Genomic DNA, 144,179 nt, shown 5'->3' on the forward strand with positions numbered 1-144,179 from the left:
TGCTTAAATGTCCTTTGATGTCACCACTAAGAAGAGGTTTCCATTGTTGAAATCGAAGAGCACTTTTTTCGGCTTCTAATTGAATGAACTGATGTAGTGGAAGAAGATTTAAAATCGCATCTAAAGCTTTTGTGGGTGCGCTGCGCATGGCACCTGTAGTACACATTGTTGCTAGTCTTTGACGTTTTGCTAACTTCTGTATGGCGCATTTTTCCTTAGTTTTGGTCCACCACACTAAAGAAGCATATGGTATTCTGGGTCTAATGATGGTCGTATATATCCAGTGAATCATGATCGGCCTCAGACCCCATTTATTACCAAAAGTACGTTTACTTAACCATAGCGCATTTGTTGCTTTATCTATGATTTGTTTCAGGTGTAAATTCCAGTTTAATTTACAATCTAAAATAATTCCTAGGTACTTAACTTCTGTAGAAAGTGTCATTAAAGTTCCTTTCATGTGAAGTCCAGAAATTATTAATTTTCTTCTTTTGGTAAATGGAATAATGTTTACTACTATTTAGTCATGTATTTATTTTTCAGAAAAATTTCCTTGCCATTTCCCTGGAAACATTTCTGGAAAAATCCTAAAAAAACATAAGATATTTTAGACTTTTAATACCTGGAGGAATTTCTATAGAAATGTTAGAAGGAATCTCTAGAGCAATTACTAATGGCATCTTTAGATACATCCCTAGTTGAAATCTTATATGAATAGCGAGAGATAATTTTATAGGAAATCCTTAAAAATTTCTGGATGCATTTCTGGAGAAGTTATGATAGAATTTAAGAAAAAGCTTTGACCAGTGATCTTGGAGGATGTCCTTGGCTTTATCCTGGCTGAATTTTTAAGGTTACCGAAACAAAATTCTTGAACTTAATCGCTAGGAAAATTCGTGGAAAAATTCCTTGGAACATATCCAACAAATAACTTCTTTGGAAATTTGAAAATTTCTGAACATTTGAGCGAATACCTGAATAAATTCCTGATGAAATTCATAGAGAAAGTCATGAAATAAAAAAACAAATGTAGTAAAGTTTATATTGTCATGTGTAATTCTTGAAAAAGCTTATATCTTGGAGAAATATCTGCTCTGATGCTATGAAGAAGCAATCTCTTATCTCCTGGCTCCTATAAGGTTTCGTTTTGTTTTTTGATTCCTGTTTGGTGTCTTTTCTGCTTCTTATATGTACTTTTTAAGTGTCTTTTATTTGGGTTAATGAACAAAGGTCGAAAAATAAAAGCTCGGAAGAACAAGAAGTCGAAAATGATTTGCTTTATGGAATTTGTTTCCTTCATTGTAAAAAGATTTTCGACCTTTTGTCCCTTCCTTTTTGTTCTTTGACCTTTTGTCTTTTCGACCTTTTGTCTATTGAACTTCTGTCCTTTCGTCCTTTTGTCTAAGATTCATTTTTTGGGCTCTTTTTTTAGGCAAGAGGTTTCTGATTTCCTATTTTTAAGGCATTTAGTCGCTAACAGCACTGTGTAGACGAAAAGCTTTCTTAGTCTCGTGGTAACGACTGGCATGAAAATGAGAGGTTTAGAAGCAAAGGCACGGTGCTGGTTATTATAAGTAAAAAATAAACATAAAATCTGCGCTCACTATTCGTTTTCTTTTATTAGGCTGCATGTAGGGGCAAAATTAAAAAAAAATAATCGTAGGGCCCGTTTTGAAGTTACGCCTTTTTAACATATAAGTCCACTAATTCAAAGGAAATCTGAGATATTTAAACGGGTTTTCATTGGCCGTGATAGAATAAATATAATAAATAAAAATCGATGTTGGTTTATATAGTCATTTGTAACGTGTGGTGAACAGTATTGAATGAGCAGATTAAAAAGTAGGGGTTAAGCCCTTTCGGAAGGGTAACCATTGAAAACTCTAATTATAAATAGATTTATTAGACATTCGAATACCGTTGAGCATGTTCAAATATTTTCAATGACACATTGATGCAAAAGTATGTTTACGATCAACTCAAGGCTCAAGTGCTTTAAGGCATTACGGAGCTGATTTCATCATGTAAACAAATTGGTTCATATAAAACAATAATCTGGCTAGTTTAGTAAACCCATGTACTCAAGATTCAAACTATTTTACATGGAACTGATTGCTACCTGTTGTATATCGAAGCAAAGTAATACTTTACGAGAGAGTACTTTACGAATCGAATTTTCAGTTATGGGTAACAGTCTATGGAATAATATAAAATTAACGACGTAGAAAGCAGCGATACAAAATGGAAGAAAACATGGCAAAATGTAGAACACCCGTTATTATTTTGTAAAATGGAATTTAAAATCGTACCATTTACAGAGCTTAATTTTGAATCTTTGTCTTTGTCAGTTTGGAAAACTTTGTGTAGTTCCCAAAATAGAATTAATTATTAAAATTAAAATATGATAATATGGGTCCTAGCTGCTGGTGAGTTTTTCTTTCTCAAACTGTGCAGTTTGCGATCGAAAAATAAATAAATAAAAGCTTACATAGAAATTTTTAGTTTATGTAGGGTTTAAACCATATCATGGTAGAAAGATCAGCAGGTTATCTACAGAGCCACAGAACAATTTACGATTTTCCGGTAATCAAAAACTGACATTCACGTAGGATCCATGAACAACTCTGTTTTTAACATATTTTATATATTTTTTTGAAATTATACCACTCCACTTTGAATTCCATTCTTTGAGGTCTAGTTCCAAGAATGCCATAACTTCTAAATTCATTATTACGGAACAACGGCAATAGTATTCAGCGTGATAGTATGTTCAGGATGATGACACTCGGGATAATGAAACTCGGGGAAATGAATTTCTGGGTTAAGCTATATTATCTTCTCTAGAGAGTTTTGATTTCAAAGGAAGACATGTACGTTAAGCTCTGAAGTGTTATGATTATGAAAAATTCAATGAAACCTAATAATGACGCATGTTTCTTCTTTTCTTCGGGAAACCCAAATGTAAAATTGTAGATTTGTAGGAATCCAAATGTAATAATGTATGCTACAAATGTTTACAAAAGTGTTGACAGTGGTCCAGAGTTCTACAGTTTGGCCAATAGTGCATTACTCAATAATTGAAGTTAAAGTTCTGGGGCAGTACAATGATAGCCGGAATAGCCGATGGGGTAGTTCGTTGGGCTATCACAATATTTCATAAATGATAATAATTACACAAAAATGGCTCCGTAATGCCTTAGAGCGCTTGAGCCTTTGAAAAATCAATCAATTTTGGAAGACTTTGGCGGCATGTAAGTGTAATGAGTCAATGCAAACATTTGAACATGCTTAACGGTATTCGAATGTCTAACTAATCTATTTAAAATTAGAGTTTTCAATGGTTCCGCCTCAAAAAGGGCGTAACTCTAAATGTTGTCAATCTTTTCATTTAAAACTCCTCCAAGAGGTTACAAATAACTAAACAAACCATCTTTGAACCAAATTTTGATGGTACATTTCTTCTGATAATCAAGACTAATTTCAGATACCTTTCAAATATCTCAGATTCCTTTTGAATTAGTGGACTTATGCAATCAAAAGGACGTTACTACGATTTTTTTTTTAAATTTTGCCCAGCCATGCAGCTAAGCTATAGAAAATGCCTGGTGAGCACAGATTTGATGGAGATTTTTTTTTACAATAACGGTCAGGGGAGCACCGTGATAAGGGTATCAGTAAGAAAAAACCTTGTTTTGAGAAAATCTCATTTGCAGTTTTTAAGCGTTTTTTCATTCTATACAAGTTGTATGGAAGTTTTCCTGAAATTTTTCTGAGCTCTACTGCGCACAACATATTTGCCAACGTTTGTTCTCTGTATTAAATTATTCCTATAGGTGGTTTGTGGAAGATGAACATATCATTTTCTGCATAGTTGACAGAGGCACAATTGTCATACAATAGTTTTAGCCCACTCCATAGGGCGGAAAACTGTCTTACCGCCCGAAATAATAAGAAAGTTTGCATCACAATGCGTTACACATGATTTTACACTACTCAGAGATGGGCGGAACAATTATTGCAATCATTTCCCAGTATTATAGCGGTTCAATGTGCATTAGATTATGTTTTTTTTTTCAAGAAGGTGGTGCAAGAGTTTGCCATATTTTTTTTTTAATTACTGGGCGCAGTTTTCATTCGATGCCTTTTGAACTTTATCGATAATTCCCGAATATTAGTAGCGCAGTTTTCAATACATGGGAGTTCTGACTTGTTATTGGGACATACTTCTCAATACAGTATGTTACCTTTCTAGGTCGTGAGCGATAAAAATAATGAAATAAATCGCAACTGGAAAATAATCATTCTTGGGGATGAGATCTTATTTTCCAATTGCGGTATTTTCATCAACTTATCAAATTCTTCCTTTTTGAAAAAAAAAAATTAAAAAAAAACCTTTTTTTTTACTTTGAGGAGCACCATGACACCTCTGACAATCAGAGACAAAATTTAGTAACAAAAAAAATGACCATACAAAATGCCTAAATTTGGGATTTTTCAGCTTCTATTAGTCTATATTAACTGAAATGATTGTCTGCAGTGAATTCTGCAGTAATTTTTAGAAGAGTTCGAAAGGGCTATACAAAGCTCAAAGTTAATATCCAAAAAATTTTCTAATTTAATTAAAAAAAATGGAAAGTTTTCGATGGTTACATTTTTTAACAAAGTTGTTCACTCCCAGATGTTACGTAAATTTGTTAAATACGAGCAACTTACAACTATCCGTTTTTTATGAAAATTAAAAGATCTCTCGGTTACATATTTTTGTCTGTGAACAACCCTCTGAAACTCTTTGGAAATTAAAAGCAATGTAATGAATTCGCTGCAGACAAAATGTCAGGTTATTTGTAGTTTGTCATTCAAATTTCAGGCAGTTTTTTGACGTTTTCTCTGTTCGAATAACAGTTATTTTATCAATTACCTTTGATGCTTTTGATAATCTTTGACGTTCACCTCGCCAGCAAAAACACGCTGGGGTTTTGATTTGTCACATCGGGAAATTTACTATCTGAAATTTGTGAAGGTACACGAAAAACATAATTTACCCAAAATCAGAGTTGAACTCTAAGGATTTGGCATAAACTAAAAATACAAAAAAAAAATGTTTTGACCTAAACGAATACAAAACATTAGAAAATTGAGTAAACGTGTATTTCAAACGTGAGCTCAAGCGTTTGTACGTAAACTGAAATAAAACTTTAGGACCTTATTCAGACAACTATAAGCTGAACAGTAGAAAAAACAGGCTGGTGCTATTTTGATTTCTCCGAGTGTAGAAGGACGGCAGGCATAAACGTCACACATCGCCTTAATTGCTGCAATTTTGCACCCGACCCTGACAACAACGAACGGCTTCAATCAAAGCGAGAGTAGACTCCGAAATGACATTCACTGACTAGAGTAGAGTAAAGCGGGGGGCTGAAATGATGATCATGACGACGACGACGGTAATGACACCGATGATTACAACGATAATGATGATGGGGTCGACGGTGACAATAAACGGCCACACGCGTGATGCAGGTGCTCCGAAAAACACGTTCATATAGTTTAGCCCGCCGCCGGTAGATGTGGATGACAGCTTCCGGCGCAGTTTAACGACGCCACGTATAGCGCTTTCTGGAGGGATGTGATGTGAATGTTTTATACGCGATGATTTCAACATTAAATTTATTCGTTTGGGTTTAGTTTTTAGGGTAGGTTGATGCTTTTGGTTCAGTTCGGCACTACATGGAAGCTGGATCGATGGTGACGTTGAGCGTAGGATTTCAGCTGACGGCGTTGCACTGGAGACTGGGATGAGGTTGCGGCGTGGCCACTGTTGGATCGGAGTGACGAGAGGGACGAAGTGGAGTGCGATGTAGTCAGTTGTGGTAGATAGGACCAGGCTAGGCTGGAGGAAGATACGTTGGATCCATCGATGTGACGCGGAAACTTGAAGGATCCAAATCGTTGGATATTGGTGGGAGACCTGCGAGAAACGTCACGGGATGTGACGTTCAGATTTTTTTCGTATTTAGAAGATATGCAGTCTTTGGCTAAGTTTCGTTGAAAGCTGCTTGTAGATTTACTTTCATCAAGTCTCGTGGAATTCAAATTTTGTAATTCTACAGTGACTGCATCATGCTTTGACCTATCTTGGTCTCTTGTTTGAACATTGGCGTCATCGTATCCATTACTCACTTCATTTATCCCGTTCAATATAATTTCCGGCGTTTTAGTATCTGTATTTCCTGTTTCCGGATTATCATATCTGCATTCATCGACTTGATTTATCACCGTCTCATCAACTTTTTCCTCCGTCGACGCAACAACAACAGCTTCTGTGGCTGTCATTTTCTCGTCATCATTCGATTCCATTCCCCGAGAATGCAGCTGAGATTTCGTTTCATCAACTGTCATCGCATCCACGCATTCTACTTCCAAGCAGTCAATCTTCGTTTCCACATCATCCTTCCTAACGCTAGATACCTTCGTAGTTGCCTGCTCCTGCACTCGTTCCCAGTCTCTGATCACAGTATCCGCTTTGCTCGGTCTCGCTCCCCATCTGCTCGAACTGACCTCGCCGCAAGTCTCCGCAGCCGGCGAGGGAGGTGAAAGCGTTGACAGCGAGGTGGACGATGATTTCTCCGATACGATGGTGGTCTGCTGGCTCCCAGGGGCACTATTCGATTGGAAGCTGCTCAGCGAAACGGATTCACATTCTTCGATTTCGACGGTGGTGCTGTTGTTGGAGCTAACGGTGGTGGAACGCCGCACTGTGAAAAGGGGGAAAACCAAAAAGGGTGGAACTAGAGGTTAGGATCCGAGGAAATTAAGTACAACGCAGAACACTCAAGGCAGCTGTAGCGATTTGTTATATTTGGGGGTTAGTTTAGAGAAACAATTGATGAAGGCAGTAGGCAATTTGAGTGAATTATTTCAGCATAAAATTCGATTGTGAAATCAGGCTGAAATCAATCCGTTGATTTTTTTTTTATAGCTCTCTAGAAGAGGCTTGCGTCATCCGCAAACGAAGATTCGTACATCTCTAAGTTAATTAAAGTTCGTCAAATATTATAAATTTTGTAGGGCACGATCATCAATATCTACCTCCTTTTCTCGATCAGCCTAAATAGTCGCGTATTGTCGGTAGCGATTGTTTCAATTGGCTAAGAATTAACGCTACGGACTGTTTGTGCCGGTGGTAAAAGTCCATCTCATAGGTGACCCCTTGTTCATGGTGCGATGCTGCTTCATGCTAACCGTACCCAGGAATGAATAGTTAGGGGGGTCTAATTAAAACTAACCGCTAATAGAGTCTGTGGAGTACCAGCACGCCCTCCACAGTATTGTGCCCTTCCTGTGCTACCCGGTGGTGTAAGTGGTCTTGTGATTCCCCGAGTAAATCGACTACCCTTCTTGAGTCTTATACCTAATGCTAAATAAGGGTCTGATTATCAATATGTTGTAAAATATGTCAAATAATCATGAGACGCTACGATACATCACGCTACTAAATTCGTATTTTGCTTTAAAATAGTGCTCCAAAATTAAAAATAATTATAATATCTGGTTCAAATATCGTTACGGTCACTACACTTTTAGCGGATCTAATTAGTGAACAAGCTATACATTTGACTTTGAAGCTTTTTTCTTGCAAGTCTTGTTATCTCTTTCGGTAATGAGTGTTGTTGCTGGCCAAAACAAAAGACTAGCCATGGAAGAATGTCAAACATTCCATAACGAAATTAAGCCAGATGAAAAGCAAGTGAAATGTGTTTACTGTAGCCAGAGGCGCGTCCACGTTCTAAATCATGGGTAGGACAAATGTTGACAGATATTTTATGCATGGTGTTGTAAAGAAAAAATTTAACCCTATGGAATCTTAGGCTGGACATTGAAAGCTACTATATTTTAGGAGCTCAAACGCAAAGGGTGCCAGTCGTTACCACAAGAATATAAAAAAAATCGTCTTTACGTGGCTGGTAGTGACTGAGGTCCTTAAAAATAGGACATTAGAGAACTTTTGCCTGAAAAAAGAGACCTAAAAGGAATCAAGAAGTGGTCAAAAATAATATCAATCAGAAACCTAGAAAACATAACGAATCCTAAGCCAATGCTGCGCTTCTTCTGTAGTGTTCTCGGACATCAGCAGACATACGTGTTTGTCTGTTCACATTAATAATGAGCAGTTCAATCTTCTATCAATTCACACCCACGGACTTGTTTAAAGCATTTTGGAAAAGTTTTTACAACGCTTCGAATACCTCATGTCCGTATGTCTTCTGTTGGCAACCTTTTTCTCTTCGGCAGCTTTCCCATAAAAACTGCAAGCAAATCACTTCGGAACCTCCAAATCAGTCGAATTTGAAGCGTACTTTTTTGATGGTGTGTTTTGAAAAAAAATAATGTGTATTTGGCGTTTGAAATTTGATTACCGATAACAGTCGAATGGTGCCGAAGTTTTAAATTACCCTATTACTGCTCGTATTGAGTATGTGCTCTTACATGATCTTCTCTAAGAATTTTATCAGAAATTGTTTCAGGTATGTTCAGATATTACTCCGGAAGTTTCTAAAGGAGTACATTTAGTAACTATTTCCCAAGAAATTTCTCCACGAATATGCATAGGGAATTTCCCCAAGAATTTTGTTAAGGATACCTTAAGAATTCAACCTGGATTTACCAATACCACAGCGAAGGAGATTAGGTTAGATTTAGATTATTTCAAAAATCATCGGAATTCTTTCAAAAATTTTTTTAGATTTTTTTTAGATGGCCCTAATTCCCCCAATATTTTATCCAGTGATTCATCCATCAATTTCCCTGGGATACGCTCCAAGATTCCTGGACAAAACGTCTTTTGAAATTCAATCAATAACCCTAGAAATTTCTAGGGATTTCTTATGAATTCAACTAAAGTGTTTTTTTTTTGAGGCACCTTCAGCAATTGCTCCAGAGATTCCTTCTAAGTTTACTATAGAAATTCCTCTACTAATCCTAAGAGATTTTCAGAAATAAGTTTTTAAGGTATTTTTTTCAGGAATTCTTCCAAGAATGTCTCAAGGAATACCCCATGAAATTATTTTCAGAAAAATAAATCCTAAAGAAAATCCTTAAGTAACCTTTGAAAAAACCTGTGTACGTTTTAAAGAATCTCGGCAAGAAAATCGACTTTTGAAGAAGATTTGGAAAATTTCATAGATACAATCCGTCAATCTTTCAAAGATAAAATCAATCGAATCTATGGATAGTATTACGCAGGATTTTCTAAAGGGATTTCTCGAAAAACATTGGACAGAAAAGAAAATCGTGTAGAAATTATCGGATGAATTATTGGAAAAAAAAATCTGTAGTATTAACTGGCGTAAGAACTTAAATAAACTTTTTAAGGTTGCATGGGAATTTTTTGGAAATTTCTAAAAAATGTGTAGAAAAAACTGCGGGAGTAATACTTGGATAAAATGCTGGAAAATCACTTGCAAAAATAGATTTGTTCGCAGAACCCCTAAAGGAATATTACAGAAACGTGGATGAATTCTTGAAGGAATCCACATGAACAGGCGGAGGAGTTCTGACAGGGTTTCTTGCTTAAAAAAAACCCTTGAGCAATTATAGAACTCTGGAATAAACCTTTGTAGATTTCTTGGGGAGAAATTCCGTAGAAATCATTGGAAGATCTCCTTAAGTAACAACTGTAGAATTCGGTGGAAGAAGAGGTAATAGCATTGGAGTTTTTAATGGATTTGCTGGAGCAAATTCTAGAGAAATTCCTCTTAAAATCGTTTGAAAAATCGCTGGAATTATTTCTGGGAGAATTGGTAGAGAAATCTCTAGAAGAATTTCTTCTCTAGGAGACCCTGAAAGTATTCTAAACAAAATTACTATGATAATTCCTGAAGCTGTACCTCGGAGAATCTGAGAAGAAGCTGTTGAACCCGTGATAGTCTCTGGAGCCTGTACAATTCTGCATCAGGATTAAATTCAAGCATAATAAGTAACAAAGAGATTTAAAAAAAAGTATCTTATTCCTTCTTGCTCTAAATATTTTCATGAAAAGTGCCACAAAGAGGATTTGATCCAATTATTATTTAAGAAGAATTAATCAAGAACTACTTGCAGAAACTTCTACGGCAATTCTGAATCAGCCAAGAACTTCTTGATACTCTGGGAGTTCTACAGAAATTGCTCTGTTAATCGTCAAGAGACTCAGCGATATTTTGTTAGATTATATCAAGAGTGATAGCACGTTCAGAAATCGCATGCAACATCACACTTGTATTGTGTAAAAAACGATGCAATTGGTCTCAGTTCAATCCATACTTCTTCCAAATGCTCTTCGAAAATCTTTTGATGGATGTTCCAGAAACTGTTCAAGAATTATTTTCTGAAATATTCACGGTAATTTATCCTAGAACATTTACATTTTTTTAAGAAACCATACATTGATTCATACAGAAATGCCACAGAGGATTACTCCATTTGTTTTTCTAACGGTTAAATAAGTTTCTTGTAACAATTCTTACAGTTAGTTTCCAAAGATTTTCTCTAGAGATATTCTCAAACGTTCCTCAAACGAGCCAAAACTGTTTGAGGTTCATACATAAACTATGACACGCTTCACAATGCATACGAAAACAATGGAAAACTATATCGTGTCTTCCATTGTTCATATATTTAATATCTTGAACAGTTGATAAATCAGCTTTCTGCTGATCTTGTGTTTTTTTTTCGTTGGATCGTGGGTAGGACAATCCTTTGACTGTCCTACCCAGGTGTTTTTGTGCGTAGAACATGTCCTACCTGTCCTACCCACTTCCCGCGCCACTGACTGTAGCAATTCGTTGCACATGAAATGTGCCGGTATCTCTGAATTTCGATAAAACAGAGTTCAAAAGAGCCATTGCTACTATTGCTCGAGCCAATGTGAATTTTCACACACAACTAATAAGAAGATTGACGAACTGCTAACTACAATGAAGTGCCTGCAAGTGTCGGTTGACAAAATCAATGGCAAATGTGACAAAAATGGACTTAATCAGAAAAAAAGTGATGAAGCAATGAAGAAACTGCCAGCGTCTATTGTTGAATTGTCGAAATTTAAAAATGAAATGAAAAGTTCGATGGAAGATGTGAAATCTTCTCAAATGTTTATCTCCGCCCAGCCGGTTGCTTGAGTACCGTGAGTGATCATGATCTGCAGTTCGGTGCTCTCAGCAACTCAGTTACCGAAATGAAGAAACGACTACGTTTAGCTGAGCAGATTGGGCTAAAACACGAAATTGTTATCAACGGCATACCTTAGGACCTCACAATGGGCGAGTCGACCATCATTACGAAAGTTGCTGCTGCTGTTGGGGTTCAGCTGTTCTCTACCGATATCGAGAGGGCTCAACGTGCCAGAAATGGGATGATTCTTGTTGAATTCAGCAGCTCGAACGTCCGAAATGATATTGTGCGCGCTCGCAAGTGGAAGTCAATCTATATTGACGAAATTGACTTCGGCAATACCATGCAGTCTGGTCGGCTATCTTCCAACAACTCCATATCATCACCGAACAACAAGCGTAACTACACAAACATCTACATTAACGAAAATTTGACCAGAGAAACAAGGCAAATTTTCAGAGAGGCGAAGACTCTCAGAGTCTCCCATGGGTTCAAGTATGTGTGGTGTACCAAAGGTAACATCTACGTCATTGATTCCATTGATGACATCAACAAACTACGTTCGGCTCCCAGGAAGGCTTGAAATCTCCTAGTATGCGCTGTTGCTGTTGTTGCTGGTGATGTGGTTGCTGTGAATGGTGTTAGTTTCATGTCGACTATTCTGTTAAACCAATAGGTGGACTCTACGGGTACCAATGATGATGATATTATCAGTAATGTGCAATTAATCGACAATTTGAATATAAATTATCCTAACTCTAATGATACTTTCTTGAATTCTAAGATCAACACACTGCATATAAATATTAACTCAATCCAAAACAAAACCGACGATTTGTTGTTGTACATTTTGCGATTTGAAGTAACTATTCACGTTGTATGTATTTCAGTGATGAGATTGATTACTGATGAGCTATATATGTGTGACCTACCAAATTACGATGCGTTTGCTATTGATTTACAACAAACATTGGAGAGAGTGGAGAGTTTCACAGAAATAATTACAAACTCTATGAATTGTAACTCATATGAGCTCCGTTCGAGTAATAAAATCGGTAACAGGGCACCATGGATCAACGAAAACGTATTAAGAGAAATTCGGTTGAGAGATCATCTTTACAAAAGGACGATTCAGTGGCCAGAAAATGATATTATCAAATGTAACTACAAAAAGGCAGAAAAATTATGTTATTAAACTAATCAAAATTATGTTATTAAACTAATTCAATTAAAAGATAATGTATTACCATAATTCGATCGCTGAGAATCGAAATAATATTAGAAAGGTTTGGAACATATTTAACAAAAATATTTATGGAGGTAATAGTTGTGATCGAAGGAAAAGTATTACAGAAATCGTATCTAATAGTATAACATTAGAAAACAAATTGGATATATGTAATGCTTTCAACTTTGTTTGTATACCAAAAAAACTGTACGATAATTTATCTTTGGCATTCAATAATGAAACAAAAAAATTTACCATAAACAATACTATCCCAAATTCAATCATAATGTTACAAGTTACATATAATGAAATGAGTAATTTCGTTCAAGAACTCAATTGTACTAGCACTGTTGGAGTTGATAAAATACCCGCCAAACTTATCAAACGAAATGATAACAACGATCATACCTATTCAACAGACCTTAAAAATGTTTCGTTGGAAACCGGTGTTTTTCCAACGGCCAAAGTTGTACCGATTTATACAAATGGACAAAAAAGTTGCTTACGAAACTACAGGCCTATTTCAATACTCCCCATATTGTCCAAACCACTGGAAGAGATAATTTATAGCAGGTTAACCAATATTTTCACTAGAAACAATATAATTGATAAGAATCAATACGGGTTTCAACCAATACTACAAGTTCTGCTGTTAATTTAGTTAATCTAATTCAACATAATATTGATAATCAACGGATATGTTCGACCATCGTTATTGATGTTTTGACTGCGTGCCACATAATGTACTAATGACAAAATTGTATAGCTATGGTGTAAGAGGAAACGCTTTTCGTTTAATTGAAACTTACCCTAAGAACAGAAAATTGTAGCTTATGGCTAGGTAACGAACAAGTCAAAACAGTTGACTCTACATCATATTTAGGGCTTCTCCAAGATCCAAACACAAGAACGCCAGATTTATACATAAATATTAGAATAATGAACCTCAATCCAATAAGATTTTTCAGTTTTGTTTATTTTCAAAGTAAAACGTAATTTAATTAAGCATAATTTTGATATTCAATCATCTCATGAATTACACTAACATAATACACGGAATATTGCCAATTTGAGCCTTGTGATACCCAGAACTAATTACATAAGATTTGGATGCATATATATATATATATATATATATATATATATATATATATATATATATATATATATATATATATATATATATATATATATATATATATATATATATATATATATATATATATATATATATATATATCCAGCAATTGTCAATTTAAATAATTTACCAATGAATTTAAAACAAATAATTTCGTTATACTCATTCAAAAAAGAACTTAAAAAATGTTATGGATAACATTTTATAATGAACAAAACCAATAATGTGAGTACTTTCATGTGCACACATATAGGAGAAGTAAGACCTCCAAATCAGTCTTCAGGTTGTCTGAGGTCTATTATGATTCAAATTTTGCACAATAAGTTAGGGGAAAACAAAAATTGTAAACTAGTTTTAAGGAACTTTGTACACTCTTTAAATTGGGGTTTTTACGTCTGGGATTGAAACATAATGACGAATATAAAAATGTTTCCCTCCTGGCTTTTCCCCTTGCTGGAAAAATAAATAAATAAATAAATAAATAAAAAATAAAAAAAAGTTTGAATTATCACCTGTAAGGTTTAGCATTATGCGTTTAACGCATTGTATTTTATGCTCTTTTGCCTTTGGCGACTTTTAATAGATACCGAAATGTTTTTTTTTTTTTCACTGCTGGTCTTTTTCGTACTGAGATCGCAAAAAGCCTAATCCTGCCTTATTTAAGTAGTGGTTACTACAGTAAACTCTAGCATACGCGATATTTCGTATCTCGATATCGATTTAGAGAAGCATAGAAAAAGTTGGTTTTCATGGCTACCTTGATGGTCCCTTGGATCATTTGCACTAGTTCATTAACTCAGAGGTATCGAGTTTTAACTTGACGGCCTCTTCAATATCGAGTTATGGAGAGTTGGTTGTATTAGGATCAACTCAGATCAATCTTCAGCATTAAACAATAGCAATGATCAATTTTTGCAGACTCATGCAAAATGATACAGCCCAAGAGTGGCGCTTAGTTCAAGAACCCGACTTTCGTAAGAGGAACTCCTATCTACACTCCCGTGCATAAGTTTGGGTTCATTCCCTAAAAACATGCAAAACTGTTCAGTCCATATCTCTGTGATTACACCTCCAATTCAAACTCTTTAAGCCGCATTCGAAAGGCATTCTTACTTCGTATGTAATTTTCCTAAAACATTCTTTGAACTGTGTATACTAAATTTGTACTTAAAGTTGTGACATTTTTCAAAAAATACACTGAAAAAGCATTACAAATTTCCTCAGCATTGGATCGACCAACATTTTAAAACAAGGTGTCTTTAGAATCGTAATCTTATATTCTTTGACGAGCATTCATCAATTTTTTGTGGGAAAATCTGAAAAGTATTCAAAATCAATGAAACAGTCAGTCAAGTCATCGTGCAAAAGTTTGGGTTCACCCCTCAATATGGTGTATCGTGCAAAAGTTTGGATTCACCTGAACTTACTTAAATCTGTGAGATCTCAAACCAATCATGTACGCTCAAAAAAGCTTTAAACTATTAAAATCGGTTGAAAAGTGGCAGAGATATTGACAAAAATGATGTGCGTGTAGCTCAGGTGAACCCAAACTTTTGCACGATACACCATATTGAGGGGTGAACCCAAACTTTTGCACGATGACTTGACTGACTGTTTCATTGATTTTGAATACTTTCAGATTTTTCCAAAAAAAATTGATGAATGCTCGTCAAAGAATATAAGATAACGATTCTAATGACACTTTGATTTAAAATTTTAGTCGATCCAATGCTGAGAAAATTTAATATGATTTTTCAGTGTGTTTTTTGAAAAATGTCACAACTTAAGGTATAAATTTAGTATACAAAATAAAAAAAAAGTTTTTAGAAAAAATACATACGAAGTAAGCATAACTCTTTGCCTTTCGAATGCGGCTTAAAGAGTTTGAATTGGACGTGTAAACACAGAGATATAGACAGAAAACTGTGGTGAAGTGTACATATCTATTTATAATGACAATTGTTTTAGAATATTACATCAGATAGAAGTCACTAATAACGATTATTAAGAAGACAGCACTGATGAATATTGCCACGCAATAAACATCATTCGCACATTAGGCCCAATTTAATGTTTACTCTTTAGGCTGCGTTCTGTGATTGAACGAAACATTCGTTGGAGAGTTATTTGATTTTTTGTAGACAGTTGATATGGAAAAATCCAACTGACAAATTAGAGAGGAATAGGGAGAGTGAAAAGATAGACAATAAGAAATCCGACCAAGCAGCGATCGTTCGCAGAAAGCTGAAATCAGTTAATCGGTGATTGTTGAGAGTAACGGACGCGTTGCGAAAAGTTCCAAGAGGACGCTTATCGTATCGATTTTTTTTCACTCCGGATAATCGAATCACTAAAAAAAAAATTGAAATCTTCGATTACAGAACATAAATATTATATTTTTTCGTTGTTTCATTTATATGATGCGGTGGCGTAGCCAGAATTTTTTTCTAGGAACAGTAGGGGTCTTTACAAGAAAATAAAATTTTTGATCAGCATACACAAAAAAACACTTTTTCAAACCCCTTCCCTCTGTTTCCAGTTTGAGGAAAGTTAGTCGGCTGCACAAAATCCTTGCAACATACACACACCACTCTTAGGCGACGATCACTGTGTGTCAATACTTGTAACATTCGCTGACACATTCCCATTCTGATCAAGAAACAAAGACGAATATTATTCATTTTTTGTGCTATGTTTGCAACCAAAGTGGTGTTCGATGATCCAATAGATGAAAAATTAAGTTATTTAAGGTTGCATTACCAGAAAATGCATAATTTATTAATTTTATTTATATTATGCAAAACGTAAATCACCCGAATGGCTCGATACCGTTGTAGTCTGTGAGAGCTACTGCTTTTGAACACTTTCTCGCCATGTACCAATCGAGAGAGTGAATATCAACATTCTCCGATTGTGATGTGCCACGAACTGTTATGGTTCATGAACTGTTACACTCTCTGAATGGTTCGATCGGCTTATTCGGATCGAAATCCAAACACTGGCCCGCAGTATTATTACTACTGAATCGAATCAATGGAGTTGGTGAGTGGTAGATGGAGTGCACGTAGTCTGTTTGTGCAGTAGCAAATACATTAATTTTGCCGTGTCTAATTGCACAAAAATACACCAAGCAGTAGTGCTATTTACACCATCAGTACTCTATAAGAACGTTAAAAATTTGTTTTAAAACAAAAGTGAAGAAAGCAAAAACAATCTCCATCACTATTGGCACAAGAAGTTTATCGAGCAGTTTGTGCGTTCAATTCAGTTCAACAATGTCTGATGATGAACTCACCAAGCGAGCCAAGTTACGCAGTAACTCCACTTGCACTGCAAGTCCACTCGCATCGAAAGAGATGAGCGTAGCTGAGCTAGCAAATTTGATGACGACACAACTAAACTCTCTCCGACAAAACACGAAAGAGGATATCAACAAGCTCGGAGAACAACTGACCACCCAAATGGAAAACATGAAGGCAGATCTATCCATGGATATAGAAAAACTAAGAGAGGAGTGCAATCGATCAGTGAGTGACTTAACCGCCAAAGTTGCAAAAAACAAGGTTGATGTTTCTCATGCGCTAGAAATTGTGACCAGAGCCGATGATTTAATCGTGAATGGAGTGCCCTTTACTACCGGTGAAAACCTAGCGATGTACTTCCATGCGTGGTGTCAAGCGTTGGGATATAAGGAGACTGAATATCCCCTTGTCGTCATTCGGCGGTTATCATCGAAGAAGCTAGAGATCGGGACTGTTGCGATCATCCTCATACAGTTCGCGTTCACCGTACATAGGAACGAATTTTACTCTCGTTATATGCGTACACGAAAACTCTCACTGTCCATGATCGGTTTCTCTGTTGACAAACGCATATTTGTTAATGCGAACCTAGGTCCATCTGCGAGGGAGATTCGAACGAAGGCTTCGAAGCTGAGAAGAGAAGGAAAACTTCGGAACGTATTCACCAAAAATGGCACGGTATACATTAAGAAGAGCCTAGATGATCCCGAGGTTGCTGTAACATCTGTCAACGATTTCGATCAATTTCATCAATAACCTTTCCTATGTAACTCTCTCTTATCCTTCCAATCCGATCCATTCTTTCCCTTGCTTCCGTCCTAAAAGTCATTGGATCGCTTCGTGGTCATCGCTTGTTGCTGCTGGTGCTGGTGCTGCTGCTGCTGGTTATGCTGTTGATTATGCTTGTACTGGATTGCTGTTGAATTGGTGGTTTTTCGTTAATCTCTTTAAGTATGAATATTAATGTATTTGTGTAGCTGGTTTCGAAGAATTGTAATGAAAGTTATAAGATGTTTGATGTTAAAGTTTTGTTAGATAAAGTGCTCGATTATGGTTTCCTTCTAATTGCAGTTTTCCAAATTTATGATAATGGCTAACACTACGAGCAATAGCAACGCCTCTGAGCAATGGTGTAAGGCTGGAATTGTCATGAAATCTGCTCTCTGCCCTGGAAAGCTCTCAATATGTTGTGCTAATAGCCAAAGCATTTGTGCCCGAATATTGAGCAAACTCCATGAGTTGAAGCAAGTTCTCGCTATTTCTGAAGTTGACGTTGCATGTATATCCGAAACATGGTTGAATGAACGTATTGATAGCAATGTCTTAAAGATTGATGGTTACCACATTGTAAGAAATGATAGAACTGCCAGTATGGGTGGGGGCATAATCATGTCTATCAAACAAACCCTCAATTTCCGTATAATCAATAAGTCAACAAATAACACGAACATTGAAACGGAATTTGTAATGATAGAACTGTCGATCGATGGATCCAAAATATTATTAGCTGCCTTTTACAATCCACCAAGAGTCGATGCTTCCAATTTGCTAGATGCTAGATATAGGAGTATGGACTATGTACAATCACATCTATTTTTTGGAGATTTCAACACAAACTTGTTGAACACAGGAATCACACCAAAAAAACGATTAAATGATGTTATTTCAAGTTATCAAATACAAAGCATTGGCACTAAGCCAACATTTTTCTATAATGGAGGATCTTCTCAGCTTGATCTAATTTTAACTAATAGTGTTTCCCGAGTTTTGCTGTGACCTTTTGTTTGTTTCATTAGATTTTAACTGTTCAGTCCAACCAAACATAGTCAATATCGTGATTATAAAAATATTAATGTGGATGATCTAAGAAATGCGTTTGACATGTGCGACTGGGCGTATTTTTATTCCCAAAATGATCCTGACGTTTTAGCAAACTTTTTTAATTCATCAATTCTGTATTTACATGATCAATATGTTCCAATAAAAACGTTTACTTCAAAAACCAACATGAACCCATGGTTTAATAATGATATTGCCAAGGCTATAGTCTATCGCGATTTAGCATATAGACAATGGAAAATTTCTAATGATGATAATCATCGCACTTTGTTCAAAAGATTACGTAATAAGGTCACGGACCTAGTGCACAAGTCTAATGAACGTTATTATGCTACCCAGCTTAATCCAGATCTCACGTCAAAACTTTTGTGGAAACGATTGAACAATATAGGTATTGGAAAATCGTCTACTTCTAACGTTAATAATTACAGTGCAAATGATGTTAATGAATTTTTTGTCAGTAATTATTTAGAACCAGATGATCATTGTTCATTTGTGCCTTACTCAACTTTGCGTTCTTTCAATTTTGATGAAATCAGTGAAGTTGATGTAGTGAATGCTTTGTTTGAAATTACATCTCATGCTGTTGGTCTAGATAACATTTCCCCTCGATTTTTGAAAATTATTTTGCCTTTGTGTTTAAATCAAGTGACCTTTATGTTTAATAATATCATCAGAACACACACATTTCCATCTTCATGGAAATATTCCAAAATTATTCCTATAAAGAAAAAAACAACTGGTAATTCAATCGAAAACTTTCGTCCTATAAGCATATTGAGTGTTCTTTCAAAAGCTTTCGAACGTATTATCAAAAACCAAATATGTAGCTATGTTCTCGAAAACAAACTGCTGAACGATTTTCAATCTGGATATCGACCGAACCATGGAACCAAAACTGCAATGCTTAAGGTTCTAGACGATATAGGAATAATTATGGATGGTGGTAAGCCTGTTGTTTTAATACTGCTAGATTTCTCTAAGGCGTTCGATACCGTTTCACATAGTCGACTATGTAAGAAACTTGCATTGAATTTTGGGTTTTCGAACAATGCTGTTCAACTTGTTCACTCTTACCTGGTGGATCGTTCTCAAGCTGTGTGTTGCAACGGTAGCATGTCGACGTTTTTACCAAACTCAGGAGTACCTCAAGGCTCCGTGTTAGGACCAATTCTATTTTCGTTGTATATAAACGACTTGCCTAATGTACTGAAATATTGCAGAATTCACTTGTATGCTGATGATGTACAACTATACTTTGATTGTTCCGAATTGAATAATTCTGAAATCACGTTACGTGTATTGAAGACTTAGATCGTATTTTACGTGGTCGATAACAAATCGATTGTCTTTGAACGTCAATAAATCGTATGCAATTTTTATAGCGGAACATACAAATCTCATCAGAAAACCGAATTTATTATTGAATGGTTCTAGTTTGCGGTTTGTTAACTCGGCATCTAGCTTGGGAGTGAAAATCCAGGAAAATTGCGAATGGGACTGTTACTTGAGTGAGCAGTGTGGTAAAATATATGGCAAGCTTCGAACACTGCATCGTTGTGCCAGTTTTTTGCACACTGAAACTAAACTGAAATTATTCAAAGCGTTAATTCTTCCTCATTTTATTTCGTGTGATTTTTTACTAACACAAGCTTCGTCTGTGTCTTATAACAAGTTGAAAGTTGCTTTAAATTCATGCGTTCGATTTGTCTTTAACTTGACAAGGTTTCATCATGTTTCGCATCTACAAGCAAAATTAATAGGATGTCCGTTTAAAAATTTTGGGAAAATGAGATGTTGTTTGCTAATCTATCAGATTCTTAAATCTCAAGAGCCTCACTATTTATTTAGCAAATTGAGACCTTTGCAGAGCATTCGTTGTCGGAAATTCTCTATACCACGTTATCGTACCGCCAAACGCGGAAATTCATTCTTTATCAGAGGCGTTGCAATTTGGAACTCATTACCTAATAGTTTAACACTTCAAACCTCAGAAGCTGCGTTTAGGAGGGAATGTATTGAGCACTTTAATAGTAATAATTTTTGAAAAACAGTTTTTAATCGTATCATTTGTTATTTGTAAATTATGTTCAGCTATCTACCATCAATATTTCTACATCAATGTAACATTTTAAAAGGCAGATGCCTTACGTTGCGTAATAAATGATTATAATAATAATAATAGGCACTTAATAATAAACTTATCAAATATGTTTTGAAAATCTACTTGTGAGCAGCTTTGCTACCAAGTACCGTTTTTACTCATATTCCGAACACTTAAGGCCAACAGTGACTTCAATTGCATCTGATACGAATAAGTTAGCTCATATTTGTTAAAATTTTTATTTATTTTCAAAGGCTTGAAATTGCAATTGACCACCATTTCCTTGTAGTTTGATGACATATCTCAGCGAAACATTTCAACCAAATTGCGTTTCAACATTTCAACCAAAAACCGAGTGTTCAGGCACCCACGCTGAACACCCGGAGCGGTAATCAAACTCATGTTTTGGGCTTTACAAAACGATTGAGTAACTGAAATCGCTAATCGTACGACTTTGAAGCCTATGAAGACTGCTGTGAAGACTCCTGTGGAGACTACTGTAGACACCGCATGTGGAAACTTCCGTATTTGTTTTTGATTTTGGAAACCTGTAATCCCCTCTTGGTGGTACAGTACTGGACAGAATAAAGTAAGTAAGCAGTGGCTATTTTGAACACAAAAAGACCAAATTTTGAAGCTTGGATCTTAGCTTCTAAGGTCCCGATTTGTCTGAGATTGTCAGTGTAGCTTTATGTTTTACATTGCATTTTTTAATCAACAATGTTTCAAACACAAACTTTAAAGTTGTTGCAAATTTCCCATGTTGGGCCATTTGACCTTTTTGGCCTGAATGTGATTTGGAAAGATGTTGTACATAGTCAATTTTATTGAAAAAAAAACATCAATCAACTTGTTTGTGTTATCAAAATAAACAATTATGTACAAGTGTATATTACTCTAAGTTCTTCTTCTTCTTCTTGGCATTTAGTCCTCACAGGGACAGTGCCTGCTTCTCAGCTTAGTGTTCTTATGAGCACTTCCACAGTTATTAACTGAGAGCTTTCTTTGCCAAAGTTGCCATTTTCGCATTCGTACATCGTGTGGCAGGTACGATTATACTCTATGCCCAGGGAAGTCAAGGAAATTTCCTTCACGAAAAGATCCTGGACCGACCGGAAATCGAACGCAGACACCTCCAGCATGGCTTTGCTTTGTAGCTGCGAACTTTAACCACTCGGCTAAGGAAGGCCCCTATTATTTTAAGTATTTCCATTTAAACATTATTTCAAATTCAATATATCATCATTTTTATCGAAATTTTGGATTTGCAATAACTTAATAGTTTGTTCATGAATAGCTGCAATGTTCCAACTAGTAAATACCATTTTCCTAGTTGAGGTGAAAATTTTAGATCCATTTTGAATGGAAAAACGGGCAATGTCTGTCGAGTGCTGTTTCCTTTGGATACCTCTATGTAAATCACTCTTGAAACCATTGTTGAAAATCCCGTGAAGAGCTCTGTTGAAACTTCTTTAGAGATTGCTTTAGAAAAACTTGGAAAACTTATTTGATAAATCCTCTGAGGACTCCTGTGCTTGCTGTGGAGACCTCTGTGTACATCTCTGTGAAGACTAATGTGGAAACTCCTGAAATCACGGTGTAGAGACGTATTTCTGTTTAGAAATAATTAGGTTACATCGATTTGGTAATAATTTAACCACTTAGTATTAGAAAGGAGCGCTCCATTCTCAAAGCTCCAAATTTTGCCAATTAGCAGCGTAAAAAGGATTACCTGTGTAAGACACAGTGTAAATACAGTAACGGACTTATAAAATGCACTTACACCTTTTTTTAATCAACATTAAGGTGATTATAAAACGAAGCCAAACTTTGAATTTTCAAGAGCACAAGACGGGAGAATCTGACAACAGTTCGCGTTGAAAACCAATCGAATTGCTTGCTTCCTGGTGGTGACCAATTGGATAGATTTTCTACGCGGGGCGCTGTTTCGTTCTCTCGTCTTGTGCTCTTGAAAATTCAAAGTTTGGCTTCGTTTTATAATCACCTTAAACCTATCTGTTATTTCTGAACCAATTATTGCCATATGAATTTTTTAGATGATGACCAAAAACTGAGGTAATTTGTAGTTCGTCACAGAAAAAATTAAGGAATCGGTTGAGAAACGACGGAGATATAGCTATTTTATGTTGGGCGTTGTTTTGTAAAGGTTAACCGCTTTAATATACATTTCATATGTCTTATAATGTAGCATTGTGTCAGCTTTATTCGATTCACTAGAATAAGTCTTCTTCATTTTCATTTTAGGATTGTATAAGATTTTGATTGTTCTGAGTCAAATAATGAGTAGATCTGTCGTCAAAATAGGATTTTGATAAGCTTAAGAAGGATTAGCTTGAATACATTACCAGATAACTTTGTTTCAAATTGTAGTTCCCCCCTAACACACTATCTCAATATTATCAACCACCTGATCACCGTTTATCCTCATCAAACCCCTCTAATGGAGGTTTTTTCGCCATATTTACGCAGGAATAGGTGATTATCGTTTCTAATCCTCCCCCTACCAGCAGAAGCCACTCGCTGCCAGTCATCTCAGCCATCAATTCCAATTTCCGTCTCGTGCAAACAAAGCTCGCTCCGGTTCCCCGGATTAGGTGATAGATGAGCACTGGTATTACACAGGCTCACTCAGCCTCAGCCAACGAAATTTCCCTCAAGACCGCTTTGTACCACATTTGTTTGCCCCCATTTCCAGCAAACATTGATTACAATTAACGCAGCGGGCATGGGCGTGGCCACGCGTGGGCAGGATTTCCGTCAGATGTCTTTCCGCCAAAGGACGAAGCCTGCGTGTCATCTGTAGCAGATTGCAAACAAAATTAGCATGGAAAGTTTTCTTCTAATGCTTCCAAAACTCAACTGATTTTTCCCACATAAACCAAAATCATTTTAATTTAAACTTTCAAGAAGACATGTTGTCACGTTGAAAGGGGTTCCAATAAATTGGTCAGATGAAGTTAAGTATCCAGGGCTCATGCTTGATAAAAATTTAACTTTCAAAAATCACTTTGAGGGCTTTGAAGCCAAATGTAACAAATATGTCCCCTAATTAATAGAAAATCAAAACTTTGTCTTAAGAACAAGTTTTTAATCTTCAAACAAATTTTCAGGCTGGCCATGTTGTATGCTGTACCAATATGGACCAGCTGTTGTAAAACCAGGAAAAAAGCTCTGTAGAAGATTCAAAATAAAATTTTGAAAAAGATTCTGAAGCTTCATTCCTGGTGTAGTACCAAACAAATGTCAAATAAAATTGTTAATTATTTTAGACAAAAATTGTTGCAATTGTCTATTACAACGATTAATGCGTTATATATTTAGGTTAAGTCAATCGAAAGCGTTTTCTTTTCTTACAAGCTTTGCCCTCTTCTGGCTACTTCCATGGCACCACGTCGTCCTTCGCATCCTCCTCGCCGCATTTTGGCCACGAGACCACCACCTCCTCCACCACTGGCAGAAGGCCACGAGTCCTCCCCAGGCGCCATCATTAATCAGCATAATTTGTCGCCCAGCTCGGTGTTTCAAATATCACTACGCGACGTGACAGTGACGGCGATGGTGACGGTGACGCAGCCGTTCGTGAAATGTGACGTTTGATAAATAAAACTGAGGCGATTAATCATCGTGATTGTTTTTTTCTTGCTGCGTTGGAAGCGTTATTGTTCGATTGGGATTGGACGTGGGCAGATGGACTTCCTAGTATTGGAACCCGGTTTGAAAGGCCATAGAGATATTAATTATTACAAGCCCGGGAAGAGCGTTCGCTGGTTTTCATTACGGCTCGTCGGTTCAACAAGCTGGAAACATATGTTTTAAGTTGAGGAGAGGCTATGAATTAGTCAACGGGGGCGATTTTCAGCCTGATTGGTTTCCATGATTGGAACGTATGTTGAAATTATTCATTCGGAATATCAAACGCCTACATCAATTGTTGTCAAATCAGTTTTCAATGATGTGGCATTTTTTTCTAAAGATATGACTCTAAACTATTCCGGTATTGCTTGTGCAATATTGAATTTCTGAAACTTCACCCAGCTACTCCTATTTCGAAATGCTAGGTGAATTTGAGGACCAAGAAGTCATGCAATGGTTCGTAACAAGCTAACTCAGCAGTCTAGTCATATCCGTTCAAGCTTCATAGAGTTGACTGAATCCAATTTCTAGGTATGACATGCGAAAGCTAGCCTTGACTTTGAGTTGGTCCAAGCAAGAGCTAATTGCAGCCTGGAGAAAAGTACAGTATTGGACAAAACATTTGAAACTTTTTCGATTTTCCATACAAAATTGTCAACTTTAGAGGTTTAGATATGAGTCGTTTATGGACCGATTTGAAAGAAATTTTGACAGTGCTTCAGAAATAACTTGAATTTTAAAATATATTTTTCAGTTATTTTTCCAACCACGAATTTAACCTTCATCCAGCCAACATACTTTTCACAAGCAAAAAGTACACTAAAATGTGCATAACTTTTTTGTTTCTCGATGGATTTTGTTGAAATTTTCAGACTTCAGAACTTCAGAAGTCCAGGACACTTGGGAATATGGTCCAAGTGGTTCCAGAGTTATTCCGGATTGTCTTGGGGTGCCAAAATTGGCCACATCGTCAATTCAACGGATATCTCAAAACCCAGATGAGCTAGAAGGTTGATGTCTTCGGCAATGTTGTTCGGCAGACTAAGGGCTACCTGGCAATAACAAAATTCGTTGAGAATTTCTCCGCTAGGTGGCGCTAGTAACAATTTTTCTACAATCATCTATATCTAAAGATCCTGGTGAGCTAGAAGGTTGGTGTCTTCGGCAAAGTTGTTCAGCAGACTCAGAGCTATCTGGTAGTAACAGTCTTAATTGGGAATTTATCCGCTAGGTGGCGCTAGTTACAAATTTTCTTCAATCTTCTATATCGCAAGATCCTGATGAGCTAGAAGGTTGGTATCTTTGGCAAAATTGTTCATCAGACTAAGGGCTATCTGGCAATAACAAAATTAGTTGAGTATTTCTTCACTAGGTGGTGCCAGTTACATTTTTTCTTCAATCATCTATATTTAAAGATCATTATGAGCTTTCTATAAGGTTGGTGTCTTCGGCGAAGTTGTTAAGCAGACCCTAAGCTATCTGGCAGTAACAATCTTAATTGAGATTTTTTCCGCTAGGTGGCGCTTGTTACAAATTTTCTTCAATCTTCTATATCTCAAGATCCTTCTGAGCTAGAAGGTTGGTATCTTTGGCAAAGTTTTTCAGCAGATCAAAAACTATCTGGAAGCTACAAATCTAATTGGGAATTTATCCGCTAAGTGGCGTTAGTAACAAATTATCTTCAATTTTATGTATCAAAAGTTAACAATCAGATCAATATTGGGTGGCTGCAGTTTGTCTTCGACAAATTGTTCACATCGTGGCGAAAATTTTAAATTCCCATATTTTACGTTCGAGATTTTCACGCGTGATTTGTAACTTACGCAGCTCAACAGCCACAATACATCAGTTAGATCATCAATTTGTTTTATGTACTTTTTTTTTCACTCAAAGCCTTATATTTATTTACGAGATTTTTTGGTGGTGCTCTCTTTCGCCGAGTGGTAAGAGTCCGCGATAATAAAGCAAAGGCATGCTGAAGACATCTGGGTTCGATTCCCGTAGACCCAGGATCTTTTCGTAAGAGAAATTTCCCTGACTTCTCTGGGCATAGAGTATCATCGCACCTGCCATTCGATGTACAAATACTAAAATGGCAACTTTGGCAATGAAAGCTCTCAATTAATAACTGTGGAAGTTCTCATTGAACACTAAGCTGAGCAGCAGGTTCTGTCTGCCAAGAAGAAGAACGAGCTTCAAAAGGAAGTCGTCACTAAAATTTGTAATGATTATGTCTTAGATGGGTCGCATCCCAGGTCATCAGCGTATGTTTTAACCACTATACCGAGTCCATTTCCACATAGAGCACTAATTCTTTGTTTTTCTGCTAGAATTATAACGAACCTTTCTTATATAAATAATAACATTGGGTTTTGACAGACACTCAATGTGGTCGAATATTTTCCACGGCATGAGTGTGAGCAAGTAATTTTGCATCCAAAAATCAATCGTGAGTATTTTGAAGCATATCTCAAAAGATTTTGCTTTTGTGGGAGAACCTCATGGTTGAGATTTGAGTGTCAATGTACCAACACTGGATGTTCCACAGATCAAGGGCAATCTGAAATGGAAAACTGAACCAATTTATTTTCCTTAAAACAATCCAACGGAAATGTTATAGACAACGGTTTAAATGCTCAACTTGCTGCTCAACGCTAAGGTTTAAATTTAGAGCAATCTGAGTACAAATAAATGCTTAAGTAATAACAAATAATGTCACTGATAACAAAACTGGTTGATTTTTTTTTTATTTTGAGTTATTAAAAATTCAGTGAGTTGATGATCCTTAACCTGATATCGAAAACATTAATTTACTGGGACTGTGTGAAAAGTTATTTCCATGAATAATCAAAATTCAAGGGGATTCCCGTACCGAAAAAATCGATACTTAACGCGTAATGCTTATATATACGCACATAAATCGAAAAGTTATATGGAATAATTTTATATGGCAAAATTGGTCTGATAAACTATACACTTCACGATATTGAAAAATATATTCAGAAAAGTATTTTTAGTACCGGTTGTACATAATGGAGAAAAACAAAAATCCTCTCAAACGTCTTTTTCAAACAAACGTTTTGATATTCGGGAAATTTCTAGTGGAATATCTTTCTTAATAAAAAATACTGTTACTGGCGCCACCTAGCAGATGAATTACCATTAATATTTTTTACCGTTAGCCTTCTAGCTCTTCACGATCTCAATATGTAGCACAATAAAACATTATTGCTAGCAACACCTAGTGGATGAATTCTTAACCGGATGTTGCACTGCTAAATAGCCCTTGATCTGTTGAACAAATTTATGGAAGCTTATCGGAATCTCGAGACATAGAATAGGGATGAATTTTTAATAAGATTTGCAACTGCCCAAAAATTCTTGATCTGCTGAACAACTTTGTCGAAGACACCAAACCTCTAACTTATCAATATCTCGTGATATAGGAGATTGAAGAAAATTTGTTATTGGCGTAAGCTAGCGAATAATTTCCCAATCACTGCCAGATAGCTCTTGGTCTACTAAACAACTTTGCCGAAGACACCAACCTTCTATCTTTAGATCTTTAGTAAAAGAAGATTGAAGAAAAATTGTTACTGGCGCCACCTAGCGGAGAAATTCTCAACTAATTTTGTTATTGTCAGATAGCCCTTTGTCTGATAAACAACTTTGCCGAAGACACCAACCTTCTAGCTCATCAGGATCCTGAGATATAGAAGATTGAAGAAAATTTGTAACTAGCGCCACCTAGCGGATAAATTTTTAACTAAGATTGTTACTGCCAGATAGCTTAGGGTCTGCTGAACAACTTCGCTCAAGACACCAACATTCTACCTCACCAATATCTTGAGATATTGAAGATTGAAGAAAATTTGTAACTAGCGCCACCTTGTGGATAAATTCCCAATTAAGATTGTTACTGACGGATAGCTCTTTGTCTGCTGAACAAATTTGCCAACCTTCTAGCTCACCCGGATCTTTAGATATAATAGATTGAAGAAAAATTGTAACTGGCACCACCTAGCGGAGAAATTCTCAACTAATTTTGTTATTGTCAGATAGCCCTTAGTCTGATGAACAACTTTGCCGAAGACATCAGCATTCTAGCTCATCTGGGTTTTGAGATATCCGTTGAATGGACGATGTGGCCAATTTTGGTACCCCAAGACAATTCGGAATAACTCCGGAACCACTTGGACCATATTCCAAGTGTCCTGGACCATAAACTAGAAGAGTTTTTCAGGAAGTTCTGATAATTTCAACAAAATCCATCGAGAAACAAAAAAGTTATGTACATTTTAGTGTATTTTTGCATGTGAAAAGTAAGTTGGCTGGATGAAGGTTAACAGCAATAATGGTTTAACTAAAGTGAATATTTTGACTTTATTATATAATTGGCATAACTAAACAAATTAAAGGAATAGCTTTATGATATATTCCAAAAATGTGAATATAGACGTAATATCGTTATTATTTTAAAACCTGCTATTAGATAAAATATTCAAAAATGTATTTTAAAATTAATGTTATGTCCGACATTCTGTACAAATGTTATTCAAATCGGTCCATAAATAACTGAGATCTGGCTTACCAATGTTGAACATTTTGTATGGAAAATCGAAAAAATTGCAAATGTTTTCTCCAATACTGTATATTACTACAAGTTGTAGTCTACAACGATTACTGCCCTAGTTCACGAGAATATACACCAGCATCATCTCTACATTCAAGAAGGGAGCCATCAGTATAACATACTATTGGAATTGGTCTGTGAATTTTCCCAGCACATCATTCTATGCATTCATATTCGGAGTATTCTAGCAGTTGCTTCTGGTACGACATAAAAAAGCCGTCAACGATTTCTGTAAGAATTTCTTCAGGTGTGTCTCTGGGTTTCCATCAGAGATTAGTATTTAATCTAGAAATTTACCTGTAGTTTATTCAAGGATTTCTTAAAAAGTTTTTTTTTCATAAAATCATAAACCCTTTTTTTTAAATACAAAGAGTTCCAACAATTTTACCTGATATACCTAAAGTGTTATCTTTCTTGGAGGTACGACTGTTATGTTGATGTTTGAGGTTATGGCTTTCAGTCTTAAATAAAACTCAAAAACGGATTTTTGCTTACATCCGACGTTTCGGACACATGTATTGTGCCTTTTTCAAGGATTAGCTGTGTTCCGTTTTATCGTTTGCCCACAGCATAGGCAACATTTGTCCAACAGCATAAAACGAATTCCCCGTTCGGGTACTATACGGGAGTAGAAATCCGAAAACGATCCGGGTCGCGTTTTCAGTTCTGCGACCCGGATCGTTTTCGGATTTCTACTCCCGTATAGTACCCGAACGGGGAATTCGTTTTATGCTGTTGGACAAATGTTACCTATGCTGTGGGCAAACGATAAAACGGAACACAGCTAATCCTTGAAAAAGGCACAATACATGTGTCCGAAACGTCGGATGTAAGCAAAAATCCGTTTTTGAGTTTTATTTAAGACTGAAAGCCATAACCTCAAACATAAAGTGTTATCTTATTTCCTCCAGGCATTACAATATAGTATACAAGGAACATCTCGTGTTGAGATTTTAAGAGAATGTATGGTGATGTGCTAGTATCCATCGTATTAAGCATTGATCAGTGAGAACCTGAATTTTTCCCAGTATTGCAGTGAATGATGCTGATACAAACCGATGCTAAATAATTCTTTCTCAAAACTGCTTTAGTATTGTACAATACGATTTTGATATAATCTTTATCTCTTTTTGAAAATAATGCAAAGAAAATGGATCTTGCCGTATTCTCAATCCGTCGTATCGTTTTCATTTCTGTCGCAATCAGTTTCCAGATTCGTCTCACAACTCACGGCTCACTGTGATATATTGAGTGGTCAAAACACAACATATCAACGCTATAATGAAAGGTTTTACTGGAAAATACAGATCTACGGGCATCTCTCTCCATTCCGCCAGCATGATGGAATAAATTAATTTCCTTAAAAATTCCTTGTTCGTCATCAAAATTTAGCCCAAACAGCCTCTTTTGACCGTACAATTATAGCATTTGCTCACAGTGCAGCGAAAACAACACAATCATAGGAACCGTATTTTTACGAAGAGCATCGCGCACACATTGATGTGCACTAGCTTTTTTTTTCTCAGTACGACGGATTGAACTTTGTTTACATTCTCAATTTTACGTGGTCGGTGAGAAAATTTCATACAATTTCGTGAACTGTAGAACTTTTACGTCGTGTGATTAGAATGAAATCCTTCAGTGAAGATGTACGAAGTTTTTCCATAGTGAAAATAAGTGACTGGCGAAGTGAGTACCATAGGGGGGCAGGAAGAAACTTGTATAATAAAGACTGGTGTCGACCATTAAGCATTTCTCTCGTGTTCGTCCATGCGATTTCGGTAGAAAAGTGCACAGTGAATAATTGAACTGAAGTTATTTAACGAAATACAGTCGTTTAATTGCATTTCTGGTGTACAAGTGTCATGGTGTACCATGACAGTTTTCACAAAAATACACTTGGAAAGTTAATCCATGTTGCAGGTAAGTTGGAGTATCCGACGTAGTGAAACATTTTAAGTTTGATACGAAGAATAATAGCGCTTACGTCGAAGTAGAACGAGACCCTACATAACCTCTCTGGAATACTACTGGAAACTCCTCATCAGGACTCCATCCAATGCTTTCTTCGGACTATATTTTTATATTTACAATGAATCTATGAATAAAGACTGAAACGCGCAAGAATTGGTCAACTTCAAATTGATGTGTTTCTATTGAAAAAGCATTAAAAAACCTGAAATGCTCCATTTGAAAGTTGAGTGTACATACAATGATTGCTTTGATGAGTTTTCATCTGTTGCTCTCCAGCACGGCATAAAAATTAACAAGGCAGGCCCTTTACTGGTGTAAACATTGAATTTGTTTGTAAACATGTGACGCCACTCCTATCGTACCATATATCATCCGGACCACTAGATCATTTTACACAAATTTGTTCGAGATGGATAGGTATGACGTCGTCCAATAGCTGTCAGTTTTCGGAATATATCACTTTCTTAGCCGGACAGGACTTGTATACTGCATGAGGAAAAAAGCAGGTGACCGAAATTTTCAAAATCATCAAACTATCGAAAGTGACTTTGTCATCACTACGAGAACTATCAATCAAGAGATCTACGTCTAGGAGTGCCTCGAAAATCGATTACTCTCTTTCCTGATGCAACATAATAGACTTGTGCTGTTCTGGCCAGACTTTCTTGCCAGTGGATTACAACAAAATTGTTGCACAATTATATCAAAATTTGTTACGAACCACAAATTTTGTTTCATTTTTGTTAGGAGGGCTTTGAGTTGATGGAGGAAATTAAAACATAATCAAAACAAAATCAGTTATAATATCAAAGGCTGTTTCAAATTTGTTTCAATATAAAACATAATTACAGTCGACTCTCTACATCTCGATGTTCTATATCTCGATATCTCTCCCTATGTCGATGATTTCTTAGGTCCCTTCATTCTGCATACAATTTCTCTCTCCACATCTCGATATCCTCCTAATCTTGATATTTCCGTATCTCGATGTATGCCTGTTCGTTTTTCGTTCCCAATTATCTCTCTGTATGTCGATGTGATTAATATCAAAGGTTACTAGACCAAATTATTGAGGTTTAAAATAAATTATTTTCTTGGCATTCCGTTGTTTTTCATTCTAGTCTATATAAATAAAAATGGAATGGTGTTTGTATGTCACGAAATGGCTTACGAACGGGTCAGCGGATTTGGATAATTCTTTCTCCATTTTGTTCGTCAAGGGTTCCGACGTGTTTGTGTGTATAAAAGTTGCAGGATATTCACCGGGAAAGTCGGAATAACGAGAGTGAACGGAACTGTCATTTTGTATGGGACGATTCGTACTGGTTTTCAACAGCCTACTTGATGGCAAGACGAAGTTTGCCGGGACCACTAGTATTCAATAAAAAATTGTTCTTTGTCTCGATCTCTCCCTATCTCGATGGTCCCTTCGATATCGAGATGTGGAGAGGCGACTGTATAACACAATTTGTAACAATTTTTTAAAGGAATTGCTTATAATTATAAAAATTATGTTATAATTCAATTATGGAAAATAACAAAATTAGTTACATTTTTGTTTTATTTGAAATGTAATGAGTTACATTTTAATTTCAATTATAACATATTTTGTTTCAATTTTGTTTAGTGTTGAGGAAATTTTGTTATAATTTTTGTTGTTTTAACTACTAACCAGCCAAAATTATAACAAATTTTGTTAAAAAAAACAACGCGCTAACTGAGTAACAAAATCTGTTACAACTCTGTCGTAGTACACTGCACATTGGGGAAATCCGAACCCAAAGGTGGAAAAAATTGTTAACTTTCTAAATAGAAAGATTAAACAACCCTCCCAACATCCTAGAACTCCGCCCTATCGAATGGAATTGGGCCTTGATAAAATGGGATCTAAACCTAATAGATCCATGGAAAACAAGCTGTAGTTTAAACCAAACTGGCGTTCGGCAGCGAATAAGATCGATGATACCACTGTGCAATAATTTATGGAAGGCGTTGAGCTGAAGGCACGGCAATTCGGATTAGGCAAACCAAAATAATAACCGAAAGGAAATAACAAGCGTTTTGTTTGATGTATTTTGACTGAAACATACGATTTTTTCGTCGACCAATTTTTGCGCGTTCCGGTTTTTATCTACAAGAACTCAAGCACCAAAATACCGCTATTTACTCAATTAAAAGTTGCTGAATCCATTGCCGTTTTCAAAAATATCATAGCACGTCTAGTTTTTGAGATATCGGCTGTAGAAAATTCAAAAATTAACTATTTTAGCCAAACTACATACAAGTTTGCCGGCTTGTAAGGCAATTTATTTGCCTAAATTGCCACAAAATTTAGACTTTATGTGTATAACAATACTTATCAATGAAGTTTGTAATACTTTCGATGCGGAAAATTTATTTTTTGATGATTTGTAAAAGTATTGCATTTTCCCATACAGAAGAAACGAAGAATTTTGTACGGAGACAGTAAGCATGTTGAATAAATCGGTTTAATCTCAATTTAATCGTGCGATTTCATCCATATTATGTCCAAATTTAATGTTCAGGTATTATTTTTCATGCTCGGTGGATTAGATCGCAAACAAGTTTGATAAATTGTACTTTAAATTTTATGTAAACGTCAATGAAACCAGTGTTATATACAACTTTGGCGACCTGTAGCTAAAAATTGTGACGTGCTGGAACATTTCTGAGAATGGCATCAGATTCAGCAACCCCAAAACTACTAGAGACACATAACTTGATCCTTAAGACACGCAAAAATGTCATTTTTTTACGCTGTGTAATTCATTCACAGAAACCATAAGAAAATTCTCAAAATTCTCTTAGAATCTATGAATTTTTGCGAGGATTCCCAAGTAACCACTAGCCCACTAATTCGCCTTTTTGGCCTTATAGGGCTATTACTAGGGCATGTCAGCTGTATTATAGCACTTTATTGGCACGCAGGGCGAATTAAAGTGCCATTTGGTTACTTGGGTTGTGCTACTTTTCTCCGAATGTCGGTTCCCCAAATGTCGTTTCTCCGAACACTAGTTCCCGAACGCCAGTTTCTCGAATGCCAGTTCCTCGAATATCCCATTTCCTGGCACTCATAATAGTCATTACATTATGTATTTCAGGGTGGTGAACGAATTGGTCTTTTGACATGTACCCTTTTTAATTTGATTGTCTGTTCATTCGAGTTTTACCGTCCTCAGAATTTTAGGGAAAATGTGTTGAGTCGAGAATTATCAAATACCTACTTCTTTTGTTTACTTATCATGCTTACTAGCTTACCATCCTGCCACTGAAGACTAGTATAGCATCTCTTTTGGGGGAAATGGCGTTCGGGTAACTGGCGTTCGGGGCATCAGATTCTTATGAAAAATCCTACACAAATCCATGGAGGACTTAATGAAAGAATATTTGAAGTGCTTCTAGAAAAAAAAACCCGAAAAAACTCCTGGGCAAATTGTTTTTTGAAATAATGGGGAAAATTTATGTAGAAATATCATAACGAAATCCTGAAAGAAGCTTTTAAATTATAACTAAGGGAATGCTTTAAGTAGCTGTTTTTAAGTAGCTGTTGGTTGTAAGAATTCATTAAAAGAATGCCAAAAAGCTCTTCCGAAAAAAACAGAAGGATTTTTTACATTTTTTTCTGCAAGTACTCCCTTGTAAGAATATGCTAAATACCGCCACGTGGCATTGACTAAACCTTTACAGTACTGGGTACTGACATCACAGTTTCCAAATTGTATAGTTTCAGTCAATTTTGATGATTTTTTTGGGGAAATCACACATAAGCTATAGTTTTCAATCAAGCATTTATTATACTGAAGTTGATGATGGTTCCGGGTTAAGGTCAAAATTTGTTAGGATACCTACATACTTGGATTTTTTTATCTTTTCGCAGCTTTTAGTTTTTAATTTTTCGCAGATGTGCAAGAAAGCAATAAATAAGGCAAACATAAAAGATGTCTCATTGATAGACGGATTGTCCGAACAAACAACGACAAACTTATCTATTTAATTTGCAGCTCCTCAATGCCATGTTGTCCAAGTTCAGAACTTATTTCATACCCGATTTTGGCAACGAAATGGATCCGTTTTTAGCAACATTTTTGAAAATCATAAAAATTTGTAAACTTTTTACAACAATCTGTGTGTTTTTTGTGTTATTCATTTGAAAAGCAAGTCAGCTTCACGCTCATCGCATTTAAGAGCTCAATTTTTGTTGATATTCCCCCTAATTGCACCAAATGCTATTATAACCGTACGCGTCTATTTACTTCTAATAGGTCGTGTGTCGTTGCAACGTTTCATTAAGTAATTAATCTCAATGAGTATTGCAACAAGAGTTCCAATGTCTTTTCTCAGGCATTCACGCTGTATGACCAGCCCATTTGAGTATGCCGGTAGGTGATACACATTCTTCATATAATTTGGAAAAGCTCTTTTGAGAGCAACAAAAAGTCTATGAGTTTCTATCACGAATTTCGTCTAGCCTATTCAGCTCACTGTTCCTTTTATTGTAGAATAAGAGGCATAGCGTATATAAAAGCATCCATAATAATAGAAGCAAACCATGCAAAAGTTGGGTCTCTTAGCTTTTTATAAAATTTCTTTGACAATACCAGGATAAATAAATGCCCCACCAACTGCTCTTATACGCTGTTTTACCAATATGACACATGCTAAGACAGTCGAAACTACACTTTATTTTCAATAAGGTAATTAAAGCGTACGATGAACACGATAGAGACTCTGAATAATGTTAGACAATTGAAGAAACGATCCAATGTTGCTAAGGATGAAGTATAATGCGTGCCATATCAAGATTTTAAGATTTAATTATCCTGGCGATCCTTAGCTAGGTCTAGGAGTTATCCAACTGTATTCTGGAGAATTCTTTCGGAATCATATGTTTTTCTGAGAATTTTCAGTGGAATGTTGAAAATACTGAGCAAAATCTGGGTATTCCTATCGGGCATTAAAGGTTTCTTTAAAATCCATAAGAGATATAATTAGTTTCTCGAGACGCTGTAAATTCCTAAGGTCTCAAACGTCCTGTAAGTTTCTAGCGGAATGCTGTGATATTCTGGTAGCATTCTGAACATTTCTAGCAAAATCTTGAGGATTCTGAATAGTTTTCCAGCGGAATATGGAGATTGCTATTGGTAATCTTAGAAGGCCTTATGAACTTTTTGAGAATTTCCAGCAATATCGCAGCGGAATCTTAAAATTCTGAGCAATGTTAAATTCCTAGCAAGCTCTTGCGTAGACGTGGATTCCCATATGACTTCTAGGCAAGATCCTGTCTATTTCTAGCGAGCTACTTCAGAGTGTTAGTGGATTTTTAAGGGTTTCATAGCACGGTCCTCCGAATATCTGTTGTATTATGTGTATTCTACGAAATTGTGGGCCGCAGTTAAGGATCTTGGGGTGCTCAATTGACTTGTGGGCCGCATGTTGAGCATCACTGTTCTATACCATTTTTCAATTATTTCTGGGGAAATTTTCCATCCATATTTCTGTGGAAAATCCAAATGAATGCTTAGTCAATATTCTGTTTCGATAAACATTGTAGTGTTTGTATATTCCGATTGATTTCAGCTGTTTTATGTGTGCCCTGTTGATTGTAATAAATCGTTCTATATAAGATACCATACTATGCAAAGTACATAATTTTAAAGAGCCATTTTCAATTGATCGAATATTGTCAAATTTGGCAGCCGAAGCGGTAGCCATTAGACCACCAACCCCGTCATTGTCAAATTTGACGCTTGGACTTAAAAGACAAACTGTTATGTTAAGTTATGTTCATTGAATTAGAAAAAATCATTATGTTTTGTAACACCTAGAGCTTTTTTGTAAATACGTTTCTAATGAAAAGCATTGTATTTCTGTATCCTTTAACTATTTTATGGAATTGTCCAATTCTAGAATAAAAGTCAATTATGCGATTATTTTTTTACACGGTCTCTGTATACAAACAGTATACATAAAGCTTATAGAACATCATTGAAGATGCTTCAGCAATCGAAAGTGTGTGGAGCGTCTGTCACAATTAACATGACAGGTCTATAAATTTATAGCATAGCCCTCTCATACGGAAATCCGTTCCGAAATGAACCATTTGGAAGTCTAGCCATCAATTGGATCCATAATGATGATGTAATAACGTCCAAATAATATTCTTGAAATTGAAAACAATGTTCTGATTTTGGCACGGTTCCGTTTTTGGGAAATAAAAATTTTGATTCTGTTGCCAAAAACGGAATCCTACTGTAATTTGATTTTGTAGTCAGTTTTAAACCAAGAATCTCAAAATTAGATAATGTCAAAACTCCTAAAAAAAACAATTTTCGCAGAAATTATCCCGAAATTCTTCTACATATTTTTTGATACGTTCATTTATCCAGTATTTGCTCAAGAAAACAATTAACAGCAAATTTTTAATTACCATGTAAAGCTTATCTAAAGTTTAATTGATTGTTAGCTAAAACCAAGATTGTTTCAAATGTATAAGATTTCTTTTCGATTCACTTCTAAGTTGTAAAAATTTATGAACATCCATCTCAATGTAATGTGATAGAGGTGAGGAGATGCTTCTGTGTAATATACAACTGTTTGAATGTATTAGTGTACCGATTGTGTTTTCACGCAGCAATCCTTTGCATCAAACGTTAAAAGGACATATAAATTACCTTTTTTTAACGACCGGTTTCGGGCTTGATGCTGCCCATCATCAGGACGATGTCCAACTGATTGTACTTTTGAAGCAGAGAGAGAGGATATCCGAAGGATTAGTTTACCCTTTTACCCGAAGGTGACCAATGGGATTAAGAACACCCTTAAGCAACATGGCTTCCAGACAGTGTACAAGAGTACCAACACTCTTAAAGACCGCCTTTGTTGCTTGAAGGACAAAGTACCGAAGGAAGATTTGTCGGGGATTTACCAAATTCCGTGCAAAAGCTGTCCTGCGGTATACATCGGCCAAACTCGCCGAAAATTCAAAACACGTTTGAGAGAACATAAGAATGCCACTGAAAACGGCAGAACAAATGAGTCAAGCGTTGCAGTACATACAGTGGAACTCAAACATTCCGTCGACTGGGATAATGCAAAGCTCTTGAAACCTGTGAGGAAGACTTCGCATTTGAATGCTTGGGAATCGATGTACATCGCTACTGCTGAGCAACCATTGATGAACGAAGATGAAGCCCCAATAACATCACCCCTATTTTACCTGACCAGACGAAAAATCAAATGATTTTACCCCCTACATTCGACGTGTACTTAGCCAAGTATGAAGCTGTATATGTGCGTTTTCCTTCTATACAATCAGTTGGACATCGTCCTGATGATGGGCAGCATCAAGCCCGAAACCGGTCGTTAAAAAAAGGTAATTTATATGTCCTTTTAACGTTTGTAAGAACCATAAGTGTTGTGTCCTGTCTCGCGTCGCGTCGTGTGATTGTGATATAGTTCTTACGTTGCACAAAACCCAAAATAATGAATCCTTTGCATTTTGACTATGTGTGACGTCATACAGCTTGTTATCGAATGTTACTTGAGCTTCGTTGCTAGCAACCCTTCCGTTAACAAGGATGTTATGTGTTGTTATTCAAACAAAAACATGAAAAAATGCAGCACTTCAGATAATTTATTCTATTGAGTTCTAACTTTTATTTTATTTTAGAACGAAATCTTGAAGAAAGGAAATAGAGGCATGGGAAACATGGAACTTATGGAACAGATGGAAGTGCTTAAGTTATTCCACGTTTTACGAATACTTAGTGTGAGCTAACAAGTTCATGGCTGCAATGCTGCAAGTATGGCTGAAAGACTGTACCCCAGCAGAAGAAAGAAGAAGAAAATAATTTTCAATACTTACAACCTGAATGAGGTATGAATGAGCCCTGCTAAAGAGGTAAAATACCTCAAATAATACCTCATGCATATTCTACAAATACCAAGCTGATAGCTAGATCAGGTATTGTAATAAAATATCGTTTTTTTTTACGGATTCAATTACCGTTAAGTCACCAGTCACCGTGCGGCCTCCATTCACCGTGCACATATACAAATTCCTACAGAATATTCATACAATTTTTATAAATTATTCTTTTGTCAGAAAAATAAGATAAAACTGATGAAATGAAGTAGTTTTTGTCACAAAGCATTTTGAAAAACCTAGTTTATGTAGTCAAAATCATGTGAATTCTGTTTGATAATGATATATTTCAACACTCTTAGTAGAAACGCCAAAAAATCATATTTTTTCATTTTAACGATAGAGTATGATTTTTTTGAATTTCAACAAGTTTTCACTGTTTGTACTATTACTAAGATGTATTTCATCGTATGAGCAATAAGATTTTATGCAAATTAGATTTTTTTTATTTTGTTCCAGTCGAAACCCAAATGCACGGTGAATGGACCCTTTTCAATATATATGGTTCCTATTACCGTGCATTAGTGTAAAAGGCATGAAACTATTTGGCAATTTATTGTTATGTTGTCATTGAACTACTTCATATTTAGTTTTTGAGTGAATATGGAATGGATTGGACAATACAGTCAAACCTCCTATAACGGTTTTAATGAAAAAGTAATGATTTAGACAATTTAATTTTTTTATTGTTTTTATTGTAAATGATGATTTTAATACTCTTAAAAATGAGTGCGCACACTACTAGCAACATAGTTGCACCATCAACAACGTTTCTTCGAGATACAAAATTAAATCATGACGAAAACTATACGCACGGTGAATGGTGCACTTGTGTGCACGGTAAATGGTAACATAGAACGGTACGAGGCGACCATAACATTACATTTTCAAACATAATTTTTGAGTATTTTTTTGTTATGCATCACTAGTTTTAGATTTTTCCCTGAATTATTATATAATTGCATGCTACGTAGTGGTATTCTAGTGCGCTTCAAATTATTTGGAAAAATTATATAATTTTTTGAAGTGCAAATTTTTCTTAAATGCACGGTAAATGGTAGCTTGACGGTATTTGTATTGCTTCGTTACGAACAGTTTCGAAAATTTCGCATATCGTTCCGTTTCGTATGCCTATGGGGGCTTTGCGGAAATCTTTGTTGTATTTTCAAATGAACTCTATCACAGAGACCCATGGAAGAATCTATATAAATAAAAATGGAGTGATGTTTGTATGTCACGAAATGGCTTGAGAACGGTACTACCAATTTGCATAACTCTTTTACTGTTGTCTTCTTGAAGGGTTCTGACGTGTTCGTGCGACGAAAAAGTTTCGGGAAGTTTTCGGAAAAAATGCTAAAACGGGAGGGTACTAATATGTCATTTTGTATGGGAGGTTCCATGACATTTTTCAACAGCCTACTTGATGGCAAGACGAAGTTTTCCGGGGCCACTAGTACTTTTTAAATTCTGGAACATGTATGACAGAGATCTAAATAAACGTAAGGAGTAACGTCCAACGAGATTTTTAACGATTTCCTAAGAAACAAAACTAGTTGAAATTTAATATAAATCCTTGGAATAATCTATATAAATAAAAATGGATTGGTGTTTGTATGTCACGAAATGGCTTACGAACGGCTCAACGGATTTGAACGATTCTTTCTCCGTTTTGTTCGTTAAGGATTCCGACGTGTTTGTGTGTATAAAAATCCCAGGATATTCACCGAGAAAGTTGAAAAAACGAGAGTGAACGAAACTACCTTTTTTATGAGATGATCAAAAGCGTTTTTCAACAGCCTACTTGATGGCAAGACGAAGTTTGCCTGGGCCACTAGTATTGAAATAATTCTTGAAATAAATATGGCCAGTACTGCAAAAACATTCCTCAAAGAATTCTAAGTGTAGCACAGTCGAAATACATTTCTGACGAAAAGTTTCCAGACTGAAGCCACACCCTTTGACTCCATGCGGCTAAGTGCTTGGTAACATTAACCGCACGGCAACGAAGCCCACAAGGCATAACGCTTGTGTTGCGTTATGGCAATCTGACTCTCATGATATCATGATGTATTTTAATAAGATGAAAATAGTCTGGAATCATAATTACAAAGCCAATCATTCTTAAACATTTTGTGTCCAGTAGATCACATTCACATGATGGAGCTACATTCATTTACTCGTCCGAATTGATTCAAAACATAATTCATTTTCCTTATAGTTTTAACTTCCATACACCTAATTTGGCCAGGGTACTCCTAAGTTGGCCTGTCTTATGAGAAATTAATGTTAGGAACCGAAGCTTAAACTCTGGCCGAAACTGGTTCCATATTGACCAACGAGATTTTCATGGCGAGAACATGATATGAGCTCAACTATTGTATTTTTCATACATTCAATGGATTGAAAGCTTACATTTTACATGTTTGTAAATTAAACAGGGTTACCCATACGATTTTTAGACATTTTCTATCCGGGTGTTCAAAACCGGTGATTTTACCTTAATTCTTCGATACACGCCAAATTAAGTTTTCTTCAATATTAAGGAAAATGAATAATGAAATCATATTTAAAAAAAAATACATCAGGTAATTGAAGAGTCAGTTTAAATTAACTTACGTTTTCACCAACGAAGATCTTGAAACAGTTCGGAACATTACACTGAAACTTAAATCACATAACAAACTTTGTTCCACAACTCTATTGAATTCTCATCCATTGAAAAACCCCTCACTATGAAATCGCTACCGATCGTTGTCGCAAAACTTGCCCACCAAACATTTCACTACATTATTTTGTGCGAACACAAACACTTTTGCCTGCACTCGTTTGCTGTTCTAGTGCGGCGACCAAACTCGAAACCCCGATGCTGGCATTGAATTTCAATATTTCAACCGGAGCCGGGCTCCAAACTCAGCCATTCTTTGTGCACAGGTTTTCTATTTGGATGTGTAAGGTACACTCGGAACGAAACGTTCACAGCTATAGATTCACTTCCCCTGCTTCCTTTCCTCGCTTTCTGCACAATAAACGCCACAAACAATTCACCGACGAAGACAAAAGCCGGTTTCCGCACTGCCAATCGAAACTGCGACGCTTATTTTTATCTCCCGGAGAACAGAATTTCACCCGAAACTGCAGCACAAAGCCTCGAGGCCCATCAACGGCAACAATAAAATGCTTTCGGAAGCATTTGCCACACACACGAGCAGCTCATTAGAACGATTCGATTGCCAATTTCCCACTCAATAACACATGCTTCACTACGGCAAGTTCACCGCTTCCAGGGTCGAACTGCGAAGTTCTAGGTAAGTGAAATCACACCGTTCGCCCTCGCGAAGTCACGCACTGTAATCAATAGAAACTGAACATGCCGACTCATCCAAGCAAGCGTGACCGAATTGCGTAATGCAGAGCCGAACATCCACCGAGAAAGGGCCCACATGCAAGTTCCACAGATCAGGCAACGGACACCGTCCCGCCCATTTCCTCCGGAAAATAATTTAACACTTCTGCAAATTACAATCACCAAAATGAGCTCCCGTCACTCCACCGACATCGAACGAAACCGACAAACAACTGCTAAACGTTGCGAATCGATCAACGCGACGAGACACCGCCGACAAGAGGTGGGGTTCTACAATTCTACATTCGAACGACAACGACAAGACCTCGGTACTGTATGAGCCACCGCCCGCTTCAAAAGTCCCGAACGAACTGTCGCCTACCACGGAGCGAGAACGACGTTCTGGTAGGTCACTCCGCCCTCGGATCGGAAGGGATTCGGTTCGGTCCGGATGGGGCACTCACCTGAGTGGAACGGAATTGAGGGGGCAAGTGAGCGCACAGGACGATTTTTTTATCAAATTTCCCGTAGTTTACGAAGGGTCGTTATTGTAAGGGCAAATTACAAATTTCTCTGAAAATAATAAATTTTGCTACAGAACTGCATTCAAAAGTTTCTTGATGATCTGATAATTCGTCTTTTACTGCCGCTATACGCATAATTGTCTTATACTCGAAAAAAATGCACTAGAGAAATATGTGACTAAAAACTTCTGCGCGTTTGTGCTCTGGTAATTGGTAAACGTTGTGACAAATTCAAACCAAATGTTTAAAATAATAAAGAAAGAGGCGTAAATCAAAATCAAGAGTTGGTTTCAGCAGAAACACTTAAATTTTGTGTGAATTAGAATAAGACGATTGTTGAACTTATTGAATTACCACATTTTCAGCCTAACGGAGTAGTCAAAATGCTACATTTCTTTAAAATCCAACGTTCCGGTATTTGGACTTGGCATTTTCACCTTTATATCCCTTAAAAGTCAAGTTCAAAAGCCGAAACGTTAAGTTTTAAATAAATGTAGCGTTTTAATATCTCCGTAAAACTGAAAAACCGCTAATTGAAAAAAAAATATACTTCAAAATTCAGTCAGTCAGTTCCGCCTGGATATACGACAGTTTGGAAGAGTTTCTACGCATGACACAAAATATAATACAAACAGCGAACCGAATCTTAATATGAAATGACGGAATTTTCTGAAAAGTACGCAATAAATTCATGTAATTGTTAGACTCTCGTAAATTAAATGCTTAAGTTCATCATGTCTGTATTTTAACATACAAAGAAAAATTGAATAAAAATAGAATTAATTTTGAAAAATTTATTTCAGATTACTTCATTCAATTATGCAAAATGGCGTCCAGAGATTTTATTTATTTGTTTATGGGTACGATACATTATACAGTAAGAACCCAATTTTTTCAGTCCTCGATGAATGAAAATTCTAAAGATTTCAGAATCGATTTAAATAGAAATAGAAATCGATCAAATAGAAATTCTGAGATTTCAAAATCGATCCTGGGATTCCGGTGTGGATGCTGGTGTTTCAGTGTGGGTCCTTCGATTCCAGTGTGGATCTTGGGATAATGTGAATCGTAGGATTTCAGTGTGGGCCCTGGGGTTGTAGTGTGTATCGCACAATGTCAGTTTCAATCCTAGGGTTCCAGTGTAGATCCTAGAATTCCAGTTTGGATCCTGGGTCACCAATGTTGATCCTGCTCTTTTATTGTGGATCCTTTCATTCCAAAGTGGATGTTTGGATTGCAGATCGTAAGATTCCAGTGTGGATCCCAGGATTGTTATTTGGACCGCAACATTTTAGTTTGAAACTTGTGATTCCAATGTGGATGCTAAGATTCTAGTGTGGATTCTGAAACACCAGTGTGTATCCTACGGTGTATCCTAGAATGAATTCTGGTGTTTCAATGTGAATCCTGGCATTTCAGTTCTGTGTAAAGACCCTGGAATTGTAATGTGTATCGCAGAATTTCAGTGCTGATCTTGGGATAAGTACCAGTGGGGATTCCAAAACTCCAGTGTGAATACTGGAGTGGTATATCAGTTTGGATCCATTTGTTTCAGAGTGTATTCTAAGATTACTGTACCATCTACAGGATTTCAGAGTGTATCTGTGATGCGGATTGGAGGGTGACAGTATGGATCCTTCGATTCCTGTGTAAATCCTGGTATTCTAGTGTAAATCCTGGGATTTCAGTATTGATCCTGGGATTTCAGTGGGAATTTTGGATTTCCCGTGTGGATGTTGGGATTCCAGTGTGGAACAGGGAATGCCAGTGTGGATCTGGTATTTCAGTGTGAATCCTAAGATTTCAGTGTGAATGTAGGCATTCCGGTGAGGATACTGGAATTCCAATGTGGAATCTAGGATTCCAGTGTGGATTCTGGAATATTATTATGAATCCTAGAATTTCAGTGTGGATCGTAGGAAGCCAGTGTGGATGCTGGGCTTATAGTGTGGATTCTGTGGTTTCAAAGTTGATCGTGGTGTTACAGTATGAATTTTAAGATCGTAGCGTAGATCCTGGGATTCCAGAATGGATTCTGGGTTTCCAGTGTATATCGTAGTATGTTAATGTGGATCTTGGTATTTGTGGATAATAAGATTTCAGTGTGAATCCTAGTATCCCAGTTTAGATCCTGGGATTGTAACGTGCATCGTAGAATTTCAGTTTTGAACCTGAGATTTCAGTGAGGATCTTAAAACAGCAGTTTGAAATATAACACTGCGGAACACGTTTTTGTCTCTAGCACCCAAATACCGCTATTCACTTAATTAAGGATTGCTGAATCCATTGCCGTTTTCAGAAATATCATAGCACGTCCAGTTTTTGAGATATTGACTGTTGAAAATGCAAAAAATGACTATTTCAGCCAACTTGCATGCAAGTTCCCCAGCTTGTAAGGTAATATATTGGCTTAATTTGCCACTGAATTCAAACTTTATGTGTATAACAATACTTATCATTAAAGTTTGTATTATTTTCGATACGGAAAAGTTATTTTTTGATGGTTTAGAGAATTGTTGTATTTTGCCGTATAGAAGAAACGAAGAATTTTGTATGGAGACTGCAAGCATGTTGAAAAAATCGGTTTAATCGAAATTTAATCGCGCAATTTCAATCAAATTATGTCTGAAATGAAAGTTCAAGTTCTATTTTGCATGTTTGGTGGATTAGATTACAAAAAGTATGAAAAATTGTACTTTAAATTTCATGTAAACATTAATAAAAGCAGTGTTTTGTACAACTTTGGCGACCTGTAGCTAAAAATTGTGACGTGCTGGAACATTTCTGAAAACGGCATCAGATTCAGCAGCCCCAAATCTACTAAAGACACATAATTTGGTTCTTGAGACACGCAAAAATGTCATTTTTGTTACGCTGTGTAATGTTAGGTCAGATAGAACCTGGAGATTTCAGTGTGGATCTGGGATTTTCAATGTGAATCTTTCAATTTCAGTGTGGATGCCGGTATTTCACTGAGGAATCTGGAATTTCAGTAGGTATTATTTAATGTGAATCGTAGGATTCTTGTGAGAGTTCTGTTGAAATACTGTGTAAATGTTGTGAATATGCTGTGGAAATAGTAACAAAATTGTTTAAAATTTATTCGGAATCATACTTATCATATACTTATCTTAATTCTGGTGAATGCTATGTGGAAATCCTCTGAAAATTTTGAGAAGATTCGGAGTGAATCCTGTGAGAGTTATGTTGAAAAAATAGAAATTCCTCAGAGATTCCTGTGGAAATACGTTGAAAATAATGGAAGAATTCCAAAAGAGTAATGAGAGAATTATCTGGTTTAAAATTCTGGCTAAAGATTACGCTCTACACAAATTTCCAAATTTGTGTATGGACAAAAAACCACAAGGGGGAGGGAGATTCTAGAAATCTTGAAAAAAATAATCACGTGATTTATGGATAGTCTATACAAGTTCTTCAAGCAATGTCTTTAATGGGAATTCTCCCAAACATTCTTGAAAGCTACCAAAATTATTTCAGAGATTTTTTCAATCATTTGCCTTAAGGAATTTTTATATATAATTCTTGGAATTTCTCCACACAACACATTAAAAACTCCTAAAGCAATTGCTGCAGAAATCTTTTAGAACAATATTCAGAGAATACTCTGGACTGAAAATATGCCTTGAAAACTCCTTAGATTCTCCTTACAGAGATTTCTGAAACTTTGATAGCTTCTGTCGGTAAATAATCCAAGAATTTAAATAGAAGTTCCTCTGAACGTACTGGTATATTTTAAAATTCCCGCCACGAATTCGAGCAAATTGTATTTAAAACTAATCGTATTTTAATTGAAAAAAAAAAGAATTATTTCTATGACACTTCATAAATTATTTTTTTCTCAAGACTTCAAATGCTTCTAAAAACACAAAAAAAAAATGCGGAATCCAAAAAAAATTTTGATTTCCGAAATTCTGAAACTTCTGCAAAAATCACTTCTAGGGATCCACAAATTACTGACATTCATAATTTCAGAGAAAATATCCTGCACAAATCCTCGGTAGAGCATATGCAGAATAAAGCTGAAGTAATTCTTGAATATAGTCTTTTTAAGAAACTTCTTTAAAATAAAATTTATGTAGAAATTTCTGAATAACGTTTCAGTCAAATGCCTTGAATCACGATCAGACGGGCTCCTTAGTCATTGGAGAAGTTTATTGGAGAAATTTCTTGTGTTTATTTTGAAAGCATCTTGAAATGTATGCTCAAAATTATGTCTCAAGGAAATTTGAAAGCATTTGTGCAGGATCATCTCTATTAGAAGTTTTGGAAAATCCTTAAATGTTTTCCATTAGACAAATTCCAAAGGAAAGAAATCAATGGAGGAATCTTTGATGGAGAATTGGATTGGATTATTTATGGCAGATTCCCAAAAGAATTATCTGATCTGATCTGATGTTCCTAGATACACTTACTTACTTGATACTTGATGGGCTACAATCCGCTACGTTGAATCTACGCCGAATGGATAATTCTTCTCCACTGGGCTCGGTCCTGAGCCAATCGCTTCCAGTCGCCCTGAACGTTAAGTGCCCTTAAGTCCTCTTCAACTGCAAAAAGCCAACGTGTGCGCGGCCTACCACGAAGCCGACGGCCTCGTCCGGGTTCTCTACTGAATATTATTTTTGCTTGTCGTTCTTCCGGCATTCGTACCACGTGACCAGCCCATCGCAGCCTGCCGTGTTTTATGAGCTTGATAATATCCACTTCTTTATATACTTGGTACAACTCATGATTCATGCGACGCAGCCAGATGCCATTTTCTTGTTTACCGCCGAGTATTGTTCGCAGCACTTTACGCTCAAAAACTCCAAACGCTTTCCGGTCGACCTCTTTTAATGTCCAGGATTCATGGCCGTATAGAGCAACCGGAAGGATAAGAGTCTTATATAGCGCGAATTTTGTTTTCGTCTGCAGGCTACGGGACTTAAGCTGGTTACGGAGCCCGTAAAAAGCCCTATTCGCAGCTGCAAGACGCCTTTTCACCTCACGGGTAACATCATTATCGCAAGTCACTAAAGTACCAAGATACACAAATTCTTCCACTACTTCAAATTTTTCACCACCTAGCAACCACTTCACTACCAACGTCACGATTGGAACCACGCTGTCTACCAGCGATCATGTACTTAGTTTTGCTGGTGTTGACGGTAAGTCCAATCCTCGCTGTCTCCCTTTGAAAAGGCACGAATGCCTCTTCTACGGCTCGACAATCAATTCCGATTATATCGATATCGTCCGCAAAACCCAGGAGCATATGTGACCGGGTGACGATGGTACCGCTTCTTTGCACGCCCGCTCTCCTTATAGCTCCTTCGAGAGCAATGTTGAACAAAAGATTCGAAAGCGCATCTCCTTGCTTCAATCCATCTAAGGTAACGAAAGAGGTTGAAGTCTCATCCGCAACCCGCACACTTGATTTCAATCCATCCAACGTTGCACGAATCAGTCTAATCAGTTTCGCCGGAAAACCGTGTTCTACCATTATCTGCCATAACTCATTTCTCTTTACTGAATCGTACGCCGCCTTGAAATCAATGAACAGATGATGTGTCTGCAAGTTGTATTCCCAGAACTTATCAAGGATTTGTCGCAAGGTAAACATTTGATCCGTCGTTGATCGGCCCTCACGAAAACCAGCTTGGTATTCGCCGACGAAGGACTCCTCCAGCGGTCTCAATCTGTTGAACAGAACACGTGACATTATTTTGTACGCCGAATTGAGGAGCGTTATTCCTCGGTAATTGGCGCACTCCAATCTGTGGCCCTTCTTATACAGAGGGCAGATGAGGCCCTCCAGCCAGCTAGCAGGCAATTCTTCTTCATCCCATATCCTTAACAGAGTACGGTGCAGCATTTTGTACAGCTGCTTACTACCGTGCTTGAAAAGTTCGGCCGGGAGCTCGTCTTTTCCAGCAGCCTTACAGTTCTTCAACTCCTTAATCGCTCTTCTAACCTCATCTAGCGTCGGGGGCTCCACAGCTTGTCCATCGTTGCTGATGATTAATCTGTTCTCAGACGCGCTCGTGTCCTCTCCATTCAACAATTGCTCGAAGTGTTCTTTCCACCTGGCAGTCACCAAGATTTTGTCTGTCAGCAAGTTACCTTCGCGGTCATTGCACATGACGGGAGACGGCGCAGTTTTTCTCCGTACGCCATTGACAGTTTCGTAAAATCTCCGCATATCGTTTTGTTCGATGCTGTTTTGCGCCTCAGTAATGATGTCCTCTTCATACTGCCTTTTCTTTCTGCGGTGAATTCGTTTCTCGGCTGCTCTAGCTTCCTTGTACCGCTCTCTATTCTGCCGGGTACCAGACACTAACATCCGACTTCTGGCAACATTCTTCTCATCCGTCACATTCTGGCACTCCTCATCAAACCAACCGTTTCTGGGTCGTCTCTGAGCAGTACCTATCACCTCTCGCGCTGCTGTGCTCATCGCACCGTGGATAGACTCCCACAGATTGTTGAGGTTTTCGCCTACGTTGTATCCCCTTATCCGCTCATCAAGCTTCCGGCGGTACTCGTCTGCTACACCTTCTGTTGATAAGCGCTGGATATTGAAACGCGACGGTCGCTGTGTTCTTGTGTTCGCCACGGTAGACAACCGTGCACGAATTTTACTAACAACGAGATAGTGATCAGAGTCGATGTTTGGGCCTCTAAAGGTCCTCACATCGATGACATCCGAGAAATGCCGACCGTCCACCAAAACGTGGTCTATTTGGTTGCAGAGCTCGCCATTTGGGTGCATCCAGGTGTGCTTTCGGATGTCTTTGCGTGCAAAGTAGGTGCTGCTGATGGCCATCCCTCTAGCTGCAGCAAAAGTTATTAGCCTTAGGCCGTTGTCATTGGTGGCAGAGTGAAGGCTCTCCGTACCAATTATAGGGCGGAAAAAATCCTCTCTTCCGACCTGAGCGTTGGCATCCCCGATAACAACTTTTACGTCATGTTTTGGGCACTCTCCGTAGGTCTTGTCGAGACAATCATAAAACGCATCCTTCGTGTCGTCGGGTTTATCGTTTGTCGGCGCATAGATGTTGATCAGACTGTAGTTGAAGAATTTGCCCCGTATCCTCAATACGCAGATTCGTTCATTAATCGGTTTCCACCGCATAACACGCTTCATCTGCTTCCCGATCACTATGAATCCGACGCCATGCTCTGCCTTATCGCTGCCACTATGGTAGATGTTGTATTTGAAAGCTGTGTTGGCGACGGGATCCACCACCCTGAATTCACGTTCTCCAGTTCTAGGCCATCTTACTTCCTGAATAGCAGCCACGCTCACTCCAACCTTCTGCAATTCACGAGCCAAAAGGCTCACTCGTCCGGGTTCATTTAACGAGTTTCCAATCATAGTCCTTATTTCGTCGCCAGGTCGATTGCCGAAAATATCGTTCGTTATTTCTCCTTTCTCCATTTTTCGTGGTAGGTAAGAAATTCGATATGCTACCTTACCAGGGTCGCGATACCTACATCACGATGGTGGGGCTGCCACCTTAGGTGTAGCTGACGTGATACAGCATTTCATACTCAGCCGCTGGATGCCAGAACAGACGCTGTTTGAGCCGCACCTCCTTGGTGGACATACGCTCGAGACGCACCTCCTCACTCTAGCTGATGTCAGAAGGACAACAGTGCCCAGGCTGCACTACCAGCTAAGTACGCAACCCTTAGCTGGCGGTCTTTGTCATCATTTGACCCGTGGAAGCGTGAGGTAGGGACTTGTGAGGACCAGAGCTATGTTGGACGCTCCTTCCTAGTTGTCGGCTCACCATTTCACAGCCCTAGATACACATTGAGGATAATTAAGGAAAAGAGTAAATGAAGCTAAAAAAAGTCTTAGATTGGTTTATGAAAAAGAGTGTTTTGTAAAGCCCAAACAAGACGCTTCGTTTTCGGGACGCCGGGAGTTTGGTTTTCGTTTCGCGTGTTGTGCTGGGCAGTGTTTTGTAAAGCCCAAACAAGACGCTTCGTTTTCGGGAGGCCGGGAGTTTGGTTTTCGTTTTGCGTGTTGTGCCGGGCAGTGTTTTGTAAAGCCCAAACAAGACGCTTCGTTTTCGGGAGGCCGGGAGTTTGGTTTTCGTTTTGCGTGTTGTGCTGGGCAGTGTTTTGTAAAGCCCAAACAAGACGGTTCGTTTTCGGGACGCCGGGAGTTTGGTTTTCGTTTCGCGGGTTTTGCTGGGCAGTGTTTTGTAAAGCCCAAACAAGACGCTTCGTTTTCGGGAGGCTGGGAGTTTGGTTTTCGTTTCGCGTGTTGTGCTGGGCAGTGTTTTGTAAAGCCCAAACAAGACGCTTCGTTTTCGGGACGCCGGGAGTTTGGTTTTCGTTTCGCGTGTTGTGCTGGGCAGTGTTTTGTAAAGCCCAAACAAGACGCTTCGTTTTCGGGAGGCCGGGAGTTTGGTTTTCGTTTTGCGTGTTGTGCTGGGCAGTGTTTTGTAAAGCCCAAACAAGACGGTTCGTTTTCGGGACGCCGGGAGTTTGGTTTTCGTTTCGCGGGTTTTGCTGGGCAGTGTTTTGTAAAGCCCAAACAAGACGGTTCGTTTTCGGGACGCCGGGAGTTTGGTTTTCGTTTCGCGTGTTGTGCTGGGCAGTGTTTTGTAAAGCCCAAACAAGACGCTTCGTTTTCGGGAGGCTGGGAGTTTGGTTTTCGTTTTGCGTGTTGTGCTGGGCAGTGTTTTGTAAAGCCCAAACAAGACGGTTCGTTTTCGGGACGCCGGGAGTTTGGTTTTCGTTTCGCGTGTTGTGCTGGGCAGTGTTTTGTAAAGCCCAAACAAGACGGTTCGTTTTCGGGACGCCGGAAGTTTGGTTTTCGTTTCGCGTGTTGTGCTGGGCAGTTTTTTGTAAAGCCCAAACAAGACGGTTCGTTTTCGGGACGCCGGGAGTTTGGTTTTCGTTTCGCGTGTTGTGCTGGGCAGTGTTTTGTAAAGCCCAAACAAGACGCTTCGTTTTCGGGACGCCGGGAGTTTGGTTTTCGTTTCGCGTGTTGTGCTGGGCAGTGTTTTGTAAAGCCCAAACAAGACGCTTCGTTTTCGGAAGGCCGGGAGTTTGGTTTTCGTTTTGCGTGTTGTGCTGGGCAGTGTTTTGTAAAGCCCAAACAAGACGGTTCGTTTTCGGGACGCCGGGAGTTTGGTTTTCGTTTCGCGTGTTGTGCTGGGCAGTGTTTTGTAAAGCCCAAACAAGACGCTTCGTTTTCGGGAGGCCGGGAGTTTGGTTTTCGTTTTGCGTGTTGTGCTGGGCAGTGTTTTGTAAAGCCCAAACAAGACGGTTCGTTTTCGGGACGCCGGGAGTTTGGTTTTCGTTTCGCGGGTTTTGCTGGGCAGTGTTTTGTAAAGCCCAAACAAGACGCTTCGTTTTCGGGAGGCTGGGAGTTTGGTTTTCGTTTCGCGTGTTGTGCAGGGCAGTGTTTTGTAAAGCCCAAACAAGACGCTTCGTTTTCGGGACGCCGGGAGTTTGGTTTTCGTTTCGCGTGTTGTGCTGGGCAGTGTTTTGGGAAGCCCAAGCAAGATGGTTTGTTTTCGGGGCGCCGAGAAGTTTTGCTGTCCGCGCTGTGTGAGTGCGAAAAGATATTCGTGTTCAGTCGAGGATGGATTACCAACTGGTGAGCTCGTTTCATGCTTTTGATAACACATTTTTTCATGAAAGCGTTACTTTTTTTTTTGTAATATTCAATCAAACTTTGTATGGTTCGTCACTACAAGTGTCGGCATTATGCCTGTTTTATTTAATTCTTATAAACAAATAAATTTTTTGATATTACTTAAAATATTTTTTGAATTGTTCGACATTATGAATGTCGACGTTTATTTTAAAACTTCTATCAAAGACTTTTCTTCTTGAGGCATAAATGTTCAATAATACTTTTATGTAATTTTCAAACAAACTATGTATGGTTCGTCACTACAAGTGTCGGCATTATTCCTGTTTCATATAATTGAAAATAAACGCATATATTTTTCTCTTTTCGCCAGTAATAAAAACTTCTTTTGAATGGTTCGACATTATAGATGTTGACGTTTATTTTAAATCTTCTACCAAAAACTATTTGAGACACAACTAAAAACTAGCTTAAAGTATAAATCGTATTTTTCCTCCTTATCCATGGATCGCATCACCGACCAAAGGTGACTCCCAGATCTTTTCCTTCTCCACTAATAAACACCCTTCCCGTGGTGATTGTGGAGATGCAGAGGTATTCTCGGTCTCTAGAAGCAACAATCATTACACCCTAACATTCCTTCCCTATCCCAACTGACTGTAAGGACTTGGCCGGCGCCGTTATTGATCAATAATATTAGATCTGCTAAAATTGCACTCCGAGAGTAAGCGGAAACTCCCATCCCTTATTCATTTGGATCGCAGTGCAATTATTACCAGTTCTGATCAATCACGGAGTAGCAACCATTGACATGTACAGTCAGTCTATGCTATGCTATGCTATGCTATGCTAAAAAAAGTCTTAGATTGGTTTATGAAAAAATGTTGAAAGTAACCCTGGAACAACCCCTTAATAGATTCTGGATGTTATTCGTGGAGGAATTCAAGTGAAAATAACTGAAGGAATCCGGGGGAAATTTCTGCATGTTCAATCAATGGCAATCTTAGTAAAATATGTTGCTTTCTTAATGTAACTCAGTGTTTTCTGAAACTGTAAGTAACAATAAACTATTAGGTGACATATACCGTAAAACCATCTTTGATAAAGCGGGTAACTTTGATAGTGCGGGACGCACCACATACTTAATGAAATAAGATAATATATGTTAATAAGTTAAACAAAATGAATACAAAGGTGAAAAATATTAGTGTGATACTTTATGTCAAAGCTATTTCCATTTGAACCGAGAACATTTAAGGCTTATAACAAGAATATTAATAATTGATGTATGTAACTTAAGCAATTTCTAAACGGTCTCGAACCATTTTTGTAATCTGAGTCAGAAATTTACGTATGCAACGCCCTATGAATGTTTCGTAATTCATTCGATTTTGTTTGATTTATTCTCCATTATCAAAGTAACCCTAAAACAGATGGATCGCAGTAGGCAGCGCGCGCGAACGGATGTGTTGAAAATTTATCTGTCATGTTTTTATCGTCTCCGCCAATTATTAAATTCGACTGGTGAAACGGCTAGTGCAGTTTTTGATAAAAAGTGCTTACAGCGGAAATAAAACGCGCACGCACGTTCTGCTGGGCAGTGGTTTGTTAAAGTCCAAGCAGAAAGTGAAGATGCATCGACGCCGAACATTAGATTTTCGGGAGCGCGAATCTGGAGAGCCGGACAGCGGATCGGGCTGGGGGCTTGATCGATTGGTCACTCGCTGGTGGTTACCTAACGATTAAGTTTTCAGCTTGAACCACTGTCCGGTTATCTAGATTTGTGCTCTTGAAGGTTTGAGTTTTGGCTTCGTTTCATCTTCACCAGAAAAAATGTTTTTTTTTTTGTGCCGTCGTCGATTTTTTTTTTCTCGTATTGGTTTGCACGCGGTCTGAGTTCACGTTTTCGCGTCGCCGGAGTGATATTTTGCTATTGTGAAATGATCACGCTGAATTAAGTAGCTGCTCAATCAAGGACGGATGATCAATTTGGTGAGTTCGTTTCATGCTTCCATGTTAAATGTACAATATATTTAAAAAAACGTATTTTTATCATGACAATGATGGAAATGGTACTTAAATAATTTGGATTAACAAAATATGAACAGTTCGTCATAGTAAGTGTCGACATAGACTCTTGTACATTAACATTCAAAAACCCAAACCTTCCCTTTTATTTGATTTTATCATTAAAAAATAACCTTTGAATGGCTCGACGCTATAAGTGTCGACTTACCATATGTTCACGTTGTTTATAGAGTATTGATAGGTGATGTTTTGAACTGAGGTTGCATGAATCGCATCACTTACCAAGGTAAATCCTGATCATGCAGCTATGATCCCTCCCCACTAACAAAACTCATTCCCGTGACAACCATGGAGATGCAAAGGTGATCTCGGTCTCTAGTAACAATGGATGTCACACCAACATTCCTTCCCTTCCCCGATGACCGTGGCTGGCTCCATTATTGACGTTTCAATGTTTGGATTTCTCGAAAGTGTACAATGTAGATGGAAAGTTACACCCAAGCTTCATCTCTTGGTTCCTTGTGCAACTTCGATTATTCTGGTCAATCACGGAGAAGCAACTACGAATTGTACGGTCATCAATGCTTATGCTTATGCTTATTATCAAAGTAACCCCAAAACAGACAACCAATATGAAAAATTATATATCCATTCAAAATAAATCTTTTGACAATCTATCAACTGCAATCGATAACTAGGATGCCAGTACTTGTTTTAAAATTATAGATTCAAAGGATCACTTGAAACAACATGCATAGATATTCAAATTTTCTTAGAAAAAAAAAAAACTATCAAAGTTACCCCGTTTAACGGTACCATTTGGACTCATATTCCGAACACTTAAGGCCAACAGTGACCTGAAATGCATCTAATAGGCATAAATTAGTTGATATTTGTTAAAATTTCAACTACTCCGCAAAGTCTAACTGTTAGCTGTTGTGTGTTCTGATAAAATTGCTTATTTTAGCTTGTTTAGTATTGTTTTACATAAAAGTATGGAACAACATTTTGACTCAAATGCTGAACACTGTGTTCATTCTGTCTCAAATTCCGAACACCATGATTCAAATTCCAAACAGCATGCATAAATCGTATTCAAAAGAATAATTTCGCAAATAAATATATCTGAGCTAATTCTACTGGTCTCGAAACAGAGAATCATCACAATTCCAGAGGTATAAAATAGATTGGAAGACGTTAAAATTGTGTTGCAATTGACTGCCATTCCATTGTAATTTGATGACATATTTCAGCGAAACATTTTAACCAAATCGCCATACAAAAACCAAGTGTTCAGAATATGAGTCTGTTCGGAATTTGAGACAAAAATTACCATAAATAACATTGCACGATTATGCTTAGAACGGCAAAGCCAGCAGCAAGCTGCTACCTAGGAAACGAACAACGATAAACGACCAAACAAAACAGAACCCACTCGGGTTCTAGTAGGTATAGGCCATGAGGCGGTGAGAGCCTCGCGGTTTAGATCACTTTCGCACTGGCACTCGCCCATGCCGAATGGAAGCCAGAATCTGAAACCCGACGCAACGAGCGTTACGGTCTGATGGGCACCGCGCGCCTCCACCGACCATGCGATGATACGATGTGCAATGTGAGCTAACCGAAACCATGAGACTTCTTCCATCATCAACATCACATCGGGCGGAGAAACGAGAACGAAGCAGACGAGCAAAACAAAGAACCAACGATAAGTGAGTGCGCTGACAGTAGTTGTTCCTCACGCCTCACCTTACCGCAATGCCACCCAGCGTCGGTGGTTTCCCATTTCTTCGCGGGAAAAATATTATCATACCATAGAAACTGGATAATCATCATTTCACGTCCTAAAACAGGAAAAATTTAATTCAATGCAAGCAACAATTGAGTGAAAACTAGCAGCTTAAAATTTAAAAACTGCATTTGAAAATGAATTTTTTAGACAAAAACTTGTAATAAAAAATCGAAAATAAGCCGAAATTTCCCAAAAAGTCATTGTTTTCATTGATTCCAATGACTTTTTTGTTATACATTCCTTAATATTAGTTATTTTTTGGGATATTCTAGTTCTTATTTATTTTAATTGCCTATTTACATTTTGTTCCGATTGAAGTTTTATTGCTAGTTTTCAATTGCCCATTTCTTAGTTCTTATCGGTAAAAAGTATATTTTTAATAAGTAGACGAAGAACCGAACTAAGTACTGAACCATTTTATTCCACTAGAGTTTGTATCCTTTGATAGATTCGCATATTTCGACCTCAACTGTAAGGCCGTTTTCAGTGTCGTGAACTAGACTCGACACTGAAGACGGCCTTACAGTTGAGGTCGAAATACGCGTATCTATCAAAGGATACAAACTCTAGTGGAATTAAATGGTATGGTACTAAATTCAGTTTATCGTCTTCTTATAGGTACTCCACTGAACAACTCGAAGATTTATTATATGTTTAGTGCTTTTTTGTTTGTTTTTTTTTTCATTGCTAGAAGTGTTCAAACTATTACTTATGACTAATTATTTGATTAGCTTTTTTTGATTATACGCCGAGTGAATTCTTTTTTTATATTCTTGTTGATTTGACTGTCATTTCTCCGCTCCTCGTGTGTTGGTATGTGGTGGAAAAACGTGGAAAATCAGACAACCGTGACAGAGCGCTTACTATTACGCGTGGACTGTTTTGGGGAGGAAAGCCGGGAGGCAGTCAGGAAGGAACGGTTCTTTTATTTTTGCCACCCGATGGTGGAGAATAGGTTTTCAACAATGATTGCTGATGCTGCCGTTACGATACATATTTAGGGGCTATGGGATGGATTGCGGCAACTGGCGACGACGGCGAGAGTTTGGTTGAGTGGAATTTATTGTGTTGTGTAAGTTTCGTTCCATGGTCGAGGATGATGATGATGATGTAATGGGTGATTCGCTAGACTGCTAGAGTGTATTAAACGGTGGATCTCAGGCAAATTCAGGTGGCAGTGCTGAAGAGCAAAACTGAGCGAATTGTGCATGCAGCAGCTCGGTTTACAGTCCTTTTTTTTTTTTTAAAAAAAAGACACCTGCACGTTAATGCTTCCAGTGGGCGTTTTGCCCTTTGAAGGAAGCACCACACTAGACAACGGACTAGCATGCAACGCCCAGTAGTACAGTCGGAGAACATTACTCACGAAAAGTTCTACGGCCTGCAATGGGAATCGAACCCACACTCCTTAGTACGATGCGGCTAAATGCCTGGTGACAATAACCGCACGGCTACGGAGTCCTTGTAATTCATAAGTATCGTTTTATGACGAAAACTTATTTTTTTTTGACGTTTATGCTTTACGGTGCTTCATGGTAATGCAGTTTAATTGAATGCAATTTAAATGTTTAAATACCACTAACAGAATCATATTTTGACACTGACCTACGTTTCCCTTCTCTCAATACGGAGCTTGAGTGGCAAAAATGCAACGGAATAGTTGTTACTCACAAGAATGAAATCTCACGTAAATGGAATCTCACGTAAATGCACAGTGGTCCAGGAATCAGTTTTACGCGGAAAGATGCATTTTGAGCTTTAGAATGAAACATTAGACAAAAACGGTCTTCTACAAAGTTGTTTGTATTAGTTAAGCCCTTTGTTTGGTGTTATTGAAAATTAGGGTGGACCACATTTTCATAGAAATTGTGTAACTAACTTTCTTATTTGTAGAAATTAAATTATACATGCTTCAGCAAAGTTATAGACCATTAAATTTCAAGCAACTTTGCCAAAAAAAATTTTTTTTTTATCTCTTTAATTGATCGATTTAGAGCTTTTTTCCTGCAGTGACATAGGGTGGTCCGAACAAAACTGGTTTTCTGGCTCTAGAGTTTTCAATTCAAATTTCTCATCAAAGTAGTCTATGAAACACTTTTAGAGCTTTAAAAAATGCGTAATTTGGTGAGTGAAGAAACTCGCTATCTCCTTCCGTTTAGGAGTCATTGTTGTTTTTCTCTTAAAAACATGCCTACTTTGATTGTGAATATCTCTTATTGGGGCAAACATAAAAAATATCTTTTGACGGCATTCAAAAGACAAAATAAAATTGTATATTATATCAAAAAAGAAGAAATCTGAAATAAGAAAGATAGGGCTCTAAAACTATTTTGAAGATTTTCATAGAATGTATTTCTTTGTTACTTTGCATTTTGAGCATGAAAATGAAATTTTAGACAAAAATGACCTTCTACAAAATTGTTTCTAAAAATGTAAGCTTTCATACTGTGTTACTTGAAATTAGGGTGGTCCACAATATCACACATATCATGTAATCAACTTTTTTATTTGCAAAAATACTGGTATATGCTCTTAGGCAAAGCGGTAGAGCTTGAAATTTTGATCAACTTTGCCAAAAAGTTTTTCTGTAGCTCAAAAATTGGACAAACTAGAGCATTTTTTCCTAATCATCGCAGGGTGGTCCAATAAAAATAAGTTTTTCAACTCTAGTTTTTTTTAATATTATTTTCTCGTCAAAGTCGTCTATGAACGACTTTTAGAACTTAACAAAACGCAAATTTTTATGCAAAAAGATTGTTGATATCTATTTTAGTTCAAAAGTTATTAAAGTTTTTGTGATAAAAAATATTTGATTTACAAGACGTTTTATTTGAGTTACAAAAATAACACTTCTGTAATTTTTTGATATAATATACAATTTTCTTTTGTCTTTTGAATGCCGTCAAAAGATATTTTTTATGTTTGCCCCAATCAGAGATATTCACAATCAAAGTAGGCATGTTTTTGAGAGAAAAACAACAATAACTCCTAAACGGAAGGAGATAGCGAGTTTTTTCACTCACCAAATTACGCATTTTTTAAAGCTCTAAAAGTGTTTCATAGACTACTTTCATGAGAAATTTGAATTGAAAACTCTAGAGCCAGAAAACCAGTTTTGTTCGGACCACCCTATGTCACTGCAGGAAAAAAGCTCTAAATCGGTCAATTTAAGAGATACAAAAAATTTTTTTTGGCAAAGTTGCTTGAAATTTAATGGTCTATAACTTTGCTGAAGCATGTATAATTTAATTTCTACAAATAAGAAAGTTAGTTACACAATTTCTATGAAAATGTGGTCCACCCTAATTTTCAATAACACCAAACAAAGGGCTTAACTAATACAAACAACTTTGTAGAAGACCGTTTTTGTCTAATGTTTCATTCTAACGCTCAAAATGCATCTTTCCGCGTAAAACTGATTCCTGGACCATAGTGAAATGGAATCATTAGACAAATGAAGGAAATTTAACGGTTATAAAATTTTCACCTTAAGAGATCAGTTTGCATAAAATTAGAAATAAGACATAGATGGCGGTATATATTTATATATCTTCGTTATATGCTAACTTGCGTGGATGTTCTGGGAAAGTCACCAAACTTCCTTGAGGACATATATTCAGATTAATAAATTTACCTCTCGGAAGCCTATACACAAGATCAATATCAAATATAGTAAGCACAATGTTTTAACAAGTTTAGCCTTTAATGACTGTTTGAGATAGCCCAAGAACTGCTTTAAGTGTATTCCTTAAGATCTACAAACAAAACTAATTCATCAGATTTCTTTTATTTATCTTATTTGCCTAATAGCACTGCCTTCTATGATATTATGAATGTCTATAATAGCTCTTATTGCTCTCACTTTTCGGATTTTTTTTTCTAATTGAAATCGAAATCGAATCGAAATCGAATCGAAATCGAATCGAAATCGAATCGAAATCGAATCGAAATCGAATCGAAATCGAATCGAAATCGAATCGAAATCGAATCGAAATCGAATCGAAATCGAATCGAAATCGAATCGAAATCGAATCGAAATCGAATCGAAATCGAATCGAAATCGAATCGAAATCGAATCGAAATCGAATCGAAATCGAATCGAAATCGAATCGAAATCGAATCGAAATCGAATCGAAATCGAATCGAAATCGAATCGAAATCGAATCGAAATCGAATCGAAATCGAATCGAAATCGAATCGAAATCGAATCGAAATCGAATCGAAATCGAATCGAAATCGAATCGAAATCGAATCGAAATCGAATCGAAATCGAATCGAAATCGAATCGAAATCGAATCGAAATCGAATCGAATCGAAATCGAATCGAAATCGAATCGAAATCGAATCGAAATCGAATCGAAATCGAATCGAAATCGAATCGAAATCGAATCGAAATCGAATCGAAATCGAATCGAAATCGAATCGAAATCGAATCGAAATCGAATCGAAATCGAATCGAAATCGAATCGAAATCGAATCGAAATCGAATCGAAATCGAATCGAAATCGAATCGAAATCGAATCGAAATCGAATCGAAATCGAATCGAAATCGAATCGAAATCGAATCGAAATCGAATCGAAATCGAATCGAAATCGAATCGAAATCGAATCGAAATCGAATCGAAATCGAATCGAAATCGAATCGAAATCGAATCGAAATCGAATCGAAATCGAATCGAAATCGAATCGAAATCGAATCGAAATCGAATCGAAATCGAATCGAAATCGAATCGAAATCGAATCGAAATCGAATCGAAATCGAATCGAAATCGAATCGAAATCGAATCGAAATCGAATCGAAATCGAATCGAAATCGAATCGAAATCGAATCGAAATCGAATCGAAATCGAATCGAAATCGAATCGAAATCGAATCGAAATCGAATCGAAATCGAATCGAAATCGAATCGAAATCGAATCGAAATCGAATCGAAATCGAATCGAAATCGAATCGAAATCGAATCGAAATCGAATCGAAATCGAATCGAAATCGAATCGAAATCGAATCGAAATCGAATCGAAATCGAATCGAAATCGAATCGAAATCGAATCGAAATCGAATCGAAATCGAATCGAAATCGAATCGAAATCGAATCGAAATCGAATCGAAATCGAATCGAAATCGAATCGAAATCGAATCGAAATCGAATCGAAATCGAATCGAAATCGAATCGAAATCGAATCGAAATCGAATCGAAATCGAATCGAAATCGAATCGAAATCGAATCGAAATCGAATCGAAATCGAATCGAAATCGAATCGAAATCGAATCGAAATCGAATCGAAATCGAATCGAAATCGAATCGAAATCGAATCGAAATCGAATCGAAATCGAATCGAAATCGAATCGAAATCGAATCGAAATCGAATCGAAATCGAATCGAAATCGAATCGAAATCGAATCGAAATCGAATCGAAATCGAATCGAAATCGAATCGAAATCGAATCGAAATCGAATCGAAATCGAATCGAAATCGAATCGAAATCGAATCGAAATCGAATCGAAATCGAATCGAAATCGAATCGAAATCGAATCGAAATCGAATCGAAATCGAATCGAAATCGAATCGAAATCGAATCGAAATCGAATCGAAATCGAATCGAAATCGAATCGAAATCGAATCGAAATCGAAATCGAATCGAAATCGAATCGAAATCGAATCGAAATCGAATCGAAATCGAATCGAAATCGAATCGAAATCGAATCGAAATCGAATCGAAATCGAATCGAAATCGAATCGAAATCGAATCGAAATCGAAATCGAATCGAAATCGAATCGAAATCGAATCGAAATCGAATCGAAATCGAATCGAAATCGAATCGAATCGAATCGAAATCGAATCGAAATCGAATCGAAATCGAATCGAAATCGAATCGAAATCGAATCGAAATCGAATCGAAATCGAATCGAAATCGAATCGAAATCGAATCGAAATCGAATCGAAATCGAATCGAAATCGAATCGAAATCGAATCGAAATCGAATCGAAATCGAATCGAAATCGAATCGAAATCGAATCGAAATCGAATCGAAATCGAATCGAAATCGAATCGAAATCGAATCGAAATCGAATCGAAATCGAATCGAAATCGAATCGAAATCGAATCGAAATCGAATCGAAATCGAATCGAAATCGAATCGAAATCGAATCGAAATCGAATCGAAATCGAATCGAAATCGAATCGAAATCGAATCGAAATCGAATCGAAATCGAATCGAAATCGAATCGAAATCGAATCGAAATCGAATCGAATCGAAATCGAATCGAAATCGAATCGAAATCGAATCGAAATCGAATCGAAATCGAATCGAAATCGAATCGAAATCGAATCGAAATCGAATCGAAATCGAATCGAAATCGGAAATCGAATCGAAATCGAATCGAAATCGAATCGAAATCGAATCGAAATCGAATCGAAATCGAATCGAAATCGAATCGAAATCGAATCGAAATCGAATCGAAATCGAATCGAAATCGAATCGAAATCGAATCGAAATCGAATCGAAATCGAATCGAAATCGAATCGAAATCGAATCGAAATCGAATCGAAATCGAATCGAAATCGAATCGAAATCGAATCGAAATCGAATCGAAATCGAATCGAAATCGAATCGAAATCGAATCGAAATCGATATCGAATTCTGATTTCTGATTTCTGATTTCTGATTTCTGATTTCTGATTTCTGATTTCTGATTTCTGATTTCTGATTTCTGATTTCTGATTTCTGATTTCTGATTTCTGATTTCTGATTTCTGATTTCTGATTTCTGATTTCTGATTTCTGATTTCTGATTTCTGATTTCTGATTTCTGATTTCTGATTTCTGATTTCTGATTTCTGATTTCTGATTTCTGATTTCTGATTTCTGATTTCTGATTTCTGATTTCTGATTTCTGATTTCTGATTTCTGATTTCTGATTTCTGATTTCTGATTTCTGATTTCTGATTTCTGATTTCTGATTTCTGATTTCTGATTTCTGATTTCTGATTTCTGATTTCTGATTTCTGATTTCTGATTTCTGATTTCTGATTTCTGATTTCTGATTTCTGATTTCTGATTTCTGATTTCTGATTTCTGATTTCTGATTTCTGATTTCTGATTTCTGATTTCTGATTTCTGATTTCTGATTTCTGATTTCTGATTTCTGATTTCTGATTTCTGATTTCTGATTTCTGATTTCTGATTTCTGATTTCTGATTTCTGATTTCTGATTTCTGATTTCTGATTTCTGATTTCTGATTTCTGATTTCTGATTTCTGATTTCTGATTTCTGATTTCTGATTTCTGATTTCTGATTTCTGATTTCTGATTTCTGATTTCTGAATTCTGATTTCTGATTTCTGATTTCTAATTTCTGATTTTTGATAAATAGATTTATAAATAGCAACGATTCTGCAGTGCTTTATTCTGAAGCAGTGATAAATGTATACAAAGTAAAACTTGAATCATCACACTGCATCACCATACAGATAATCCAGAGCAATAAAAAATTAAAACTTTGCTTGTACTCGTATACAATTTCATTTCCATTTCATTGACTTCTGTTGGCTTATCCGAATGCTGCATCCTCGTCTAAGCACAGAGCTCAGCGGCAGTGCAGTCGAGTCGTGCGATAAATTATTTATGTCACGCTCTTGGCTTGGCGCTTTTCCGTGTTATTCCGACTATGACGACGACGACGAAGACTTTGAAGCACTATGAACATTAGGAGCTGTCTCCTGGTAGCCTGTCCGGCAACTGCACCTCGGCAGAGATGATGATGATCATAATGCTGAGATGAAAAGAATGAAGCAAAAATATGACAGCACGACAAAAAGCAAAATCTGAACTTGAAAACAGTGCTCACTAGGTTGTCACTCTTCGCCAAAAGTCAGCTAAGGAATGAACTGGTGCCGTACCTGGGCGCAAGCTTTTCGACTATAGAAGAAGACAGTTGGTATGAAAATATTTCGTCATTTTCTTTTCGTAAGTTGAATAATGCTGAAGAAGATTCTCAGTGTCGAGAGAAACCATTCCGGTAAGAGCTTAGGGAAATAGTTTGGCACTGCGCGTTGATGATTCATTAAAACTTTTGCTGCTATCTTTTGTTTCGACCAACTGTTCATTCTCATGTTGGAATTATGATTCTAGAAAGAATAAGGGGCCTTCCTCAGCCGAATTGAATCGAAATCCAAATCAAATAGAAATTAAAAAATGATCTGAGAAATCAGAGAGTACAGTGAAATAAGAGGAATTAGTTAAAACGCAGTAATCAGATATTCAGATGAATTGGAAGATTTGATAAATCAGGGAAATCAAAGAAATCAGAGAAATCGGCCAAACTAGAGAAATCAGAGAAAATATAAAAGTCAGAGCAATCAGATAAATAGAAAGATCAGAGAAATTGAGAAAAACAATACAAAAATCAGAAATATTAGAGAAATCCTAGAAATCACAAAAAAATAGGGGGGACGGACCTGGTGTAGTGGTTAGGACACTCGCCTCTCACGCCGAGGACCTGGGATCGAATCCCATCCCCGACATTGTCACTTATGACGTAAAAAGTAATAGTGACGACTTCCTTCGGAAGGGAAGTAAAGCCGTTGGTCCCGAGATGAACTAGCCCAGGGCTAAAAATCTCGTTAATAAAGTCAAACCAAACCAACCAACCAAAAAAAATAGGGGAATAAATGAAATTGGAGAAATCAAAGAAATCAAAGAAACCAGAGGTATAAGAGAAATCTAAGAAATGAGTGTAATCACATCAATCAAAGTAGTCAGAGAAATAAAAGTAATCAGAGCAATCAAAGTTATCCAGAGTTATCAGATAAATCAGAGAAATCAGAGAAATCAGCAAAATCAGAAAATTCAAAGAAAAAATGGGAATCGAAGAAAACAAAAAAAAAAGGGAGATCGAAGGTATCCAAAGAATCGCGGAATTCAGAGATATCAATAAAACTAAAGAAATCAGATAAATTAGTTTAGTCAGAGTTTTCAGATAAATTAAAGAAAAAGAAAAACCTGGAAAAAAGGAGAAATCATAGACATAAGAGAAATCGGCGAAAAAGAGAACTAAGAAAAATAGGACAAATCATAAATAGTAGACAATTCAGAGACGTCAGAATAATTATATAATTGAAAGTAATCTATAAAAATCGTAGAAATAGGATATCAACCATATCAGTGTAAGTATAAAAAAATGATTTTTCATTTTCAATTCTTCAATGTTAGTAAGCAAACAATCAATTTCGCATTGTACAGCCACCTTGAAGTTATAAATTTCAGGATATGACTCACCGTTAGATTCATGCTGCCTGCTGACACCGTTGACCAGTCCGCTGTAGACCTCGTGGACCTGACCCGTACTGTTCCGTTTGTACTTGGCTCGTCCTCTTCGCTTCAGCGACCCGAAGCGACTCTCCGCCAGCGAAACCAAATCTTCATCCGACGAAGATGACCCCGTCGGTGCAGTCACCAGTGGCGAATTTCTTCCTCGCCTGCTTCCACAACTACTGGCATTGCTTCCCGCACTGGCACTTCTTCGAGCTCGCCTCTTCCGAACTGATTCCACTTCTCCGTTTTGCTGCGTGGAGGACCTTCCGCGGGATTGGATAGAACGCGATTCGTGCACATCCTGAAGATTGTGCGAGAGCATCACCTTCGATATCAGACTGTCGATCTCTCTGATCGTATCGTTATAGCTAGAGTCTGGAATATCACTGATGGTAATCCGCTTGTCCACCTGCGGTTCGCCTTCTGGAATTGTCGATTGCTCCTGCAGCTGCTGCCTTCGCCTCCGTAAACTACGCTGCGTGTGGAAGCTTTCTTCTCGAACGATGAGAGTTCCGACATTGCTTCTAACCAATTTGTATATCTTGTTTTTGTTCTCTTCTTCTGGGGTTGGCTTTGGTTGAGGTTCTTCCACTATTTCGCTGATCTCCGGTATCGTTGGAGCAAGCGCTGGTGCTGGAGGCGCTTCAGGTTGTTGCGGAGGTTCCTCCTCAGTCGAACTTTTGTAACACTCACTAATTCTACCCAACATGGAACCCGATCGACTAGAAGGAGACTTCAAAATCTTCCTCTTCTGTTCCACCGACGCACTTCTACGAATTTCCCTAGCCGATTGACTCTTCTGCAAGCCATATCCACCCGTGTCGACTTCTTCTTCTGTCTCTTCCACTCGGTACTGCGTAACACTGGTAGCCAACTTGTGACCCAATCCCTTGTTCTGCAGCTGTGCAAACACATCACTCAAGTAATCACTGGACGTTGTCACCTTCTCGCGAATACACGTACTGCGAGACCTTCGATATCGCTGATCACGCCCCTTCCGCTCCTGTGAACTGCGCGACCGTTCCGAACCATCACCACTGCCGATCAACTCTTCGCTCTTCACCACACAATCCGGTTTATCCACCTGCACCATCAGTTCCCCAGTCCGGCTGTCAAACAGCTGTATCTTCGGGAAGCTTATGCTGGGCGATGAACTCGAAGTGGTCAGTTCCCACTTCCACGATTTGGGCTTCTTCAGCGCCAGCTTCAGCAGGTTGTCTCCGTCCATGGCGTTGTTGTTACTGTCGCGAGTCGTGGCGCTGGTTGAACTTCCGGGACCGCTCGGCACCGCCGAATGACTGATGTACGAGGACGAAGACATCTTCGACGCACCTGTGATGGATGAGACAAAGAACGAGCCGGTTATTAGTTTCTGCTTTGGAAGTTATTTTCGGAAGCGTTGTCGTCGTATTCTTGGCCGTTGGCGTAGGCTCAAGTTGAAGTTCACTCCCGTCAACACGCAACGTGATTCATTAACCTTCATTTGGCTTGTTTGTGAGAAAAAAAATGTTTGGCGCATTTCGCGGCCGATACGCTCAAGGAAAAATGTTTAATTTGTGTTCACTGTCTGCTTTGGGCCCTCGTGTGGGAGGAAGGTGTGGAAAACGATATTTTCTTTTGCGATGCTGACGAGTGAGAAGTTTTCTGCGCTTGTAGGGCTACGCGGCAAATTTGATTTTGGCAAGTGCCAATTGAATCTACTAGACAGAGTGGCAGCTGTTTAATTTAAGCAATAAGTATAAGTAGTGAAGCTTGTATGGATCATTGCCTTGCGATACTGCAGTTTGGGAGAATTTCCTTTTAAATAAATTATTTGTTTATTGTTTATCTGCGCAATTTTGAGTTGCCCCCAAACATTTTATCATACAAGTTCATCAAGGAATTTCACCGATGATGGTTGCATTTTTTTATATACATATTTAGAGAAAAATATTCCAAAGATAGATCACGATAATTTTGTAGAGATATTTTCAAAGGTTAATTCAAGTCTCCAGGGATGCTTCCATAGTTTCCTACAGGACATTTTCCAGAGTTCCTTAATTAAATTAGCAAACGGAATCCTCCATAAATGCTTCTTCGGATCAGGATGCAATTGGGGTTCAGAAGAGCCCCAAATAGTATTTTCTAATGGATTTCCGGAGAAGTACTAAACGACTCACTGAGAAAATTATAAATGAAATGTTTGGGGAAGTTACATTGGAAACCCTTACAAGATCTCTGAAAGAATTCTTTAAACTGCAGTTTCCTCTAGAACCAGCTTGTTGTTGTGTACGATAAATGCAATTTTTCGACATCTTCGTTGCCAAAAAAAAGTACGTGGTACAAAAAAAAAGGTTAATATTCTGGAAATTCCGTTCCCAAAACTTGTATCTTTTGAACAATGTTGTTTTAAAAGCTATAGCAGGCTGTTCACTAGGGTGCGGCTTATTTTTCTAAATGTCTCAAAACCAAAAGTTCGTGTGCTCTTCTGAATTAAAATCACATAAAAATAGAAACCTCAGATTTTGAGCCCAAAATATTGAGATTTAGAGGTGGCGCAAGCGACTTGACCGTGAATTTGCAAGTTATGAAATACGACCTCCAGTGAAGTCTTCATAACTTTGTTATTTTCCAACCTCTTCTGAAGCCCTTAGCATAATTATTTTCAAAACTACAAACTGAAAAGTTTGTAGCATATCAAATATGTCTAAAATTAAAACCATTCTCAGTTAAAAGTAATTTTTTCCTAATTTTTCCACTTTTCACTAAAATATAAAGTTTGTTTGGTTATAACTTCATTTGACTGAATCTAAATCTTTTTAATGCTTTTGAAACAAATTAAGTAGGTTTCAAATCGTGGATACAACAAAATTATTTATAAATTGGTTCGACTTACATGTTAAGCCAATTCTACCCTAAAGCATGAAATTTCAACGAAAAACATCATATTTTTCATATTATTGTAAGGCCAACCGTAATACTTAAACTGAAACTGTTTTTTTCCATTTGTTTAACCTTCGAAAAGATCTTTGAAATATTTTTTCATATATCTTAAAACAAATATATTTTTGAAATGTTCTTAGAAATATTTGCATTTTTCAACTCAAAATTTTAACAAGATGCTTCTTAAACTTTAGTTAAACAGTAAACATGTAATTTCTGGCGAAAAACAATGAACAATTCGAAGACATTTAATTGTTTTAATTAAAAATCACGCTTTTGGGTAGTTTTTGTACTACCCAAATAATTTAGTAATTTTTGTTTTAATTAATTCAGTTGTATACACATTATTTAAATAACTAAATTAGCTTCAGAAGCATGCAAAAGATCTGGAATCGAATGAGTATTTATGAGAAAATGGTCAAACAAAAATGTTTTTTTTTAGTAAAAAGACAAAAAATGCATAGAAAACGACTTTTTAACTAACACTTGTTTTGATTTTAGACAAATTTGTTATTCTACAAACTTTCCATACATTTTATTTTGAAGAGAATGATGCTTAGAGCTTAAAAATTGGTTGAAAAATAAAAAGTTATCGAGACTTCACTGACAGTTGTATTTCAAAAATCCTAATAGTTTTGGCTCAAAATTCGAGGTTTCTATTTTAATGTGACTTTAGTTCAGAAGAGTTCTGGAACTTTTGGTTTTGAGACATTTCGAAAAAAAAAGCCGCACCCTACTGTTCACTGCATTATGATTCTCCCCTTTTTTTGGATGTTTATGGAAGCGTCAAGAATTTTTGAATGTTTTTTTTTCTAAAAATTGAGCTTAAATTCCCCGGATTGTACAACAATTATCTATCAAAAGTGTCTTCGAAATGTCTCTTGCTCTTAAACTAGCATAGCGGTAAAGGATTCTAAGGAGAAACATTTAGCAAAATAACTGTAGAAGGGACATGGATTGATTAGGATATTCATAGGGAAATTTGCAACGATTTTCCTCAAACTATGTACTTAGAAAAAGTTCTTGTGCAATTCTGGCTCTGGTAGCATTCTGAGGAATCCAGGAGTCAAAGACATAATTCTGCTAGAACTTCTTGTAAATTTCCAAGGAAAATTTTTAAAGGAGATTCTGATATACTTTACCATTATGTTACAATTGTCTTGTATGTAGGTAGCCACCATCCTTGCTTGAGTCTTGCTCTGCTTGCGGTTCCATTCAACAGTAAGGTCAAATTTCATTACCAATCTGATTTCAACATACTGCTGTATGAAGGGCCAAAAGAGGGGTGGCGGACCCGTAAGCAGAAACACTTACGCGAAACTACAATACCATGGACAGACTACATCAACAAGGAGCAAGCGTAACAGATCCCCGCATAAGTGAAAGGAAAGCATTAATGCAACACAGCATCACTGAGAACCACCGATTTGATCTGAAAGAAGTAAACATTTTAGATAGGGCAAAAAAACACAAGCATTATTGTTCGTTTAGTTGAGGAATAGATTCTCGTACACATTTTCAACGTGGAAAAATAAATACTCAAACGCCAGTTTATATGGCACTTTCATAGAAGCACGCACCTTGCATGCAATGTACAATCCAACATAATGCGTTACATGTGCGTTACTTGTTGGTTTTGTTAGCTACGACGCCATCCAATATATGGCAAACATGGTGGGATAATATTTTGATGTGACAAAATTATTTAGGTAGGTAGACTCACATTGGAGGACAAAATCCTCAATACCATTTTTAGAAATGTGTCACATCGCGAGCAACAGGCTAAGTATATCAACAAACGAACTGATACAGATGGACTCCATGCAATCTACGCTGGAATATTACATGAAGTAGAGAAAAGCAGAACACGAACAGAAAACAGAAATGAAAATAAAAATGTAAACATTACACAAACACAACCCAACACAACTATGTAAAAATCTTTGTAAATGTCCACCACTAAACCACAAACATCTTCTATTACCTCACCTACACTAACAAGTAAGTGCGTAGGCAATCGAAGCAGGTGTCGATTAAAGTGTAGGAGATCAAAACCATAAAAGTTAAGCGGAAAACGAAATAAACGCTATAAACTTTTAGACCACAACAGTGTGTTACGCAAATAGCGGCACAACCACAGTTAGTTTAACACAAAAAACTTGCTAAATCAAAAATGTGATCCAAAAATTTTACCCACAGCCTTTTCCTATGTATAGGGACAAAGAAACGAGCCTTTGTAAGTAGTTAGGGTTAGAGTTAAAAACCGTCGAAAAATTTGAAACGAAACTATTCAATTTATTTATAGAATTCCCTGAAGAAGGTTTTATATTAACCGAAACCGTCGGAAATTAAGGCAAAACCGTTTCTCTACCGTTTAAGACTGCAAAGGCCGAAAAAACCTAAAACCGTATGACTATACGTTTTCAGTCGATAGGTAACGTTAATATGAGAAGTCCTACAGATATATCAAATGCAAGCTTCCAATCCTTATTATGTATGTACAGTCAACCCACAGTTATGGATAGCACACAGATATGGATCACAGTTGGATTTAAACGGGAATATCTCATCAAATAGAGTAGCAGTTAAGCAGAACACATTTTACTTACGTGAACCATAACATCGCAATCAATTATAATATGTACAACATCGCAATCAATTTTAATATGCTAAAGCATATTTCTTCCGTCTGTAGGAAATAAAATGTCAACCGTTTCCCAAAATCGTTGATTCATAACTGTGGGGCATTGAAAACCATACCACCGTTATGAATCAAAGATAAGACGATTCCGAAATAAACGTCAAAACGTATGCTTTCACCAACACACCATTCGTTTCCCTCGCAGATAAATTGCTTTTATAGTGTTCTGATCCACAATATTAGTCGATTTGATCCATAATACGGAACCTCCTCTTCAATTGATCCACATCTGTGGGATGGAAGACGTTTGAAATTTCTATCGAAATCGACACCTTTTCATAAATAACCGCAAATTTTGTGGTGTATTCTGAGAACAAACTTTCTGCAGTGCCCGAGAGGTAATTTTGTTTTGTACAGCGTCATCATGGTTGTAAATCATATTTTGTTCTAAAAAAATACCCTTAGTTGATCCATAACTGTGGGGTGACTGTAAAATAACTAGGCTAAAACCATTTTTTCGCTTTGAAGATCTCGTTGGTCAATATAGGCCACCAGAATCAGTTTCGGCCAGAGATAAAGTTTCGATTCCTAAACAGGCCATTCCCATTGATTTCTTATGAAAGTGGCCAAATTAGGTATCTTCTTCTTCTTCTTGGCATTACATCCTTACTGAGACAAAGCCTGCATCTCAGCTTAGTGTTTTCATGAGCACTCCCACAGTTATTTACTAAGAGCTTTCTTTGCCAAAGTTGCCATTTTCGCATTCGTGTATCGTGTGGCCAGGGAAATCAAGGAAATTTCCATTACAAAAAATCCTGGACCGAATGAGAATCGAACACAGACACCTGCAGCATGGCTTTGCTTTGTAGCCGCAAACTCTAACCAATCGGCTAAGGATGGCCGAAATTAGGTGTATGGGAATTAAAATTATAAGGAAAATGAAATGTTTCTCTTATATGTTATATCTTATATATGACTCAATTCAGACAAATAAATGAATGTAAAGGTTTCGTGATGATTGGATATGTAAAACGGTGTATAATCAACTATGGCCAAAACTAGTGCATCTACCCTAATCGTTCATCCGTGCAAAATACTTATGGAAAGTTCCTTGGTATTTCCGTCTTCGCTGAGGGGTAGAGTCTGCATTCTGTGGATCATGTGGTGAAACGCTGCCATCGTATGCTGGAACGAATGATTCGATGTGTAAGGGATAACTCGCTGGGTGTTTGTAGGCTTCCTGTAGATTTCGAAGTTGTAAGTTGAACTTGCTTCCCTGGTGACAAGTAGATCCAAAAATGGTAGTTTTCCATCCTTCTCCTCCTCGTGGGTGAACTTGATATCCTTGTGTACGCTGTTGATTGTATCCAAAATTTTAGCCAGATCGTTCCGCTTGATAACGCTGAAAATGTCGTCGACATATCTCCACCATTTATCCGGTAATACTCCTTGTAGTTCGCACAAAAACGGGGAGAGATGGTTTCCCATGGGGGCTCCTTTCGTCTGTTTGTAGAAATTTCCTCGAATTTGTTTTTGTGCGAACTATTCATGGCGAATTTTGAGGAAAATTTAAAGAAACAAGGAGTATTACCGGATAAATGGTGGAGATATGTCGACGACATTTTCAGCGTTATCAAGCGGAACGATTTGGCTAAAATTTTGAATACAATCAACAGCATACACAAGGATATCAAGTTCACCCACGAGGAGGCGAAGGATGGAAAACTACCATTTTTGGATCTACTTGTCACCAGGGAAGCAAGTTCAACTTACATCTTCGAAAACTACAGGAAGCCTACAAACACCCAGCGAGTTATCCCTTACACATCGAATCATTCGTTCCAGCATAAGATGGCAGCGTTTCACCACATGATCCACATAATGCAGACTCTACCCCTCAGCGAAGACGGAAAGACCAAGGAACTGGAATATATCTGAATAAAACAAATTGATAAATCGATAAATCGCTGAAAGATCGGAATGAATGCATGGAATATTTTTAGGAAAAATCTTGGAATTATCTATAAAATGTCTCCTCAGATTTCTCAAAAATTGTTTGAAGTCATGGCTCTCAGCCGCCTGATGTGCTCAAAAACCCAAACGGAGGCTATGTTGTTGTAATGCGATGTTTCGAAAACATTATTTTCTTAAACATTTTTCAGGAGTTTCCTGTTGCAGGCTGTGAAGAAAATCTATGAATGTTTTACTACAGAATTTACTGAAGGACTTATTGGGAGATTTTCCCGAGACATCCCTGAAACAGGTTCAGAGGTAAGTCCTTGAAGCTCTCTGATTTCTCAGAACAGTTCCTGAATTATGTTTTGGAAAACATTCCATTGAAATTCTTGCGTGAAATGAAGGAAACCCATCCTTTAAATCCTCTGAGAATTTTTTTTATGAAGATCCGGAAGAGTAATACTTGAAGAATCTTTGAAAAAAATTAGAAGAAAATGGCTGCCGTATTGATGGATCAACACTTGGAGGATTTTTTGAAATAAAAAGAAAATCATAAACGAACTTCTGAAGAAAGTCCCTCTGAAGTATCGAAGAGCAAATCCCTTGACTTACTTCTGAACAATTCTGCAAGATCTCCAGAATCATTATACGAGACTGCTCCTAATAAATATTTTCCAGGAAAAACCCATGCACAAATGGCTTGAGATGTTTCTGGAAAAATATGTTTGTGTGTCTACTTTTTGCAATAGCGTTCTAACTGGAATGAAATCGTTTTATCACTGAAATAATATGAGCCTTTTTACAGTTATGATCGGCGAGAACCTTGACCATCTAAGCTGCTCAAGGAAGTCCAGGAAATTAACGTAGCTGAAACGATTTGCACCGTCTGGTGTTTCAAACCAAGTAAGCTTTATTTTTTTTTTTTCAAGGAATATCTGGTTGAAATTCCGGAAGAATCTTTTCATGAAATCATTAGGAAATTAGATCGGGTATACGTGAAAAAGATAGCCATAACGATAAACGCGTACCAATTTAGTAAGACCAAGCTCAAGGTCGAGGGTTGAAATCTGATCGAGGTCTTTCAAGGTTGGAAATTTTCTCGACTTCTCAGCGCAAAGAATATCTTCGTTCCTGAGCGATTCCACGCAACAGCACCAAAATTTGGTAAATTTTTTAATTCATTTTTTTCTATTGAGCTGAAACTTTGCACAGTTTTCCAGTTCCATCTAAATCTTCATTTTCCGATATCAAATCTTCAAGTTGAGTCACGACTAACTTTTCAAAAGGGTGTATGTGAAAATGGTTCAAAAATATTCAAAAAGCTGCACAGCAAAAACGGTTCGTTCGATTGTTAGACAACTAAAGAAACAAAGTTAGACAACTAAATAAAGATTCCAAAAAAATACAAACAGTAAAAAAAAATTTTTTTTGCATTAAAAAACATAATTTTTGACACAAAAACTCAATTATCTGAAAACCCTATCGGAATACCAACGTAATTTTTTGAGGAAAAACGGTCCATTATATTAGCTATCTACCATAAAAATTTGGTGATGGTAAACCAATAAACAAAAAAGTTATGACATTTCAAACATGTCACAATTTTCACATTTAGTAGAGAAAATTTTTTTTTTTTCGGTGTAAATTATTACGGGAACCGCAGTTTGTTGCTGATTTTATTGTAAAGGGCCTTAAACAAGTCGTTTTCATGTATTCATTAGTATTATGTATATTATATGTATAAATATTATGTATATGTATAAATATTATATGTATATGTATATATGTATAAATTAAAATGAATTAACAGATTACACGAAAATAAAATTTGTTTTTACCAGGATATTTTTTTTTAGAGTATGATCGATAAGTTTCTAAATGTTATATATAAACTTTAAAAGTTTTGGATTTGGGTATGCGTTAGGAGATCATGAAAACATTTTATTAATACTTATTTATTTATTTATTGTTGTTCAATTTTTTTACAATATCGAACACTTTTGCATCATTATCAGTACAGTTCGAGTATAGTTTTGCTTTAATTTTATTTTCTGACAATGGAATGAAACAGTGAAATTTTTGGGTTCCTTGGATCGTTTTCGCGTTATTATATTGCTCGCTGAGCTCTGATGCCGTTAATTCGTACTCTTCAGTAGTAGTAAAACAAAATGATAATTTTGTTAAATCTTCTTCTTTTCTGCGATTCGCCCAATCAAATAGTTCTTTTGCAGTTTTAATTGGATGCTCACGTTCTTTGGCTAAACTTGCTCTTGTGGCCATGCGCTTTATGGTTCCTCCAATAGCATCACAAGGACCTTTGCCATGTGACGTAGCAAAGAAATGCCATTCTGCATCAATTCCGTACTTTGATTTAAATTGACATAGGCTCGAAAAATTCTTACGGTTTTTGTACTGCGATGCTGCTCCATCAGACATGAAATATATCTTTCTGATTTCTTTATCCTTATCAACGCGTAAAAAGTGAATCATTTTGGCAATGAACAAATTTACAGATACTGAGTCGTGTATTAAATCTTCGGAAATTACAATAAAACTAAAATGTTCAATTTGCGTACTTCCATTGAAATAAATAACGAATGGATGAATTGTAGCTTGTTGTACGTTCCAGTGATGGGACTGCACTTCATCTTGCAATACAAAGCTATAGTTTTCAGAAAAATCACAAATGACTAAAAATTCACCATCTTGTAATGTATTTTTCGTATTTTTTAAAAAGCGGGATTGCTCTGTTTTAATAAAGCCGTGAGGAATGAAACTTTCTAATTTCAAGCAAAAAAATGACACAAACTCATCTACAGGTTTTACAATAGTTTCTAGGTCACACCTATCCGTGGTCACCCATTGCTCAAATGATAACTGATCAATATAATTTTCTTCAAACTCAGCGAATAAAGTATTTTCCAATGATGAAGAATCTGGACAATCCGAACAAGATCGTAGATAGCAATTTGATGTTGTATTTTCACACAAAAGACTACCAGTTAACATTTTAATATCCTTTGATAAATTGATTCTTTTCAAACTATGTAAGATTAGGTTAATATTTTCGTGTGTTGTGCACACACAAACATTATGTGTTCCTGAATTGGATAGAAGCTTGCATTGCCTTGGACGAAGGCTTGCAAATGAGGAAAAACCTACCTTAATATTTTCGTTAATTTCCTTGAAGCGTGTATACGCTTCTTTCAAAGTAGTCATCATTAATCGTTTCTGGATTGCTTGACGCTTTCCATCTTTTTTACAGATACATAATCTTTTTGGCCAGGCATAGCTCTACTTACTTGTAGCCAAGAAATTGCAAAATAAATTATTGAAAAATTTGAGATAACAATGGTTTTAAATTGATTTAAATGATTATCTGCTTTTCTAGCATTTTGCAGTGGAGGCATTCATATATTACATAAAGCATTTCTGAGCGGGAGGGGGTTTGTGGTCAAAAGACAATTTGGTTTTATGTTAAGTTAGAAGCACCCCTCAAGACAGCTAATGTAACGCGAAGAACTGATCAAAACTTATTGTGAAGACTCCCGGCTTCTATAGAAATAACTTCTTTCAGAAAACGAAAAATTAAAGAAGGTGACGACGATAAGTAGGGTAGGTGTACCAGTTATGGCCATAGTGGTTCCCTATTTCGCCATACGTGATAACTTAAATGTCTCCACATTTTGAAAAGTTTTGTGTGTTTTAGCAGTAAGATATTGGATATATCTTGATGTTAAAACATTCAAAAAGATTAAAAATGTGAAAGTCATCGAAATTTCACATATGGCCAAATAGGGAACCACTATGGCCATAACTGGTACACTTTCCCTAAAATGTTTTGTCTTGAGAAACGTTATTGTAGAACGTTTTTCAAAACAACACCTTGTACCTATCATCGTGACCTTTTTTAATTTTTCGTTTGCTCTGTGTTATATGTAGCTTGCAAATTACAAAAAATAATCATGACGTAAATTTCATTTTAAGTTTGCAAAATCGATGTTAATTTAGCTCATTGTACGTTGAATAATACGTCATGAAAGATAAATTGAGTCTCTGGTGATTGAAAACATTTGTGATTGGAACAAAAAATAGTTCAGTCGAAAATGGTGGAAAACTACGGTACATGATATTTGAACGATCTAAAGTTTTTTGGTGCATCCACAGCTATAAAGCAAAACATTGTTGAAGGTATATGGTTCCCGGTTGGTCCAGGATCTTTTCGTAATGAAATTTGCTTTGACTTCCCTGTGCGCTTTTAATAACTCTGGAAAACTCATAAGAATACTAAGCTGAGAAGCCGGCTCTGTCTCTGTAAAACCGTACGATCAAGGACAGATTGTGAGAATGTAACACATTCTGCTACACTCTGAGATTTTTAAAGAATGTTTTTTTTAAATTGCCTGCTAAAATTACCCGCAGCAATTTAATCGATTCTATTAATACCACTAACGTCACACCTTAGCATCAGACAATAAATCTCGCAAACTCTTTTTATCTGCTCGAAATAACCCTGGGAATGCAGATAAAAATTATCCGCTAGATTCCACCAGTCGGGAAGATTGCGATCCCAAATCTTAAATTATCCACAACATGTTTGTTTTGCTTCACCACCGGCAACCAGACGGCATTAATAATTTCGCACGCAAGATCCCCTTTGGCGGTTTCTTTTTCGTCCATCCCCAAATTATTTTTTTTTCCGCCCATGGGTCACTGCATTGAGTTGCGCCCGCCTTATTAGAGGATATACTCTTAACCTTCTGGATATTGACAGGAGGTGGAAACCGCATCGCCATTACCTGAAGCTTCCTGCCTTTTGGATTTCTGTGCCGAGGTTTTTGTTTGAGTGGAACAGCTCGTGTCATATCATCGACGGAGTCGTTTTTCTTTCATTTTGCCACCCACATTGGACCCGTATCGCTTTCAGTGATGGCAGGTTTCATTTTTTGTCTTGTAATACATACTAGGGAAATTGTACCAGTTATGGCCATAGTGGTTCCCTATTTGGCCATTTGCAAAATTTAGATAACTTTTACATTTTTAATCTTTTTGAATGTTTTAACATAAAGATTTCTCCTTTATTGTACTGCTAAAACACAAAAGATTTTTCAAAATGAGAAGACATTCAAGATATCACGTATGGCGAAATAGGGAACCACTATGGCCATAACTGGTACACCTACCCTATAAGTTCTATAACAAAACTTTGCACCATTTTGTTCATGATGTTGAACGCCAATTTATGTCTGTATCATATACTCCATTATCGCGATGTACATCTACACGGAGCCACAAATCAACCTGGCTTTCACTTCTGTTGACTCAATTCGACTCTTCCGTGTGATAACCCAAATTTAGGTTTACTGGCATATAGCTCTCAGTAGGTAGAAGAGAAGAAACAGAAGAACAGCGAAAAATGCAATAAAAATTCTACCCAGCGCTAGCTTTCGAAGTCTCCGTACTGGGTTAAAAAAACATAAATTAAGGTAAACTTGAAAGAGTCTAAATTTGGCTTATTCCACGGACATTCGACGCTGGGTCTCTCTCTGTTTTTTACAACAATGCTGTTGCGAGAGAAGCAAAACAACCCAACCGTAGGTAAAAACTAAATGCAGGATACTCAAATTTGAGTTTAAAGAACTTTTTTTTGGGTAATCTGATATCTCCGTGTAAGGACCCGCAGCTTGATTTGATTTAATGCTGCTCAAGAGATCTTTTAAAGTGTGAGTAAAGGTGAGCATACAAACAAGAGAGAAAGAGTACCAGGAAAAATCCTCACATTTTTTGCACTCTCACTCAAATTATTTGAGGATCTGTATTGAGCATTTTAAGTGCAATTGTTACTTCTAAGAAAAACGTCAAAATCGCCTCATTTTTACATCGCAAAGGAGTTTTTGTCAAGCCTGCACACACCTTATGAAGCCCATATTCCAGTCGAATTGCTCGAGCACAGACTCGTCAACGCACCACCTGTTCTCTCTCAGGAAATGATAACATTAGTTTATGACACATTCCAGCGTAACGCGACACCACGAGGAACCGACATCCATTATCAAATAAGGCCAGTTCTCGGAAATATGCCTTGTGACCATGTGATTAAACTGGTTTAATATTATGCATATTAAATGTATTTGATGTTGTCGCAACTTAACACTGTATATACGGTAACTAAAAGCAGTTACATTTCGTAACGCGACACCATCGCTATTATTTATATAATACATTCGACATTCTGCCTCACAGTGGAGTAATTTGATTCGACACTGGTACCTTTTGAGGATGTCGTGCTTAGTAAAAGCGTAGATGGCGCTTGGGGTCACCATATCAATTTGGCAAAATTCTTTGCAACAATATTTAGATATTTCTGTGATTTTTTAAGAATGTTTCCGGTATAATGCCTTCAAATGGCGGAGCAAAAAATCTACAATTTTGACGCCGGCTGCGTCCGAATGCAGGTCAATTTAGGGATGGGAGGGAAATGTTGACGTGTTACTTTGCTTTATGGAAGCCGATGAGTCCTCTGCACTTCCACAAGTAGACACTGGGAGTTTGGATATGGGAAAGGTTTGGGTTAAGGATTCGTTTTGGTAAACGATAAATACAGTCGACTCTCCACTTCTCGATGTTCTACATCTCGATATCTCTCCCTATGTCGATGAATGTTTCGGTCCCTTCATTTTTTTTTTAATTTTTTTTTTTATTAGTATCATTCCAAACATTACATTCATTTCTTATATCTAGGTGTTCTGTGTTATTAGACAACACTATCATCCTAATTTGGTAAAACAAATTCAAGATTTTATTAACATTTTGTTAACAACATATAACATTTCATTTGCCGTAGCAGTTCAGATTTTTTACAGGTGAGTTGATTTCACCTGCTTATAAGAGAAAAAAACGCTTTAAATATACTTAACCTAACTTTACCTAAACATATAACGAATTAATCTTGGCAATAGAAGATTGTAACGATTTTTGCCTGAAATTATTTATTATTTTATTTGACATTTGTTCCAATGTTTCAACATTGGATATTCTATGTAACTCATTGGTACTATACCAGGGAGGAAGCCTCAGAATCATTTTCAAAATTTTATTTTGAATTCTCTGCAGAGCTTTCTTCCTGGTATTACAACAGCTAGTCCATATTGGTACAGCATAGAACATGGCTGGCCTGAAAATTTGTTTGAATATCAAAAACTTGTTCTTAAGACAAAGTTTTGATTTTCTATTAATAAGGGGATAAAGACATTATACATATTTATAACATTTGGCTTGAATGCCCTCAATGTGATTTTTGAAAGTTAAATTCTTATCAAGCATGAGCCCTAGATACTTAACTTTATCTGACCAATTTATTGGGATCCCTCTCATCGTGACAACATGTCTACTTGAAGGTTTCAAATAAAGAGCTTTTGGTTTATGTGGGAATATTATTAGTTGAGTTTTGGAAGCATTAGGAGAAATCTTCCATTTTTGCAAGTATGAAGAAAAAATATCCAAACTTTTTTGCAATCGACTACAGATGACACGCAGGCTTCGTCCTTTGGCGGAGAGTCCTGTGTCATCCGCAAACAAAGATTTTTGACATCACTGAGGTAACTCAGGTAAGTCAGATGTGAAAATATTGTATAATATTGGTCCCAAAATGCTGCCTTGAGGAACACCAGCTCTTACAGGAAGTCTTTCAGATCTGGAGTTCTGATAATTAAACTGAAGTGTACGATTTGACAGACTTTTCAAAAAGTTTACTGATGGAGGAAAGCAAACTGATTGGACGATAGCTAGAAGTTTCTGCAGGATTTTTGTCTGGTTTTAAAATTGGAACAACCTTAGCATTTTTCCATTTGTCAGGAAAATATGCTAATTGAAAACATTTGTTAAATATATCAACTAAAAATGATAAGCTACTTTCTGGAAGTTTCTTGATGAGGATGTAGAAAATTCCATCATTGCCAGGGGCTTTCATGTTTTTGAATTTTTTAATAATAGTTCTCACTTCTTCCAAATCAGTCTCCCAGGCATTTTCGAAAACGTTCTCTTGATTGAGAATATTTTCGAACTCCTGAGTAACTTCATTTTCAATTGGACTAGTAAGTCCTAAATTAAAATTGTGCGCCCTTTCAAACTGCATAGCAAGTTTTTGAGCTTTTTCGCAATTAGTTAGTAATAGTTTGTTTTCCTCTTTCAATGCCGGTATTGGCTTCTGAGGTTTTTTCAAGATTTTAGATAATTTCCAAAAGGGCTTAGAGCCAGGGTCCAGTTGAGAAATTTTATTTTCAAAATTTTTGTTTCTTCATTGAGCAAAACGCTTTTTGATTTCTTTCTGCAAATCCTGCCATATAATTTTCATAGCAGGATCGCGAGTGCGTTGAAATTGCCTTCTCCTCACGTTTTTAAGACGGATCAAGAGTTTAAGATCATCGTCTATAATCACGGATTCAAATTTTACTTCACATTTTGGAATTGCAATGCTTCTGGCTTCAACAATGGAATTTGTTAAAGTTTCAAGAGCATTGTCAATATCAAGTTTAGTTTCTAAAGAAATGTTAACGTAAAGATTAGAGTCAACATACGTTTTATATATATTCCAGTCGGCTCGTAAATAATTGAAAGTGGAGCTGATAGGATTGAGAATCGCTTCTTGGGATATTTGAAATGTAACAGGGACATGATCAGAATCAAAATCAGCATGAGTAACTAATTGGCTACAAAGATGACTAGAGTCGGTTAAGACCAAGTCAATCGTAGATGGATTTCTAGAAGAGGAAAAACATGTAGGGCTATCAGGGTATTGAATTGAGAAATATCCTGAAGAGCACTCATCAAATAAAATTCTGCCGTTGGAATTACTTTGAGAATTATTCCATGACCGATGTTTGGCATTAAAGTCACCAATGACAAAAAAATTTGACTTATTGCGAGTCAATTTTCGCAAGTCAGTTTGGAGCAAATTAACTTGCTGTCCAGAGCATTGAAAAGGCAAATAGGCAGCTATGAAAGTATATTTATCGAACTGTGTTTCAACAGAAACACCTAAAGTTTCAAAAACTTTAGTTTCAAATGATGAAAACAGTTGATGTTTTATACGCCTATGAATGATGATTGCAACTCCCCCACATGCCCCATCAAGTCGATCATTACGATAAACAAAAAAGTTAGGATCTCTTTTGAGTTTATATCCAGGTTTTAAATACGTTTCGGTAATAACTGCTACATGCACGTTATTAACCGTACAAAAATTAAACAGCTCGTCCTCTTTACCATTCAGAGAACGAGCATTCCAATTTAAAATATTTAAATTATTATTTGAATCCATTAGAAAAACGTAATCCGATAACAATTTGATTTGTAAATTTTACACCTACTTTGACTGCTTCAGTCATAGTGGTGGCTTTGAACATTGCATCAATCATTAGATTCAATTGTTCAGTTAGAAAATTAAAATCAGAGGCAGACATGTCATGTGATTTCCCATTAGAATTTCCGGTAGACGAAGAAGCGGAATTACCTGTGGCGGTAGGGTTTTTTCCATTTGATTTGAAACAAGTAGAATGGGTACCCATGGATCGAACAGGGGAGGAGTTCAAATTTCCTGCTACGATATCGGCAAAGAATTTACCGTGGGTAGATACATTCGAAATTGAAAGATTCGAACGGCTACCCGACGGATTAAAATTAGATTGTGAATGAGCATGATTATGATCTTCCTGATGGGTATGATTCATGATCAAGCGATCGTTAACTGAAAAATGAGCATTTTTCGATACTCTACCAGGCAAATTGCGGAAACGACCGTTATCGTAACGGATATTATCTTTCATCTGCCTGGCACGAGCCTCAATGACCCTTTTGCGTGAAGGGCATTCCCAAAAGTTAGCTTTATGAGGGCCCTTGCAATTGGCGCATTCAAACTTTCTGGTATCTTCTTTCACAGGACAGTCGTCCATTTTTTGTACCATGACCCCACTTTTGGCACCGACGGCACTGAGTGGGGTTCTGGTAATTTCCTCCAGGTTTCTGGAAATGTTCCCATGTCACACGGACATCAAACAAAAGTTTTGCTTTTTCTAAAGCTTTAATATTATTTAGTTCTTTTTTGTTAAAGTGAACTAAATAATATTCTTGAGAAAGCCCTTTCCGAACAATGCCAGATTGGGTTCTCTTTTTCATAATGATTACTTGGACTGGGGAAAATCCAAGTAAATCATTTATTCCATTTTTGATCTCTTCAGGTGACTTATAGTCACTTGAGAGACCTTTAAAGACAACTTTGAACAAACGTTCAGTTTTGTCGTCATAAGTAAAAAATTTGTGCTTCTTCTCTTCAAGATGTCTGAGAAGAAGTTCACGATCTTTAAGAGTTTCCGGCAAAACGCGACAGTCTCCTTTCTTTGCGATTTGGAAGGAAACCTTGATTCCCCCAATGGAGTTCAAGATCTCCTGCCTAAATCCCCCAAATTCGGAACAACTGACCACGATAGGCGGCACTCTTTGCTTCCTCACTTGAATCAAAGAGCCTGGGCTAGAGGCTGCTTCGATTTGGTGTTCGGAAAATTTGTCTAGAGCATCGAACTGATTGCTCATTTCGATACAATTATTCATTTCACCCTTGGAAGAAAGTTCGCATTCCGGGGAAACGTCCTTTCTTCCATTCTTGCCACGTGTAGTGACAGTTTTAAAACCCACTTTTTTGGAAGGAAGTAGTGAATTCAGAGATTCACCCTTCTTTTTGTTTGTTGTTGATACCATGTTTAATTAATAAACGAAAAAAGACTTGACCTTCGAGAGGTTTTTTCCCAAGATGGTGTCCAAGAAGGATTACCACCGCTAGCTTTCGCCAACGGGTCCAACGAAAAATCGAAGGCACGGGTCCAAACAAGGATCGTAAAGGGATCAATAGTGGAAAAAGTAGTACTGAAAAGTACTGATTATGTTTCACTGAAAAGTACTGATTTATTGCTTTAGGTAGTTTTTAAGAAAACTTCCAAGAGCAGAGAGAATTCGTGTACGCACAGCACGAAGGTACGATGCGCACTGGTTTCGGTCCCTTCATTCTGCATACAATTTCTCTCTCCATATCTCGATATCCTCATTATCTCGATATCTCCCTATTTCGATGTGTTCCTGCTGATTTGATGTTCCCAATTTCCTCTCCATAGGTCGATGTACTAGACTAACCCCATTGAAAATGAAAGAGTTGAAAATCATCATTAGACATCTATAAACTAGAAAACAAGGAGTGTCTGTGGTGCCAACGAAACCTTCAGTATCTTTGCGAAAAAATGTTTTTTGGTAACGACTTGATCAATTTGCATCCGGATAACGGTACTCAAATCATTTCAGAGCTTCTGACGAGTGAAAAGGAACTCCCAGGTATTTTGAGAACTTGCGAACTGGTTCACATAGAGCTTCAATGAGTGATTTAAACCTTGGTTGAATTTAAGGTAAAAGCCCATCACTACAACTTAGACAATTTGGTGAAGAATTTTGTAAAGATGTAGTAGGATCTGTATAACTATATGTCATAGAAGTACCGTAATCCGGGGGCAAATTGATCACTGCCCAAGGAACAAAATTAGTTTCATGATTTTCTTCAGAATGTTTACAAGAACAAATTATAAAACTCAAGAATAAATCGATTCATCCTGCAAAACCAGAATAAAAACACGATAAAAATCTCATAAAGCCAATCTGGCCAATGCTTCAGTAGGTTTTTAAGACTATTTTTTAAGATCCTCTTAAATGTTGATGCTTTTGTGACCGAAAGCTTACAATCGATAATGGGAGAATCATAAAACTATGATGAGAATACCTCTAAGCGTATCGATTTTATGATAATCTGTTTTAAAAATATATGTAGATGTAGTAATAAAATACGTCTTGATGGTTCAGGGGTTTATTATACAATGATCATCCCTAACGTCAAACAACTACTACTGTACCCTATGTCAGCCTACTATGATCTCACTACATCTCGGGCATCCTGACATTATCGATGACCTCATCGATATCACTACCTTCAGACATGTGATCACTCATCCATTTTCTCATGTTTTGGGGCGAGCAAACCGAATTAAATGGAGTATTTGCAATTTGAAATCCTTCTATATCAGTCACCACGTATCTATCGTTAGGCAAAATTTTTTGAATTTTATATGATCTCACTACAGTAGATAACAATAAATCAAAATCATTATTATGCGTTTTATTTGTATTTGATTGAGATGGGGGATGAATATGACTACAAAAAAATAAATAAATCCATTGAAACGCAATTATTATCTTCATGCAAATTAAATCATTGCTAGAATATCAAATACCCCACACGAAAATTGAGCTGCCATTCGCAGCATATCGTTATTATCCTGCATGCTACTATCGAAAATTTTAATCCGCCGCGCTCATATTGAAAAACATCTCATATTTTTTAAGAAATTATAACAGCATTTTTCATTTTGAAGCATACAATTCTGCATGTTTTCAACATGGCCTCCAGCTTAGTGATATAATTATCATATATACACGCCATATTTCATTGATGTTTTCGATTAAGTGTAGCATGAGACACTATCAAATCGACTACATCTTGTACAAATCCAATGCAATTCAAAGGAGACTATTTCGATTCATGAACACTTCGGCGAAGAACGGTTGATCTTGATCCAATCTTTTATAAAACTCAGCGGATTCATATAGGAGTAATAGTTTGACAATTGTTTATTTACATCACTAATCGTTTGGAAAGTGTTTTTTTACAATCAGATTTCGTTCCGTATAGCGAATGAAATCATTTCCGATTGAAGAATATTGAATGTAGTAAAGTGACAAATGTTTCAAGAAAGTATCGATCAAGGAAGTCTAATCAATAAATACGATGGTGCTATTTTATATATTGAGTGAGAGACGGACTACACTGGTAATATAAGGGATCATTTTTTCACTTTTCTCATACATCAGTTGTTTGGACGTTTATATTACTTTGAACTGTTAAGCTTGCATTTAATTCAATAAATAACTAAACAATGTTGGAATATTGTCAAGAACATGATTATAAAGTAGTGCTACAACGTGTTATTTAGGATATTGGAATCAGTATTTAAGAAAGAGTTCTGATTTGTGTTCGAGAGCAAGGAGTTTAAAGGATGATTTAAGAATGAGCGTAGTTAATATATCAGGTTTTACTGTGATGAGCATAAATATTCCACAATACAATTCAAAGTACTATATTTAAGAATTTGTGGAGAGTCGTGTAAAACTTACTTCTAGATCAAATATTCTTATAAAATCAATGGTTTTATAGAGCACACTTCAAGTATTGGTAGAGATGGTTTGAAGATAATTAACTGGAGGAGATAACTTCAACTTGTGAAAAGAAGCTATGAAACTGCAAAAATAATCATGCTATTATAAAACCACCATAAAAATTGAACAAATCCAAATAGAATCGGAATTGTTACTTGGGTGGGGTGAATTTGATCACGTCGGTACCAAATAGCACTTCCTTTCATGGATGCTTAATACTTCGTTGCCATCACAGGCATTCCATGTTTTCTAGTTTATAGATGTCTAATGATGATTTTAAACTATTTATTTTTATTAAAGTCAGTTTGCATAGAAATATTCACAAATTTTGAAGGTGTAAGCAATGCTGTTGGAAATGTCGGCACTAAACAATCCACTGGTACTTAGCCTACATGTAAACTTTGAGTGTTCAAAATGTTGTGTAAGCTTCAGTGTGAATTGCTGAACTCATTTTTGATATCGTACAACATTACAGGAATAGTTTTTTGCCCATAAAACCGTTTATTGTTGAACAACGTGCTTATTTCAAGGGCAATTGCATACATTTAGGCGTATTGTGCAGATTTACAAAGTTTAATTTTGCAATAAAATGATGATATACACGAGTTGTAAGAATTTTGACAACATTTCCAGATTCAGGAGACCCAAATTTTGTAGATAGGGAAATTTTACATTCTAAAATATGCTTTATTATATAGTGATCAATTTCGCCCCAATGTGTCATTTTCAATTGATAATGAAACTAATTTTATGAAATGTTAAATTTTATTTCATAAAAAAATGATTACATAAACTGATAGAGATCAATGAAGTACTGATTTTACTGTAATAAATTTGACAATTTTTTAATTTCAAAGGAAACCATGTCAAAAAGTTGTGAAAAAGTGATCAATTTGCCCCCTGATTACGGTACTATAAAGAATTCATACAAATATGTTTACATGAACTTCTAGAGAAATCGATCGATGTATTTCTAGTGGAATTGCTGGAAGTATAGGATCATCGTTAACCAGCCACCAAGTTTGGGCGAATCTTTGAACCTACTCTGCTACCAAGTAAGTAACATCATGAACTACCCACATATTCACCTTAGATGTAAGTCTTCATCGGATTTCTGACCACACTGCACTGTCAACTCCACACGCTCCTCCTCGACGGTCCCCGTATTGTTGATGTTGACTTATCCTTTCCACCGAAATAATCTCCCCCGAAAGAACGGTGACCGGCTGGGCCAGGCCAGACCGACCCCCAACACGGGCAAGGTGAGATAGACACTTTCCGTTTTGCTTCATTCACAAGTTTTTCCTGTCGTCATACAAAAATAACGACCATCTTTTTTTACTCTACCTCCCGCGACTTGGACGCCTTGGACCGTATCGCGCGTTTGTTATCGTTTTTGGCTTCTAATTTTAGATAAATGGCCGGTGGCGACCTGCTGCTGTTGCTGCTAATGGTTCTGCCCCATGTATGCAAAAAATAAAAAAAAAACGGTCCGAATTTCTGATAGACCCACCGCGTGAGAATGCGAACGCAGGTCGTTTCGCCGTGTTTTGCGGGGGTGGTCCAAGCGGAATGCAGCGCAAATGGGACTATTTTTAGCGAGGTTAGGTTTGCGCGAAACAGAAACGTCAGCACCTTTTGCTCAAAGATACCTCTACCTACGTATAGCCGCAAGCGATGAGCACTATCTCTGTTTGAGAAAATGATGCGACGGTCACGGTGCTCTTCAGACTGTTATTATCAGAAAAAAATCTTCATATCGAATCTAAGCTCAACAGCTGTTTTGCAAGGAACACTTTCAGCAGTTGTCGAACGGTGACAATGAAAATTTAGCAAGAAACAGGGTGATCCTTGAATATGACGATCGAGCTATGCACCTATCGATCATAGCAGAGGGGCTATCAGCGAGCTGAAGAACTGTAAGGCTGCTGGGATGAACGAGATCCCGATAAATTTCGGGAGTATAACTAGCAGAATCAACATCTGTTTATTGAATTCTAGACAGCGTACGATTCAGTGAAAAAAAAAATGGTGTGACAGATAATGTATGAACATGGTTTTCCGGCGGAACTGATTAGAGTAAAGTGGGGCAAAAGTTCGAGTGGGGTAAGAGTTTCTTTTTAAGATTTCCAGCTCAATTCAAAACAAATCTTGTAAATGTCATGGTGGTTCGAATGCTATTTAAGTAAGAGACTTTCAATCCAAATATCATAAAAATCGATTGAGATTTGGAAAAGTTATGGCTATTTGTTGTTTTTTGACGTGAATATTGTAATTTTTGGTCAAACTTTCGTTGCATGGAACCAATTAAAGATAAAATCTTTTTCAATATTTTATGTAAGGGCGTTTCTAGGCCTATCATAAGGTTGCTTTGAGGTGTATTAGTTTTTACATAAATGCTTGAAAACGATTTTTGGCCCATAGTGGGGCAAAAGTTCGACCCATGTATAAAATGACGGAAAAATTTACAAATTGCCTAAAATCCACATATTATCTTCAAATTGAGTTAAATTTGTCTGATCGTGTGAAAATTGTCACCAAAATTTTACATTTCCACTTAGTTTTGCGAAAAACTGCTATTTTTGAATATATTACAATTAACCCGGTTTTGGGCAATTTTTTGATGAAAATTTAGTGTGTATTTTTCGTCAAACTTAAGTTTACGGCTGGTGTAAAGTATGCCTATCATAAAAGGATCGATAATTTGTGTTTTAGCCAGCGAACTTTTGCCCCACACTAGATTCGAACTCTTGCCCCACCGGTGGGGCAAAAGTTCGAATAAGACAATTAATTTTAAAACTGTTATAATTAAAAATGGGTAAATATTTTGACACAAGTTTGTTCAGCAAAATTATAGCCAATATGTTGAAGGTTCACTGTATGGTATTTGTTTTGTTTTAACTGCTATTGTTTTCCTGGAAACTTTGATTATACCACTAAGGTCGAACTTTTGCCCCACCTTACTCTAGGCTGAAACGTGCAACGCTGGACGGTTCGAAATCTAATGTTCGTATGGCAGATGAGGTATCAACCTCTTTCGTGACGTTAGACGGATGGAAGCAGGGGGACGCAGTTTTGAATTTACGGTTCATAATTGCACTCGAGTATGCTATTAGGAGATCTGGCGTGTAGAGAAACGGCACTATCTTCACACGGTTGCACTTTCTTCTTTGCTTTACGAAAAATATCGTCCTGAAGGATTTATTAATAATTTTACCCTGACAAGCAGCTTATTAAATGAAAACGAATGTTGAGTACAGATTCGACGAAGATTTTTTCTTATAAAGACGCTCTAAGAAGCACCGTGGCGGTGTGATTGTCGAGCTTATTATTGTTGCTCTTGTTGTTTTGAAAGGGGAGAGCCCTAGTTGGGCCATTGCCAATCAAAGATCGACGTGGGCGATTAAGCTGTCACAATCAGCTGCTTAGCACCTTAGTGGTGTGAAAAAGGTGTTAAAATTCTTGCAACAGCTTGCACTCTGCATTCGATTTGTTTGATCTGGAAAGCGAGTGTTGAAAGCTGGGAAAACCCGACTGGCAGCGGTTGATGTTTTGTTTGGAGAAAAGCGGTCCGAGAACCATGACCGCATTCCAAACAAATGGATTTGATTGAACTTCTTGTTTGTAAATATTGACACTTCTCTGCATCTACTCTTGATTTGCTGAACATTGAGAGAAAATCACAGAAGTGTTTTATATGAGTATCTTGGAAATGAAGGAAGAGTGAAACATTCGATTACGCATATTTATTCCAACCGAAATGTGGTCCAAATATCCATAGATATTCAACTTAATTCAGGATAAAGACTACATTATGGGTTTTTTTAATGTCGTTCGATGTCCCGCTTCAAAAAACTGCGTTAGTTAGAAAACGACGTAAAAAAGTCCTAATGTTTTTCGACGTTACATGGCAAAAACAATCATAATGTAAGCATTGTTTTGTATGAAAAAAGTTTTTGACACATGGTTTAATTCTTACGTCGTTTTTTGAACAAACGAGTTTTTTATGTGGTACCGCGTGAAAAACCGCGCAAAAATAAACCGCCTAAAAAACATCAGTGTATTTTAAATTAAGCTAAAGAAAGCTCTCAGTTAACTGAGGAAGTGCTCATGAAATACTAAATTGAGAATATCTTTGTTGGAACGTAGCGCCAGAAAAACGAATATGTCAAATGATGTTTGAGTCTGTTAAACAAACATAAAAAAAACTACGGCCAACACTTCTTTTTTCGTTATTCGGTATCTCGACATCGAATTATAGAACCATTGTAAAATTTGGTTTTCATAGCTACCTAGATGATCCCTTGAATCGCATTTGCACAGGTTAAATGTACTTCCTGACTCGATGGTCCCTTCAATATCGAGTTATGGAGAGTTGAATGTACTTAAATTTTAACACCCCACCCAAGTAACCATAAGCACTAATAATAAGCCCTTAATCAGCATCATAGATGCGTACATGCACCACAAATGCTTACACACCTTATAGCAGCACTTCCGCTGCATAGAAACCCTATTACAGCATCATTATTGCTTCTAAGCCTGATGCATACAAGCATTAAATAAGCACTATATTGGCTTCATATTCGAATACAGGGCATGTTTAAATGCCATCCAGTCTTTTGACAGATATACCACGTGCTTTGTGTTTGCATATAGTGGTAAGAGGGAGTCAAACATAAATCTTCTCACTACTACAATTGCAGGTTTTATGACGGGGAAAAGTGATGGTTTAAATTGGTCACTTTTCTTTCCAATACTATTCATCTTATGTGGCCATCATAAAACGAGGATCAAAATGTGGCAATTGCAAGTCCTCAAAAGGATGAAAACTACCAAAACGAATATGTCTGATACGGAGAAGTACTATCTGTATCATTCTATTACATTTTTTGCATACTATTAGAGGTTTCCGTTTTCATTCATTCATTTATTTACCTCGTGTACCAGTTGCTTGGCCGCTATTTCGCCTTTTCTGGCATCGTGCTTGCTGGTTACTTGGGCACTTCTCTTTGTAAGTTTTCTATGAATCCATATTATTGACAATTTAAAAAGCCTTATTTTCAAGACCAGCCGAGTGGAAGTTTAACAACTACCGAAAAGCTAAACATTACATATAATTTGCAATTGGATTAGATGGACAAATTGATGTGAAGATTTGCGAAAAAGTTACACGTCTTCTCAGTCAGAATCGAACTCACGACTCCCCGATCTCTAGTTGGGGCGCGTTACCACTACGCCATGAGAGGACTCATGAACGCAGAATATATATAGAAAGCGTTGTGCTTGGATGGGCATCTAATTCTTCCGAAAGAGGTGCACTTTGCGAAAAAGGACCACGTGATTATTGAGCTGAAATCGAATTCAGGTTAACTTCTGCGTTCATGAGTCCTCTCATGGCGTAGTGGTAACGCGCCCCAACTAGAGATCGGGGAGTCGTGAGTTCGATTCTCACTGAGAAGACGTATAACTTTTTCGCAAATCTTCACATCAATTTGTCCATCTAATCTAATTGCAAATTATATGTAATGTTTAGCTTTTCGGTACTTTTTTTTATGTTTTTTTGAAAATAAACTACTAGCTCCAGAAATCTAATTTGTTGATGAGAGTGTCCATCTCGGGATTTTATTTCTGATTCCGGGATTCCCGAAATGTACATGTAATTTGATGAAAACCACTAAATTTTAATGAAAAACAATGACATTTTTCCTCATCATCAACCTTATTTGATAAAGTAGAAAAGCATAACGAAAAAAAGAATAAACGAGTATCGTTTTGATCCATATAACGGACACTTAAGGCTTCAGGGAAGTATAAAACAGCATAGAGCATATAAAATAAATCATTCTGTATTATTTCTCAGCGTTATCGAGCGCCGAAAACTCTTAACTTTCGAATGGTAGGTGAAGAATACGCTTCCGCAATTTAAATAATTTTAAATAAATCGAAATGTATGGCCTTTTGATGATTCTTATTCCGGACTCTTCCTCACTTTTGCCTCATATTCCGGATATTTTGATTCAAATGCCGGACATCTCATGAAAAGCATAAAAAGACAAGTAAAATCATCAGTTGAATTCGTTTAACCACTAAAGAGACGTCTAAGGCAGTTGTGCATTATAAATTTGCGTAGATATTTATAGAAGCAGCTTGTTAAAATGAGCCTCGAAATTGCGAACTTTTGAACGGCAAAAATTGAAACATTTCGTGTGAAATGTTTCCCATACATAGTAGAGTGTCAGGAATTAAAAGCTGTCCGTAATATGAATCGAAACGGTAATTATTTTCATGGGTCTTTACCAAGTAAGAAACACATATTTTTATTTGTCTAGTGGCAAAGTTCTTTTCTTTACAACAGCTATTTTTATAAGCCTATGCTGAGATAACAAATTTGTAAGAACACCCAAACTGCCACAAATCGCAAGTTGGTCCCATCTGTAAAAAAAGGCTTTGAGAAAATTGACTGAGAAGTTTTCAATATCGTTTTCATACAAATATTCAAAAAAATTCCAAGAGATTGGAACATGTTTCGATTCCAATGAAACTTTCATAATTTACTTTTCACTCCGTTACCTTTCCATGAATAATTTAAAGATGACCAAATAACGATTCATTTTTGTGTTACACGATGCGAAAATCTGCAGTGGGACTGACATGCGTTTACTTTCCGTGGGACAATTCGATTTGGTGTTCTTTCCTAATTTTACCGAACAAAAAGTGATCAAATGATATCATCCACCATGTAGTGCGGGTGTGATGTAATTTGTGTAAATAAACGACTTTGTTCGTAAACTGTTATGCGACTTCTGGTTGTCTGGGCCGTTTGTTAGGTTTCTTCATCAGAATATCAGAAATGTGATTTGCTATAATTAACATATTATTTTGAAAAGTTACATTATCTGTTTATTTCATTGAATAAACTTTGTATTGTTAAATTTGAACTTCAACCAAAATGCTAGTTTTATTGAAAAATTGATAAATCCCGGGATTTCCCGGGACAAGCACAGATTTTGGTCCCAAATCCCGGGACGACCAAAACGACCGGGAAATGGACACTCTAAGGAATACCACAATAAGTTTTATAAGACCATTCCCATTACTTGCTGTGATTTTTCTGATAATGCTTTGGCTTTATGTGAGTCCCTAGGTCCAATGTCACCCCCAATGACGATACTTAACCCGTTAACGCCCAATGTATGTCATAATTAGAGCGCTGAAGTCATTCAGTGGCTTCAATTTAATTTTCCATTCTACCTCGTAAGTAAGACACAAGCCACATACATGCAAACATAGCTAAACATGTACAATTACGCACACTAACACCCTTGATATTAAAAATAAATCAAAATCTTACGTCAAAAATATTGATTTAAAAAGAAAAAAAACCTTCAGATGACTTAGAGAAGTCTTTAAAAAGATGTTATAAAACTTGCCTGCTTTTTTGTCCGTGCGCGAGTTTTCTATGTTACTTTGCTTACATTTTACATCCGCGTTGATTCGCATTTTTACCTGTGTTAAAACGGTCTAATCGTCTGGTGTCACCAATCTGTTCGCTGTTAACTGGCTTATGTACATCAACGTATTGGATTATTGATTGTGAATAGTGATAAAACTGAGAAATCACCAATATTTAATATCACATCTGTAGTGCACTGTTTTCAACTCCGTTTGCTGACTGTCTCCTTGGATCACTTTTCTGGCTAACGTAGTTTTGTGCTACACGGGAAACAACACCGCGCTCAATTTCAATTTTAATCGTTTGAGTTTTTCTTGCGAAATGGCAAATGATATGGCTATTGCTCGTAATCAGGCTTGCGAACACTGCGGCATGCCGGTAATATCGGAAAGCGATCACATTGCTTGCATGGGATTTTGTGACCAGGTCACCCATATAAAATGTGCCAAGTTGAACGATCAATTTGTTAAGTATATCCAAGAACGAAGCAATGTGTTTTGGACGTGCAAGCAGTGCGCGCATTTGATGAATCTAGCGCATGTCATGTCAGTCGTGTCTTCAATTGGCAGTGCCCTTTCCACTATCACGGAGAGTCATGGCGAGAAGATAACTGAAATAAAACTGGCCATTTCGGGCAATGGGAAGAAGATGGAATTGTTCTCTAGGAAAGTTACAGCATCCACACCTCTAAGCTCGAGGAGTGCTGAAGGTCAGCCCGCACAGAAACGACGTCGGGAAGAAAATGTAAAGGAATTCAATCCTCTTCTCGGTGGTATTAAGACTTCAATAGCAAATGATGTTCTGACGGTTCCCCCGCCAAAGGAGTTGTTATGGCTTTATCTCTCTAGAATCCATCCGAGCGTTAAGCCTGAAGCAGTGATGAAACTTGCTAAAGACAACCTGCAGTGCGATGACCCGATCCATGTGGTCTCGCTGATTAATAAAAATGCCGATCTCTCTACATTGAACTTTATCTCATTCAAAATCGGATTGGATGTGAAATATCGTGACGTCGCTCTCGATCCAGCCACTTGGCCGCACGGAATTCTGTTCAGAGAGTTTGAGGGTTGCAATACAAAAAACTACTAGGCGCCTCCAGACATTCGCACATCCAGCTCAACCCCGTACATCCTTGTTACACCAGTGCTTCCAGTATCCAGTCAATCGTCAAACTTTCTGTCGCCAACGTCGGATATGGAGACGATACCAATCGCTTCCTCGTAGAATCGCCGTCAACAACTGATAAAAACTTAAACATCAACCGCCGCATCAATTTCACCTCTACGCAATCGCCATCACCAGGACGCACGAAACAAGGTACCTTGGAAGCCCCTAACCCGTCTAACACAGTCGAGCCCCGCTGCCAGCATCATCACAGCCGTCTTGGTCCTGTTGTTGAGACTGAGGAAGGGGGCTTCCATCGTGCCTCAAAAGGCAAGTATTCCAATGTTGCTAGATTTTCGTACTCTGAGCCGTCTTCCGATGTAACGGGGTTGGTGGTCTGATGGCTACCGCTTCTGCTTCATATGCAGAAGGTCATGGGTTCAATCCCAGGCCCGTCCCTTTCCTCGTACTTTGTAGTTGTATATCTCTCACTTGCTTCTATCTTCCATTCTAAATATATCACACTCAAACTATTCGTTCATAGCAAACGCTAGAACCAGAGACGGACATGAAACCGTTTCCCTAACGCTTCCTACTTCCACGCGCACGCCTTTCTTACGCCTGATACATAGGCAGTCTGCTAACCACAAAAGCAAACCTATCTGCCATGCCTTTCCCCCAATCCATACACTCCCGCATGAACTGACGTGGATGCAGTGGAATATACGGTCTACGTGGGAGTCAGTTCAATGCATCATCAATTCCTCCCCCTTCCCCTCATTGGTCTGCATTCTGACGTGGCAGGTGCCATTGTTGCCTAAAAATAGAAGATCACCAGCACTTATACACTGAGGATGCCTGTTAGTCCCAAGCAGTCATTCGGTTGGTTCCTTGTGTAAGTGCAGCTGATCTGGCGATACTGGAGTGCATCCACGGGCGGCCAATCAAGCTCAAGCTCAAGCTCTGAGCCGTCTTCCGATTCTAGACTAGTACCTGCAAAGCATGACTGCTTCATTTCGTCACAACACGCAACTGAACAAAGCCAAATCAGTGCCCACTTCTCGGCATACGTATCTACTCTGTCATCACACTCATCAGGACGCAAGAACCAATGCTCTATGGAAGCCCCTAATCCGCTTAACACAGTGGAGCCCCACCGTCAGCGTCATCACAGCCGTCCTGATCCTGTTGTTAAGACTGGGGAACGGGTCTTCCACTGGGTCTTTGTAGGCAAGTACTCGAATGTTGTAAACACTGCATGCTCTGATTCAACATCCGCTTCTAGTATCGACTTCCGGCCGTTCGTTTGCGGCCATTACACAGCCGATCCAAACTACATCGCTGCATATCCTCTGGAATGCGCTTCACCAGGACGCACGAACCGACGCTCAATGGAAGCCCCTAACCCGTCCAACTCAGTCGAGCCCCGCCGCCAGCATCAACTCAGCCGTCCTGGTCCTGTTGTTGAGACTGAGGAAAGGGGCTTCCACCGCGCTCCTTTTGGCAAGTATCGTAGTGTTAGCTTCACATCACAAACTGAAACCACTTCTGCTCTCAGCAACGATCCCTCGCATTCGAATAATATCGAAACGCAGAGTCATCCCGGCCCTGTGTTTGGGGATATGGAGGGGGTATACCAGTCTATAACCTCAGGCTACTCCAGTGACGAAATTATGCCCGAAATTCTATATCACAACCGTGGCGCATCGTGGAAAGCATTTTGGAAGCCCCCGGCTCTTCTGCCTCAGTCGTGCCTACTCCAGCCCTCGCTCATCACAGTCGCCCCGGTCCTGATGACAATTGTAGTCCGGGGGTCTTCCGACCTGCTTTGGCAGGCAAGTACATTCACGATTTGGCCCATACCTCGCCTGATTCCGCTTCAAATTTCAGCAGCATGGCCGGATCCACCAACACTTCACCTCTTACATCCCGGGTTAGCAGCCAACAAGACATTATCGTATACTATCAGAACGCCGGTGGTATTAACAGCAATGTGGACGAGTTTTGCGTTGCTGTTTCGGATAACGTTTACGACATCATTGTAATCACGGAGACGTGGTTGGACTCCCGCACTCTATCTCGTCAGGTATTTGGTAATGATTATGAGGTATTTCGTTGCGATCGCAATACCAATAACAACCGCAAAGCAAAAGGGTGAGGCGTGTTAGTTGCGGTAAGATCTACATTCCAAGCTAGAGAACTCGAGAATGAAGCTTGGAGGAACTTAGAGCAGGTGTGGACGTCGATAAAGCTAGGTGATCGTACGTTATTTCTGTGCGCCTTATACATTCCGCCTGATCGTGTACGCGATCGAGCCCTTGTCGAAACTCATTGTCAGTCAGTTCTTTCTGTTATTGAAATGGCTAATGCAACCGATGAACTCATCGCGATCGGTGACTTCAACCTACCTGGCATATCATGGAGAACGTCACATAGCGGCTTTCTTTTTCCGGATGTGGATCACTCGGTTATACATGCCAACGCCTCGTTTCTACTGGATAATTACAGTTCAGCTACTCTCTCTCTCAAATCAACCACGTCACCAATCAAAATCAACAGTTTAGACCTCTGCTTTGTGAGTGCTCAGGATACAGCCCCGTTTTTATGTGAAGCTCCTTCTCCTCTAGTAAAAACAGCTCTTTATCATCCTCCTCTGCAGCTTTCCATCAAAACTACGCTGGTACACGACTTTAATACATCGCCCGCCGCAGTGTCATACGATTTTCGCAAAGCTGACCACCGTAACATCGCCAACTTGCTCTCCAGTTTCAATTGGGACGACATTCTCGGCAATTCTGATATCGATACAGCTGAACAGACTTTTTCTAACGTTTTGAATTACGTCATTGACCGAAACGTGCCTAAAAAGTCTCATCATCCTCCATCTCGTTCCCCTTGGCAAACGAATGAACTGCGTCGTTTGAAATCGAGAAAAAGAGCAGCCCTTAGGAAGTACACGAAGCATCTAACAACATCTCTCCGTCGTAGCTATGTCCAAATCAATCACGAATATAAACGAGTGGCGAAGCGATGTTTTCTGCAGTATCAGCAAGGAATACAGAGCAAACTTAAAGCATGTCCTAAGCAATTTTGGAAATTCGTGAACGAACAACGTCGTGAAGCTGGCCTGCCGTCCTTCATGATGCTCAATGGCAACGTAGCTTCCACCCCGAATGACATTTGTCAACATTTTGCACGAAAATTTGCTAGCGTCTTTTCCGAAGATAGATTGACTGAGGACGATATTCAGCTTGCCGCTTGCTCTTCTCAGTGAAAACATGGACGCTATCGATATTGACAGAAACGTGATTGCTAGAGCATGCTCAAAGCTAAAAAAATCCTTCAATCCTGGGCCCGATGGTATTCCTTCAGCGTTCCTTAAAGAGCATTTAGACAGTTTGCTGACTCCACTGCTCCTTGTTTTTCAGCTGTCAGTGACCGTCGGTATCTTCCCGTCATGTTGGAAGCTAGCGTATATGTTTCCTGTTCACAAAAAAAGGAATAAGCGGGACTGCAACAATTATCGCGGGATTACCTCATTAAGTGCTATCGCCAAACTGTTCGAGCTGATTATCATGGAGCCCCTGTTTTCGCACTGGAATCCGTACATTAGTACCAATCAGCATGGTTTCTTGGCTGGCCGATCCACGGCTACTAACGCAAAAAAGAGACAATTGTCCATAAGTATGCCTTATTTGGTCAAGACATAGAGCGTGTTAACCAAATTAAGAACCTGGGAGTTATCTTGGATATTCAACTCTCCTTTAAGCAGCACATCTCGTTCGTCGTTGACAAAGCTTCCAAAACTCTAGGACTTATCTTTAGAATTTCTAAACATTTCTCGGATATTTACTGTCTTAAATCGCTCTACTGCTCCCTGTCTCGTTCCGTCTTAGAGTACTGCTCGGTGGTTTGGACTTAGAGTTACATATTTCTCAGGAGCACATAAATATACTGACGAGCCTCCCACCAAGCCGTCTCTCAGCTCATCGGAATCCTAGTGTGCTGCACTAGACGGAGGCTCACGAAAATTCTAAAAGTGCGCGCTTGGTGATGTGCTCTCGGGGAGACTCATCTCAAGCGCTGTTCGGCGCTACGGCTCGCCATCGGTATCCAAGTTGTGAAACAACTGCTTAGTAACGAAGAGCCTCTACAACTATTTTCGCTGCAATATGCAGGTGTCTAGATGGTCTATATGATAGTCGAAGACTCGCGATCCAAGAGTTACAATTTCGATCCTCGTTGAAAAGTTTTGTAACCACTTCAATTATTGCGCTGACTTTTAAACAGCACATGTGACGGAGCGCATGAGACCGCAGTGAGACACATCTCAAGAAAAATGAGGCGCACTAAAGAAGGTCTCACAATGTACAGAGCGCCCGTGCACTTGCAAGCAATGAGGCTCCTGCACCTAAGGCTACAGCACGTGCACAGTAACTCTAGTTTGGACGCCTTTCTTTCGTGCATTTGTCATATTACAAATTTTCAAATCATTTTTCATTGAGATCGATCTGAAGGTTATCCAAAAACCGTTATCTCGTGCTTTATATTTAAATAATGTTAGTAGATATTAAGTGATCTAAAAGAGATCTATTATTGTTTTGCCAACATTGTTCTAATATGAAACTTTGTTTTTCATAGATATAATTATAATAATGAATCGCTGATTTGATTTTGACAAGATTTTGAAGTGAGTTAGAATCTAAAAAACACACATATGATCGAACAGACAAACATAAGGAAAACTCATTCTTATAAATAAAATTTCTTGTTTTCTCTATGGTCATGTACGTTAAAAAAAATCATGAGTATCTGATAATACCTGTTATCTAAAATAATATCGTGGGAAATTGAGTACTAAAATAGCCATGACACGGAAAATCATAAAAAAGTCACTGAAAATAAGTCATTTTATTTATTTTCCTCTTCCGTATTTTCGCCAAATTTGAGAAGCAGGTTGAAAAAAGTAAATATCAGATTTGTTTCGGCCCATTTGAATATGAAAACCTTTTGATAATTTTACGATGTTATTCACGTAAAAAAGTAGGCTTGTGATTTGAATCACTATGCATCTAGCTTGACCCAATCTCAACCTAGTTTTTAATGTTTTAGACACCGTATCGCTTTTTGTGGAACAATCAAATGGATGTCGGAAAATACGAGTGAAGTGCATTGAAAAGACTTCTAATATAACAATAAAGGTTTAAGTACATGAGTGATACTTTGCACGAGATAATTTCAATGCTGTAAATTTTCTCTAGTTGCAACATACTAGTTGATTGATAAACTCAACAAAAACTACAAATTCTAAATAAGTTCCCTAGCATATGAATTATTAATTTGAGTAGTAAAGTTTTGACCCAATCTCACCCCCTACACCCATTGTCATCCCCATCGACGGTATTATATGATATTTTGTTAGAATCTACATATTCGTCTAATAAAAAGTAGCGAGTTTGATATTAACACCCATTTGTTCTAATATGTTTTGCAATCCCAAAAAATACCATCATTAACTTTCATCGACTCTTGTATTCACAATTTCCAACCAGTTTACCTGCTCTAATGTAAAACACTGATTGCTTGTGAGAAGCGCCATCTCATCCTAAATTACCATCCCTAAATGACCAACAAACAGTGCAACCTTATTGAAACACACCTAAACCCCGCTTCAGGCAGGTGATGACACATACATCAGTGCTTCATCGACTGTGATTGGTCCTACTAACCGGTAGGTACGTAATTACTAGCAGAGAAAGCACGAGCTTCTGTTGAGCACTAACCTCTCGACGAAGGCCACTGAAAGATCAAAGCGTCAACACATCATCCCGGTCCTCACCCACATATGTACACAACATCATGTTTTGATTTATTTTCTCGTTTTTGACGAGAGCCAGGCCACGTGGGCGACTCCTCTGTCAAACAGACTGACCTGTATTTCACTAAGCCGTGTCGTCGCTCTTTCCTCACTCTAGGTTTATTATTGCAGTATTCCAATTATGTTTTCGCTTGTCGTTGTCGTGGTCGATGCTGTCCCCGAAATCCACCGGGAATCCGTCAACCCGTTTGGATCAATCTAATTAAACTTCCGATCACAGGAGTATAGGGCGACAATCAACGCACGGAAAAGGGCACTTTTCTCGCCGCTCTTGTTGACGAAGCGCGTAGGTCAACCTCAACACAACGCACGACCAAATCTCGTTGGGCCAGCGTTTTGGGTCGGACACACATTCGAAACGACGGCGGCGGCTCTCGAATCGTCCGCGTCACGGTTAGCAGTTCGACTGACCGCAGAGACTCGACTCGCGACGATGGACCGCTTTTCTCCCCATTATTGGGAGATGGAGACGGATGGTGTGTGACGACGGGTGTGAAGACATCGTAGAGGCGCGCGTGCGAAATATGCTCAGCGGCGGTGAGAGAAAGGCCTCTTTCGAAAAGTCGCTCACGCAATGCGGTTGGCGGTTGAATGTGGAATAAATTCTCGTTGTTTCGAGGAAAATGTTCTCAATCTGAGGAGGACCCTATTTTTAACGTTGCGCGTCATTTTACCTACCGTTTTGATTCATATTATGGACACCACACACCGGACACGTACGATTCGAGTGCTCATGAATTCATTGAAAAAAACATTAATTCCTGGTTCCGAATAATTTGGCCGAAAGGGCCAATTGGTCGAATGCCGTTTGGCCGAAATGAAAAAAGGAGGAAACTAATGTATGCATGTTACCAATGAGTTCATAAGATACACAACATAGCGCAGCAGGGTCTGCAAGTTGTACTTTGTAACTTCAATGTCCTTTGATAAAAAGAAATGTGCCTTTCCATGTTTCTTATTCCGGGCGCTACCTCACTTTCGCTTCGTATTCCAGACACGTTGGTTCGAACAACTTTTGGTTGGCAAATTTTGAAAGATTGCAACTTAAACATTTCTCATATAAAGTAGAGTGTACGGAATATGAAACTGTCTGGTATTCGAATCAGTACGGTAAATATCTTAAGTCAAGTGAGAAAATTATGAATCGCTCGCTCTTTCTCGCGCGCATGACTCCGCTAAAGCGACCAGCTGTAGTCGCTCCCGACGATTGAAGGCCAAGTGTAAGATGTTTTGTTTTACGTAAATTTTGTAGCTCCTTGGCAATGAGAAAATACAATATCATTTATAAATGAGTAACAAACAGTCTCAGCAGGTGCCAGACTAACAACACATGACCCAAGTGCGGTTTTGTTGGATCGCAATGAATAATGAGGGAAGTGACGTCCGGTCGGTTGGGGCGTTCCTTGCCTGAGTGGTTAGAGTACGCGGCTTCAAAGCAAAGACATTCTAAAGGTGTCTGGGTTCGATTTCCGGTCAGTCCAGGAACTTTTCGTAATGGAAATTTCCTTGACTTCCCTGGGCATAAAGTGTTATCGTACCTGTCACATGATGTGCGAATGCGAAAATGGCAACTTTGGCTAAGAAAGCTCTCAGTTAATAACTGTAAAAATGCTTTTAAAACATTATGCTGAGAAGCAGGCTCTGTCCCAGTGGAGAACGTAAGGCCAAGAAATTCGTGCTAACAAATGCGAAAGAAAGCGTCGAAATGTTATTGTTGTGGTGGCGTTCCATTCCGAGTGTTTATTTTTGGAGCGTAATTATCGAGCACTGAACGCACTGTTTGCGTTTTGCGGTGGAAACTTTTACAATTTTCCAAGTTTGCATTATTCTTAGTGATGTTGATTTTCGTGCGGTGTTTGATACAATTGATTTCAACGAATCAAAGCTAATTAGTGATGATCGATTTGGTTAGAGTTTCATTAGTTATGGATGAAATGATGAACTCATTAAAAGTTATTTTAGGGGGAAACAATGGTTTTCGCAAACCAAGAGAAAGGTTATTAAGCAAAATACCGAGCCCCGCGTTTAAACGGTACACTTTTTTATATCTTCGTAGCTCTAAAATTGAAATGATTTAAATTTCGGCTACAAAAACTCGCATATCAGGAAATATTTCTATAACTTCAAAATATGTTTTTTTTTATTGAAAAATGTTGGAAAGGTTTTTTTGATGCCCAAATCCCATTTGATGTGTAATACAGAATGTTGTACACCTTATGTTTTCCACAATCAAGCTAAATAGAAGAAGAGACTGAAAGTTTCAAATTTACTCCAAACTTTTTCTCCGTTAGTTGCACTGAAAAAATATATGCCTCAAAAAAAAGAAATAAATAACAATAAGTCATGTTTAAAAAATAAACTATTACCACTTAAGGTGAACATGAGGGGCCCAGATAGCCGTAGCAGTAAACGCGCAGCTATTCAGCAAGACCAAGCTGAGGGTCGTGGGCTCGAATCCCACCGGTCGAGGATCTTTTCGTAATGGAAATTTTCTCGACATCCCAGGGCATAGAGTATCTTCGAACCTGCCACACGATATACACATGCAAAAATGGTCAATTGGCATAGAAAGCTCTCAGTTAATAACTGTGGAAGTGCTTATAAGAACACTAAGCAGAGAAGCAGGCTTCGTCCCAGTTGGGACGTAACGCCAGAAAGAAGAATAAGAAATGAACATAAATGGAAGCCAAACCACAAATTTTCAAGAGCACATATCTGGAGAACCAAACATCTGTTTAAGCTTTTAGCTCAATCTCAATCTTTTTAGATCAATTGGGTGTCCAGTTAGTCTCCAGATTTGTGTTCTTGAAAGAAAGAAATTTGGCTACGATTCATCTTTACCTTAAACTTTCATTTAAGTACTCCGGGGCAAGAAAGACCTCAAAAACGATAGTTCAAACAAATTGTCGAATATAATTTTCAAATGGTAATATTTAACAAATCCAACAACACGGTTACATTTTGGCAAATACGCTTTAGGAAGAAAACATATATTTTATGGCAATGTGAAACTTTAATATTAACTATCACTATCACTTAATATTAACTTAAAAATTCTTCATTAAAAGCCTAAAAAGGAAGAAAAAAAATTCAAACTATACTTACTGATGGGTTATCATCACTGAGTTTTAAAAAAGATTGTTCTTGGGTTTTTTACCGAGTTGTATTTGGTGCTTCGTCAAGGTCCTTGCCCTGCGGGGGCGGGCGATGTGGGCAGGATCAAATATGTCGCGCGTTGTTCATGTAGTGATATGAAAAAGCGCCGCGGATCGTTAATAGTGATAGTTGATCAATTGATCGCGTCACTTGTTCTTGCGTGAGCGAGTGACAAACACTTTTCGGCGTACAATGTGATTATCGAATTATTTTGCGAATCCGATAAGGCGTGATTATATCATGGATCATCACCAACCATTGGTGACTCCCAGATCTTAACCTTATCCCACTAACCCAATATCTTATCCATGAAAACTGTGGAAATGCAGAGGTATACTCGGTCTCTAGTAACAACGCACAGTGGCGCATGGCCGGACAAAAACCTCAAAATTCATGTTCTTATAATCACTTGTTAATATTTTTTATACACGCAAATAAAACCGTTCCTAAAAGTGAGCACTATCAGTCACAAACTCCGGATCAAGTGGATTTTCGGTTTATGAAAATACACCATGAATAAAAATCACGTATTTGGGAACAAAGTTCCACAAATCATTCGTAACGCCTGCTGAAATAATCACTGACAGCATGAAGACATCATGGAAACGTGAAGTTTGTTCCGGTAAACAAGAACTATTTTCACGAATTCAAGAACATAGTTCTGAATCGCGTTCTGGCGATCCGCGACTGAAATTCCATATTTTGAGACCCTTCATTGCCCACTTTCTAAAGAATCATTTGAATAAACTATGATTTGAGATACTGCCGCTTATTTGCAATACAGCACCATGGGTATAAATACACTAGTTGCACATCTAATAATTGCCCAGAAAACTACATAGTTTAAAGGATTATCAACAGGTAAAGTTTTGTCGTTCGTCCGGTTGAAAAAACAGCTACACACTCGAGGAAGCATATATACTATCGACTGCAATTTCGGTCCATTTGACCAGCAGACTTCATTTTAAGCAGGAGCAACGACTAAATAATCTATCTTTGGTATCCATTTGAATAAAATTCCGCCTGTAATCAAACAAATTGCAGTAAAAAAGAAAGTTTCTGGGAGAAAATCAATGGCAGCTTCGAACTAGGGTCTGCTTTGTTGACTACTAGGTTTTGCGCATGCGTTATTATTATTGACAGCGCGCGTGAACATAGTTCGCGTTTTCTAGAACCAAATCACATATATGAATTTAGGAGTTTTCGATATCGTGATTTCAGAATCATGGTATGGAAAGCGTTACAAAATGAAGAAGTTTATACAGAAAGAGAACTTTTGTTCTCAAAATAGTGAAACAGGTCACGGAAACAACAAGTGTTGAACCACGATAACGGGAACTAAATCATGAATAGGCATAAGCTGTGTGTTCTGTATCTTGTGATATTTTGTTCACGAATATCAGAACGGATTTTTTTTACGTGTAGATTTCTTTACCATCGAGTGACGATTTCTCAAAATTTGAGATTGATCTGTTTTGTTTTTGATTTTTGGCAGCATCGTAAGTGCGGGAAAGTCAGCAAAATTGGACTGCTTCCAATTCATCAACTATGGTTCACCTAACAAACTTCAAACAGCGGTATCTCAACGTAATCTTAACTGATTTAAGCTCAATAGGCTTCATTTGAAAGCGCAGTCTTAAGCCTTAGGCTATAATAACAGAAATTTCAACACATTAAGTTGTTATTTGTAGCAAAAAATGTTGTTTGCAATCTTTGTTCAAAATTATGAGGCAATCCAACCAGCCGGTGGTCAATTCCCATACCTTCAGAAGTACTCGGTGGATCGACTGATAAAGCTGCTTACGTCCGTGCTTGAGAAGCTCGACTGGGATCTCGTGCTTCCCAGCAGCCTTACAGTTCTTCAGCTCGCTGATAGCCTTTTTAACTTCTACTATGGTCGGTGGGTCCACAGCTTGATCGTCATCATCGATGTTTATCCTGTTCCTCGCTACATTTCCATTTTCACCGTTCAACAATAGCTGAAAGCACTCCTTCCACCTAGTAGCCACCGTTTTATCGGTCAGCAAATTTCCTTCTCGATCGTTGCACATGGCGGGCACTGGTATGGTATTGTGCCGCGCACCTTTGCATAGAATCTCCGCATATCATTCCGGTTCATGGTTTCTTGAGCTTCAGCTACCACATTTTCTTCGTGCTGCCTTTTCTTTCTGCGGTGGATTCGCTTTTCTTCGGCTCTCGCTGCCCTGTACCGCTCTCTGTTCTGTCGGGTACCGGCCACAAGCATACGACTTCTGGCAACATTCTTCATGTCTGTCACCCTCTGGCACTCTTCATCGAACCAGTCGTTCCGTCTTCGTCGTTGACCAGTGCCGATCACTTCCCGCGCCGTTGTTGTCACAGCTTCGTGGATAGGGTCCCACAGGCTGTCGACGTCTCCAGCAACGTTGACTCTTCCCAACTTCTCGTCTAGTTGCTGACGGTACTGCGCAGCTACCCCATCAGTCGACAAGCGTTGTATATTGAAGCGTAGCGTTCTGTGTGTTGCGGAACTCGTGACGCTGGATAACCGCGCCCGAATTTTAGCTACAACGAGATAATGATCCGAGTCGATATTAGGGCCTCGGAAGGTCCTGACATCAATGACATCTGAGAAATGTCGCCCATCAACCAGCACGTGGTCTATTTGGGAGCAGGCATCGCCACTCGGGTGTCGCCAGGTGTGTTTGCGGATATTCTTTCGTGCGAAGTAGGTACTGCTGATTGCCATCCCTCTAGCAGCAGCGAAGGTCACCAGCCGCAGGCCATTATCATTGGTAACGGAATGGAGGCTTTCCGTTTCAATGACGGGTCGGAAGAAATATTTCCGATCTGCGCATTTGCGTCGCCGATGACTATCTTGGCATCTTGTTTTGAGCACTCTCCGTAGGCCTTATCCAGGCTCTCATAGAACTCATCCTTCATGTCATCGGGCTTATCGTTCGTTGGCGCATATATGCTGATCAGGCTGTAGTTGAAGAACTTGCCCTTCATTCTCAACACACAGATTCGGTCGCTTATCGGTTTCCACCGAATAATTCGCTGCATCTGCTTCCCAATCACTACGAAGCCAACTCCACATTCTGCTCTATAGTCACCGCTATAGTAGATGTGGTACTTGAATGAAGTGTTGGCGATGGGGTCCACCGCTCTGAATTCACGTTCTCCGGTTCTCGGCCAGCGTATTTCCTGGATAGCTACCACGTTCACGCCGACATTCCGCAGTTCACGAATCAGGAGCTCAACACGCGCGAATTCATTCAAAGTTCTCACGTTCCATGATTCAACTTTCCAATCGTTGTCCTTTATTCGTTGCCGGGTCTGTTGCCCTTAATATCAATCCGTTTGCTATACTTTTATCTTTCTTGGTTTGTGAAGAGTCTTCGATAGGCCACCTAACCAGGGTTGCGCTACCTAAATCGTGCTAGAGGGGCTGCCTCGTCGGTGCTGACACGATACAGCATTGTCCGTTTGTTTTTTACATGATGACCACGGTCATAACATCACAACCATCCACCTTTATCAGGGCTTTGGACCTGTAGCTCTGGTTCTCAATAGTTTCAAGTTCTTTCGGACATGCTACTATGGTGAGCCGTCATACGGTGTTAATGATGCGTGATGATATTTTCAGCAAAACCACGGGTTTTTCATGACAAATAACTTTGTAGAGAACACAATAAATGTTAAAAATCTTGGGAAAATGTTATGATAAAAAATAATATTTCAAGCGGCCATTTACATAAAACGGCATATATCTCAAGAAGTATAAGAGATAGAATAATCGTGTCTTCGACATAGTTATTTCAATTGACCAATTCTACAACTTTGCCGAAGACACCATCTGTCTATCTAAATGTTATGAACACAAAGTTTTTTCTATATAAATGCGAGGTTGATTGATCATTCAGTTTGGTTGGGAACGTCAACGTGATTAGATGTGTGTTTGGATACAGTTTTATGGGGTTAAATATTTGATTGAAGTTGCGTGTGTGAAGTGTTTCTAGCAATTGTATAGTTGTTGATTTAATCGAGTGGGTTTTGGTCGAAGTCTTCAAAATCTCAATGTTAGTTTTTAAGTGGAGTTTAGTGAAAAATATAAAAGCTAACATAGATTTGAAGAATGCAAAAAATGGCGCTTGGTGCAAGCGCAGCTGGTCATGCAGCAATGTGATTGAAGTGCGATGTGTTAGTGTATCCAAATTCTGCTTGGGTGTGTGTGCTACGTGAGTATTTTAAAGTTTATATGTGATCGAAAAGCTCCGACCTTGCTGCTGTGAGATTGTGCATGGAATTGAAGCTGTTTATGTACAGCTTCCATTCTTCTCAAATGGAATATGCACATTCTATTTTTTCCGGTTGTCCAACAGTCAATCTGTTGGTGCTTGTAATTATTCCAGCGATGCCAAATGCCTAGCCAAATGCAGTTTTAGGTCACCTCCAGCAAAAATAGCTATCGAACCTCAGCATACATCACATCCATCAGACACATCCTGAAAATTTCTTCATAGGGGAGGGGGACATTTCTTCCTCACGAAATATATCCAGTTACAAGATTTTTTCCGCATATTTACGGAAAAATATCTAACCTGGAGAATATACTACAGGAATCCCAAAAGAAATTCTGGAGAAGCCCTAAGAAAGATTGTTTCAAGAATTAGAGAACAACTTCTGATGATTCATTCTGGTGATTGATGAAAAAAGTTCTGGAGGAGCTGTTGGAAGATTCTTCGGAGAAACTACAGAATAATTTATGTTTTATTCCTGAGTTAAATTTCTAGAGAACGCCGTAATTTTCTAGGACCTGTAGCATTTCTTGAACGAACAACCTGGTGACATAACCGTTGGAGAAATATAGAGAGGAACAAAATATTTCAACTAGCCCTGTGAAACAAATGGCGGAATTTTGCACACTTCTCTGATGCCTAGTATGTTACCGTAATCCGGGGTAACATTGATCAGCGGAGTAAGATTGGTCGATATGACCCTTCTCGTAAAAAGTTCGAATCATCATTTATTGATGGGAAACTTTCAAAGTATGAATGGTGCATCTCTTTCTTACATTCATTAAATAATAAATATTGAGGTTTTTTTTCGTTCATGAGTAAATTTGTCAGCTTTTTGAATTAATGGTTTTATCATTATGGATGACAATACCAAAGATTCAAGTCTCACATGTGTTCTGAAAATGGTATAAGCAAGGAAAATGCGGTTGTTACTAAAAACAGCATCGTTAAAAACGATTCCGTTGTCAAATCTTTCTTAAATTTATTCAATTAAGCAACATTAGCGAACTTCTATTAAGAATGCAGAATTTCCTTAGGGAATTGCCTACATTTAGGCGTATTTCGCGGATCAAAGTGTTTTTAGTTTTGAGATAACTAAAAAGGTAAATGACTTGTAAGAGTTTGGTCTTCATTTTCGACTTCAGGGGACATGATTTAATTAAGCAACGACATTTTCAATATTACCGATCGTTTTTCATAGGGGTGATCAATGTTACCGCATATCAGCTAAATCAAAAAAATACTCAAAACATTTATTTAAACATACTTAAATCTTTTGAAAACCAAAATACAGTATATGATCAGGAGCGGTGGGTGCCAGTACATGTTTTAATAATATAAAACTTACAACACTTGCGTTTTCAAATGAAAAATATAGGATATATCCCAAAAATTGATCAATCTTAACCCGAATTACGGTACTTCCTTCAAAGGTCAAATCGTTAACTGGAACCTTAAGACTAAGAATCATACTTTGCACAAATAAGTTATGCAGAGATTTTTGCACTGAAAAATACGAAAAATTATACATATCAGAATTATAGTAATTATTTTCAAATAATCAACCTTGTGCGTTTGTGTTATTCAAGTAATTCATATTAATCTGTTCAATTATCAGTCATCTTATTTCCTCATCTTTAATCAAATTCTGGCTACTCTTGCATTGTTTCATATATAATCGCAACCGTTGATAAAAGACTAAAAAAGAACCCCTTGAAAAGCAGTATTTGCAATTAAATTAAGCAATCATTCGATTTGCATTCACGATCCCATCTGCTCATCATTATCTATTCAGACAACTTTCTTCACAATTCAAATCAAAGAAACGTCTTGAACATCGTCCCTTTCTCGGAATGTTTGCCTTCCAATTACACTGCAATTATTGATTTGACCTGACTTGTTGTTTGTTATGGCAAGGAGACCTTCCCGGAAAAAGGAACTTTCCTTCCTGCCAAGTGGCTTGCTGTCCCGTCTGTCTGTCTGTCTCAATCTGTCACGACTTGGTCCTGGGGTTCAACATGGTCAGAAGACAGAAGGAGAACGTTCAATTCTCTTGTGATATTTACTTTTCAACTAACCGGCCGACCCAGACAGAGGACGGGAAAACAATTGCCCCAACTGAATTTCATCATTGTGCTTCTTCGTTTTGTTCTTCTCGTCATCTAAACGAGGGATAACTATTTTCCTATCGTAGGAAAAGGATTACCAACATTAGTTTATTAAAAACAGTTAATTCAATAATCCGAAACAAGCGAGAATTGTGTATGAATTACCTAATAATAAAGTAATCGCAATACAAAGTAATAAACAATTAATATCGAATTGAAAATTTCCTAAGAAAAGTTCAAAAAATCAGTACTCAAATGCTAGAAATTTTCCTAAATAATAATAAAAAAAATATATTTTATTTTATTTTTTTTTTTTGCTTTTTTGGAAGTTTTCATAGGAACATCGCTACTATTTTCATTGCTAGTTTTAAATTTATAATTGGTTATTGGTCTCGACTTAACGATTTACATGTAACATGTAAGGAGCCTTCCTTAGCCGAGTGGTTAGAGTCCGCGGCTACAAAGCAAAGCCATGCTGAAGGTGTCTGGGTTCGATATCCGGTCGGTCCAGGATTTTTTTCCTAATGGTAATTTCCTTGACTTCCCTGGGCATAGTGTATAATCGTACCTGCCACACGGTATACGTATGCAAGAATGGCAACTTAGACAAAGAAAGCTCTCTGTTAATACCTATGGAAGTGCTCATAAGAACACTAAGCTGAGAGGCAGGCTCTGTCACAGTGAGGACGTTAATGCGAAGAAAAAATAGATGTAATGTGTAGTGTTTTTTTTTTTTATTTTTTATTGCAAAAATTGTTAGAGCCATTGTTTGCGTTTAATTATTTTATTAGCTTCATTTTTCTATAAATGTTCATCAATTTAGCTGCCACTGACCTGAGTCAAATTCTGCCGCAACTTCGACTGCAACTTTCAGTCCAAAGGTACCTCCTGCCAGCTGCTTATTTATTCCGAGCAGATTCTTTCATCAAAATCTCATAACAAATTCATACTCTGCCACTTCTCGGTGCCAGCACCTCTTTCTTCCATCTCCCTCGCCACAATTTTTCCACCCACCCATGATAGGGCAGCAACTCAAACATGAAATTGATCAAAACTCGGAGATATTATTCATGGCTAATAATCCACTTTGCATTCCTTGCTCGATTGCAGCCCGCCAGGGAAAACCTCTTTTTCTCTCTCTTACGAACGAACCTCATCAGGGATGAGGCAGTTTGAGGAAAAATTTTCGATGCAACCACCCGCACCGAGACTGCTTCCCCTGGAACGGAAATTCAAACTATCGGCATGTAACTAGGTATGTATGATGAATTCCATGTCAAATCGGTCGGTCATCGAATTCGACCATCTTAAGTTTGGATTAAAATTCACAAATATTTCCGGTAAAATATGTGTTTTACATATACATGACTCGATACCTGAAGGAACCACCGACTCATGTATATATCGAATCATGGAACAAGAATCTTTTGGAAAGCTGTTTCGAGGGACCATCGCAGTAACCAGGGAATTTTGTTAAAAGTATGGTTCCATGAATAGATATTGAGTCATGGAACATCGACTCATGGAGGTTTTACTGTATAAAACGATCATCATCATCATCATCATCATCAAATTGCAGCTTTTTTCATTGATAAAGAGTCTGAGCTTGAGCTTTATTGGCCACCCGTGGTTGCTACTCCATTATCGCCAGATCAGCTGAACTTTCACAAGAAACCTACCGAACCCTTCAAAACAATGCCGATACAATGGAGTTCAACACAGCGGGAGTCGAAGACGCGAATCTGCGTTAAAAAGAAAAGCGTTACGGTACCACGATCATCGGTGAATACCACGGTGAATCTACCGACGCATAGCAGTAGCTCGAAGAAATGTGAGACACAAGCACTGAAATCGAGCAATAACGCTGCTCAAAGAGGGCAACAATCTGAAAACTCGAGGTTGGCAGAAGTGAAGAATAAGGTCGATGAACTCATCCAGTTCGTCAAGGAACGGAACAAAGTGCAAACTTTGATCAAGAGCAGGCTGACGAGCATTAAATCTTCTGTCAATGCTGCCATGCACGAGCAGAAAGCGCTGAGGATGAGAGCAGAGTTTGTCGAAAAGGCACTGAGAAAGGTTACGGATCAAGCAGCGACTGACAAGCTTAGGAACCCGAAGGTACAACCTAACAAACCTACGAACAAACGACAGAGAGTCACAAGGAGAGAAAGAAGATCCGAAAAAGCAGCGCAACGAGCAAGAAAAAGATGAGCCGAAAAAGGACAGGAACGAAGACGAATGGCAAACCGTCGTCAACGTCAAAGATAATAATGAAACAGAAAGGGAAAGTTAATAAGAAAATGGACGGAAAGGCAAGACCAAACGACGTACGCAGATATCCTTCGAAAAGTTAGGAACGATCCGAACCTGAAGGACCTTGGAGAAAACGTAGTTATAACAACCGTGAACGAGTGAACGAGGTGAGCGAGGAGTTGCGTGAGCAGCCTTGGAAAGGAGAACATGACAATCCGTCTGAGGAAATCGTACGACGGCACAACGGTACAACGATTAAGCTACCGGCGGACAAGGCGAACAAACTGGTGGAGATAGGCAAGATGAGAATTAGCTGATTGATAAGCCCACTGAGACTCCGAGACACGATCAGATAGGTCACCGATGCGATGCTCTAAATACGTGGACTTCAAACACCCGGCGGCGAGCCTTTAGGGTCCGGACAGAATCGAACTGTAAAGCAACTGCATAGCAATCGACAACAGAAACTAAGTGCGACGTTGGGATAATAGCTTAACCTATCGAGTACCACTGAATAACGCCGATTAGGTGGCGGATAGCACAAGCGCGGAGGCGATACAAGTGATGGGTAGGTTTCTTATTCAGGAAGTGGTTGCCAGCTTAAACGCGGGGTTCGTGATCGCCAAAATCAACGGAATCTGTTTTTGCAGTTGCTCGAGTGGTCATGGCGAAAGTCAAGAGTCCATCAACGCCTACTGAAACGTGTGCTGAATGGCTGAGGGTTATTGTCGAGGGTCTTTTCCCAAAGCATGATCTGACACCGTGGCCGCCCGGATGTGTTCCGGAAGGTGATGCAGAAATCCCTGGATGAAGGTCACTTTGCAGGTATATGGAAGATCCAGAAGCTGGAGCTGCTACCGAAGCCAGGCAAACCACCCGGTGATCCACCATCATACAGATCTATATGCTTGCTGGATACACTGGGTAAACTCTAAGAACTGGTCACAGGTTGGAGAACAGACTATCAGACAGCCAGGTCGGATTCCGGAAGGGAAAGTCGACGGTAGCCCCATATCGGACAGCCCTGGAGAGAGCCGAGAAGACATCGTTACTGCGCCGTTGTTACGATTGACGTTAAGAACGGGTTCAATAGCGCCAGCTGGGAGGCCATCGCCACAACGCTGCTTATAATGCGGATTCCTGACTATGTGAGCCGGATTCTGCAGACCTACTTCGCGAATCGGGTTGTTGGTGTATGCAAACGACGCCAGCCGAAAGGAATTAAGAGGAAGAGAGGAGGGTGTTCCGCGAGAAACTGGGTCCAACGCTGTGGAATGAGATGTACGACAGGGTCCTATCATTGGAGTTACCCATGGGCGTAGCGATCGTCGGCTTTGCTGATGACGTCGTCCGTACAGTAATAGGCGAAACTCTGGAGGAAGTGGAAGTGCTAGCTATGGAGGCAATGGACACGGCCGAGAACTGGATGAATGGAGTCATGTTGAAGATAGCCCACCACAAAACATAGGTGCTACTAGTGAGCAATTGCAAAGCGGTACAACACGCTAAGATTACCGTCGGAGGACATGTCATAGCATCATTGCAGTTACGCAGACACCTGGTTGTGATAATAGGCGATCGGCTAAACTTCAACAGCCATGTCTGGATGTGGGAAGGCGGCAAAGGCGACCAACGCACCTACATGAATCATGCTGATCGATCTTGGCCCGGGAAGCAGTAGGAGACGTCTTCATGCTAGCGTAACATCATCGATACTGAGATACGGAGTTCCGGCCTAGAGTGCAGCACTGCTAACCAAGCCCAATCGGTACAAGCTCAACAGCACGTTCCGGCTCATGGCCATGAGCGTAGCAAGCGCATACAGAACGATATCGTCGTAGGCAGTATGTGTGAACACCAGGATGATTCCGATTTGCACCACACTGGCAAAAGACATCGATTGCTATCAGCGGAGAGGCACTAAACAGGTGAGGAAATTGGCTCGCTGGTCAAGTGGCAACAAGAATGGGATGCCTAGGAGAAAGGTAGGTCGAGCCACAGACTCATCCCGAATGTGTCGACCTGGGTAAACAGGGAGCATGGTGAAGTGAACCTCCACTTGACACAGTCCCTGTCAGGTCACGATTGCTTCAAACAGTATTTGCATCGGTTCGACCACGCGCTTTCACCGTTCTGTCCCGCGAGTAGTGAGAGAGAAGTAACGCCGGAACATGTTGTCTTCGATGGCCAGGTTCAATATGGAACGAGGCGCGGCGGCGGCGGCTGCTTTTGGACAGGACTTAAATGCAGATAGAATGGTGAGCAAAATGGTAATGCTAACCTTAGGAATCTGGCGAACGATATGATGGTGGACATAACGTCTATCTTGCAGAGAAACTGGCTGGAAAAGCAGCGAGAGCAGTGCCTGGCATCGGGTCGTCGGGGCGCTAATGATCCAGAAGTCAACCCCCAACCGGAATCGTTTGACCGACCTCAGCGCTTGAACCAGCCTGCCAACTGGAGTCAACCTCCTTCACCGGGGTAAGTCAGGAGGAGAAGGAAGCGAGAAGGGAAGAAGATGATGAACGACGGAAGGAGACAGAGAAGCGGAGGAAGATGAAAAGGCACTCTGCTCAACATGCAAGAGCAAACCACTGCACAGTGGTTCGATCTAGAACAAATGTCGGACAAAACCTCAAACTCTCTTCAAATTAGCTGAAATCATATATTTGACATATTTTATGCCATATTGAACTATTATGGACTTTTATTTTAGATTTTTTCTTTATTTGGACTGATAATTAGAATATTCAGGTTTGGACAATACATTTTTAACTTTCCAATCTTCCATATAAAATGGTCAACTTAGGCAGGCTGATTCGCTGATTAGTGAAAACAACTAGACTAAAGCGCATTTTTTGACAAAAAAATATTAACTATTCATCCGAAGATATGGAAGCTCTACACAAAAACCATCATGAGTAAATATGTTCATCTCGTCTTAATGACCACCTTATTTATTAAGTGCGCCAATTTTTCAAATTTGTAAAAAAACACTACGATGAACTCGTGATTGGAAAAACCACTCAAAAATTAATGTTGAAATTCATGTGACGTCTGAAAAAAAAAATTGATAATTTCATGCACATTTGTCCATAAATATCTTAGATCTAACCCTGCCTTTATGCAAGTATCATCCATTTAATCAGTTTCAGCATGTCATGTCTTTAACTTCAGTCTGTTATCATACTTGTTTTAATAGCTAAAGAAAGTCCACGTAGTGAATGATTTTTCCAATTTGTTTCATTTTATCTGGAGGCTGCAGTTCGAAGGAAATAGTTTCGTTCAACCATCTTAATCAGCCAAGATAATTTGTGTTATTTTATTTAGTGACAGCTCACATTTAAATTCAAGGAAGTTCAATATCCTAATAACATCAAATAAAGGTATAGACAATATTCAATTAAGGTATAACACCAAAATATTGCATACATAGGGGCCCAGAGAGTCCTAGCGGTAAACGCGCAGCTATTCAGCTAGACTAACCTGAGAATCGTGGGTTCGAATACCACCAATCGAAGGTCTTTTGGTAAAGTAAATTTTCTCGACTTGCCAGAGCCTGCCTTAAAGTATCATCGTACCTGTCAGACAATATACACATCCAAAAATGGTCAATCGGCAAAGAAAGTCCTTAGTTAATAAGTGCGGAAGTGGTCATAGGAACACCTGCCTGCTTAGAAGCAGGCTTTGTCCCAGTTGGGACATAACGCCAGACATAAGAAGAAGAAGATTGAAGCGAGTTTTTCGTTTCTTCTCGGGACGGGATGCAATTCATGGCTACTGCGATTGCAATGCACGTACTAGCGTATTACAGGATTATTTTTATTCAATTAGAATTGCACTCCGTACACCTCCAATCGCGTTGAAAGTGGTCTATCGCAAGTTTTCGCAAAATAATTTGTACCCTACTTGAAAGCTCTTGTTTTTAGCTTTCGAATGAACTTATTCTCATAGCGGGCATTCGCGGGCTACTAATGTCTTAGGGTACTTTTCTAAAAAATAATATGGTTTTTGAACAATTTTAGCTTTAATTCACTTTGTATGGATATAATGAAAATTTTTATTCAACTCAGGTGTGCTTCATGTATATACAAACAACTTCTCTAAAGATACCATTGCGGCTTAAACTCTCTTTGAATTCATAAAAAGCTTGTGAAAAATGGATCGTAAATATTAATTTTCTTGAAAAACTCATGTCCACGGTCCACTCAAGGAGCTGTAAAAAATTCAAATTTCAATGATTCTGCTTCAAACTTTGTATTTGAACAACAAAAGTGTTGAGGAAGTCGGGAAAAATATTACTGTTCGGATAAAACAACTTTGATTTTTGAGGTTTTGGCCGCCCTCGGACCATTGTGCACTGGCAGACTGCGCAGAGTGCAAGAGCACAGAGCGGGAAAACGTCAAGAGCGTAATGCAGCCCACAGACGCTCAGACGGTTTGACCAACATTGACTCCGCCCCCCAGGTTGATGCTCATGTTGGTGCTATGTTTGACCATGTGTGATGCTGCTTGACGAACCAATTTGACAGTTTGTGAAACCAATTTGACGGTTGACGAATCGGTCGGCCAAAATCAATCGAGTTTGATTTTGCTCAAACCACCGGTGGGCGGAGCCAAATGTTTGACGAACCGATCGTACCGTCTGTAGGGATGTTGCACGAATACCGACGTCATCATGTCAAATTGAAGCTTCGACGTCCCATGAACTTCCGATGCAGATGGGTGGAAAGTCAAAATTAGGGCTGTGCAAATATCGATATTATCGATAATATCGATATTATCGGCTCGATTTTATCGATACGATATACGATATTAGCCGACCCGATATTTTCCGATATCGATAAAACTATTGTCCATCCGATAATTAGGGCAACACTCGATGATTTTGTTAAAACTAACGGAATTTTAGATATCCCTTAAATGTAACATACAATAATTACAAAATTCAATTATTTGACTTCATAATACAACAGTTGGTGTCAAATGAAGCCAGAATAGTAGATATTGCTTGAAAATCCCTTTATTAAAAATTATCGGGTATCGGTTCGATACCGATAATGTCAAATCCGATATATCGCCGATACCGATATTTAATCAATTGGATATCACCGATACCGATAAATCGTCCTTGTGCACAGCCCTAGTCAAAATGCGTGAATTTACGCAGCGTCGGTGCCGTAGTGATCTATCAAATGCACGCTATTGAGTTGTTTCTATATATTTCACTATCGTTTCCAACTATCTCTAACCGTTTTCTTGAGCAAATTCACCAAAGATTCTTTAATTATTCTTCAACCAATTTCTCCAGAAATATCATCAGAGAATCCATCAGCAGTTCCACTTGTGATTCAAAAAATCCATCCATGGATTGTACCTGGATTTGTACTGCAGGGATTCCATCAGGAATTATACTAGGAATTTATCTTTAGGAATTCTTCCAAAAACCCCTTCATGATTCCACCAGGTATTCTTCCAGAAATTTAATCAACATTTTGTCCAGTGATTTAACAAGAAATTCCTGTAAGAATTCTTTTATAAATTCTTTCCGAAAGTTCACCTGGAATTCCTCATGAGATTCTATCACGAGTTCCTACAGGGATTCCATCAGTGATTTCTCTGAGAATCAGGAGTTCTTCTTGGGCATTTCCACAGTTTTTAACTGAGAGCTTTCTTTGCCAAAGTTGCCATTTTCGCATCCATATATCGTGTGGCAGGTACGATGATACTCTATGCCCAGGGAAGTAAAGGAAATTTCCATTACGAAAAGATCCTGGACGACCGGAAATTTAATCCAGAAACCTTCAGCAAGGTTTTGCTTTGTAGCCGCGGACTCTGATCACTCGGCTAAGGAAGGCCTCTAGAATCAGGAGTTATTCTAGAGAATTAAATACGATTTCATCCAGGCATTCCATCAGGAGAACTTCTATAGATTCAATCATAAATTTCACGAAGGTTTCACTCAGCAGTTCCTTCAGGGTTTTTATCAGGACTAGCTCTAGGGATTCCATCGGATGTTCCTCTCCGAATTCCATCGGAAGTTCCTCTAAGAATTCGATCAAGAATTCTTCTGGAGATTTCATCAGAATACCTCTAGCAATTCCATTAGAAGTTTTTCCAGCGATTCCATCAGCAGTTCCTTCGGAGATTCCACCTGGAATTCCTTCCAGAGATTCTATCAGGGGTTTCTCTAGAGATTTCATCACTAGTTATTCTATGAATTTCATCCGAAATTCCTCCATTGATTCCCTCAGGAGCTCCTTCAACAATATATTTAGGATTTCCTCCAAGGATTTCATCAGGAGTTCCTCCAGGGATGCCATAAAGAGTTTCTTCTGAGATTTCACCCGAAATTCCTCAAGAAATTCTATCAGGAGTTCCTTCAGGAAACTTACCAGGAATTCATCTAGAAATTTCGTGAGGAGTTCATCTAGACATTTCATCGGGACTCTATCAGGAGTTCCTCCAACAATATCTTTATATTCCTTCAAGGATTCTATCAGGAGTTCCTCCAGAGATTCTATCAGGAATTCCAATAGGGATTCTTTTAGAAGTACCTTAACCCTTTGGGGCCGGCGCGGTCATATATGACCGCAGTACAAAAAAGGCTGTAAAAAAAGAACCAATGAACAAATGTATATACTGTCTTCGGCAAAGTTGTCCCAAATATACTCTTTTATCAGAGAAAAATATGAAGTATATGCCATCATGACCTAATTGACAACCTAGAACATCCTGAACATCCTGAAGTTTGGAAAATTGAACTATAAGTACATACGAAGCATGAAATGCTGTTTGTGAACCTAAATAATGTTCAGGCTAGATAATACAGAATTACTCTTTTAACGAAAACACTATTTCACTTGCTTTGCTATGTCCTGGGATGTTCTAGGACGTCCAAACTGTCCTGAAGCACACTCTTTGAAATCTACAACCGTAACAGTAATTGTTTGGGTTAAAAACAATAACATTACACATTCAAATAGAATCTACCATCTTCTGAGAATCTCAAGAGCTATTTTAAGGAACGTTTGGGATATTCCAGGCCCTCCAAATTACCCTGGAGTTCAGAACTTCAGGTCTACACTTGTTCCAGTAGTTATTCTCGCTAAACTGAGTGAAGTTATATAAACTACAATGTTTACGGAACCTTGTCACGGATCAAAAGGCTACTTCAAGAAACGTTTGAGGTATTCCAGGCCCTCCAAATTAACCTGGAAATCTGAATTTCATGTCTACATTTATTCCATTAGTATTTCTTGCTAAACTGGGTGAAGTAATATAATCTACCATGTTCCCTGAACTTTCGCACGTATCAATAGGATGTTTTAAAGAACGTTTGGAGTATTCCGGGCCCTCCAAATTACCCTGGAGTTCAGAACTTCAGGGCTACACTTATTCCAGAAATTTATCTCGCTAAACTGAGTGAATTTATAAATTCTTTCCTGTTCACTAAACCTTCTCATGCATCAATAGGCTGTTTCAAGGAACGTTTGGGATATTAAAGGTGCTCCAAATTACCCTAGAGTTCAGAACTTCAGGTCTACACTTATTCCAGTATTTTTTCTTGCTAAACTGAGTAAAGATATATGACTTACCAAGTTTACTGAACTTTGTCCCGGATCAATAGGCTAATTCAAGGAATGTGTGGGGTATTCTAGGCCCTCCAAATTACCCTAGTGTTCGTAACTTCAGGTTTACATTTGTTTCAGTAATTTATCTCACTAAACTGAGTGAAGTTATATAATCTAACATGCTCATGGATCAATAAGCTCTTTCAAGGAACGTTTGGGATATTCCAGGCCCTCCAAATTACCCTGGAGTACAGAACTTCAGGTCTGCACTAGTTCAAGTAATTTATCTCGCTAAACTGAGTGAACTTATAAAATCTAACATGTTCACTGAATTTTCTCACGGATCAATTAGCTGTTTCAAGGAACGTTTGGGGTATTCCGGGCCACCCAGATTACTCCGGAGTTCAGAAATTCAGATCTACAATTGTTCTACTAATTTTTCTTACTAAACTATGAAGTTATTTAATGTTCACTAAGCTTTCTCACGAATCAAAAAGATATTTCAAGGAACGTTTGGAGTATTCCAGGCTTTCCAAATCACCCTGGAGTTCAGAACTACAAGTCTTCCCTTGTTCCAGTAATTTTTCTTTCTAAACTGAGTGAAGTTATATTGTAACGACTTTTTAATGATCCGCCTGGAGATTCCATAGGAATCCCGCAGAAAATACGACTGACAGCATTTTTAGTACTATCTCTCAAGAAAGGGGGAGATTGCTACGCTCGCGTTACGGAATTTATGGCTCCACTCGAAATTCTCCGGTACCCCAAATTCAGGTAGCATAACGGATTGAGTATGAGTGCTTGCTAGGTGAGATGGCTCACCCCCAAACGATATGGATCGTAATAGGGATCGCGGCGCCTACTCTTGAGAGAAAAAGAGAATCCCCGGATCGTGGTTTCACGTGGCGGTTTATGATTGGCCACTTTTTGTTTGCATCAGGATCATCCGATGCATCGCACGATAATCCGTTGAGCCGCGAATTGATGGTTGAACCTAGATGAGGTAGTTTTTGGGTGGAAGCCCTCAATCAGTTTTGTGAAGTCGAGCGAGCTAGACGGAAGTGATTGGAAGTTTGCTAGTGCCTTGAAGTTATTGTGGCTTATTATAACTTAGGTGATCCGTAGTTAAACCTATTCAGTGGATTTAGTTTCCCATATTTAGGTGAGAAGATAATTTCTCTGGCCAGATAATATCTCATAAAATAAAATTGTGTAGTTTGCAGAACACAGGATATCAGCGTACATATACGAAAATTAGCCTCTTTAAATTGTGTGCTTAGTAAAAAAAAAAGCTGTGGTAAGCAAAATAGCGATTAAACATGATTGGTGTAAATCCTAATATCGTTGTCGGGTAGCTTTCCCTTCAACGAAGGGTTTTTTCTTTAGTTCCCAAAAATCATCAAGTGCTACGCGTATAAGCCTCACCACCAAGCGCCACGGGCCGCATGCGCCTCAGCCAGCAACGCTACGTGCTATTCCCATTGCCCACGTGTATACGCCTTCCGACGCCTTCGTCACGCTGACGATCCTCGCTCACCCGAGCTTTCGTCCTTCGGCAGTGGAACGATTGGCGCGCAAGCCCCTAGTGGACGCCGTTTTCCAGCCTGCTGTGGTGCAACAGCGACTGCCGTCGCTCTTGACTGGAACAGATTCGTCGCATCACACGGTTCACGCACGAGGAGAGCCAACGCAACATTTGGTCGTATCAAAAGCTGGCGCGTGACACCGCCGGCAAGCAAACTTGTTGCATCCAGTGCGGCTTATCCATCGCACGACCAACGCCGGTGCGACACAGTTGAATTAATCGCCAGCACACAATTTGTTAAAAAACCGTAAGTTTAAAATTAGATCCTTTGAGCTCAAGGTAGGGCCCTCCCACACAAAATTGTAAACTAATTGTAAAATCACCCTATAGGCATGAATAGAGTATCGCTTCCTTTACTTAATTGATTGTAGCTTACACTTGTTTCAATTTAGAGTTTTTATTCGGAGATCCTTTTTTCATTTCAAAATTCGTAGGTGCTTCGGTTGGGGTTGTCGGATAAGACCGAGTGTTTGAGCCACTAGTAAAACTCGCCCTTGGACAGAGTCTCATAGCCGGACCTGTGAAAAGCGTCAGCAGTCTCCCTAACCCGGGAGTGGCGCTTAAACTGCTGTACGTTGTGTGCACAACATTAGCGTTACAATATAATCTACTATGTTACTGAACCTTCTCATGGATCAATATGCTGTTTCAAGGAACGATTGAAGTATTGCAAATCCTTCAAAATTTCCCCAGGGCTTCAGAACTTCAGGTCTACTATTTTTCCAGTAATATTTCCTTCTAAACTGAGTGAAGTTATATAATCTACCATGTTCACTGAACCTTCTCACAGACCAATTGGCTATTTCAAGGAACGTTGGTGATATTCCAGGCCCTCCAATTTACCCTGGAGTTCAGAACTTCAGGTCTACCCTTGTTCCAGTAACTTTTCTCGCTAAAATGATCAAAGTTTTCCCTTTGGGGCCGGCACGGTCATTTATGACCGCAGTCGGAAAATGGCTGTATAAAAAGAACCAATGAATAAAATTTACTGTCTTCGGAAAAGTCCTTGCAAAAATACTTCCCTGTCAGGGAAAAAATTTAGGTGTATTCCTTAATGTCCAACTTGGCAACCTAGAACATCCTGAACATGCAGAAGTCTGACAAATAGAATAATTAGTATAAAAGTAGCTTAAAATGCCTTTTGTAAATACAATTGATGTTCGTACTTGGTAATACATACCTATTATGTCAAGAAAAACGCTGCTTCACTTGCCTTTTCATGTCCTGGGATATTCTACGACGTTCAGACTATCCCGAAGCTCAATTCTCGAAATTTACAGCAGTAGTTGCTTGCGCTAGAAATAATCAGCGATGCCAGATTTCTTTGGAAATCATTCCGTAGACGAAAAGTGATAAGCGGGGGGAGAGATCACCGGCATTGCAATTCCGTAGATTTCCGTTGGAAAAATCCGTAAATTACCGTAGAATAATGAGAATTTCCGTAGCTTTCTGTAGAAAATATACATTTTCCGTAGAATTATCTTACGGATCCGTAGAAAGTGCTCAATTCCGAAGATCTACGGAAATTTCCGTAGCTCAAAACTCAGAAAATTCCTGGAGCTCAGAACTTCAAATCTGCCCTGGTGGCAGTATTTTTTTTCGCTAAATAGAGTTCAGTTATATAATCTACCAGGTTATATAGGGCCCCCATAGCCGAAGCTGTATAGACGCGGGTATTCATCATGACCATGCTGAGGGTTCCGGGTTTGATTCCCGGTCGGATGTACCATGAGCTTCTCAAGAGTGTTATGTCTGTTTGTCTGTGACAGTAAAGTAGTGACGCCTCTACACGGATAGTCATGTTGCACGATTGCAAAAAAGAAGTAGAGCTCGAGATTTGTATGACGATTACCGGATCTCTTCGTAAAGGAAAGAGTCTTGACTTCCTTGGGCACAGAGTATGGGCGCATGCCTGCCACACGATATATCCATGCAAAAAGGTCATTAGCTGAGAAAGATCTCAGGTAATAAATGTGGAAGTGCTAAGCTAACACTAAGCTGAGAAGCCAGCTTCCTCCCAGTGGTAACGATATGCCAAGAAAAAAGAAGAAGATTCGTCGACAAACACATATATTCAAAACGTGTTTCTACTCGTTTACGCATTTAGACTCTACTGACGTTTTTATAAATTGTTCTCAAACAAAAGGTGAAACGCAGGGGAGTTGAAAATAGTATATTTTTACGTGACATAATTTATGGATCCTTCCCAATAGATGTCGCTAATTATGACTGGAAACTTTGTCGAATACACCATGTTTTGGAAGTGCCTCGTTTCGTGGTTATTAATTTATTACCACTAAATCCTGACTCTCATCGCGTTGTAGATCTTATGTACTGAACATCCCGACAAGTTAGATAATCTAGAACATTCGAAATGATCTGATAATATTTACTGAACACTCAGAAGGTTCAGAATATACGGTAGACTACAGTTCATCACCTTGTATGATGAACAAGTTTGTTATTACAAGCATAGACTTCAAGTTATGAACTCAAGAGCAGTTTGGAAGACCTAGCACCTCCCAAAAAAATATTTGTCATCATTTCTTGTTATGTTTAGCATTTTGAGCAAAAGGCGTTCAAAAAACTGTATAATAGTTCTTGGAAAAAATCAGGCCCCAAAGGGTTAAGGGCTACCATTAGAGTTCTTCTGAGGATTTCATCAGGAGTTTCTCCAGAAATTCCACCAAAAGTTCCTTCAGAGATTCCAGCTAACACTTCTTCTAGATTCTATTAGGACTTCCTCCAGAGTTTATATCAGGAGGTCACCTAAGAATTTCAACAGGATCTTCTAGGGATATCATAAGGAATTTCTCTAGGCATTCTATCAGGAGTTCCATCAGGAATTTTATCAGGAATTGCTCCAGGGATTTCATCAGGAGTTCCTATAGTGATTCCATAGGTAATTCTTCAAGGGATATCATCAGGAGTTCCTCCGAAGATTTCATCAGGAGTTCCTGTAAGAATATCTTACGGAATTCCTATAAGGGTTCCATCAGGAGTTCCTCCGGATTCCGTCAGAAATTCCTTCAGGAATCATAATTAAATTCTTCAGAAATTTTAACAGGAGTTCCCTTAGAGATTCCATCAGGAGTTCCTCTAGAGATTGTATCAGAAGTTTCTTCAGAGATTTCACTTGGATCCTCGAGGGATTGCATCAGAAGTTTCTTCTAGGGATAACATCAGGATCTCTTCTGGGAATTACATCAGGAGTTCTTCTGGGGATTTCAAGAACAGTTCCTTCAGGGGTTTCATAAGTTTTTTCTTTAGGGACCACCTGGAATTCCTTCTGGGATTCTATCAAGAGTTTCTATAGGGATTCCATCAGGAGTTCCTTTGAGTCTTTCAATAGGAGTTCCCAAGGGTTTTCATCAGGAGTTCTTCTAAGGATTTTATCAGGAGTTCCAATAGGGATTCAATTAGGAATTCCTACAGGGCAAAACATAAGAAGTCGTTTTGGAATTTCATTACGGGTTCCCAAGGGATTCCGTAAGGAGTTCTTTTAAGGACTTTATTAGGAGTTCCTCTAGGGTTTTCATTAGCAGTCCTTCACAGATTCCACCTGGAATTTCTACAGGAATTCTATCAAGAGTTTCTATAATGATTCTATCAGAAATTACTTCAGGGATTACATCACAAGTTTTTCCAAGCATTCCATCTGAAGGAGTTCTTCAATAGATTTCATTGGGAATTTCTGCAGGGATTCCATCGGAAGTTTCATGGATTCCATTAGAAAAACTTCTAAGACCTTATAAATCCTCCTGGGATTCCATCGGAAGTTCTGTCTGGGATTCTATCAGGAATTCTTCTAAAGTTTCCTTCAGGAATCCCTCTAGGGTTATTCTGGGTTAATTTATTATGAATTCTTTTTGTAATTTATTAGGAGATAGTACCCGAACTTCTAGAGAATACTTCTAGAGATTCATCCAAGAACTCTTCAAGGTAGTCCTCCTGGAATTCCTTAAGGTATTCCTCCCGGAATTAGTCAAGGGATACCTCCCGAAATTCCTTAAGGAATCAATCCTCGAGGAATTCCTCCAGCAAAATCTCCAACGATTCTCGAAGATTATCGGGATTTCCTCCAGGAATTTTATCAGAAATTTCTTATAAGTACCATTACTGGCATTACTCAAGAGATTCCTTCCGGAATTTCTCAAAGAATTCCTCATGGGGCTCCTCCCGGATTTCCTTGAGGAATTAATCCCGGAAATTCTCAAGGGATTCCTCCGGATTTTTCAAGGAATTTCTCGTGGAATAACTCCAGGGATTCTTGGGGGGTTTTCAGGAACCCCCCAGCGATATTACCAGAAATTTATTATAATAGTTTTACCTGTAACTTGTTAATCCACCAGTATATCATCCAGTGACTCTATCAGGAATTCCTCCTGGGATTTAAAACAGGAATTCCTTCAGGGATTCCTCTGGGAGGCTCCTTCGTGGATGCCACCAAGATGAACTCCAATTTTCTAATAACGAATTTCCTATGCGATTTGATCACAATTTCCTATAAAGATTCCACTCCTTCAGATACTTCAACAGTATTTTCCCTAATTATGTCACCTGTAATTTTTCACGAGAGAAGTTTTTTAAGAAATTTCACAAGGAGTTCTTCTCGCGTTAACACTGGGAATATCACCAGTGTTTCGTTAGAATTACCACCAGAAAAATCTACAAGAGTTTCGCAAGAAGTTCAACCATAAAATACTTCAAAGATGTTACTAGGATTGTGCTTCAGGATTATCATAAATTCCTCCAGAGAGTTAACAGATCTTCTTCTTCTTCTTTCTGGCGTTACGTCCCCACTGGGACAGAGCCTGCTTCTCAGCTTAGTGTTCTTATGAGCACTTCCACAGTTATTAACTGAGAGCTTACTATGCCAATGACCAGTTTTGCATGCGTATATCGTGTGGCAGGTACGAAGATACTCTATGCCCTGGGAGATCGAGAAAATTTCCAACCCGAAAAGATCCTCGACCGGTGGGATTCGAACCCACGACCCTCAGCTTGGTCTTGCTGAATAGCTGCGCGTTTACCGCTACGGCTATCTGGGCCCAGTTAACAGATATTTACTCAGAATTTCAAACAACACATTTCTCAAATACCTCAGGATACATCCCTAAAGTAGATCTAAAAAATTTTTTTTTCATGTCTGAAAAAAAAATCCATGGAGATATATTTTCAGAAATTCTTGAAGTTATCACCAAAGAAATTCTTGGAGGAATTGTTGGTGGAATCTCTGGAGAAACTTGATGAATCTTTGGATAAATTGTGGGTAGTATCTGTATAGAAATGCTTGAAGTTTCTCTGGAGTAATTCTTAAATGAATCTTTGGAGGTTTTTTTGGTGGAATTCTTGATGGAAGCATTGGATGAACCACTAGAGAAACCCTTGGGAAGTATTTGTATAGATCCCTGGAGAAATCTGTTGAGAAATCACTAGAAAGAATCTCTGAAGAAATTCCTGGTGGATTTTCTGATGTAACTCCTTGAAGAATTTGAGGAGGATGAGTCCTAGGAGCAAGCCCTTAAAAAAGTCTTGGTGAAATCCTTGGGGGAATTAATGGTGACAATATTTTTTTAGAAATCCTTTGAGAAGTATCTGAAAGAATTCGTGATGTGATTCCTGGGTAACGCGTGATTGAATCTTTGGAACTAACTTCTAGATAAATTTCTGAAGAAATCTTTGAAAAGTTTTTTATAACAATCTGGAGGAATTCTAGGAGGCAGCCTTGGAGTTCCCTAAAGAAATTCCTTGGGATTTGTTTGGACAGATCTTTGAAGGAATCAATGGTTGAAATCCACAATAATTTGTAGAGGAACCTCTAAAGGAATCCTTGAAAAAAATCTTAAAGGTATGCCTGAAAAATGTTTCCCGGAGGAATTTCTGGTTCAATCTGTCCATGCATTTCTAAAGGAATTATTGATCAAATTCGTGGTAGAATTCCAGGAAGAGCTTTTCGTGGAATCCTTATGGCTTATGGGTTCCTGGAAAAACTTCAAAGCAGAATAACTAGAGGAAACGACTAAAATATTCTGGATAGAATGTTTGAAAAAAAATCCCATGGCCATTCCCATATCAATGACTACTCAGAATATTTCCCGAAAGAGACCCGCCGTAATTTCTGAGTTTTGCCGGAATATTTCGTACGAATTATAACTGGAAATCCTCTTAAATATTTATTTTTTCCGGAACTTAAATGTTAAAAGTTCTTCTCTTCCTTACTGCGATTATTGCCAGAAAATATATGCACAGACCACCCTCCTCTCCTTAGAAAATGTCGCATCTAGTGAAATCCGGGAAGATCCAGGTTACCGCCGAAAGGGAGGACTAGTGACAATTACCTACAGACCAGGTTTTCAAAATTTGTTGATGCCTCACTATAATAATGGTTGTAGGACATTTCCCAGAATGACATTCCCCAGAACGCCATTCCCCAGAATGACGTTCCCCAGAATGACGTTCCCCAGAATCCCATTCCCCAGAATGAGACATTCCCCAGAATGGGACATTCCCCAGAAAACCATTCCCCAGAATTGTTTTAATACATTTTTAAATAGCGGAAAGAAATAAATTTGTTTTCTTTTAGTCTTTTGTCGTTAAAAAAATGAACTTATCGAACTGATTTGAATTCCCAGACGCTATGAATTCCGGACATCGACATCAATTCACCCAAAATGTTATTCCATTAAAATCATCATTATGCATCTCAAGCGAATACAAGTTGAGTCCAAAAAAAACCTTTTAAGTGTTTGCTTGTCTCAGGCAAACCATCTAAGAAGCCGCCTACAAATTATTTGGTCATTTATGGGGTGAGAAGGTTTTGGCCAAAGATTACGGTCCAAATGATCAGCGAGAATGAAGTGGTCTTGAAAATATTAAATAAATGACTAAGTGATTCATGGCCAGACCCGACCAAAATCTTAGAGAGAAAATGCTGTTTAAATGCTGTTTAACATGATTGTGTTTCTTTTCCCCGAATGCCAGGTCTCAGAATGACCCGTTTCACCGAAAGCCATTTCCCCGAATGACCTGTTGCCTCGAAAAGCGATGCAGTGTAAACAGGTACAAGAATAGACTAGGGACTGGGTTCTGAACTAGCAAGATTTATAAGCAATCAAAAGGAGGAGATTATAAGATCATTGCCAAAAATGCCAACATCGGTTAAACTCTGAAGAATCACCAATCCAGTAAAGAAGGGTGCATATCAGATGACCGGTTCATCACCTTGAAGCACAAAAAGTTATGGCTATTATGAGAGCTAAAAACTTTTCGGGGAATTGGGCTATTAGGGAAACGGAGTATTTGGTGAACTGGCGTTCGGGGAACCGACATTCTTGGAAAAGTAGCAAAACTGTTTAAGATAAACTGCTCTTAAATATGTATGTTATACTATGTTTGTTGCGGCTGACTAGGGCAACATATAAACACCGATTTTTGATAGCTGCTTTCTACAGCTTCAAAGCTGCAAATTTTATTGAATTAGTTCAATTATTTAAATGACAATTCAGCTGGACTTACATTTCAGTGTCTCAATAGGAAATATGCTAAAGTTACAATTTGCTGTGCACTCAATGAGAGCGTATATGGGGTGGCTGTTAGGTTATAATATACAATTAAGTTTCTGATCAGTTCTATTATATAATTCACATACTATTACCTAAGAGGTGAAGAACTAGAGGAGTTCAATTAAGCTCAACACGATAATCTAGTTTCGAATTCACTATAATTTACTTTTCACAAATGCTTTCAATAATTTTGCGTATCGAATTGCTTCAACCAATGTTGTTCAATTTCGCCAACTCATTTGACGTCGTGAACCCTTGTCAGAAATTGACATATTCTTCTGTCTATCAGTAGATTTTACCGAGGGAGTTCCCGGTTGCACTATATTCTGAAGCGGCGCGGCAACATTCCCCGACTCGTGTGACCTGGTACTTCCGAGGACATCCAGGACGGCCAGCTTCACTGCTGGACGAATAATGATACCCTTCGCCGTTTGCACCTTTGCTCGTCGAACCTGTCCATCTTTTCCTGGATACACTTCCACAATTCTTCCTTTAATCCAGCTGTTCCTCATGGAGTCATCGATCACCAGAACTACATCTCCCAATTGTATTGGCTTAACTTGTTCAAACCATTTGGATCGTCTCGTTATCACTGGTAGATATTCCCGTATCCATCGCCGCCAAAATTCGTCGATCATCCACTGCGCCAACTTCCAACTGTCTCGCAATGTGGCTCGATATTCTATAGGTTGGACTGCGGGCTGATTCACACCTTGTACGCCATAGAGAAGAAAGTGGTTAGGAGTTAACGCTTCTTGATCTCCTTAGTCCAAGCCAATATACGTCAGCGGACGTGAATTAACTATCGCTTCAGCTTCCAATACAATGGTTTCGAACGTCTCTTCGTTAGGGTGCCGAAGTCCATCGCCGATGGCCTGCATAGCGGTTTTCACGGAACGCACCATTCGTTCCCACAGTCCGCCCATGTGAGGTGCGGCTGGGGGGTTGAATATCCAGCTAGTTCTTGCGTTGGTGAACGTTGCTGCACATTTCTCATTTATCTCATGAATCTCCTTCTTCAATCGTCGGTTGGCTCCAACAAAACAAGTTCCATTATCGCTGTATACTTCCAGTGGAGCCCCACGTCGCGCGACGAACCTCCTGAAGGCCATTATGCAAGAATTGGTAGACAGACTGTGGACAACCTCCATATGCACCGCCCTGATCGAAAGACAGGTAAATAATGCGACCCATCGCTTAACTTGGCTTCGTCCCACTTTTACCATCATCGATCCAAAATAATCAACACCTACATAAGTGAAAGGTTTTACGAAAGGTGTGACTCTTGCCCTGGGTAGTGAAGCCATCCGAGGAGCCTGAGGGCTGGCTTTGCGGACTTTGCATTGCTGACATTCTGCTGCCACCCTCCTAACGAGGCGTCGTAAGGCGGGAACGTAGAACCGTTGTCTCATGTCGTTCAAAACGGTTTCATTGTTTGCATGTAACAGACGACGGTGATAGCTATCGACCAAAAGGAACGTCAAATGATGCTGTTTAGGCAAAATGAGGGGGTACTTTGCTTCATACGGAGCGAACGAAGCGGCTCCAATGCGACTGCCCATACGTATGACTCCATTCTTGTCCATAAATGGGGACAATTTATACAGCGTACTAGATTTGTCCACCACCACTTCAACACTTTCGTCATTTCGAGAACTAAAAATATGATACTCCATCTGGAAAACTTCTCTCTGTACCTGGCACCACAATAGGTTCTCTGCCGCTGCAAGTTCACTAGTAGTCAGCATCGCACCGACTGATGTCGCTCTTCTACCTTTGAATGATTCTACGGCTCTGCAAACGTATGCCGCCGCTCGATGTAGTCGATTCCAATTGGAGAAACGGCTGATGTCAATGATTGATTCACCAATTTTTTCGCGATGTAGACACACGTGTTGAATCTGTTCTTCGTTAGTTTGTTGAACTCGAGGTTGAACTGGCCAGGACGACTCCGACTGACGAAGGAACATGCCCAGACAACCAGAAGTCGCATAACAGTTTACGAATAAAGTCGTTTATTTACACAAATTTCATCACACCCGTACTACATGGTGGATGATATCGTTTGATCGATGAGTTTCCTCGCATAAAACGCTTTTTTCTGAGTTCATGTTAACATTTCGTTTCGCCCCGTATACTCGTACAAAGTAAGTCGGATCAATCCATAGCAGCTGTCAAATCAATTTTGTTGTGATAAATTAAGTCGCATAAGAGTACAGACTAGTTCGCAAGAGAATTTACACACTCGCATAGCATGTTATTTTTCATCATACAAAATATGCACGTATAGCGCCTCCACTTTTGTACGTATAAGGCCTTTTCGCATCATCTTATACGTGAAACTTTGCGCATATAAGCATCGCATAACGCAAAAGGTGATTTCAATATACGTACATTCCGGTTGTCTGGGTGGGGCCGTTGAACCAGATACTGGTTATACTGAGGTCTGGTCCGGTCTTCCACTTTGTGGCGTCGTCCGCCACGTTTAGTCCCGAAGGCACATATCTCCACTCGTTTGCTTTGGACGAAGACAAAATCTCTCCTACCCGCAATGCCACGTATTGATGATATCGAAATCCATCTGTTTGAAGCCAGGACAGAACAGTTGATGAGTCTGACCAGAAAATTCTTCTGGTAATGCGAATAGTGAGACTCTGCTGTACGTGTTCCATCAATCTTACTCCTATTAATGCTGCCTGTAGTTCTAATCTCGGTATTGATGTAGGTTTCAGCGGCGCAACTTTACTTTTGGCTACAATAAGAGAGCACTCAACTCCAGATGTTCCCATCGTTCGCAGATAAATTGCACAAGCATAAGCTTCTCGACTAGCATCCACGAAAACGTGCAACTCGGATGTGATCGATTTTTCAGAACGCAAGAAACCTAAGAGACATCGTGGAATCTGGATTTCCTTCAAATTTGGCAAGTAATTCTTCCAAGTTGTCCAACTTTGCCGAAGATGCGCTGGTATCTCTTCGTCCCAATTTGTTCCTGCACGCCAAATATGTTGCATCAGGATTTTTCCGTGGATAACAAAATGGGCTATTAGTCCAAGCGGATCAAAGACGCTCATAATGACACGGAGTACTTGTCGTTTTGTTGGGGATGATGAATGCGTTTCCAGCAGCAAAGGTTCAGAGTTTGAAGGTGTGGTGAAGGTGAATACGTCTCGAGATGGAAGCCAGAACATTCCGAGCACACGCGATGATTCTGTTTCCAAGTTCAGGTTTTTATCGGCCATACTTCCTTCGACTCCCAGGTTCCGTAAAACTTCCGTTGAATTCGATACGAACTGTCTGATTTCAAACCCACCGTTGGCGTGGATGTACTTCACTTGTTCCATTAATTCGACCGCCTCTCCAACAGTATCCACACTGTCGAGGTAATCATCGACATAATGGTTGTCGATGATCGCCTGCGCTGCTCGTGGATATTCATCCAAGAACTCAGATGCATTTTTATTTTTTATGAATTGTGCTATGCATGGGGAGCAAGATGCACCAAAAATGGCTACGTCCATAACCAAAACTTGCGGCGATTCATTTTGATGTCTTCTCCACAAAAATCTTTGGAATTGTCGGTCCTCGGGTCGAATGGCGATCTGATGAAACATCTCTCTCAGATCTCCACCAATGGCAATATTCCTTTGGCGAAATCTGATCAGCACGGCTATCAATGATGTCGTAAGGTCGGGTCCTTTGAGTACAAGATCGTTGAAGCACAGACCTTTCACGGATGCCGCCGCGTCCCAGATCAAGCGAACTTTGCTTGGTTTCCTGGGATTTTGTACAACCCCTAGAGGTAAGTACCATGTGCGTCTCGGATCTGCCGATTCCAGTTCCACATCTGATGCCACGTGAGCGTATCCATTGTTTATGTAATTCTGAATGAGCTCCTTCACCTTTGCATATAACTCAGGCTTTCGCAGAAGGCGCTGTTCCAGGCATTTAAGTCGGCGGAGTGCCAACGGATAGGAGTCAGGAAGGTTAAATTCGTCCTTTTTCCACAAGAGGCCCACTTGGAACCCGGAAGGTACCCGAACCGAAGTTCGTTCAAGAATTTGAACAGCTCGCTGATTCTCTTCGGACTCCGGCTTAATGGCGATGCACGACTCTTCTATGTTGAAGAAGTGTTTCATCATATCATGCAGCTGATCGTTATCAATGGTGCATTCTACTTGATGCTGGTGGAAATTAACGTGTTCGACGGCTTCCATATTACTGTATTTTCCATACACGCTCCAGCCAAGTCTAGTTTTTGCAGCTACAAGTGTCCCTTGGCCTCCTTCGCGTACTTTTAGTACACTTATCAACTTAACGTTGTCCACTCCTATGATGATCCGTGGAATTGCATTACAGTAACTTTCAAGCGGTAAATTCTTGAGATACGGGTGTATTTGACACATATGTTCGTAGTCCATTGTTTGGCTCGGAAGTTTAAGTTGATTCACAGTTCGAACTACCAATGGATGTTTTTGATCTTTATCAGCTCCAGAGATCGTCAACTGTAGGCGTTGTGACTTTCCTTCGACCCTCGATACATCGCTCGTCCAGGTGAGCGTTAACGGCTCGCTTATGCCTTCTACTCCAAGGTCTTCCGCAAGCTCTACGTCCATCATGGTTGAAGATGATCCGTCATCTAAAAAGGCGAACACGCTTACCGTTCTTCCGTTTCCGTAAAGCGTAACCGGGACGTAACGTAAAAGTGTACTTGACTTTAGGAAGTGATGATTCTGGTGCGCAATGTTGCTGGTGCTTGCGATGTTCTGGTTACCGGTGACCGGGTTATTGTTTGGTGCCTTCGAATGCAACAGCACGTTGTGACGCAACCGACAATCTTCATATCCGCAATCTCTTTTGGATCGACAGGGCCAGGACTTATGAGGCACTAGACATATCCGGCATAATCCTTTCTCTCGAACGGCCTTCCATCGACCATCACAATCTAGAGCTTTGAATGCGTCACAATCTGCAATTTTATGACCAGTGCGATGACAATACGAGCAAGTTTTCACCAAAGGCGTACTTGTCGACTCTGGTGAGGATCTCTCTACTTGAGGTTTCTTCTCATGCTTTGAGTTCACCTCAGCATGATGAAGGAATAGTTTTTCCGCTGAAGTTTTTTCTCGTTTGTATTTCTCCGGTTTTGAGTTAGGAGAATAACCTGTATCGACATGCAATGTAACATCACTCGCCATTGTGACTAATCGAGCCATAAATTCACTGAAGGTTGCTAGATTCACATCTACCAATCCGTACTTATAGCTTGCCCATTCCAGCTTGAAGTGAGAGGGTAAACGCTCCACCAGTTCGAATAGCAACATAGGGTTGGAAAGATGATGCTGTTGCTCAGCTACGATCATATGCTCGACAAGATTTTGCACCGCCATCCCAAATTTAATCAATGTTTTCAAATCATCTGTTCTGGGGGAAGGGACGCTCCGAAGATGTTTCAGCAAGGCATTGATAATTACTTCTGGCCTACCGTATAAACGTTGTAAGGTGGCAATCACATGGGGTACGGATTCTGGAATCAGCAACCTACTGCGTACAGCTTCTAATGCGTGCCCTCTTAAGCATCGTTGTAAACGAGCTAAATTTTCGGCATCGCCGTATCCGCAGACTGCAGTTGAATTCCGAAAGGCGCTGAAAAAGAGAGGCCAGTCTTGCGGATCACCAGAAAATACTGGTAGCTCTCTTGGAATCACTTGCCGCGCGGCAAGTTGAATCGAATTCGGTCCAAATGTGACGACTGGATAATTCGGCGCTAATCCATCGGATACTGATGGTTGTGGCAAGCTGGAAGTCACAGTTGCATTGTTCGGAATCGGATTACTAATGGTGACTGCTTGATGGTGCGATACTGAGCCCGTAGGTTGTCTTAGCGACGGAATCGATTGTTGGGGGACTTGAGTCGTATACACCGCATCGCTATAGTTCTGCCCCGACCCGTGAGGGGCTGATGTTGGCAGCGAATTCATTGGTTCTCCATAACGTGTCTGGATCATCCTATTTGACATCATGTTGTCCCGGCCACTAGGCATGACTGGTAAATCAGGCCCTGGCGGCGGTAGCAAGCTTGTTGTTGGTGCGGGAGCATGTTTTGCAATCGAAAGGAAATCCGGAGGCGGCACTAAAGACGAAAGAGGTGGTAACGTCGTATTTGGATATATGCCACGCTGAAGTGATGTTGGTGGTAATTCAATCATCGTACTACATATTGGTACCACGGGAGCTTTCGAAATCATCGTTGTATTCGAGAACAACTGCGGGCTGACGATGACTTCCGAAAGAGGAGCCTTACGTGTAGCAGCACTCGTCGTATTAATCACACTCACATTGCCCACTGTTGTTCTTTCTGAAGGACCGATCACGACGCCGGCTGGACTTCCGGATGGTACACCGGTAGTAAGGTCACTCTTTGGAGTACTACTTGCTGAGGTTGTAGGCGGAACTTGATCAAGGCTAACAAGTTCAGGAGCGGCAGCGGCATTTTGCGCACGATCATTGTCGCTCACAGAACGCTGTTGTGAGTTACTGTTGGACGACGTGGTAGCTGTTTTGTTCGCTCCATCTGTCTGACCTTCTTTCTGGACCCACTTCTCAGTATTCTTCTGAACTATTCGTTTGCTCATTCTGCTCTTCCTACTTGCTCCGTCGTCGTCTTCGCTTTCCAATTCCATCTGTAGCAGCTCAAATTTCTTTCGAAGCATCTCTTGCTCTGCCTCGATCTTCAACTGGCGAAACTTTTCCGCTTCTTCCAATTGTTTCATGCGGATTCGGTTTTCCTCTTCCAGTAGCTGCAAGTTTAAAGCGAGTCGCGCTGATCTACGGCTACTATGAGAACTCCTACTCGATCGCTTGGAAAGTACTGATGCAAGGTCATCGTTTGCCGTACAGCTCTGACACACAAAACTACGGTCCGGATCAGATATGGAATCATTCACCCCGGCGCACGAGAAATGAGCATACTGATCACATCGATCACACTGGACCAGATTGTCTGCGGAATCCGGTCTGTCACACAAATTACAGTGCCGCGCGGTCTCATTTTGGTGTGGATTCGACTGATCCATTCTCTCCGGATGAAACTACTGCCTTCAATCCGGTGCAAACAGATGAAATCTTTGAAGAATGTTGCGGCTGACTAGGGCAACATATAAACACCGATTTTTGATAGCTGCTTTCTACAGCTTCAAAGCTGCAAATTTTATTGAATTAGTTCAATTATTTAAATGACAATTCAGCTGGACTTACATTTCAGTGTCTCAATAGGAAATATGCTAAAGTTACAATTTGCTGTGCACTCAATGAGAGCGTATATGGGGTGGCTGTTAGGTTATAATATACAATTAAGTTTCTGATCAGTTCTATTATATAATTCACATACTATTACCTAAGAGGTGAAGAACTAGAGGAGTTCAATTAAGCTCAACACGATAATCTAGTTTCGAATTCACTATAATTTACTTTTCACAAATGCTTTCAATAATTTTGCGTATCGAATTGCTTCAACCAATGTTGTTCAATTTCGCCAACTCATTTGACGTCGTGAACCCTTGTCAGAAATTGACATATTCTTCTGTCTATCAGTAGATTTTACCGAAGGAGTTCCCGGTTGCACTATATTCTGAAGCGGCGCGGCAACAATGTTTTATGATCAAACTTTACCCAAGTTATAAGAAAAATTATTTGTTTTGTATTCATAGTTATTCTGCCTTCTTTTAAAATTGGCTGTTCTTTCTAATTGTATTTTAGGTGACTTGTATTACTGTAATGTTCTTTATATTCACGAAATAAATTGATGGAATTTGTTTTTTTTTGCTTTCATAACATGTTCTCCCTTCTTTTGAACATTGGTTGTTCTTCCTAGGTTTATTGTGCTCGTAATTATGAAGAATAATGATATATAAATACACTAGAGAATTTCCTTTGTCTTTGATAATTCCTTTTTACAGTAAACTACTTTAATGAATTAGAGGTTGGATGCGGAGCAGCATCCATCAACTTTAAGGTGGGGTTTTTACTGCAACAAACAGGAAGTTTTGTCGTTAAAAAAAAACAAAAATTTGAGCTATGAAAGCTAAAATTTGATTTCCCTAAATTTTCAAGTTATTTGTGTTCACTATTTACCATTTACCTGGATTTTAACAGCCCAAAAATTTCCTATAATTCTTTTCTGGGGAATGTCCCATTCTGGGGAATGTCCTATTCTGGGGAACGTCATTCTGGGGAATGGGTTTCTGGGAAATGTCGTACAATCTAATAATAAAAAAAAATCATCATCATCATCAAAAACATATGTAAAAATTAATCTAAATCTAAGATTATCGGGTACGATATCTGAAAATTTGGACTCATTCTGGATGGAATTCGAAACCATGTACAATTTGACTGGAAAGTGGCGCAAAACTGTTCACTCACCTGCCCATTCTTTTTTTGTGTTGCTTTTAGGCTGATTCAGCATGGTAATCTCGTTGGGATTTGATCTCTCAACATCGACATAGGTATTCTACATACGGTCTAATCCAGCGGGAGGCGAACACGAAGCTGTGACGGAATAATCCCAGCTCGAGTTCAGTGCACTGACTGTGGTGGCAATGCAGATACGGGTACGAGATGCCTAGGCCGGTTTTATAAATTATTCAGCAGATTTATGAACATGTTCTGTTTCTATGGTACGCCAGCAACGACGGGTGAAGGATGTCGTGTAACATTCCACTCATGGTCCACGGAAGTCGAACGGACGACCGGTTTGCTGGCTACGAATAGCAGGGAAATGGTTCAACTCACGTATGCCTATGATTCGTCTTGTTTCTTGAAGTGTTTTTTGCTACCATTGCTGTCGCTGCACTTTTTTGCTAGGGAGGAACTTCAACAACTAGAAAGCGTTGCCTCGGACTAGAGGGAGATTCCGGAACTGTGGAGTCAAGACAGCAAGAAAAATGAAGAGAGCAAGAGTCATCACTTTCACAATGTTTTCTGATTGGTTTCAAACAACTATTAAAAATCTCTTCTAAATAGTGCAGTGACTTTATGTACATCGGTTAACAGATTTGGCAGATTTATTTATTTGACGTCAAACATTTTGTAGACCATTCTAAATTACATTGTGTTCTTAATATCTATATGTTTATATACTATAAATTTGTTGAGTATACTCGATTCATAATACATTCCTCAGTTGCTATTGTTTTGTGTATCAAAAAAGTATTTTTTCAGTTTTGTTCGAGACATGTCAACATCAATCATTTTACAATGCTGATTATATATAGTCATTTAAGATTTGAGACATCTAGCTCAACAATAAAGATTGAATTTATGAATTTAAAAAAAACTGACGATTTCGGAAAATGTTTCACATTCCCGAAACGATTATTCAAAAATTATAACATTAATATACTATCTGTTTCTCTTTTCGTTAAATTTCACCTTTCTCCTCCAGCAAAACATTATCTTCCTCCAACGACTTCCTCTCTAACGACCAACCAATATCCCAGCAATCAAAATCATTAGGGCTGCATTTGTGTAAACAGAAGCTCTGATTCAATATCCGTCATAACGTCGTTGGCACGTGACTTGAAAACCTGCCTCCGGTTTATGGGTATCTTGTCCTGGCCGAGCGGCGATGTGAATCCTGCTGACTTCACCACTCTTCCTGAGTGAATGAAAAAGGGAAAAATGTTATCATGCACTAGGAAAAGGATAACCATCACTAGTTTATCGAAAACCCTTATGAAATAATTCGAAACAAACAATGATACTGTGGAAAATTTTTTGACTGAGGTATAAAAATATCGCTACTTATTTAATTTAGGGTTGCTGAATCCATATCTGTTTGTAAAATATAATAGCACGTCTAGTTTTTTGAGATATTTGCTGTTAAAAAGCGTTTTTCCGCGATTTCAATGATTTTGCACTCAAGTTTACCAGCTTGACGAATATTTCAATGATTTTTCTTTAAATTCATGAATGTTTTGCCACCGAATGTGAACACACACAAAGCAGAGCAAATCACGTCGGAGGTTGTGTTTTGCTCCGGGAGTCGAAGCTCGCTTTCAAACCGTGAAGTCAAGCGACGACGACAGAACAACACGGTTCACCGAACATTCCGGAAGACCGGCAAGAGACGGAAGGCGGTCATCAAATAGAAAATGCTTCGAAAGAAAGCGAAAAAAAACAAGTAGCGCTCGGAACAGGATCATGAAAGACGACGAGCGTTTCCAGTGAAATAAATCTGATTGAAAATCACGAGCCCTGATTAATGTTCGCCTCATTATGCGATATTTTGTTATAACCAGCCAGAACCAGACCTTGTCGCTGGAAAGCCGCCATCTTCGTCAACTGACTAGGCTCCAGTTCACCGAGCCATCCTTTTCCTGAAGTAGAGACAGAAGAACAGTCCAGGGAAAAGACGGTGAAAGGACGTGTCTCGCCGCAGGACGGAAGTGATTCAAAATTGGATTCTTTGGCACCGTACAATGGGGAGGGGATTTATTATGAGGCCCGAAGTGTTACCTCGGAATGCCAAGGTCGACTACGTTCAATTTCGATTATGATGGGCAATTGAGTGGGCAATTTGGTGAATGAAATTCGCTCAAGGGCCCGAAGTGGGAGGCGTTTGTTTTAGATTATGATGAAGTAGTAAAATTATTTATTGGGCGTGAAAGAAATCAATCATGTTGACGATAATGAAAAGCTGGAAGTTGCTGAAAGTTTTTTGCTATCAAAAAACCGTGCATTTCTTACAGACAGAAGGTGTTTTGTGTTGAATTAAGTTGATATTTGAGAGATTTCAATTGCAAGTCGTTCATGAGCCAGAAGTAGACACGAATTCCACAGATTATGCCTATCTGTATTTCAGAGCCAACGTTATTATCAGTCGTTCGAAAGGTTCCAAGGTTGACAAACTTGTCGACCTCCTTGTCTTGACCCTCATTGCTCGCAGTACCACTCAAGTGTTCATCGAAGTGCTGCTTTTACCTCTCGAGCACCCTACGTTCATCCGTCAAAATTCTCACATCCTTATCCCTGCACAACTCGGCTTGCGGCACGAAGCCAGGATTTCTTCAAGCATTATATCCGAAATGTTTAAGAGGTTTCCTCTAGCTATTCTACTTTGGAGTTGTTCCAGAAATTCCTAGGGATTCCACTGTAAATTCTTCCTGGTATTTTATCACTTTTTCTGCAACGTATCCACCAGAAATTACGTAAGAGAAACCTTTAAAAACTCTTTCAGGGATTGCTTCTGGAATTTTGAAGAAGCTTCTTGATGTCATACCCAGAGTAAAATATGGACAATTTTCTTGTTCAATCCATCGCGTAATTCTTGATAGATTCTCTCTCGGAAATATTGGTGGTTTATTAGAAAAACATCTTGAGGACTCTTTGGAATTTTATTGCATAATTGCATGGTAAAATTTCCAATAATCCTGAATAAATTCTAAGAAAAGAAATCCTTGTAAAACCAGAGTAGGTTTTTTCTGGCAGAACTTCTGGCAAAACTCTGGAAGATGGTGAAATTTTATTCGAAACTCTGGTGATATTCCCATTGTTCACCCTGATAGAACTCCTGGTGAAATTCCCTAAAAACTCCTCTCTCAAAAAATACTAGTCAAAAAATTAGAATACTGGTGAAGTCTTTGAAGGAATTACAGATTACTGGATCCTTGGAGCCCATCTTATCGTCATCCTTGGAGGATTTTTCCAGAATGTTCTGGAAGAATCTCTTAATGATTTTTTACAAGCTGAAATCCTTGGAGGTGTTTCTGATGGAACGTCGGGTGGAATCCTCAGTGGAGTCCCTGGTGGAACTATAAAAGGAATTCCTGGAGGAATCCTAAAAGCAATTCCTTTCTTGAATCCCCGGAGGAACTTTTGATAGCGTCACTATATGATATACTGGTTGATTCCCAAATTACTATTGAAATCCGTATAACAAATTTCTGGTAAAATCCCTGGAGGAATTCTTGATAACTTTCGAGAATATTTGAGTAATTTCGTAATTGATTCCTTGGGAATATCGGGAAGCATCCTTTGAATAATTCGGGGAGAAATCCCTAGAGAAACGGCTGGACGGAAATCTGGTAGAATTCTTTTATGAATTCCGGGAAAAATCTGTAGTAAATAGCCTGATTGTTCCGAGAATAACCCTAGAGGCATTCCTGCAGGAACCATTAGGAGAATTTTAAATAGAATCAATGACAGAACTTCTGATGGAATACAAGAAGGTTTTGTAGTGAAATTTTAAAGTATTTCTAATGGATGAAGTTCTGATGCCATTCCTTGAGGAACCCCTGATTATTATTTATTTAATTACTTGGTGTAACATCAATTAGATTGATCAAACCTCGTTAACGATGTTACGCCAATTAACTCGGTCCATGGCAGGGTTCCTTTAACTTCGATTTTGGCCCACGCTCTCCAGATCTTGTTGCACCTGATCAGGCCACCTCGCTCACTGTGCTCCCCGCCTTCTTGTACCAACCGGATTCGACGCGAACACCATCTTTGCAGGATTGTTGTCCGGTAGTCTTGCAACATGTCCTGCCCAACGCACCCTTCCGGCTTTCGCCAACTTCTGGACATTGGGTTCACCGTAGAGTCTAGCGAGCTCGTGGTTAATTATCCGCCGCCACACACCGTTCTCCATCACATCGTCAAAGATTGTCCTAATCACCCTTCGTTCAAACACTTCTAGCGCTTGCAGATCCTCTTCCAGCATGGTCTATGCTTCATTTCCATAGAGGACCATCGGTCTTATAAGCGTTTTGAACATGGTACATTTGGTGCGGGGGTGAATCTTTCTCGACCGCAGCTTCTTCTGGAGCCCATAGTAGGCGCGGCTTCCACTGATCACGACTAACATTGTTATCAGCCGTTGACAAGGATCCGAGGTAGACGAACTCTTCATAACACTGTTTCCCAGGCGGGCTCTGTCGCGCTCGGTTCCGCCTATCAGCATGTACTTTGTTTTTGACGCATTCACCATTAGGCCGACTTTTGTCGCTTCTCGTTTCAGGCGGGTGTACAGGTCTGCCATCGTTTCAAATGTTCTGCCGACAATATCCATATCATCCGCGAAGCAAACAAATTGGCTGGATCTTGTGAAAATCGTACCTTGGTTATTGAACCCGGCTCTCCGCATGACACCTTCTAGCGCGATGTTGAACAGCAGGCACGAAAGTCCATCACCCTGTCGAAGTCCCCGGCGGGATTCGAACGAACTGGAATGTTCGGCCGAAATCTTCACGCAATTCACATTCACATGCACATCGTCCATCATTGCTCTTATAAAACTTGTGAGCTTCCCGGGATAGCTGTACTCGTCCATGATTTTTCATAGCTCTTCGCGGTCGATGCTATCATAAGCCGCTTTACAATTGGTTCCGTGTCATTTGGCCGAACGCCATTTGGCCGAATGCCGTTTGGCCGAAATTGAAAATAATAGATGATATATAATAATTGGCATGAATTTTTAATGAATTTCAAAGATGAATTTCAAAGAACACTCTTAAATCAGAATGCCGATCTCAGCTGTGCAAATCTTGGTTAAAGTTCGTTTGCTGACATCTCATCAAAAGTGATGGTTGATGTCAGCGGCACCCAAAGGTGCTGCTATAAACAATCTTGATTTTTCGCTGACATATCAGCTAACTCTGAGTTGCTGATCGCTAGGCTGTGCGGATCTCGGCAAAAGAATGAAAATCAGCCGAGCTCAATTGAGTGTGAACAATTTATTCTTAAAGAAGGATAAATCATCATGTATGTACAGCTCTTTAGTATTAGTTCAAGAAATAGTTAATGCTGAAAGAAGAACATTCTAAATGAAAGCAAATATAAACTTCTCTGCCAGCGGTAAATCTTACCGAAGTAACCCTTTTGCTAAAAAATATGTTTTTAATAAGATTCTTTATGAGCGTATTATAAGCCGTTATTCCTTCAAACTATAAAAATATTCAAATATGAAAGAACAGCCTATGATCAAAAGAAGGAAAAATCTCTTATAAAAATTAAAGCAAGTGTGATGCAACACATTATTTTATCAGTATAACTACAAAGAACTGCCGATAATTTAAAGAAGGTAAAATTCCCCAAAAAAAAATAAGATTTATTATTGCTAATAGTTATGGAACCAGTACAAACCGAAAGAATAGCCTATATTTAAAATCAAAATAAAATTCTGATGAAAATCAATCAGGACTAAACCTAGCACACCGTTGGTAATCCAGAAACGAACCAACCATCGGCTTAGAATCTTGACGCGAGTTCAAAACTTCGTCCTGAATCAACGGATTGCTTTAATTATTCTCCTGGAGCACTAATATAGCGACAAATATGACGTTTGGTCACATTATCAAAATCAACAAATGAATTACCTGATTAGTTATTGTGCCACACTTATGACTCCTACTTATCAGCGTTGAAGCAATTTTTTTTCCTGATTCGGCCAAACGGCATTCGGCCAAACGGCGTTCAGCCAAACGGCGTTCGACCAAATGACCGGACACCTTAAAATCGATGAACAGGTGATGCGTTCGGACTTGGTATTCACGGCACTTTTGGAGGATTTGCCGTACATTGAAGATTCGGTCCGTCGTCGAGCGGCCGTCGATGAAACCAGCTTGATACTTCCCACAAACTCATTTGCTATTGGTGATAGACGACGGAAGATAATCTGGGGTAGCACTTTGTAGGCAACATTCAGGATAGTGATCACACGATAGTTTTCACATTCCAGTTTGTCGCCCTTTTTGTAGATGGGGCATATGACCCCTTGCTTCCAGTCCTCCGGCAGTTGTTCCGTTTCCC

At 38.6% G+C, this 144,179-nt stretch overlaps 1 protein-coding gene across 2 annotated transcripts; it reads right to left on the minus strand.

Moving 5' to 3' along the window:
- Positions 1-5,653: 5,653 nt before the first annotated feature.
- Positions 5,654-101,303, minus strand: LOC110676157 (formin-J). 2 transcript variants are annotated; one of them, XM_021842929.1, is made up of 3 exons: positions 100,902-101,303; positions 65,550-66,917; positions 5,654-6,755 (listed from the first exon to the last, which is right to left on the minus strand). In XM_021842929.1, the coding sequence occupies exons 2-3, from the start codon at positions 66,904-66,906 to the stop codon at positions 5,713-5,715; spliced, it is 2,400 nt and encodes a 799-aa protein (XP_021698621.1). In that variant the 5' UTR covers positions 66,907-66,917; positions 100,902-101,303; the 3' UTR covers positions 5,654-5,712. The 2 variants fall into 2 exon arrangements, 1 of the variants encoding a protein (XP_021698621.1); XR_002500118.1 differs by lacking the exons at positions 65,550-66,917; positions 100,902-101,303 and adding an exon at positions 41,582-42,691 and having other exon boundaries at positions 6,694-6,755.
- Between the last annotated feature and the right edge of the window lie 42,876 nt (positions 101,304-144,179).

This window comes from Aedes aegypti, chromosome 1 (genome assembly GCF_002204515.2).
Source record: "Aedes aegypti strain LVP_AGWG chromosome 1, AaegL5.0 Primary Assembly, whole genome shotgun sequence".
Classification (NCBI taxonomy): Eukaryota; Metazoa; Arthropoda; class Insecta; order Diptera; family Culicidae; genus Aedes; species Aedes aegypti.

What these genes read in the sequence shown, in the direction of transcription:
- LOC110676157 (XM_021842929.1), bottom strand. Translation starts at nt 66,906, where the DNA reads ATGTCTTCGTCCTCGTACATCAGTCATTCGGCGGTGCCGAGCGGTCCC. An exon ending in CAGGCAGCATGAATCTAACG is followed by an intron (nt 6,756 to 65,549) that starts GTGAGTCATATC and finishes CCCTTTTCACAG; the next exon opens with TGCGGCGTTCCACCACCGTT.